At 59.4% G+C, this 139,174-nt stretch overlaps 2 protein-coding genes across 3 annotated transcripts in view; one reads left to right on the forward strand and one right to left on the reverse strand.

Moving 5' to 3' along the window:
* Window positions 1-38,101: 38,101 nt before the first annotated feature.
* On the forward strand, window positions 38,102-104,468 carry Cdh22 (cadherin 22). Its single transcript, XM_046433850.1, has 11 exons — window positions 38,102-38,338; window positions 46,449-46,743; window positions 58,599-58,718; window positions 67,300-67,467; window positions 70,224-70,417; window positions 72,544-72,797; window positions 84,547-84,683; window positions 94,986-95,107; window positions 95,222-95,339; window positions 101,076-101,327; window positions 103,912-104,468. The coding sequence occupies exons 1-11, from the start codon at window positions 38,102-38,104 to the stop codon at window positions 104,466-104,468; spliced, it is 2,454 nt and encodes an 817-aa protein (XP_046289806.1).
* A 32,874-nt stretch (window positions 104,469-137,342) lies between these two features.
* Window positions 137,343-139,174, reverse strand: part of Cd40 (CD40 molecule) — a 9,835-nt gene continuing 8,003 nt past the window's right edge. Inside the window, exons 7-9 of one of the 2 annotated variants that reach the window (XM_046433772.2) lie at window positions 138,560-138,646; window positions 138,429-138,457; window positions 137,343-137,963 (exon numbers count right to left, since the gene is read on the reverse strand). In XM_046433772.2, the coding sequence (XP_046289728.1) occupies window positions 137,796-137,963; window positions 138,429-138,457; window positions 138,560-138,646 (284 nt within the window). In that variant the 3' untranslated portion in view covers window positions 137,343-137,795. Of the gene's footprint in view, window positions 137,964-138,428; window positions 138,458-138,547; window positions 138,647-139,174 lie in introns of both variants that reach the window. The other variant, XM_046433771.2, reaches the window with a different exon arrangement.

Below are 139,174 nucleotides of genomic sequence, written 5' to 3' on the forward strand. Positions count from 1 at the left end.
CGGAGCCCGAGCCACAGCTGGCCCAGCCAGGCTGCTGCACCCACGTCCGTTCCTGCAGGCAGCCCTTGTCACCTGGGCTGAGGCCTCCCGTCCTCTCAGTCTGAGCCCCTCTTCCAGCCCCTCAGGGGCTATTCTTACCTGGATTGTCTCTCCGACTGGTCCCTTGGGGACAGGAACCATGGCCCCTACTAATGGCAGTCAGAAGCAGGGAGGCCTGAGCGCCAGTCTCCATCGGGCACATGCTGGTCGGAAGGCCTTGGGCAAGGCTCTCTGACTCCCCAGCCTCCGTTTCCTCGTCTGTAAAATGGGGAGAGCAAGTGCGCCCACGGGTTGTTACTGGGGTGAGGTCATGCAGGACAGCGCCCCCTCACAGTAGGCACCTCGTTATGGAGACTCTTCCTTACAGAGGACCAGGCTTAGGGCTCGGGGGCCAGCGTTTATCTCCCAACAGCCGCTTCTCAGCAGCATCCCTGCCACCTGCTGTGTTCCTGCCTGTCCACCCGGTCCCTGCTGAGATGTCGAAAGAGGGTGTGGGAGCTTCAGGGGGGCGCTGGGGTGGCTATGGAGGGCGGCCTGGATTCTGGAACCACCCTGCCTGGGTCTGAGTCCCTTTGCTGCCTCTCCCGGCTGCCAGGCCTTGCCTAAGGCACTTGAACACCTCGGTTTCCCCATCTGGAAGACAGAGACAATGATCCCAGGGTCATCGGGCCACAGTGAGAGTTAAATGAGCTACTATTTGTAAGGTGCTCCGACCAGGCCCAGTACCTGCAAGCACCCTGGAGGGTTTCCTGTGAGCCTGAAAGGGAAGGGGGATTCTGGGACGGCGGCAGGGCCCGCAGCGGGGGAGGAAAGGGGCTTTCGGAACTGGGTTTCGGCTGCCCTGGCCTCTGGCCGGCTTCAGTCAAGTTGGCCCCTTCCTGAACAGGAGAGCACAGTAGTCTCCAAGAGAAAGGCTTCTTCTGGAGACCACCAGGGACGCCTCATTGGGAGAAGGCTGGGCCAGGCACCGAGGCAGAGACCCTGGGAACCCTGGCAGGACACGCCTGCCCTTCTCTGGCCCAGGAGAAGCTCACCTGCTGTCAGGCTGAGGTCAGTGCTGTGTCCCCTCCGTGGAGGGGAAGGGAACAGGTTGTCCTGGGAATCCTGTCCCCACTGAAGGGCCTGAGCTAGTCCCTTACTGCCTGCCGTAGGCCAGGCCTGTGGGGCACCAGGGGACTGCCGTGGGACAGTTCTCACCCCAACTCCCTCCTCTCCGGGGACTCGGCTTCTCGTCTGTCCTCTTCCCCGCGGTCCTGGTCCTTCCGACTGCCGGGTCCTTCTTCTCCTTCTCCCAAGCCTCCTCCCAGGACGGAGGCCCCTGGAGGAGAGTCTTTACAAACTGGGCTGCGTTGGAACTTGGGATTGGCTGGCCAGGGCCGTTCTTTTCCCTGGTTGCCATAGCAGCCATTTCCCGGGGTTGTCAGTGATGAAACTCAGAACATTGTTTTCAAATAATCCGTGTAATTGAAATAACAATTGAGCTGTTAACTCGTCTCTCACACCCGGGCTGGGACCCATCCTCCTCCCTCCACACCCTCCTCTCCACCCGGGAAGCCCTCCCGGTCCCTGGTCCCTCCGCCTTGGGGCTGGAGGAAGGAGACATGGCCTCCCTGTCTCCTCACAGAATCCCAGCAGCTGTTCACAGAGCTGAGCCAGCACTTGGGGAGCAGGAGCCCCTTCCCCCCTCTTTTTACAACCTGAGGCAAAGGAAGGAAAGAAGTTGGAGGTGACATGTGGCATCGCGAGTGGATCTAAAGCCCCAGAGTTGCTGACCTTGTGTGGGCTCTGCCTCCCTCACCCCCACTTGGCCATGGCCCAGGGAGTCCAGGTGACACGGTGTCCTTAGAACTCGGCGGAAATGCCTGTCGAGTGGGTGATCTGAGCACAGACGTCTCCCCATCTCCCTGAGCCAGGAAGGCAGACCTGCTTTTGGTTGTCACAGACTGCTTGGAAGGGGCAGTTTGGGGACTTGTGGCCCAGAGAAGAGGAGGGGTTCTTCAGGGAGCCCTGACTGGGGGGGGGGATTCCAAAGTCCTGCCCGCACCGTCGTCCACTCCCAGCTTGGGCTTGCGGCTACATATTCAGAAGCATAAATGGGAAGGACACAGGACCCCGAGGACCCTGCCTAGTCCTCGGAAAGGACGGGGCTGGGTTGAGAAATGGAGAAATGTCTGCACTGGGGACGGAGGTCCACACAGACAGCCCCCCATGGGGGCCGCTTCAGGGAGGATAAAAGCATTTTTTAAAAGCGTCTGGTCGCTGTCCAAGGTACGCTCTCAGTCCGCAGGGTGTGTGGGCGGCGGCGCTTGCTGGGGTTGGGGTGGAGCCAGTCCTGGCGGTGAGACTGGAGACTGCAGGGGGTTGGCTTCCTTCACCGGATTCTGGAGACGGCCACCAGGACGGGGCTGGGCAGCTTCCAGTCCCCAGTTCATTCATCCTCACTCCCTCAAGCCTTTATTGAATTCCTGCTCTGTGAGGGAAGCCAGTGTCTGTCCCCAAGGACTCTTCTGGTCTAGTGGAGATACGACCCCCCCCCCCCATGGCCAGTGTTCTTGTAGAGGGTGACAGGTACCAAGTGAGTACAGAATGCGTCACCTGTGGCTGCAAGAATAATAAATAAGACCCCACACGCCCGTAATCCCAGCAGCTGGGGAGGCTGAGGCGGGAGGATGGCGAGTTCAAAGTCAGCCTCAGCAAAAGCAAGGCCCTAAGCAACTCAGTGAGACCCCGTCTCTATTAAAATACCAAATAGAGCTGGGATGTGGCTCAGTGGTCTAGTGCCCCTGAGTCCAATCTCCAGTATCCACCCCCACAAAAAAAAAAGGGGAAAAGAAAGACCCTCCTGGAGCAAATGCCTTGGACTCAGTGTTGAGGGGTGAGTGGGAGCTCTCGGTGGTGACGGGAAGAAGAGCACTTGGTAGGGAGTAGCAGGAGCAAGGCAGGGACACAGTCACACATAGAGGACGAGGAGAAGGTGCCGGTGACTGAAAGGCTGGCGGCCTGACAGCGAGTGGCAGATTGAGGAGACTGGAGAGGGGCAGTGGCCTGCCCAGAGTGCCACCTGGAGTTAGGGGTGCAGCCAGGACTGAACTTCTTGACAGAAAATCAGAATGTTGCCGGGCAGGGTGGTGCACGCCGGCAACCCAAGCCACTCAGGAGGCGGAGGCAGGAGGACCGTGCGTTGGAGGCCAGCCTGGGCAACTTGGTGTCAAAATAAAAAATACAAAGGGCTGGCGATGGAGCTCAGGGGAGGACATTTACCTGGCACATGGGAGCGTTCGATCCCCAGCACCTCCAAAAACATAGATGGGTGATGGATGGATGGACAGAACATCAGGGCTGGCTGGGTCTTTGGAATGCTCTAGAACAAACTGCCTCTTTTTTCCATGGAAAACAGAAAGAGAGACTTTGGAACCTGCTCCGTCTGATGTCAAAGCCAGAACAACTTTCCTGACCCTGAAGTGGGCGGGTCCACCTCAGCTCAGCGGGGGGCCTGCAGCCTGGGCTGGCTCCATCCCCTGGAGTGCTGGGTTCCAGCAGGAGGCTCGGCCGGTGGACAGGGGGAGGCCCTGCTGCTCTGGGCTGTGGTCCCCGAGATCTCTGTGTCCCCGAAGGCTCCTCCTTGCCTCCCCCCGGGGCGGTCTTCTCATGGGGTAGGGAGCGGTTGGGTCCCCAGGAGACATATGACAATGGCCTACACAGCTTGGGTTGTCACAGCCCACGTGGGGGCGGGGACTGCTGGCATCTAGGGAGTAGCTGCTGCCAGGCCTGTCACACATCTTCCCAGGCACAGGATGGCCCCGCAGCAAAGAGCGGTCCGCCTAGGTGTCAGCGGTGCTGAGGTGGAAATCTGAAATCCGAGGCTGTTTGTGGAGCTCCAGCGCAGCCCCGAGAGTGGGCCCAGGGGCCGGGCACAGGTGCACGTTGGGCTGAGGCACCGAGAAGCACAAGTGGCCTTGATGCTGGGCAGACGGGCTGTGTGGAGAGGCCCTTGACCCCCCGAGCCTGGCTGCCTCATCAGCGGAGGAGTAATAACAGCTCCTGCCGCGGGGGACGGTCGAGAGGTGGGGTGAGGCCCTGCGGGCAGAGCGACAGGAGGACAGCTGCCCCAGCCAAGGCCCAGGGGCCCCTGGGCTGAAAACGGAAGCCCTGAGCCAGGTCCAGAGCCGGCTCTGCCAATCACAGCCCGGTCGTGGGCACGTACTGACCTCTCTGCCTCGGTTGGTTGTCTGTAAAATGGGGTTGCAGTAGGGCCTGCCACCGTGTGCCTCTTGGACAGGTTAAACTCGAGGGGGGAGGTGAGCACTCTGGTTGGTGCCACGCGGGCGCCAGCCACTGTTATTATGAGGACACGAGTTCCACCTGGCACAGGGAAGAGGGTGACTAGATGGTGCCACCTCTCTCAGGAGCCCAAGCCCTCAGCCGGGCCTCCCGGGATCCCTGCTCAGGCCCTCAGGGACCCTGCTAAGGCTGCTGACCCCTTGGGCAGGCCTCTCCTCCTCCCTTCTCGCCTTCGGCCTCCCTCTCCCAGAGCCCTCGGGTCTGACGGGTCGGAGAGGCTGAGAGGCGCTGAATCTGGGGAGGGGACAGGTTGGCATCTGCACCTCCCTCTGTAGCTGAGGCCCCCCATACTGTGCCCGGACCCTGGCCACTTGGATCAGCCCTGGGCTAACCCTTCAGAGGATGGGAAACCCCAGCTCAGGGTTTCTCCGCCTCAGTGCCACCACACGTGGGGTCTGATCCCTGAGGCTGGGACAGCCCTGGGCTGGGCACTAGATATCGCTGCACCTTTCCCCAGCGGCCACCAGGAGTGGGTCCCACACTGCCAGGTGTCCCCGGGTGGAGAATCCCCCTGGTAAAGGCCACTGTCTGATCCTCTGTAGGAGGCTCGTGCTACAGTGTCCTGCAGAGGAGCTTTGAGACCCTGATGAATGTCCCCAAGTCGAGTGCCTTTATTCCATTTCCTACCAAGGTCGCGATCCCTTGTCCCATTTTTCAGAACCAGATGGCCACGACTGTCGGCCCAACTTCCCAAATCTGAGCCCAACCAGAAATTCCAAATCCTAACTTCAAATCCAAAACCTGCTTCCCAAACTCCAGACCTGAGTCCGAGCCCCCACCTGAGCCCTTGATGTATCTCTAAAACTACAGGCTCCTTGACCCCAAGCCCAATTCTTGTTCCAGACCTCAGCCTCAGACCTGGAGACCCCAGAAATCCTGAGCTTCCACATCCTTCCAGTAGCACCCCCCCACCCCAGCTCCTCCGGCCTCCCACAGTCTTTGGCTCAGGATTCCAGCTTCCTCCCCTCCAAGGGGACTCCGGGTCCTTGGGGGAGGGACAGACGGGAAGGCAGCTCTGCCCCCAGCCCCTGGTCCGGCCCCGCAGGCCATCCATCTGGAAAGACTCATTTATTCACTTGTGTTTCAGACGTTTGTCGAGCACAGGCTGCAGGCTGTTTAGACCCAGAAAAGCCACGGAGAAGGGGCCCCGTCCACGGGGGGAGACCAGGGGAAACCAGGGGACGGAGAGCCCAAAACAGACTCCAGAGTTACTCAAGAAGTCTCTGCGAGCACCTGTTAGGGGCTGAGCAGGTTCTAGATGCCCGAGATCCAGCCCTGAGCCAGAGGAGCCCCGGGGCCCCCAGAGTGTGTGCGTTCAGATCCTGTTCCGCGGTTCTGTTGGGTTGGGGGAGAGAGCACAGTGGGGAACAGGGATGGCGGAGGGAATCGGGGAGGGTTTTTTATGTATATGTATGGTTCCAGGGAGAGTCACAGGGCCAGCCATTTGAGAGACTCCTGAAGGAAGCGAGAGAGGCAGATCTAAGTGGCAAGGGTGACCAGGCAACAAGACCAGCAAGTGCAAAGGCCCTGAGGAGGAATCACAGCTGATTTATTCACAGGACAGCCAGAGGCCAGAGTGGCTGAAATCGAGGGGCAGGGTGGCAGAAAAGGGTCAGAGAAGTAGCAAGAGAACAAATCATGTTGGGTCTCACGAGCCATTTAACCCTGAGTAAGATGAGAAGCCAAGGAACTTCAAGAGAAGGAGGGCTAGGATTTTATGTCTAACACCTAACTGAGGCCAGTCTGCAGGGCCAGGGCAGGAGGTGAGAGGAGGTGGCCTGGACCAGGCTGCTAACAGGGAGGGCGGTGACATGGCCTGGTCCGGGGTAGAGCTGGCGATCGCTGATGGTGGGCTGTGGGGCGAGAGAGCGCGACGTCAAGAAGGACCCCAAGGCTGGGCAGGAGCAGCTGGAGTAATGGACTCGGCAGTTACGGAGGGGTAGAGAGTGGACGAGGGGAGTTAGGGATTCAGCTCACGTGTGTGTGAGTGTGTGTGTGTGTGAGTGTATGTGTGTGTATATGTGTGTGTCTCTGTGTGTATGCGTATGTGAGTGTCTCTGTGTGTGAATGTGTGTATGTATGTGTGTGAGTGTGTATGTGTGTGTGTCTCTGTGTGTATGTGTGAGTGTGTGTCTCTGTGTGTGAGTGTGTGTCTCTGTGTGTGAGTGTGTGTGTATGTGTGAGTGTGTGTGTGGGTGGCGAGAACTCAGGAGTGTGCATTTGGACACGACAGTTTGAAGGACACTTTAAACCTCCACATTGAATCCCTGATTGAAGATTTGGGGAGAGCTCTGAGTGGACCCACAGATCTGGTCTCCTGGGCGAATCTGTGGTCTGCAGCCGTGAGCCACTCTCCCGGGCGAGCGCCAGGACTGAGCTCCGGGCCCTCCTGTGCTCGAGGGAGATGAGGGGGCAGAGCACAGGAGGATGTGAGGGAGCCCACAATTAGACAAGGTGCAGGACACTGGAGGGTTGTGGGTGCAGAGAAGGGAGGGCCCAAATCTGGGGCGTACCTTGGAGGGGACTTTGGATCCTGGTTTGAGTGATTCCTAAGAAATCCCCCATCGGACAAGATCAGAGAAGGGCATTCAGGGAGAAGGATCAGCACACGCAAAGGCTCAGAGGTCTGAACATCAGCACACGTCAAAATGAGCCCATGGTGCCCGACCCTCCCAGCAGGCAGCCCCCCTCTGTTCCCCACGTCAGCAGACGGGGTCACCTTGGAGTTCCAGTGCATCCCTCTCCTATACATCCACCCCAGCGTCCCTGCTCGTCCTGAGGACAGGTCTTCTGTTTACCTCTAGTGACAGTCCCTTCGCTCCCCCTCATCATCCCCCCCTGGTCCGGTCATCATCCTCCATGACACTGCCTACCCCCCCTCTCCCTGTTTCTTACTGCCCCCCCCCCCCCCCCCGTGAGGACCCCAGCCGGCAAGGGGTGGGGCTCAGTGCCCTCCCCTCCTCCAGGCCAGGAGCGGCTCCTAGGGTGAAGTTGGAACTGTCACAGGGCCCAGGAGACCCTGCCTGGGTGGCCGCGGCCTCTCCTGGCGCATCTCTGCCTTCCTGCCTCACGCCCGGCTTGGCCTGCTCCCATCCCCCTGCCCCGGGCCTTGGCCCAGGCTGCTGCCCACTGACTGCGCTCTCCTGCTCAGCGTCTCTGCGTCTGAGGAAGTGTCCCTGGGCAGCCCTTCCGGAGCCCCAGGCTGGCCCGGCCCCTGTTGATGGGCCCCTTGCACATTTCTTTGAGGGCATCATGGCATGTTTTCATGCAGTTGGGAGTTAATATGATGATCACAGCTGAGTTACTGAGCACGTCATGCCCCTTAGTAGGTGATGGTGAGTGCGTTAGGTGTTTCACACGCACCTTTAATTCCTTGCGTCACCCTAGGAGGTAGCTGCAGTCATTGTTCCCATTCTATAGAGGAGAAAGCTGAGGCCAAAGAGGTGGGTATGCGAGGCCACTTAGAATGTAAAGAGGCACTTGGCCCCAGAGCCCCCAAACCTCTATCTTTCCTGCTTAATATTAAAGTCCATGAGACGAGGGACCATGTCAGTCTTGCTCACAGTGCCGTCCCTGCATCCCTCGGAGGACTTAGTAAGGGTTTGTTGAATGAATGAATAAATGAATACGAGTTGGAGCGGTGCGGGGGGGCCCTGGTGTGGGAGTGCAAGCCAGGAGGATGGAGCCCGAGACAGCACGAGGCACCAGGGCCCTGAGTGGCAGACAGATGAGTCTGGACTTGGCTCTGGGCCACGGGAGCCCCGGGGGCTTTCAGAGCAAAGGAGGGTGGAGCTCAGATGAGTATCTGAGACAGATCCGCCGCCTGCCCGGGCTGTGGAGCAGGACCAGGGTGGGGTCCTTCCCGGCCCGGCAAGACTGGCACCGCCCCTCCCACTTGGCTCCATTAGCATTCAGCGTGTGGCTCGGGCGCCACAATTAACACAAAGGTACAGTCATTCATTCTGACTGGCGGACTCGGGGGATCGGCGATGGGGGCTGGCTGCGCGGGGCTTCTGCTGGGAAGGCATGTCACAGCACAGCGGCCACCGAAATGAAAAGCTATTAATAATGATCCTGGAACTTCACTCCCATCAGCTGTTTGTTTAAAGGTGTTCCGTGCTCGGAGCCGCCTGATTTATGTGGGCAATAACGCGCCCCGGCCGCCCGCACTTTTTAAAGCGGCGCTAATGGGGTGAGACCAAGAGCCCAGGGGATGCTGGGGAATGAGACCCGAGGGCCAGGCCTGGTCAGGCCCCGACCTCAGCACCCTGCCGGGGATCGTTCTTTAAGGCACTGGAGACACGTGAAGGGGACAGGCGCAGAGCCAGGGGAGCTGGGTTCAAGTCCAGCCCGTCTGCACTGAAAACACCTGCATTGCAGAGTCGGCAGGAGAATCCCGTGAGACGTATACAGCAAGAGCTCAATAAAATCTTAGTTTTCTCTTTCTCTTAGTAGAACAACTGTCCCTGCCACCAGCCCAGCCCTCCTTGGGAGTGGTCACTCTGATGCACTCGTGTTTTCTGGAGAACCTAGGTCTGTGTTTGACATTGAAGTCACTGAAGGCCTCATGCAGAGTGGGCAGAGACCCGGCGTCATGCCCAGTTTAGAGATAAGGGAACCGAGTTCTGAGGAGGAGGCGACCTGAGGTCATCCACCCAAGTCCACGCCCCTATGTTTCCCAAATGGGCAGCTGGTACATGTTTGGTCCACCGCTGAGCGCCCAGCCGGGCACAGCCCCCACGTGTCCAGCGTGTAGCAGGAACAGGGCACGTTTGTTGAACTGAAAAGGAAAAGCATCAGAATCTCGGCTCTTGGACTCAGGAGCCGCTGCCCAGGGGCAGTCGCGGGAGACCTGGCTCCGCTCCCCAGCTTTAAGGACCCACTTAAAGGGGACACTGGATCAGATTCTTCGGGGCAGGGTCTCAGCCCTGGCACTGCTGATGTCTTGGGTGGCTAATTCTGGGAGGTCTTCTTTGGGGGGCTCTTCTGTGTGTTGGGGTGTTGAGTAGCCTGGCCTCCACAGCAGCACCCCCAGACAGACACGTCTCCAGACACTGCAGGGGTGGCAGGACCCCCTTGGCTGAGGCCCCCTGGGCCAGGGCTTTCCCCCAGGGAGGCTCAGGGGAGACTGTCGCTGGGGGGCAGGGAGGCGAGACTGGAACCACCTCCTGGCCAGTGACCAGGGAGAGACGTCATGGTCACATTTCACAAAGTCACATCCTCCCCTTGCCTATTAGAGGGCAGCTCCCGGTGCACACGGTCACCAGGCAGCTCTGTTCATGGTGCTGACCTGGTCCATGGACAGTCAAGGCCAGGCAAAGGTGAGCGTCCCAGAATGCACTGCAGCTGAGATGGAGACCACTGGTCCTTGGGCTGGAGACCAGAGTGGGCAGGGCTGGGCACGGTGAGGTGGGGGTCAGGTGTGGCAGGAAGGAGCGGGGGAGGGAGAGGGGCCAGGACATTCGGGAGGAGAGACGCCACTTTCCCGCCTGGTGAAGCCACTCTGTCTCTGCAGATTCCTTCTCTTTCCAAATTATCCCCTGAAGTCTCCTTCCCACTGGGAGGCTTCCACAGAGGTCGCCTGGGGGACAGAGTCGGTGTGACTTTAGTATCAGAAGGTCCCAGTGGAACCTTGAGCCCTATGTCCCAGGCCAAGTCACATGATCAAGGGGGACAGCATAAGCATTGACCAGTCGGAACAGATGATCCTGAAAACAGCCAAGGGGGCTGGTGGACATGACCCTGGCCCCGAGGCTGCATCTCCACCCAGATAAAATGGGGACCCGCACATGGGCCCAGGGGGTCTGTGAAGTGAAATGGGGGTAAAGCATGAAGCCCAGCAACTTGCATGCAGTGGGGAGTCAATAAATGTCCCTTGGCTGCCCTAGAGGATCCAGAAGGCGCTCAGGTGGTCCCAGTTCCCTGCGGCGGGCCCTGAGCCGGACAAAGCCTTTGCTCAGGATTCTGAGCCGTGTTTCGGAACCTCTTCTCCAGCCCGGCCCAGGAACGGGGAGGCTGAGAGGGGGTCTGGGTGTAGATTGCCACCTGCAGCCAGCATGCACCGAGCACCCACTGTGCAGAGGTCCCAGTGGAGATCCTGGACCCTGGGGTCTTCATCCCGCCCAGGGGTCCTGGAAGACCTGTCCCCAGGGGAGGACCTGCATCGTCGCTCCATCCTGGCCCACCAGCCCCCCTGGGTGTGTTTAGCAGCTTGTCATTACGAGATCCATTTTCTTATCTCTCCTACCATATCTGTTTTTCTAATTCTTACTTAACGAGCTCCCCTGAAAATAAGAAAATCATTGGAACAATTTCCTTAAGTGTGAAAGATTAGTTTGAAATCGGCATTAAGGGGACTAATTACCTTCATTCTCCCACCTTTCCGACAGCCGTTTGTTAGCACGAGAATTCATTCATCTGCTTCTCAGGGAAGTCAGTCGGCATTCGGCTGCCGGGGGGATCTTCTGCTCCTGCCTTCACGCAGAGGGTGTGTGCGCGTGTGTGTGGGTGTGTGAGAGAGAGAGAGACACACACACACACACACACACAAGGAGGCTGAGAAAGAAGTAAAGGGTGGGCGGGCAGACAAGACCTGAATGTCCCATGACTCAGTGTGAAGTGACCCCCTGGGACTCTCTGACAGGGGAGTCCAGTTCAGAATCAGATGGGTGGGCATCTAGGGAGGTACCTGGGAGGTCCAGGCACAAGCCAGCAACACCTGGTCTGACGAGCTCCTAGAGACCTGGACTCCCAGCGGCTGACTCACTGTGGGGAAGTCCCTCTGTGTCTCTGGGCCTCAGTCTGCTCATCTGTAAAATGAGTGTGACATCTTGGAGCGATAGTAATAAGAGGAAGTCTGGCTTCCGAGGAGGGCAGGCACTGCTGGTGGCTCCACCCTGTCTTAAGGCTCGCAATAGCTCCAAGGGCAGCTATTATGTTAGCACCGTGTTAGCACCGATGAGAGAGTGGAGCATCAGAGAGGTTAGGTGATGAGCCCCAGGCCACACAGTAAGCTCAGAGCTGGATTTGGAACCTGAGTCTGTCTGATTGGGGAGCTCCTGCCGCTCTACCTGGACTCCAGATCTCCATCTGCCCCTTTAGTCACCCTTCCAGGGCACCTGAAGCTGGAGCTGGTACCAGTGTGTGACAGGAGACACCTGCATGTCTGGGGCCTCAGCGTCCTCCTCTGTAACTGGAGCGGCTGTGCCTCCTGCGGCAGCAGGAGTGGTGGGGACCACATGCCTGTTGATTTTGTAAGTGGAACGTGACTTGGGAGAGTGAAGGACAGCAGGGAGGAGCTCCCCTGGGGGAGGAGAACCTGGAGGGGACAGACTTTCAGGAGGACACCAGGGAGTCTGTGCACCTGGCCAGTTGCCCCACTCTGGTCCCCAGAATCGAGGGAGCCTCCTCCCTGTGCAGGGCTCTGAGCAGAAAGGCTGCCATGACGGGGCGAGATGACAAATGGTGCCGCCCAGGGACTGCGGCTCCCCGGCCGGCCCCCCGCACCTGGTGTGGGGGAGGGGAGGTCACCCCCACTCCTTCCCCTGGGGGGGCTCACGGGGCGGGGAGGCGGATAAGCTCCGAGGAGACCGCGGGAACATCTTCCATTTTCCATTTAACCACCTGATATTGAATTATAAATAATTCATACACCTGCCAAACATTTGATTAAAAGAACCCAATTCACACTGCATCTGTCAGGGGGTAAGAATTGCATTTGGAGTTTTTATTTTAATCTGTCCTTTAACTCTTTTACGAATATTTATTTATACTTGGCTGTCAGGTTTTATTCTATTTGCCCTGATTTCATTCTGGCGGTAGCTGGCATTTTTCCCTTTCCCTTTTTACTTTGTCACTTCTGCCTGGTAGTCATGCTTTGGAGAGCCCAGAGGTAATACATAAGAAAGTGAGACTCCTTCCCGGCTCCTCGCACTGCCGCCCCCGCCCCCCGCCCCTGTCCAGGGACCCCCCTCCCTGGCTGCTCCCCACCGGCCAGGCTGAGTGCTCTGGATCGGAACCTGCAAATTCCAGGACATCTTCTGAGAGCTTCCAGTTCTAGCTCCTGACTTTGACCTTGACCTTGACCTTCCACTGCCGTTCTTTCTCTTGGCCAAGCGTAGAGTAGGTGCTCAATGATTATCTATTAATGAATGAATGAAGCCACATCCTAAAATCATCGCCAGGTTCCGTATCTTTGGGAGGAGAGAGGAAGGTCCTGGTATTGGTGGAGTCTACTGATGGGATCCTGGAGCTGGACGGGGTCTGGACCCCAGCTGTGGGTCTCTCAGTAAGCCGCATGGGTTCCTCGGGCTGCAGGACCCCATCAGCACCCTGTCAGGGGTGGGTAGGAGGATTGGCACCTGCGCCCAGCACACAGGAAGCACCGAGGGATGTCGGCGCTGTTGTGAGTCTCCCCCACCCTCTCCCTGGCCAGAGGCCACCTGCCCTTCCCACTTCTCCCTCGAGTCTGAAGTTTCAAGCCCTCGTGATATTATCCTGAATGCCAGGCCGGGTGGACAGATGTGTCCATGACAAACGAGAACCGGTCGAGTCGGCCATTTCCCTCCGTTGGCCACCTGCCCTTGCAATAATAGGCCGTGTTTGTCGGAGGGCTTACACGGGTCGGTTTGTGAGTTGACATAAAAACTTGTTTCTGCCAAGTGATTCAGGTGAGCTGGGAATTTCCTGGAGACCTGTGTCAACACTCCTTGAATACAAAGGTGCGGGCATGTTGGACGCTGGGAAAGGCTCTGACAGTAACACAGGGCATCAGGGCGGGTGGATGCGATTTTGTGGTTGTTGTTACAACCTTCTCAGGTACACGATTTCCCTCATCTCCCATAAGAGCCTAGTGACTGGACCCTTCAAGATCTAGTCCAGCCCCTCCCTTCTTCCACGGCCCCCTCCCATCCCCAGGCATCTCACAGAATTAGAAGGGGTCTCGGGTTCCATCTGTCACCTGAGCGGTCCTAGGGGTTCATTCTTTCCAAATCCACACTGCATTTTTTTTTCCTGAAACCTATCTAACCATATCACTTCCTTCAGTAAACCTCCGATGGCTCCTTATTGTCCCTACGGTATAGAGATCTGACCCCAGCAATCAACTAGGAGGAGGAAGACCCTTGCTTGTGAGCCGGCCACCCCAGTTAGATTGTGGTGAGTTGTGTCATTGACGATGATCTAGCCCCACAAAAGAATCCAAGTCACCGACGTCCCTGAATGCCTAATTTTGTCTGGCAGCGTGACTGGCCCAGGGCTCAGGAGCAAGGAGACGCTGCTTGGGTTGTGCCAGGTCCCCGCTTAGAATTGGGGAAGCTGTGGGAAGAGGGCCAGAGCGGCCGGCTCCCACAGGGCGCTTACATGTTCTCTTTGCTCGAAGCCTACTGCAAGCTGGGTGGCATTTTGCAGAGCAAGGCAGAGGCTTGCTCAAGGTGGCCTGCTGTTTATGACGAGGCCGGAATCCAAATCCAGGTCTCTTTGAGCCCAACATCCACGTCTGCACCTAATACCGTGCTGCCTTCCAGAAAATAGTGGGTGACGGTCCCAAGGGCCAGGGCAGCCCCCGGACCATATGGAGGGCCTCCTAGAGGGAGCTCGGAGGAGGGGACCCAGACCGTCATCATCCTAAGGACCACAGTGGCCCCTGGACAGCTTAAAAGGCGTTTCACCGCAGAGTCCAGGCACGAACTCCGCTTGTCCCCACAACGAGGCGTCACCTGGGGTGACTCACTTTACCTTTGTGTACCCCAGCTTCCTCCCCAATGGAACCGAAATGACCGTCCATCACTCCCAGGCGGGTTGGAGGCTGGAGGAAGTCACGCGGGCAGTACATGCTTTTCCAACTAGGAGATGAACGACACCTTCTTTATAGAATTTTTTTTTTTGACCCTGCAAAAAAAATCTCATGCATTCAGCAGGGCAAGTATTTTTAAAAGTTGTTCATTTCCTTTCAACAACTAACTTTATAAGAAAGCCAAGAGGGGCCCGGGCTGGGGCTCAGCGGTAGAGCGCTCGCCTAGCATGTGCGAGGCCCTGGGTTCGAGCCTCATTACCACGTAAAAATAAACAAACAAAATAAAGGTGTTGTGTCCACCTACCACTAAAAAAACTATTGAAAAAATGGAACCCATGGATCCACTCTCCTGGAAAGTGGGACGCCGTGGAAGAAGCTCAAGTCCTTTCCTACCACCTCCAATCTGCTCTTGTCCCCAGTTCCCCAGAGCCAAGGCCGGTGACGAGCTCAGCATGTGTCACTCCCTGCCATTTTTAAACTCCAGCATACATTATATGTACCCACAGAGTATAAGTAGCATTGTTCTGTATTTTTTAATGTAAATGGATTCATACTGGATGTATCACACTCTGCAATTTGCTTTTTTTTTTTGTGCCGACAAGGTTTCTGAAAGCATCAATGTTGGTATATATAGCTCTTCATTTAGTGGCTGCGTTCCACGGGATAAATGTGTCCCGTGCCGTTGGTCCACTCCCTCCCCTGCAGGTGGAGGGATGCCTCCTCCCCTCCCTCCTGAGGCCATCGGCACCCTGCTGGCCTTTCCGGAGCCGACCCCTGGGTCCTGACTTCTCTATTTCCGTTTCAGTGGACTGGGGCAGGCTCACGGTGGTGAGGAGGTACCACAGCCCGAGCTGTGGCGCGCAGTAACAGGTGTCAGGAGACCTCGGAGCCCAGAGGAGGCAGAGTTGGCTCCCTGCCACGGAGCAGGTCCTGACCCAGTCTGGCCCAGAGCTTGGCCTTCCAGAGCCCAGCATGACCCCCTCTCTCCTCCAGGCACGAGGGCTTGGCACAGAAATCTCTGGGATAATGAACGGGGCCATTCTGGACCCAGAACCCAGAGTCCATGAAATTCCCAGTGGACCAAAAGGTGTCGGCCCCTCACTCTGGGCCAGGAAGTCCATCTTGGCAGCCAGGGGACACCTTGCCCTTCACGCGTTTTCCTTTATGCAGACGCTGGGAGCTTGGAGTGGCAGAGGCAGGACAGGGGCACTGATGGACCGTGGAGTCCCAGGTCTCCGAGGACAGCTGCGGCACAGGGGAGGGGTGGGGGGGAGCCCCTGCACGTCTCTCTGCCGCCAGAGGGTGAACGGGGTCAGCCGCTGCCTGTGCCCGGTCCAGGGGCCTGAAGGTTGAGTGAAGGACCTAGAAGCCTGGGCGGGGCTCATGGTCAGCCTGAGGTACAAAGCCACACGCTGTCCCCAGAAGGTCACTGCCCAGTAGGAGAGGATTGGAGGGGTGGTCCACTGGGAACCCCAGACCTGATGTCCTGCTCTTGTTCCCAGCCTACAGCCCGCCCTCCGCTCCTCCTGGCACCTGTCACTTGGCCGGCACCTCCCACCTCTCACCTCCTGCCCACGTCAGCACTGGGCACACTCCTTCTCCTTTAGGAAAGCCCGCCCGCCCTCGCCCTCTCCAGCTCCTGGATCTCCTCCCCCCCCATGCCAGCCCACTCCAATCTGCTGCCCGCCCCCCCCCCCCTGCGCAACTGCCACAAGGCCACCGAGGACCTCCCCGTGCTCTCCCTCGCCTCATCCCGTCACCCATCCACGCTCCACCTCTCAGGACCCCGCGGCGGCTCCACCCTCCCTGCTCCCCCGATCCCCACCGGCTCCTTAGCCGGCTGCTCCTCCCCCTGCCCCCCGGAACCTGTAGAGCATCTTGTATCAGCTTAAAGACACTCACACGAGGATCACAGCAAAACGACTTTACATTCCACCCATCAGCCGTCCCCCACTGGTATTTTTAAGACACGTGGCTCTGGGCTGAGTGCCACGTGTGTGGCCCGTGCTCTGTGTGCGCAAAGGACCAGCACACAGGGGGCCGCCTCCCCCGCCCGGCCACGGCTCAGAAGTGGCCCTGGGACAAGTCCTCATAGAGCCTTCTAGAAAAATGTCTTGTTCGTCCACTGGCCTCTGTGGGTATTCTCCTTACGCAGAGGAATGGTTCTAGCCCTCTGCTTGCTCCTTTGGCCACCCTTTCAACCTGGACCAGGCTGGGTTCCGCTTCCTCCTGGATCTCAGGCTCACACTCAGCTGTGCACCTCACTCTCCTGGATCTAGCACATTCCTGTCCACCCAAGCCGGCTCTTCGTGTCTCCCAGCCCCGCACCTGGGTGTCACCCGGGAAGCTGGACCTGGTTGTCAGGTCGTGACCAAATCCTGGGTGACGATCAGGTCTGGGGGACAACCCCGTGCTTCAGTTTTCTCCTCTGTGGAGATGACTAGGGCACCTCTCTCGTGGCGTGGTTTGGACGTGTGGACGGGGCGGGGTGGGGGGCAAGCCTGCAAGGGGCTGGGTGCAGCCTTCCGGGCTCACGGCACCTGCTCCCTCCTGCCATCTGTGGCTCCCACAGCCACCCCTGCCCTCCCTCCCCCAGGCACCCACACCAGTCCATCACCAGGTCTGTGGACGGCCCGGCCTGACGGGCTCACCAGCCTCCTTCTCAGCCTCCCACATCCACCCCACACTGTTCTCTTGTCACTGAGTGATGCTTTAAAAAGTAAATCAGGGGCTGGGGATGTGGCTCAAGCGGTAGCGCGCTCCCCTGGCATGCGTGCGGCCCAGGGTTCAATCCTCAGCACCACATACAAACAAAGATGTTGTGTCTGCGGAAAACTAAAAAATAAATATTAAAAATTCTCTCTCTCCCTCCCTCCCTCCCTCTCTCACTCTATCTTTAAAAAAATGAATAAAGGTATTGTGTCCAACTAAAAAAGAAATATTTAAAAAAATAAAAATAAAAAGTAAATCAGATCACTGTCACTCCCCTCTTTAAACCTCAGGGATCACCAACGCTCTAAGGCTCTAAAGCCCCGTCCCGCCAGCTGGGCTCTGCAGAGCTTCCCGGAGCGCCCGGCTGTGCGCGCTCTGTACGGACCCTGCTGACGGGTCAGCGCCCTGCGGAGCCGAGGTTACACATGTGATGTGCCCAGGGTCTCTGCAGCCTGGCACCAGCCACCTCAAGGGCCACATCTCTCCCCAGACCCCCTTAGGTTCACGTCCAACTGGAACAAACATCTTCCATTTCCCAAACAGGACATGCACCTGCTCTCTCACCTCTGGCCTTGCCATGCTGTCCCAAGGCCTGGATCCTTCTTTCCCACCTGCCCGTTCCTGCCCGTCCACAGGTCACCCTCCCGCATCCTCGCCTGGAACACCTCCTCGGAAGCTTAGCCAACTCCTGATTTCTTGGTGAAGGCCCCCGACATTTCCCTCCGCCTCTGGTCTAAGATTCTTTTCTGGCCCTCGGTCCTTCTCCCACGGACATACAAAGCCCCCTGGGGGCAGACATTTGTCATTCACCGCCCTGCCTGCCGGGTGCCCGGCGTTGGGCGCAGAGAGGGCACCTGGACGTGGTTTCTGGGATCCGTGTTAGTTCATCCTCCAGTGACTGTAAGACCCCTCCCTGCCAGGGACTGACCCTGTCCCTGAGGGTACACAGTGAAGGACACCAACGAGAAAGCCTCTCGGTGACACCACCGTGTTCGTGAGGACACAAGCAACAAGTAGAGAAACCAAGTAACTAGAGCGATAACGGAAGGTAACGCCGCGTGGGAAACCAGGAGAGGAAGGGGGCAGAGCCGGGGCAGGGCTGCACCAGGGGGCGTGGGGGCTCTTTTCACCCAGAGGTGATGTGGGGACAAAGACATTCCCACGGCCAGGGAGGGACACCAGGGTTTTGCAGGTGTTGAGGAAAGTGTCCAGCAGAGGGTCTGGCTAAGGCAGAGCAGGTGGGTCTGCCGGGTTCAGGGAACTCAGAGGCCATTTCAGCTGGAGCAGAGGGAGGGACGGAGGGAGAGGAAGAGGGGACGTGGCCAGGGAGGTCAAGGGGCCGATCACGTAGGGCCTTGCAGCAACCCCAGCTTCTATTCTGAGAGACACCGGCGGGGGCAGGCGGGGGGGCGTTTTCTTCTGACAGCTCTTGAGTATGACTCACTGTTGAATTCGGCCGTTGTGAGCACACACTCAACGCGTCCAGTAAACTAGAGTTGGGCAGCTCCACCACCTTCGGTTTTAGAACATCCTCTTACCCACAGAGATCCTTCGTGCCCATCTGCTCAATTCCTATTCCCACCGGGCACCCCGCGAAACCACTGATCTGCTTTCTGTCCCTATATATTTGCCTTCTCAGGACATTTTCTGTAGATCTGCCTTCTCAGGACATTTCACAGTAGCCGCACCCCGGGACCCGTCTTGCTCTGCTTTGTTGGATCCTGGCTGCCTTCTTTCATGGAGCCTGGTGAGGGTGGGTGCGGTCGGTTCTGGGTTGTCAGCAGTGCCTTTACTCTGCTCAGTAGTACTCCTTCAAGGGTAGTTCATCCGTGGCCAGATGGGAGGCTGTGGGGCTGTTTCCGCTCTGGGGCTGACTCATGCTTCTGTGGACATTTGTGTACACGTCTTTGTGTGGACATATGTTTTCATTTCTCTGGGGTAGACACCTAGGAGTAGAATTGCTGGATCGTATGGCAAATTTATGTTTAACTTTTAAGGAACTGCCCAACTGTTTTCCAAATGGGCCGCCATGTGGAGCAGAGTCTAGCGGGAGCAGATGGAAGCTAAGAGACTGGTCGTTTCATTGACATAATTAAACAAGCCCACTGGGTTCAAGGACAAAGCAGGTTCGCCCCTGGAGACCTGGGCTCCTGGTGCTCAGGTTGGCACCAGAGGGTCTCGGGGAGGACCCAGGCCAGGGAGCCCCTGGCTGCAAACCCAGCCTTCCAAGCCCCCGAGAGAAGCGGGGAGTCAGCCTCACCCCATCCCTCCCTCCAGGCCTGTCCAATCCCCAGACAGCTTCCACGCAGCCAGAGCGTGCAAATCCTCGGTTTGGAGAAGAATCGGCACCAAGCATGACTGTGGGAAGCTGCAGAGCCCTCTCCCCCCCGGGGACAAGACAAAATTTTCTTTGCAATTAAAATTCCTTTGAAACTGGAACCAAGGAAAATGCAGAGGAGAAAGCTTTTTAAACTAAGGGAAACACTCTTCGTGGCAATTACCACGTGTGCATTTGACAAAGCTGTTTCCTCCTCCCCCCGCCCAGCGGCCGCAGGGAGGTGCCCCTGCCCGGGCTCCTGCTTTCCCGCTGGGCGCTGGGCCTCCGGCCCCTTCCCGACGCTCCCTGACTCTCCGCCCCCGGAGCCCTGGGATTCCACTCACATTCTAGCCTCACTTCAGGCCTGGACTCACAGGGCCACTGCCTGGGTCCCAGCCCAAGGGCTCATCTGCCAGCATGTCACCCCCCTGGGCCACCCTGGTCCTGCACGCCACACACCGCCGGTGTCCCTCCCTGTCCTTTCCCTCCTCCGGGCCCACAGCCCTGCGACTGCGCAGCTCACCAGGCTCCCACCATATCCTGTTAGTATCCTGACCCGCGTGTGCGGTGCCCGGTGCGTTCAGGAGCAGGAGACCTAGTTCCACTCCATCTTTTCAAGGAACAGATAGGTATGGAGCCATCATGGCGAGCAGAGCCCTGTGCCGAAGTCCCGGATATTAGCCATTTCCCTGTCAAGGAACCACGCGGGGGTTTGGGACCAAGCCTGTGGCTAAGAGAAGCTAAGAAAGCTGATAAAATGTAAAAAGCATCTTACTACACATAAAGAGCCGACGAGAAGCCTTTTGTGAGGAATTACCAGGAATTATTAGGTCAAAACCGAAGGGAAAACAGAGACCCAGAGAAGTCGGGAAGCGAGAAGCAGCGTCTGTCCTGGGCTCTGCGGACCCCAGATCTGATCTGGATTCTGGTGACCTCACCGCGCAGGGGCAGTGGAGACGAGATCGCGGCCTGGACAAGGTGGGAAGTCAGGCTGCGGACCCTCACCCACGTAACCTGAGGCTCCCAGAGGCTTTGCCCTTGGGGAGGGGGTGAGCCAGAGGCCGCCAGCCTTGGGTCACGGAGCGGGCAATGCCAGGGGACCCAGGCTTGACTCCGGTTGAAAGTGCTTCCACAGCCAGACGCAAATGCTTTAAAAATAAGAAAATCCCTTCGTCTTGGGCTTGGAATTCTTCCTTAAAATAAAATTTCAAGTACGGGGTCAACAGGCAGCGAGAAGCAGGCACATCAGAGACTGCATAACGAGCTACATCGGAGCCATCCCGCGTGAGCAAGCGAGTGACAGCGTGACAGCCCTGTCCCCGGGGCGCATGGTCAGCAGGCGACGCCCTCCTAGCAGGAGCAGCCTGGGCCCCGTGGGCGCTTGTCTGTCCTCAGTTTCCTCTGCCCGAGGCCACGGCTTGCGCCCTCTGGCTCCCTGCCGGTCTCCATGGCTCCTCAGTCCCGGGGTGGCCTCTGGCCCAGCTGGCAGCTTCCTCCGGCCGTGGGCTCCCTCCCCCTCGGCCTCCTCTCGGATGCTGGGGTGCCCCGCGCTCCCCCGCGCTCCGTTCTGGGCCCTCTCTCTGTCCCCAGGCGACTGCGCTATTTCCTGGGCACTAAATGTCATCTGCGTGCTGAGGAGCCTCTGATTCATGTCCCCAGCCCCGGCCTCTCGCTGCGGCTCCAGGCTGCTCCCCCAGCTGCCCGCCACTCAGGACCCTCCAGCCACGTCGCCTTGCTCCTGCTCCCACCCGCAGCCCCTTCCCCTAAGTTCCCCTGTTAGGGTCAGTGTGGCCACCGTCCAGTGTCAACCCCCAGACCTAAGAGTCATCCGGACTCCTGGCTGGAATTCTGGTGGAGACGGAACGAAGTGTCCACTTAGAGAGCTGTGGAGGAGGCAGGGGCGGACCTGGTTGTCCCCTGCAGGGGCGGGGACGACAGGCGTCAAGCGTGACGTCCAGCCTCCTGGCTTGACCACATGGCCCTCTGGGGTCATTCGCTGAGTTGGGAAACCCCGGGGAAGAGCCGGTTGGAAGACGGACTCGGCTTTGCACGGCTGAGCGTGAGGTTCCACACCTAAGTCAGGCAGCTGTGGACTTCAGAGGTCCGTGGGGATGGGGACTCCAAGGTCAAGTCATCGTGGTGTGGGTGGTAGGCGAAGGCTGGGCCCGGTGGCACACTCAGGCAAAGAGAGAGGGTGGTGGCAGCCACAGGCGAGACAGAGGCACCCTAGGGGAGGAGGGGACCATTTGTTCAGGTTCACGTTCCAAATGCTCCTGAGGGTCCAGGGAAATGGGGACTGGAGACCGTCCACTGGAGTCGGCAACATGGCGGTCACTGGTGGCCTCCGCGCCCTCTTGGTGGGTGTGGGGGTGAAAGCAGATGGCGGTGGGTTGAGAAGAGAGGGGGAGGTGAGTGAGGAGAGGGCGTGTGAGCGCCCTGCGGGAGGTGAGGGGACGTGAGGGGACGTGTGGGGAGAGGAGGGGAGGGGAGGGGAGGGGAGGGGAGGGGAGGGGAGGGGAGGGGAGGGGAGCGGAGGGCCTGTGTTTGGGGGTTTTGGTTCTTGTTTGATGAACTTGGCAGTTGGGGTGCGGTGTCTGGGGCCCATTAGGGAAGGGGAAGCCAAGCAGATGTCTTGGTCCGTTTCTTTGGTTGACAGCCCAGACCCGCAGACCCGCAGACCAGGGAGTTCACGGCGTCTGTAGCAAACTCGCTCTGGAGGGGCTGGAGCCATCGGGGAGACGGAGCCACCATCACCTCTTAAGTCCCACCTGGCCCAACCGCTGAAGCTCTCCCTGGGGATTAAGTGCAGCATGACTTCAGGGGGGCAAACCGCAGCCTCAGGAGCAGGGAGCGTGTGGCTGCCCCAGGTCCCCATCAGGGGACTGTCATCAGACAAGAGGAGGGACATTTCCTGTGGTGCAGAGGAGAGAGAGCGTGGCAGGCCTGGTCCGTACCTGTAGGGTGGGCGACACTACAGGTCGGCCTTCCAGGGAGGGCCGTGGGTGTTTACGTGGCAGGAGGTGAGACCCCACACCCACACTGCTGTTATCATCTTCGGTTCTCATGACTCTGAGCCGCTCTCACTTGTGGAAAATAATAATCAAATCTCACCTGGTTACAGCACTTGACTCTTTCCCAAGGATGACTTTTATAGTCCTACTTACTCAAGTTTAAAAAAAGAAGACGAAAACAGGGAGGAATTTATTCTCCCCATCGTACAAGGAAGAACACTGAGACTCAGAGAGGGGAAGTGACTTGCCCAAGGTCACACAGCCTGTTCAACAGAGGCGTGAATGCAGTCCAAGTCTGACTCCCGCGTCAAACCCCCTGGCCCTGGCTCCTGCGCAGACGCGGGATCACACCATCTCCCTCACGCAGCCCCTGTGGAACCAGATGGAGACTCCAGGACTGGAAGGCTCGGAGGAAGGACAGGACTGAGGTCGAGCGAGGTGCCGGGCTCGGCCAGCGCTCTCCTTTCAGCCTGAGACGCGGGTGAGGAAGGAGGACGCCCTACCTGCCAGCTCCTTCCCGGTCAGTCCTCAGGCCTGGCATCGGAGCTGCCTATCTGTCACCCCAGATGGGAGCCTGCTCACAGTCTGGGTTGGTGACTCGACCAAAAGGGACGGCCACGTGCAGCTCCTGCCGTCCCAACCCGAGGCTGTTGGACCCGTGAGAAATGTCCCCTCCCTGAGCTTTTGACCCATCTGTTCTGGACACAGCCAGGTCAGGGTGGTCCCTGCCTCCACGTTAAGAGGCCACCCCTGAGCCGGCCTGGCCACACCTTCCCCCCTTCTCCAAGGCAGCCTGACTACGCCCTCCCCCCAGATTTTGCACACGTGGTTCTCTCTGCCCGGAATCCCTTCCCTGGGGCTCCATGTGGCAGACCCCCACTTGTCCTTCAAGGGTCAGGTCAAATGTCACCTGCTGTGTAGGAAGCCCATCGACCAAGCCTTTGTTGAGCACCTACTACACGCTGGTGCCTGGGTTGGGCTCCGGGGTGTAGCCATGAACCAGCTCTCAGCCTCTGCTTCTAGAGGGCCAGGGTTGCAGTCCAGTGGGGAGAAATGACAAGGTAGAAACCTCTGAGGACGTAGACAGGAAATGGGAAGTGACAGTCCCTAGTGGGCAGGCTCTCCAGGAGGGGAGGATGGGCTTCAGGCCTCAACCCCAGGCCAGGTTCCTTGGCAGAGAGGCTCCTCTCCCCCTCCCCAGCCTCCTGGCTCCTCTGGGTGTCTCCTGCCTCTCAGCCACATGGAGTGGACAGGGGCAGTGTGACGTGGGGGACCCTGCTTTGGAGCTTGACTTTGGCATCAGACAGTCTGTGTGATCTTGGGAAAGTCAACTGACCTCTCTGTGCTTCCTCTCCACAGCAAAATGGCAATAGAAATAGGAGCTGCCTCGGAGCCTCTGTGAGGATCAGGCGATGACCCACGTGGGGTGCTCAGACTGTGACATCCGCACTCAGTGAATGTCAGCTCTTCTTGTTTCTATTGATAATTTTATCTGCAGAAGATTTGGGACCTCTGTCAGCTCCCCTGGGCTCTAGGGGGGTGCATCCTGTCCCTGCGCCTCTCTGCATCAGGACAGAGGAGGGTTTCCAGGCAGGTCTTCTGGGATGGGAACGAGGCGGGAGGCGACTCCAGCGAGGAGGGCACGCAGGCTGGGCGGGAGCCGGGGGAGACCCCAGGGCCTCCGCGTTGGTGAGTGGAGAAAAGCACATTTGCAGGGACTCGGCAGCCAGGTCACAGGACCTTGAATGCCAAGGGTGCTCCTGGGTGTCTGTCGCGTGATGGATTATGTGTGGGCCCTGCGGGAAGGAGTGATCTCCCCATCCCGGGAGGAGTGTAAGCCAGGGCCAGACAGAAGAGGGAAGGCAGCATCAGGGGGAGGCCAGGCCTGAGGCTCCCCAAGAGCAGCAACCGGGGAGAGGCCGGTACACAGAGGGGCAATGACGAGTCTGCGCAGTAGAGGTGGTGAGGCCCCCGGGCTGTTGCTGAGGCTGCGCTGCCTCCTGGCTCGGCCTCGCGGAGGCCCACACTGCGGCTCTGGCCTCTCCTCTCGCCAGCCGCTCTGGAGTCTGGGGCTGAGGAGCTCCAGCCTCAGGAGCTCGTCATGGTCACCAGCCGCCGGTGGCGAGGCCAGGGGAGGCCGTGAATCCCAGCAGGGCGCGGGGAGGGGCTGAGCGGCCGGGTCCTGCTGAAGGAGGAGGCCGGCCTCCCCGCCGTGATTTACCGCGAGGTTGACAGGATGAAAGGGAGCTTTCAGTGGCGTAATCGCGGGGACCTCGGGGACCGCGGGAGATGAGCCGCGAGCGGGAGGTGGCCGGGAGGTGGCCGGGCTGTGAGGAGCCGGCGCTGATCCTGCTGCCACCCGCTAAGCCCCGGCTCAGGCTGGGACTTTCCCGAGCCTCAGAAGGTTTTATATGAGCGCAAGGTGCCACCCGGGACGCGGGACCCGCAGCGCCGAGCCCCTGGTCAGGGGCCCCGCCCAAGTCACACCCCGGGCCTCCATGGGTTGCAGAGGGGGACTCCTGGGAGCAGGTGGCTCCAAGGACCCTCCTTCCCCGCAGGGTCCCCAGACCCTCCCGCCCAGCCCTGGGGCTGTTTCCCTGAAGCACTGCGGAGGGGGATGGGAACTCCTTTAGCAGATGGGGACACTGAGGCCCCGAGAGCTGGGGTCCCTTCAGGTGAGGGCAGAGGGGGCAGAGGGGCCGGCGCCGGGGCAGAGGCTTCCGTTTGGGGCTGGACCCTCCCTCCGCCTGGGCTTGGCCCCTCTCATCGGCAGCTGCAGAAACTCAAGGCCTTGGAGGATGGAGCGGGTCCAGACCCTCAGCCGGGGCCCCCTCCTCAAACCACCAGACAGCCGCAGAGCGAGGCCAGGCCAGGCACACAGTAGGGCACCCTGCTTGACCTCCACTGGGCGGCGTCCCGCCCCACCGCTCAGGGCTCCCAGGTCCACGGGGACCTGCACAGGCACTGGAGACCTTCCTACTTCAAATCCAGGCTCCCCCGTTCCTGGCTGGCTGTCACCTTGGACAAGAGACTTCACCTCTCTGTGCCCCACTATTTTCCATCCAAAATACATAACAACGATAGTGAAATGCACCGCGCACAGACGAGCAAGGAGACCTACGCACAGTGCCCAGCCCCAGGTGGATAAGTGCGCTCTCTTATTCTTGGCTCATCAAGGGCACCAGGCCCTGGCGCGTTGGAAGCACCCTGGGTTCTCTGCCCGGTAGCGTGGATGTCATGATCACTGCAGCACATGGGCCTGGGAATACGCATTCCACATAAGTCCCTGGTCCTCTGATGAGTCCTGGGAACTGCGGTTTGACCTTCTATTGAACAGGAGCCCAGAGAGGGCAGGGACTTGCCCAAGGTCACCCAGCATGATGGGATCCAAGCCAAATTCCAACCAAGGCTACTTGTCTCCCAGCCTAGACAGCTTTCTCCCGTACTGCCAAGGGACAGATTCCTTAATGTCATCTGCTCTGGTCGCAATAAAAATTAACTGCCCTGAATATGGGTCTCATCAGTGCAGCTCCCAGGCAGACACAGACCGAGGGAGAGCGGGGTGGAACGTGTCACCGTGCCCCTGGGACCTCCAGGCAGCCTGGCTGGCGACTCCTGAAGGGCCCCCACAGGCGGCAGGTCTCCTCTGCCTCGGCCTGTGTAGACTCCACCCCAGGCCCAGGTGCTGGTCTCGTGGACAGAGCCAGCTGGGGAGTGTCCTGCCTGGCCCAGGTTCCAGTCCCCACCCCACGTGGCTCTGCGTCCTGCCCTGGGCACTGGGGCCACCTCCCTCTCACCCTGGCCCAGAGGCTCCTGTTTACCACTGGGTGGGGGTGGAAGGGCAGACCTCTTCCCCGGGGTTGCCAGGACCGGGGCTCTGTGTGTCACCCCCAGTCTGCCCCTGGGGACCTGCAGGCAGGCAGACTCGAACAGACTCAGGCCCTGGCGCACTCCAAGAGCCAGGGAGGGGGAAGAGTCCAGGGCCCCAGGGGGACGGGGAGCGGCGGCCACATGTGTGTTTGCAGTTCCCAGATGAACAAAGGGACAGACAGCCAAGGAGGTGGGATGGGGGAGAAAAAGGAGGAGAAGGTGGAAGAGGGTGAGTGGATGGAGGGACCCGCCCACCAGGCACGTTTGTGGGGTGAAGTACTATACAGCAGTGAAAAGGAGAACAAAGACAGGTCTCACAAACATAATGTGGAGAAAAAGAAGCAAGATGCAAAGAGGGTATACAGTAGGCATCCATTTACATCAATCTTAACCACGAGCAAAACCAGAAACCACAGAGACATTCAGTTGCACACAGTGAGATGGTTTCAGTAAAGAAGGGCCAGGAGCTGGCCCTCACAAAGCCAGCGGAGGGAAGGTGGGCGAGCCGGTGGCTGAGCGTGGGCGAGTGTCCGCATCCTGACTGAAGGGCGGATCCCTGGGTTTGCTTTGTAATCATTAGTTATGCGCCACATTTATGATCCGTGCCATTTTCTGTATCGAGGCTGAATTTCACAATGTAACTGATGACGAAAAGTCCAGGGGGGAGGGGAGGGGGGAGGGGAGGAGGGGACAGGGGAGGGGGCCGCGGTGGAGGGAGAGAGCTCCTGGGGCTCTGCTTGGCTGGCACCGCCACGGGCCCTGCCCCCACCGCCGTGTGTGTAAAATGGAATAAATATTGACACGGCCAGGATGGTATTCAATTTGTCCTGATCACTGGGCTGCGGTGAGTCTGACAGGGCGCGGTGTAAAACAGCGCCCAGGATGTAATTTCCACTGTCAACATGATGTACAGCGCTCTGCCTGCGGCAGCGGCGGGCGGGGTGAGGGTGGGGCTGGGGACAGGTGCTGGCCCGGGCCCTGGCGTGGAGGGTCCGAACGGTCACCCTGGGCAGGTGAGCAGTGGCCACAGTGTGCGCACGCGCACACACACATTTCTAGATTGCATGGGAGGTCAGACCTCAAGCCGGGACCCAGGCCTGGGGTAGGTCACGCCAAGCAGTGACCAAGGAGGACATGCTGAATGCAGACCTGTCCTTCCCGGTGGCCACTGCGAGCCTCCCTGCCATCCCCCTCCCCTGGTGACAGATGATCTGAACTTCATAGACAGCATTGCTTAGCTGTGTGACCTTGGGCAAGTCCCTCCACCTCTCTGAGCCACAGCCCTTCTCCTGTGACGGGAATGTCTAGGGGAGCTGTGGGGAGGATTCTCTCTGACCACCCCTGTGAAGCGTCCTGTCTGGAGCTCAGTGTCACCTCTTATGAGCTCAGGGACACACGGTGCCTGGCACCCGTGGAGGTGTGTGACCGCTGCCCGACATCGTTCTCACTGGCTCCCCCTCCGCCCGGCAGATGCTGCGCCTCCTTTCCGTCCGTCTCTGTCCCACTGATCTGTTAAGGCTGCTCCCCAGAAGGGACAGAACCTGGGACAAGCCCCCTGTGTCCCCGTGCCACAGCCTCCTTGTTGTGAAGGGGACAGTGGCCGCGAACTCCATGGGGCTTCTGCCAGGAGTAAGCGAGTCCTGGGCCACGGCGCAGGGCAGGGCTGGCCCTTAGTAGGTGATCAATAAACGTCAGCCCACGGGGAAATGGAGCTGGAAGTCCTTCCTGGGGCGGCCTCCCTCGTCCCCTGCGTCCATCCATCACCATGTCGGCCCCATTTTGCCTCCTAAGTATTTCAATATTTCAAAACTGTCATCTCTCTCCCTTCCCCAGTGGCCTCCCTGGTCCGGGCCAGGCCCGGCCTCTCCTCCGGACACTGGGTTCCGTCGCTGGCCGGCGTCCAGCCTGGCACGTCCCAGCTAGTCTGGCAACAAACACGGTTTAGGCCCAGGTCAGCTCCTGTCCCTGCTGAGCCCCTGCCCGTCCAAGTCCTCCAGCCCGCCCAGGGCTCTCCCCAGGCCCCTGTCCCCCACCCTGGCCCTGACCGGCAGCCCCCTTACCCACGCCAGGCATGGCGCACCCACCCTGTAGGTTTCACCCCAAACACCTTTCAGGGAGCCCGTCCTGGCCAGCCCCACCCGTCCCTAATGAGGTCCTGTCCCCTACTGGACACGGGGCTCCCTGCGCTCCCTCCTGGCACGTTGACCAGGTTGGGAGTCGCACGTCTGTGAGACTGTTGGGTTGACGGGCGCCTCCCACTGCACCTCCCCGGGCCCAGGGAGTGGGCAGCCCCGCGGCACAGACTCTGCCTGGCTCCTCTCGCTGCGTCCTTGGCCTCTACGATGCCCGGCGTACAGTAGGTGCTCAGGAAATATTCGACAGCTCAGTAAGTGGAACAAGCGGAGCGTAAGGGGCAGCCTGGGAGGTGGTGTGACAGTGACCGGGCAGCTGGCCACCGTGTCGTCCATCCACACAGCGGGCAGCCCCCTGCACCCCCGGGGAGCACCCTCTGGGCAGGGGGCAGCAGCAGAGGCGCCCACAGTGGGTGGGCAGGCCGAGAAGGAGGCCGCGGAGGGCCGGGCGGGGCCCTGGGCTCAGGTGACAGTGAGCTCCCTGTGGGGACAGCAGGAGGTGGACAGGGGCTGTGGGCTGGCCCTGAAGGGGGCCAGTGTGGCCCTGGGGCAGCAGGGACAAGGGCATTCCAGTGGGGGAGCAGCTGCCAAGGCCCAGAGACACCCAAGCCTTAAGCGGCAGGTGGCTCCGCGTCCCCGGGAGGTGGCTCCACAGGACGTGGCGGGATGTTGGCATGGGGGGTGGGTCGGAGCCTGCAGGCCTGGCGTGGCCAACTGGGGCCTTGGGGCCGGCAGGTCAGTTGGAGTCCGGGCTCCACAAACACTCCAAGGGCGTGACCTTGGGCAAGCCCCGTCTCCTTTCCTCTGGAGCATGAGGGCAGCAGCAGTGCCCGTCTAGAAGGCCACGGCGCTGGACAGCAGCCTGGGGGGCCTTGGGACTCTCAGTGGGGACAATCACCCGCACGCTCCCCGGGGAGGGCTGGGGAAGGTTCCAAGCCTCTCGAGCGGGGCTTCCTGGAGGTGCTTGGAGCCAGCTCAGCGCAGCCTGTGGGGGAGCGGGCACCCAGCGGCCTCTGCAGATGCGGTGACTGTTCCTGAGATGCGGGGGACCTAGCTCTGACCACCTGTCCCCTGGCTGCCCACCTTCCCCCCCCGGGCTTGTCCCCCGCCACCAAACAGGAAGCGCGGCGTGTCCCAGCCCACGCACACACACCCGAGAGGTGCCACCCTGGGTCCCTTGCGCACCCCACCGGCCTCCAGCACAGCCCACGGTCCAGCCCCACAGAGCAGCCTGCCTGTGTGCAGCCCACTCCACTCCCACTGAGCGCCTACTGTGTGCAGGGGTTATTCCGGGGCTGGGGTACCGAGCACAGCACCCCACACGCGAGGTCAGCAATGCAGACGTGAGTGTCCAGGCCGCTGGCCGCGGGGCAGAGCTGGCTCCTTGTTTGAAGCTCCGCGGGGCTTTCCACCTGGGCAGGGCCACGGAGAGGCGAGGCCAGCGGAGACCAGGCGCCTGGCCCGCTCCCTGGGCCTCCGCCGGCCCCCAGGGGCGCATGAGCTGGTGAAGTGACCCCCAGGGAGCGGGCAGCAGCCAAGCACAGAGGGCTCCGGGCTCGGGCTCCAGCGGGCAGAGGGCCCTTGGGACGGGGACGGGACAGACAGGAGCCAGATGCCAGGCACAACTTCAAGGGCCAGGCCCAGGAGCCAAGCAGGCCTGGACAGAGGACAGAGGACAGAGGACAGAGGACAGAGGGAGGCAGTGAGTGACCCGCCTCTTCCGCTGCTTGCCCTGCCCCCGGGCCCAGGTGGCGCCCACGCGGGAGCCCGCTGCCCTCCCCAGGATCTCCACTCCCCTTGGCACGGTGCCCCTAGAGGCCCGCTTAGCACTTGCTCAGTAAATCCTCGGCTGATAAATCCACGGGACCAACGTCTCCAAGCCCCTTGACCCAGCCAGAAGCTCTGCATATGATAGGGGTCCAGCAGCATTCGTCAAGTGACCAGAGATGACCACCAGCTAATACTGTTTTAATATCTATGTTTTAGCTGTAGGTGGACACAATACCTTTATTTTGATTTATTCGTTTTATGTGGTGCTGAGGATCGAACCCGGGGCCTCGCACACGCCAGGCGAGCGCTGAACGGCTGAGCCACAGCCCGGCCCCACGCTGGCTGATAGTCAGTGTCGCACACTTGCTGACCTGACTCTGGTCTCTTCACACGCACCGACTGCTGGACTCCTCACCTGGGCCCGGGGGTGGGTAGCGGTGTCCCGTTTCTCAGATGAGGAAACTGAAGCTTGGGATGGAGGGGACCTCGCGGGTTACGGTATAGTAACAGAACTGGGGCCCAAACCGGACCTGAGGTCTTCGGGCCCCTGGATATTAAATTCTGCCCTGGGGAGGCGGCTGGGAGGGTCGGGGAACCCTGGGGAGGAGGCAGGAGTGAGGAGCCCGGGCTGCGCCGTGAAGGTGTCCGCTGTCCTGTCTGGAGGTCACCGGGCCCCTCCCCTAGGTCTTGGCAGGGTGAGAAGCCCTTCCTCTGTCCCCGGGGAGACAGCCAGATGACAGAGGAGAGCCAGGAGCATGGAGCTGGCAGTCGACCTTGGCCGCGATGGTGCCAGGGCATTAACTAATCAAGAAAGGACGTGCAGGCCGCCCCCCCCGGACCCCAGAGGACACCGTGTGGTGTGACCCCGTGATGCCCGGAGATGAGATGAACAGAGAGAGCCGCTCCGCGAGGTGGACACTCATGCCCCAGCAGCCCCCGGAGCCCCTGCAGCAGGTGCCCTCCCAGGCCCAGTTCTGTGCTTGGCACTGGAGGAAGGAGTAGGCCTGGTCTTTGTCATTCAGAAGCTGACCCAAGCCTCAGCGGTGGGCTCAGCCAGACAGATCTGAGCAGTTCAGGGAAGAGAGGATGAGAGTCTGAGGAAGTTCAGGTCGGAACTGGATTCTGAACCCAGGGCCGGTCAATCCAGCGGTTCGTCAGTGTCACAGACTGTTCTCTTTCTTCAGTGGATTTCTTTGGTCCTTTGGATTGTCTCCCTTCATCATCCCCAGATGGCTGCTGTTGCTCCAGCCATTACCTACTCACACATGCAGAAAACAACAAGTCTCTCCATCAGGCCTCTCTTTTTTAAGAGCAAAAATATTCTCTCAGAAGCTCCCCTGGAAGATATCTATCTCTTTATATTTCAGTGACCAGAATCGTGTCACATGATACTTCTAAGCCAGTTACCGGTGAGGAGAAGGCAATGTCTGATTGCTCCAGACTCACCACTGCTCGGAGAGGAGGGGCTGGCACGGGGCGAGCAGAGGGCGGTCATGGGGATGCAGCAAGAAGGGAAGATGGCGATGGACTGGCTGTGTGTGGCCAGCCGTCGTGGGTGCCTCCCCTCGCTCTTCACCCGCCACAGAATCCGCCACTCTGCGCTGGCCACTGCTCCCGGGTCCTGTCCCAGGGCTCCCTGCTCACGCTGTCTTCCCCTAACTTCCTACCTCACCTGCTGCCCGCCTCCGACTCCTCCTCGCCTCTCAGGGATGGGCTGCGTCACCGCCCCCTCCAGTGGCCCTCCAGGTGGCCCTGCATGGTGGCCCTCCACGTGGCCCTCCTCATGGCCCTCCACGTGGCCCACATAGACTCGAGCTTTCCCTGTGCCGTGCTTCACTTTAGCTGGTTCTTCTTGTCTGGGGGTTTAGGAAGACGGTCGCTGTCCCCAGCCAGGCCTGGTGTGCCCCTGGGACCCCAGGACCTGGGAGGCTGAGAACGACCCTGTCCCCAAATTAAAAAACAAACAAAAAGCTTTTTAAAATAAGGACCAGGGTGTGGCTCGGTAGTAAAGCCACTTGCCTAGGAAGTGTGAGGCCCTGGGTTTAATCCCCGATACTGGAAAATGTAAAAATGTGTGTGTGTGTGTGTGTGTTCACGCGTGCGTGCGTCTGTGGGTACGTGCATTTGATTCCTAGGGCTTGGCTCACGGCAGCGTCCGATAACTGATACTAAACAGCTAAATGGGTATACGGTACACATGAAGTGCTCTGTAAGTGCTGCGAGTGTACACATGAAGTGCTCTGTAAGTGCTGCGAGTGTACACATGAGGTGCTCTGTAAGTGCTGTGAGTGTTGCTAGCCCCTGGACGGTGAGCACCTTGGGGCAGGGGTTGTGTCCTGATGTCTGGTCATTCTGATCTCTAAGCCCCCGTCTGGCTCACTAGAGAATGTCCCACAGGATTGAGGACAAAAGGAAGAACTGAACGTTTCCGCCCTGGGCCCCGCGTGCCTGGAGAGCAGGGCACCCTGGCCCCACGGAAACGCTTCATGGGCGGTGGAGAGCGGCTGGCCCAAGTCCCCTGGAGACCACCCGCCTTCACCCCGCCACAGGATCCCCGGGCTGCACGTGCCCACTGCCAAGGGCAGCTCCGGCCCAGCAGGGCCCTTGGGTCGCCTCTGCAGGCGCGGCGGTGGGTGCCCCGTGCTGTCGGGCTGTTCCTCCGTCCCCCTGCCCCCCGCAAGCCCTGGGCCCAACACAGCGACACAGCCTTCAGGGGGCCCAGCACAGGGGTCCGCGAGGGCCACCGGGAGCTGGGGCAGGTGGGCGGCCCCGGCCTGGGAGCTGCCCTGTCCTCCCCCACCACTGAGACACTCAGGCTCCGGCTGCAGCAGGCCTCTGCCAACCCGGGGCCGGGGCGGGCTCAGGAGAGGAGGTGAGGAGGGGCAGGAGTGGCCATCTCATGTGGTGAGCGCTCTGGTGGCATTTCTGGACACAATCCCGTCCCGAGCCTTGGTCGAGAGCGTCCCTGCTGGGCGGGGAGGGTGAACAGGCAAGTGCACTGCCACAATCGGGCCGTCGCCCTCCTGTGCCGCCCCCTGCCCCTCCCAGGGTCCGGAGCTCCTCCAGCCCGGCCCACGCGTGGCCCCCACCAGGCGCCTTTGCTCGAGGGCAGTGGCAACCTCGGCGTCGCTCACTCCAGTGGTCAACTCACAGCGACCTATCAGGAGATGACCGTGACATCCATCTTCTCCCTGGTGACGTCAGGCCGAGGACCTGAGCCAGGCAGAGCGGCGGTCACCGCCCACTGGCGGTTCCAGGGGATGGAGCCCCTGCCGCGCCCACCGGCTGTGCCCTGCTGGCTTCCCGGAGGGCCCTCGTGGCCTCGCGCTCCTCCTCTGCCCTTCCTGCTCCCCTCAGTCCGCCCCAGGCCTCCCCCCACTCCTCCTCACCCTCCCAACCTCAGTCCCACCGGGGCTGACCTCCCCCAGCTCCCGACCTAGGGCCCAGGCGCCTGCTCAGTGCCCCCTCCCCGTGGCGACCAGGCGTGCGATGTCAGCGTCCACCAGGAGACTGCGGAGCAGCGTGGGGCCTGACCCCGGGTTTGCTCTTCCTGAGTCGTCTTCAGGTCCGTGAAAGGGACCCAGAGGCGTGGCCGTGCCCCAGCTCTCTTTCCCCTGCACGCCTCTGACCCACCAGCATATGGGGGCCACCTGAGCCGCACTGCTCCATGCCACCATGACCACCCAACTGGTCATCCACTGAATCCCCAGCCGCCTCCACTTTAACCACAGCCAATCAGCTCGTGTGGTTCCTCTGCACAAACCCTCCCAGGTGGTGCAACCCACAGGAAAAGACCTTCAGGTCAAGCCACCTCCACGCGTCTCTGACCACATTTTCTTCTACACACACCCCCACCCCACTTTGGCACCACAGAGTCCCTTGATTGCCCGCCTTCACCCCCAATGTGCACTGACCTCAGGGCCTTTGCATTTGCTGTCCCTCTGTCTGGAATGCCGCTAATGCACCGCTAGCTGCCCGCTCCGGCCCTCACTTCAGATCTCTGTTCAAACGGCATCTTGATAGCAGAGCCCTTCCCTGAGCAGCCTGTATGAATGGTCACTTCAGTGACAGACAGATGATAGGTAGCTAGAAAATCCTACCGCCCCCTCCCCTGCTTGCTTCTCTCTGAAGCACTTACCATCCCTGACTTTGTCTTAGTTGGTTTTCTGTTGCTGTAACGGAATTCCTGGGGCTGGGTTATGTATAAAGAAGTTTATTTTGGCTCACGATCCTGGAGGCTGGCAAGTTCAAGGACAGAGCATGGTACTTGGTGAGGGCATGAATCCATGGGAGACGGTGGGAGGGCAAGCAGGTGGGCAGCCGGGATAATATGACGGGGCTGCCTCTCCTGTAACCCCTGCTCCGGAAGTCACAACCCAGCCCCTGGGGAGCTGCCTGAATTCCTGGTCACGACCTCCCGGGTTCTTACAAACCCCACCTCCCAACACCCCACAAACGGCCGTCAACTTCCAATGCGTTTGGAAGGAACCCCCATGTTCAAACCGGGTTCAGTGTCCGGGCCCCTGCCTCGCGGGACAAGGCCTCCAGGCATTGATTTTCACTGGAACAACACAGAGTGGGGACTCATGCAGGGTGGCGGAGCGGATGGATGTGCAGGGGACACACTGCGTGCTGACATGTGTGACGGCAGACCCGGGCTTGCCCGCACCTGGGACGGCTGTTCCTCACCGCGGGGTGAGGCTGAGGGGCGCAGGGCAGGGCTCAGCTCTGACCCCACCTGGGGATCTGTGCCGAGGGTTGAGACCTGTGCCCGGGAAGGCCACCCACAGGCACGACATCTCACAGAGGGTCTCAGGAGAGCTGGACACAGCCCCGGGGCTCCAAGCCACCCCCAGGCAGACGGAATGCCAGGACAGGGTCTGTGGTTGTCACCTACCAGGAAGAGCCGCTGGAACAGGGGGAGGGGGAGGAGGAGGAGGCCCAGAGTCTGCGGCCGGCTGGCGGCTGCCCAGAGCGGCCGAGAGCTGGCAGGCAGCCAGGGCACGTGGCCAAGCCCAGGGAGGACCTGGCGGCTGAGGTACAAAGGCCCAGGTGGGAGGAGAGGTGAGGACATGTGGGCGGGCCGCCCCCAGAGGAGGGTGCTGATGGAGCCCGGCAGGGGGCGCCCCACCTGCTAAGTGGGGCCCAGCAGTGGGCTGCGTCCACCCCAGGGCACCTTTGCCCATCCCCCACAGGTGCCCAAGCCCAGGGGAGCCAAGTCCTGGGTTCGAGGCGGCGCTCCATCGCTGGGGGCTGTGCGACTTCGGACAGCCCCGACTCCACCTTCCCCTCTGGAGTGGGGACGCACCCAGGCTTTGCCCCAGGCCGCCCTTCCCCAGGTCACCCTCTGCCTGTCCTCCCGGGGCCTGGACTGCAAGCGGCGTCTCCGCAAGGCCCCGCCTCTGGACCCGTCTCCATGCTGTTCCTCTGTGGGGAAGCATTTTGTACCCAGTCTCTCCTCATTCTTCCATTCCACCAAATGCCCCCTGCTCTGAGGACCCCTCCCCGGGCCTGTCCACACTCACCCCTTCCATCATCCTGCCGTAGTCTTCTCCCGATGCCTACCTCGCCCTGACACCATGTTGTAGATTCGTCCCGTCATGGTCGGTCCCCACCCCCGCCCCAGAAGGCCAGTCCCACAGGGGGCCCGGGCTCTGTTCTGTTTACTGCCATGTCCCCAGGGCCCAGCACAGGGCCAGCGTCAGGGAAGCATGGTGAATATTTGTGGGAAGAGTAAACGCATAGCCAGGAAAGCTGTGCCTTCTTCTAATTACTGACTGGACCTCACTGTCGCAGGCAGAAAGACGATTTTAACAGTCTGCTGAACGCGTGAGGGAGTGAGCCCAGTGCGTTTCTGAACCCTGCTTGCAGTGGACACTGGTGTTTGATGAATGAATGAATGATCGAGTACAGTGCCCCTCCCCCCCTTTGCAAAAGGTATTATAAGCCAAGACATGGGGGAGGGAGAACCCTGGGCCTCTCCCCGGAGCCTGTCCTCCGGGTGGGGGGGCAGCCCGGGCCGCCCTCGAGGTCCCCCTCCTTCAGGGCCTCCCTCTGCATCCCTGCGGGGCAATGACAGCCCTGGAACTGACTGTTGGAGCCGGGGGAACAGTTCCCGCAGCTGCGCAGGGAAGTCGTAAGCTCCAGGAAATGAAGGCCTCCGAGCCCACAGCCCCCTCCTCCCATAACTCCAGCCTCGTGACGCCAGCCGGGCCGCCGTCATGTGGGAAGGTCCCCAGGGGCGGCAGCACAGCCTGGGGACGGCAGAGTGGGCCACAGGGTGGGGGAGCTGCGTGCCCAGACTCACATAGCCCGTGGGGGTCAGGACAGGGAAGAGGGGCGCTCACAGTGGGACACGGGGGGTTAGTTCAGGGTAGGGCCTGGAGGGACGGAGGGGACAGCGGGCTCAGGGCCCATTCTCCCCTGAGGACCATTACCCAGAATCCCTCACGGCACCTCCACCTTCAAGCCAGGCCTCCAGGCCCTGAAGCCCCTTCCATCAAGAGTTTCCTGAGCCAGACTGGGAGGAGCACAGGCCACACCACCCTCAGAGCCGCTTCCCCTGGTCCTGGCTCAGGGCAAACCGGCCCCGCCCCTGGTCCCTCTGCCCAGCCACCCACCTCAGGTTCCAGCCTCACTCCCCGCGAGCCAGACCACTCCCGGCTGGTGTGTGCGCCTGCCACCAGGATGCCACCCTGTTCCTCCCCTGCTCAGAAGACCCCACCTCCAGGAAGCCGCCCACCCCCCCCACCTGCCTCCTAGCCGAGTGCCACGGGCCTAGGTGGCCCACATACACACACTGCCACAGGCCACCTGGTATTCGGGTTGTGACTGGAGGGTCTCCCCTCTCACCCCACCAAACCGCAGTCTATTTGCCTTGGCTCCCAGCATCCAGTCCAGCCTGGCCAGGGCCGAGGCGGGGGAGCTGAGCCGCTGAGCTGGGCCGATCCGGAGGTGGGGGCGCAGGAGAGGGGACTGAGCCCCTCGCCTCCCTGGCTCTGGTCTGTGCCTGAAATTCCTCCATTAGAGCAGCATGGCTGTCCCCTGCAAACACCCACATTAAGCCATTATTCATCATTAGGCTTGAGTAGGCGTGCATCCCTCAGATCCTTTCTTGCTGAAAGTGGGATCTGATGGAGGAGGAGGGAGCGAGGGATTGATCTGTGGACACTGCTGGCCCGGGGTGGGGGAGGAGAGGGGTCCAGACTCAGGGAAAAGATTTCTGGGGAAAGTGGACGCACTACAGGCCAGTGCAGAGGGGTCGTGACCTGCCCAAAGTCACCGAGGACAAGGCCTGCTGGGACCCCGGTGCTCCATCCGTCCGGGGGGCAGAGGAGGTGGTGACTTATCGCAGGCCTTCCCGGTCCCTGATGTGGCTGAAGTGGCTTCTCATGCTGCAGTGGGAGGGCAGGAGGTGGGGCGGCAGGCTGGGAGCGGCACACGGCCCCAGGAGGCCGGGTCTTGAAGACCCCTGTGAAAGTTGCAGAGGGCTGGGGGGCTCTGGGCTGGGCCAGAGAGATGTCACCCAGAGGCAGGAGGGGCAGCCTGAGGCCCCTGCCCCCTGGGCCTGGGGCTGCCAACAGTGAGAAGAAGCTGGGGGGTGGGGGGACTGTGAAGAAGGGGCAGAGGGGTGGCAGAGGGTAGGACAGCAGGGTGGGCCAGCAGGGACAAAGGAAGGGTCTAAGGCTAGGATGGGGGCTGGTGCAGGTAGGTGGCCCCGACACAGAAGCCCTGGACCGTCTCTGTTTCTTCCGCAGGCTCTGGATGGCTCAGGAGGCGCCCTAGTCTCGGAAGGATCGGAGCGGCTCGTCCTCGACCCTCTTGCTGTCTGCCTGGGGACCATGGCGCACCGCGCTGCCTGCTGATCGGCCGGGCCGTGGGCGGGACCGGGCTGCTGTCCATGCCTCGGCGCGGCTGCCCCGTCCCCCAGCAGCCGGACGGCCCCGAGGCTGGGCGGCCATCAGAGCCGCGGGCCGGTCGGGTGCCCCGTCGGGGCCGGCGTCCCGGCCGCCACGCGGAGGCCACCATGTGACGCGGCGCCCCTTCGTCCTGCGACCGAGCGGTGGCGCCTGCTGCCTCCCGTCCATGCTCCCGGGCCGGCCCCGCGCAGCCAAGCATGAGGCCGCGGCCCGACGGTAGGGCGCTCCGGGCCGGGGCCGCGCTGTCGCCCGCGCTGCTGCTGCTGCTGCCTCTGCTGGGTCGCCTGTGGGCGGCGGGCAGCCCCGCGCCGTCGTCGGCGCCCGGGGCTCGGCAGGAGGGCGCGCAGGCCGGCCGCGTGAAGCGCGGCTGGGTGTGGAACCAGTTCTTCGTGGTGGAGGAGTACACCGGCACGGAGCCCCTGTACGTGGGCAAGGTAAAGTGGGGCCCCACCCCGGCAGGTGCCACAGAGCCCGCCCCCGGCCCTCCCTGGTCCGCTCCTGCGGCACCCCTCCTTTCAGGGTCCCCTGCCTGGGCACAACCGGGTCATGAAGCCCCCTTCTCCACCGCCCCAGCGCCCGGCTCTCAGCCCTGCCCCTCTGTCATCCAGGAGGAGAGAGAACAGTGAGGGGTAAAGCCAGCCCATCTGCCGCCGGGGGCGAGAGGAATTTAGAAACAAGATTGCAGATCTCCTCCTGTCGCAGACATGCTCTGGTCACTTTGCCTAAAAGGCTTCCATGGCTTTCCATCCACCTGGGGTCAGCCCAAGTTCCATCCATTGACTATAGAGACCCCTTCTCCTGCAGCCCCCTCCTGCCACACCAGGGTCTGGTGCCCTCTGAAAGCCCCTACCACTGCCCTTGCTCCCTCCCGCCACACCCCACTGCTCCTTGCTCTCCCCCTCCAGAGCGACTCCTGCAAGAAGCCCCCCCCCCCCACCACCACACCAGCTCAGGCCAGGTCCCCACTCCCTGCCTTTCAAATCCCTGTGTCTCCCCTCATCCCACTTTAATTATGCATGTGTTTGCTTGATTGTGCAATTAATGTGTTTCTTTCCTATCAAGCCATGTTTGTTTTGCTCACCTTTAGATCCCCAGTGCACAGACATTAGCTCACCAACTGCTCATTAAAAGAATGAATGAATGAAGCTACCTTCTCGCGCCCTGGGTGTGCTTGCTGTCTGGCTGAAGGTCTGTGCCCTGGGAATGTAAAGGACTGAGAAGGACTGGCATTCATTCATTCAATCCTCCTGGGGCTCAGGTATGATGCCAGGGAGGCAAAGGTGCGTAAGATCCAATCTCTGCCATTTGGGGCTCCCCAAAGTGACGGCGACGTCCTGGTAGATAAACAGTCTCACGAGCCAGCACCTGGCACTGATTAGGCACTCCTTAAATGGTCTCCATTGCCTGGGTTTTGTTGTATGAGTAGGAGTTCCGCAGGTTGATGGGGAAGAGGGTGGAGCCTGCGAGGCCTGAGGGAGCCTGGCTCGTTCGGCCATGGGTCTGCAGTGAGGTGTGGAAGTGACAGGTGGCTGTGACTGCAGGGGGGAAGCAGGGTAGTGCCCAGGGACAGTTCTCTGGCTTCTGTGAAGACCTGGTGGCTTCCCAGGAAGTAGTGGTGGCCGTGGGAACACAACTCGAGAGCTTCCTGCAGACAGGACTGAGGTTTCCAGGTGGGGCATTTCTAAGGCTCAGGAGTCAGCTCTTTGACAGGACGGAAGGAGAGTCTCGGAGTCAGCCTGCAGGTCTGCCTCCGGGAAAGCCAGCTCTGCTCTGGGTCTAGACACCCTTGTCCCCGTCCTCGGCTCCTTTCCTCTCCCCACATGTGGCTGCAGTTGACCCTCAACATGGAGCAGAGAGCTTCAGCAGGTCCCAGCCTGCTGCTCAAGATCACCCAGCAGCCTGGCGACAGAGCCCGGGACTGTGGACCCCCACCAGGGCCGGGCGCGAGGGAGGGGCCCGTGCCCACTGCAAGCCAGGCAGGCGGCTCAGATCACGGGCTTCGGGGGCAGACACCCCCGGAGGAGGCCTGGTTCTGCCCTCCCATTCCTGTGTGACCTTGAGCAAGTTACTGCGCCTCGCTGAGACTGTCTCTCCCTCTGTGGAAGGGGGGCTCCGGGCGTCACCTCCGGAGGTTGTTGAGGTTGAAAAGAGACCTGAGCGTGACAGCGCTGAGCCTCCGGCTCGCTCTGGTCATCATCATCATTTCTTAATATTCACCTACAAAGTACCTGACCCTTGAGCTGCAGGTGGGAGTCGGTGCTCCCTTTGGGGGCCAGGAAGCTGAGGGCAGAGGGGCGGAGCCACGCAGCAGGCAAGTGGCCCACCAGCATTTGCAGCTGCGCGAGCTGGGGTTTCCGAGTCGCAGGTGAGAAGAAGCCACCTGTGGCCAAGACGTCCAGGCCTGGCCAAAGGCCTGCGGTCCAAGGAGACCCCAGAGAGGCTGGGAAGGACCCTCACACACCTGCCCAAATGTCAGAGGAGGAGGCCCGGGTCTGCAAGGTGCCTCCCCCACGTCCACAATGAATGAGAGACCCGCTGCCCGCCCCTGGCCTGTAGCCTCTCAGCAGCACGAACTAGTCTGCTGACCGCGGAGGGAGGGTCCACATAGAGGGAAAACCAAGGCTCCGGGCTGGGGCGCCTCATGCCAAGGCCACACAGCAACGTGGCGGCAGAATCAACCATAAACAGGTGCCCTGACCCCCGCTCCGTGCCCACTCCATTTCCAGCCCCTATTAAGCCAGGGCCTTGCCTTTTCTGACCACGACCTCTGATGTCCCCACTGCTGTCCGGCCCCTCCTCCTCCTCCCCCTGGGGCCCCATTCTGCACGCTCAAGGCCACTTCCAGGTGCTCACACCCAGGGTGCACCTTCCCATGCCCTGAGCAGCCTGGTGTGTGGCTGGGGGCTGACGGCTCCACCCCCAGGCCCAAGCCCCAGCTCTGCTGCTCCTGATCTCTCTGGCCATGTGCTTAACCTCTCTGGGCCTCAGTTTCCTCTTCTGTTGAGTGAGCCTATTACCAAGACCTCCTCAAAGGGCGGTGGCGGGAGAACAATCAAGCGAGCACCCATCACAAACCCAGGAGAGCCCGGTCCTGCCCTGCGCTTGCTGATAGTTTTCATCCTTCAAGTCCCACCCAGATATTTCCAGCCCCATCAGCACAGCTTCCACGGACCCCGCCCCAAGCCCAGAGACGTCTTGGCACCTCGACATCCTAGTGTCTCACCACTGATTGCAGGAGGTGGTTATTAGCCCACCCTCCATCTGAGGGATGTGAACTTGGGCTTTTAAAAATCCACCTGGCCCCTTTCTGGGCAGCTGAGCTCAGGTGCGTACAAGTGCCTGTGTGTGCACACGTGTGCACCACGCACACTCGTGCCGTGTGCTCCTCGCTCTTCAGGAGAAAGGGCTTCTCCATGGTTTCAGTGAATTCACTGTTTCCTGTCCCCCCACCCCAGGGAGCCGCTCCGAGCACCGTCCTTGTTGAATTCCAAAGGTAGCTTAGCAACAGAGCCCTGCGTTGTGAACCCGGCCCAACGGTAACCTATTTTACAAACGCCTCCTCCATCCATCAGTCACCGCCCGGCTCCTGTCGGCACCCACAGGAGCCGTCGGCCGGCGGTGGTTGGCGGTGGTTGGTGGTTGTCACCGAGGCCAGCAAAGAGCCCCCTCCCAAGCCCTGCCCGAGGGCTTCCCCTGGCCTCCACCCGCCTCACCTGCCCGCAAGACCACCCCCAGCAACCTGGCAGCATTTCCATGAAGCCTGGGCTCGCACTAATCCCCTTCCAAACTGTAATTTCCCCGGAGGCTTCTGTTAGCTGCATGTGGATTTTGTAGGATTTTTAATTTTTTGAAAAAGATAGAATTATGGGGTCAGCACTTATGACCAACTCCTGTGGGCGGCGAGATCTATTTTAGATATACGGCAGGATTAAAGTGGGGAGGAGAGCAGGTTTAATTAAGTTGCTAATATTTAAAGAAAATTGATGAACTCCCGGTTTACGAGGAGCGCCCGTGTGAGCAGACCCCTGCGATCCGGGAGGCGTTTTATGTGATTTGCTTTCTGTTTAAATCCCGGACTCGTTTTATTTGCGTAGCCGCACTGCCCGTTTAATTGTCTTTAATAAGGAAAACGTACCTCTGCTCGCATTTAATTTTGATTTAATTAGGAGGAAGTAATTAATGGCCTCGTAAATCCCATTTTTCAGCCCCCCTGGGATAGGAAACCATCACTCTTGTGTTTTTCGTGGTGTTTATGATGGAAGGCCACCCTGGGGGGATTTCTCCTCTGGGGCCGGCCTTGCTGGATGCACTGTTGAGAATCCTGGATGCCATGTCAGATGGCCTCAGGCTGCCTTTAACAAAAGCTGTGTGGCTTAAGGTAAGATTTGGACCCTCTCTGGGCTTCAGTTTGCCCATCTGTGTAATGGGGAGAGAACAGTCTCTGACTCACAGAATCATTATGAGACATCCCTGGGATGATGGTAGGGTCTGGAACTGTGCCTGGATCATAAGAGGTGTCCAGTAACTGTCCTTCCTGGTCTAGATCCAGTGTGCCTGGATTGAACAGTGACTGGGTCCTCCCGAGGTCAGTTGTGTGTCATTTCTTGTTCATCCCACGGGTTGCCCTGCGCTGGGACATGGGAAGAGCCATGGGCCCTGCTGTCAAGGAGCCTTCTGTTCACACACACAGGTGTACAAATACACACGCACACACACACAACCCTCCCATTCCCCCCACGACGGCTGGGGACAGAAGTCCCAGGGAGTGTGGAACAGAGAGGTGTGTGCGTGGGAGTGGCAGAGCGAGGTGGGGCCTCTTCAGCCAGGTGCAGGGCACTCGGGAGGCCTGCCTGGAGTAGGAGGTGCCAAGCCTGAGAGGCAAGAAGGTACTGGGGAAGAGCCGGGTCCCCAGAGAGCCAGGCTGAGAGTCCACGTTCTGTGTCAGGAGTTGGGGAGGACAAAGTGGGGACCCTCCTCCCTCCTGAGACCCGGAGGGGAAGGGCATCTGATCTGCATTGAGCACCTACTACGTGCCAGAAGCTTCCATATACCATCTTACGGATGTCAGAATCTGTGGGGAAGCCACACCAGCCTTATTTACGTTTGACAAGCTGAGGTTCAGAGAAGGGCGGCCACTACCCCAGCGCCACGTGACCAGTCAGTGGCCAAGCCAAAGCCAGCGCACAGCTCCTGACACCAGAGCCCGTGAGCTTCCCTGACTTGTGTTTTGAGGTCCTTTTCCCAATGGTGGACTGGAGGTCAGAGAAAAGAGGCCACCAATGACCAGGCCTGCTGGGTGGCCGCTCCCCAGCCCCCAGCCCCACGCCTTCCCCCTCCCCCTCCCTCCTCTGCTGCAGACTGTGAGCAGCTCACGGGATTCCCGGAGGCTGCAGAGGGGTGGCCGCCCTTGGGAGTCAGACAGACCCAGGCCCACCTCAGACTCTCCACCTGGAGTTGGGGATGCATTTCACACTTCCCAAAGTCAAGTTCAGTTTTTGCAGACAGCCTGAGGCAGGTCTACACATAGTAGGTGCTCAATAAGTGACAGCGCCATCTTCCACCCTCAGAGCTGGGGGTCGAGGGCAGAGTCAGATGCTCCCTTTCTGCTCTGGAACCAGGATCCCACCCAACCCACATCCACAACTCCAAACTCTTAGCTCCTACCCGTGCCCGTTGGTCCCGCTGACTCCGCAGTCCCCAGAGAGCAGCCATGGGCCCAGCATGAGCTCCTTGTCACCCTTCACAGAAGAACATCGATGACGTCACCTCTGGGTTCCACTCCCTCCTCCCGGCTCCTCCCTGATAAGTGGTTCCTGTCCAAGGTCTGAGTTAAAAAGTCAAGGGCTCCAGGCGGCGGCGGGAGGGAGGGCCACTTGCAGAGAGCTCAGGTCATTGCCAACAGGCTCTCCATTCATCCCCACCACACCTGAGCCGGGGGGCTCAATCTGATTTCTGAGGTGGGAAAACAGAGCTCCGAGAGGTGAAGTGACCAAGTCCTCGGCCATGACATTGGTGAGCCGCAGACCTGGGCGCGTGGCTTCCCACACTGAGCCCCGTGGGGATCGGACTTTCCCTCTCCGTCTTGGTTTCCTCATCTGAGAAAGGGGAAGAGGAGGACCAGCAAGATTATGGCCCCTTCACTGTCCCCACGTGGCACAGAGGCCACCTCGGTGCTCAGAAACGTTCGCTGATTCAATAAGCAGATAACAGGGGGAAGGGGGAAGGTACCCCAAGAGGGAAAAAGTCCACCCCCACCACTGCATGTCCCTGGGCAAAGGGGCAAGAGGAGCCTAAACAGCCAACAGGAGACAGGACTCGTCCCGGGCAGTGCCAATGATTCAGGGCCCACGTCCTGAGATAATTTTATTGGGGGCATTAAACTGAGTTATGAGGTTTTTACAATCCAGCCACTTATGAGAAATCTATTAACAGTAACTGGACAGGAAGAAGGCTTCTCGGCGGAGCCCAGGACGGGCATTAATTGGGGCAATCTATAACAGGATGGGGACCCGGAAAGGTTCCACCAGACGCCTCCATTTACTCCCCGCAATTTCTGCTGAGAATCAGCAGACTCGCCAAAAAGAGAGAGATGCCCATTAATCGGCTAATGAAATATGAAAATGTTTATGGGCCATTCAATCTTCCAAATGGCACTTCTATAATCCACCTTTCAGACACCACGTTCTACCAGCAGAATTTACACCCGGGCTCCTCCCGCGTGGCGGGGTGGCCTTCCCTCCCTCTTCCTGACGTGATGGATTCATTGGCTCCTGTTTCCCTGCTGAGGGGGCCGGGGTCCATGGCAGCCCGCGCTGAAAGGGACTTTAGGGACCGTCTCGCTCATTACCCCACCTCCATGGACGCTTAGAGGGAGCGAGGACCCGTCCAAAGTCACCGGCTTCCTGAGATGGATTTTCCTCTGCTCAGGGCTGCCTGGGAGGTTTGGGCACTGGAGGGTAAAGTCGTGGGTGTTTCTCTTTGCAAGAAAACAGACTTGATGGCTCCTCCCCCAAGAGATCTCCGTGCTTTAAAAGCCGCCTGAGCTCTGGAGCCCAGCAGGACGGAACCAGTTACAGACAGAGATGGTTTGGTAATCATATCAAACACTGGCTCTCATTTATTGGACACTTACTATGATCTTCAGCTGGCACAGTCAGGTCTAGTGTACCAGTGGTTACAATAGTGCAAAACCTCCACACCCACGGCCAGTAGCCCACCTCCTCCCCCACCCCTGCTCTCTGCCCCTCAGACGTCCCCCTGTTCCATCCTCCCAGAGCTCCTGCCTGGCCCAGCAGGAGGCCACTCAACAGGCAGGGCCCCCACCATGCTGACTGTTAGATACTGCGCATGTCGCTGCTGCTGGGCAGCTGCGAAGGGCCTCAGGGACTCTCTTCTCAGCGAACCCTTCAACTCCTACTTCTCCGACTGCTGGAGTTGCAGATGAAGAAGCAGCTCAAGAGAACTGTGACTTGTCAGAGGACACACAGGGCAATGACACGGGAGCCAAGGCGTGCCCAGGCCACACCCCTCTTCCTTCCTGGGGGCTCCTCTGCAGAGGCTTTAGGGTGCAGCAGAAGAGCCCAGGGGGGAGTCAGGCTGCTCGTTGGTGGTCTAACATGAAGCGCATCCTCCCACGTCTCCGATCCTCAGTAGGAAGAAGTGATAATAACGAGGAGCGAGCCCACTCTAGCAGGGTTCACTTCCTAAAGTGCTGAATGAGGTGAGGCACCCTGCCCAGCACGCAGCAGGTGCTCCTGCGGTTGCGTCCCCTTCCCTCCCTCTCCCTTCACTCCCGTCCCCTCCATGTGCCAAGGCCCGAGACTGCTTCTCCTTGTGCTGGCTGAGAGGCATGTGATGCCACGCTCACCTGAAGCCTTGTGGGAGTCGGGCCTGTGGCCCAGCTCGGCTGCACGTTGGACATGCAAACCCAGAGGCTCTGCCCTGGACTATGGAGTCCAAAGCTGCATTTTAGTGAGATGCCCAGGTGATCAGGCTGCACAGTGAGGTCTGAGAAGCCCTGGCTACCCTGATCTTAGAAGATTGATCGTGGTAATGTAGCTTGATGTAGAGAGACCTTGGAAGTGGATATGGGGGTGGGGCTCCAGGAAAGCTCTGGCATTGGAGCCGAGCCTTGCAGGGCCAGTGGATTTTCAGTAGGCAGAGAAATAATAAGGCTGAGGGCTCAAGGTCGGAGCCCAAGGGCTCTACAAGCTGCAAGGAAGCATCTCTGGACTTCCTTTATATAGGACAGGGAGCCACGGGAGGGTTGGGAGCGAGGAAGGAAGTGTTCAGACCGCCCTCTGAGGCTGAGAGCTCCGGCCCAGGGAGGGCGGGCTGCAGGTCAGGACCGCAGCAGGCGGAGCCCCAGAGGGCTGCTGAGTACCCCAGGCCGGAGACAGGCTCAGATGGCTCTGGACCACAGGGCCATCGGTGAAGGAGGTGCGTTGAAGGAGAGGTGGACAGGAATGGGCCCCCGGGGCCGGGGTGGGCGGCAGAGAGGAGCCCCCTCCCCGCCCTCACTCCGCCCTCCTCCCGCCTCCCCAGATCCACTCGGACTCCGATGAGGGTGACGGTGCCATCAAGTACACCATCTCAGGAGAGGGCGCTGGGACCATCTTCCTGATCGACGAGCTGACCGGCGACATCCATGCCATGGAGCGCCTGGACCGGGAGCAGAAGACCTTCTACACGCTGCGGGCCCAGGCACGGGACCGGGCCACCAACCGCCTGCTGGAGCCCGAGTCGGAGTTCATCATCAAGGTGCAGGACATCAACGACAGCGAGCCCCGCTTCCTGCACGGCCCCTACATCGGCAGTGTGGCCGAGCTCTCGCCCACAGGTGCGCTGTGGGAGCCGGGGTTCCAGGGGGAGGCAGGGTGACGCGTCCCCGGGTGCTGCCAGGTCCTGAGTGAAGCCTGCTGTTAGGGGCAGGAGGGACAGGGACTGCTGCCCAGGGCACCCGGTGCAGATGTGATCGGGTCAGAGGGGCACACCTGTGACCTCAGCCACATCCATGCTCACAGCCTGCACATGGACTCGGTGACACACTCAGACATACACTGTCACTAGTCCCAGGCACAGACACAGCAGCACACCCGGGTGCCACCCAGCCCCATGCACAAGCCCCTGTGATGACCCTGCTCCCAGGCTGCCCCCGCACAGGCAGCATAGGACAGGGCCACACGCCAGCTGAGACCTGGGCCCAACCCTCATGGAGGCTCAGCTGCAGCCAGATGCAGCACAGCCCTTGGCCTCTGCCCCCAGGATGCCACCCCATCTCCAGGCACAACTATAGAGGAACACCTGCCACCCGCCACAGCCACAGCAGGTCACAGTGGAACAGGACCCAGCCACACACCCAGACTCCACCTGGCACCTGGACCTGGCCATACTCGGCCCCTGCGTAGGGAACAGCCCTCAGGCAGAGAGAGCCTCTGTGCAAACTCCGCTGCCTGTGGGACCCAGGCACAAGCCCAGGCAGCCATCGCCACGCCGGTGGCCTGTCACCGTCCACAGGCAGGTCCGTGTCTCTGTGGGGCTGTGTGCGAGGCTGTGGCAAAGGTCGTAGGTGTGGCTCTGTCCAGGGGTGCAGCCCCTCCTGGGCACAGACCTCTTTGCTCACCTCTCAGGAGGTAGGTCCAACTGGCCAACAGTTGGGGACCCAGGCCCACGCAGAGAGGCCGAGGCCCCGACACAGAACAGTGGCATGTCCCCGGGGTGGCTGCCAGCAGCCAGGGAGCTGCACACAGTCAGATGCACAGAGAGGGAAGCAAACAGTGAAAGGCACATCTACAGGAGGGCGTAAGGCACAGCCAGGCTCAGAACAGGACACTGAGGCTCAAGTTTGGAGGACCCTGTGGGGTCCCCAGACTGTTGTCTGGCCATCAAAGCACCACAGAGCCCAGGGTTCCTGAGGAACTGGAGTCACAGGGTGAGGGTACAGCCAGTACCCGCCGCACCCCTTCCCCAACCTCGTTAGCCACCTGAGAGCCAGCTGGAAGGGAGCAGCGCCGGGGTCCCCGACCACACTCCACGGCCGGCTCCCCACAGCCACGGGCTCTGTGCCGTCTCCGCACCTCCCCGAGGCCCGGGGTCCTTGGGTTCACAAGGCCTGGGTCAGAGGCCGGGGGTCCTTGGGTTCTTGGAGGGAGCATAATCTGTAATCTAAGGATGGGGGGAGCATTTTCTGTGGTCAAAGGATGGGGAGAGGCCGGGGAACAGGTGTGAATGGGCTGTGCGCCTCGCGGGGACACGTGGGGCTGACGTACCCGTGCATCCCACACCTGTGTGCACATGCGTGGCCAGCTGAGGGGCACTCAGGCCTGTGCACGCTCGAGACCTGCCGAGGTCTGTTGGAACAGTTCCTTCATGCGTTCATGTATCAGATATTTGTTGAGTACCTACTGTGTGCTAGACACTGGGGACGCAGCAGTGAAAAAGCAGACAGCATCCTGTGACCAGATCCCAGTCAGGAGGACCATGGCCACGGCTTTGTCTTTCACGCTGAGCCAGCTGGGGGTCCGCGGAGGCTTCATTTAGAAGAAGGTCAGGATCTGGCTGAGTTTACCCGGATCTCATGGCGGTTCTATGACGCGCAGGCGGCAAAGGCAGGAGCCCGTGGCCCCTGGAGGGGGACATTGCAGTTACCTAGCTGGGGACCCGGCGGTGCCTTGGAACAAGACGGTGGCAGTGGAGGTGCTGAAATGGGGTCGACTTGTGGGTCTGTTTTAAGGTAGAGCTACAGCGTTTGCTAGTAGATTGGGGGTGGGGTGGGAGACAGGGAAGGGTGCTGTGGGATTCCGGCCTGAGTGACTGAGTGGACGGGTGTCCATTTCCTGAGCTGGAGGAGCAGCTGGGGGAGAAGGAGGGGGAGCCGCGTTGGTTTCCGATACGCCGAGTTCCGGTGCTCCTGAGGCAGCCAGGTGGAGAGGTTTGGAACGGCCATTGAGTAGACAGGGCCCCGAGAGCCCTGGGCTGGGGAGACGCCTTTGGAAGTTGTCGGGGGCAAAGGCCCATTGAACTTCGAGCCTGGCAAGATCTTGGAGGTTAATTTTGTCCCTAGGGAACTGGGGCTCAGGGAGATGGAGACTTGCCCACGGTCACCACAAGCCAGAGGCAGCTGCAGTCCCTGGCTGCCCGGGTCCCCAGCCCCACCCCACCCACTGTTCCTCGGGCCCAAGAAGACAGGGTCCCGGCTGCCCGTGCTCCAGATTCACCTACACATCTGCGCGTGGAACACGCCAGAAAGACAGCAAGAGGCCTGGGCCTGAGGGGCTCGAGCTGCACCTTAGACAGCTCCCCTGCCCGCCGCAGGCTCTTGGCCTCCTCTCCGCAGCTCCAGGGCCAGGTCTGACTTACATCCCGCTGAACAGAGAGCAAGGCCAGGCCCAGGGAGGAGAGACCACCCTGGTCACGTGGCACGTCTGACCGAGCCGGTTGCTGGGCTTGGCTCCCAGACTCTGAGGGGCAAAGTCCTGGTGTCACCATGAGAAAACTGAGTGCGGGAGGCCAGCGATGACTCATCCCAGGCCCACAGAGCCAGAGGCAGAGCTGAGCCCAGGCTCTGGCCAACGCCCAGCCGGCCGCGTCTCCCTGTCCCAGCTCACCACTTCCCACGGCTGGGCCGGCCACTCAATTTGGACAAGCCGGGGAACCAGGAGCAGGAAGGAGGAGGCAGAAATCAAATCAGTTTGTTTTATTTGAGCAACTTTTTGAAGGAGAAGCAAACCCGGCACTGGGTGCTCGCGGAGGCTCCAGGCAGCTTTGAAAATCAGTCACAATTACTGAGCCTCCTGATCCGGGCTGGGGGGGCGGGCCGACAAGCAGCAGCTGGGTTGGGCAGCCTCGGAGATCAGAGGGAGCAGGGACGCAGCTTGGGACATGAAAGGCAGCAGTGCTCGCAAATTAAACCACTCAGACTTTAAAAGGGAAGGGAAGTGTGCCGGGGGGCCCGAGAGCCGCGCTCCTGGGGAGGGGCACCCGCCACGCTGGGCCTGGTGCAGGCAGCAGATCCTGGAGTGGAGGGCCAGCCGCCGGTGACCGTGGCCGCTCCCTGTGCTCCTCTGGGCCAGCTACCCTTCTGAGCATTAAAGGGGGTCGTTCATATCATTCACAGGTGTTTATTGAGGGCCTACTATGTGCCCGGCACTGCAGGCTCTGGGGGTCTGAGGTCTACATGCTCGAGCAGAGACAGGAAAGAAACGCCTAAGCCACTAGTGCAGGGAGCAGAACAGGGAGCAGGCAGTGATTTGGGGGAGCGATGTCGTAGGTACAAGGGTCAGGGACATTCGAAGTGGACACTCGATCGTAGACTCAAGGAAGAGAACCAAAAAGCTCTGGGAAATGGTGGTTTTCCAACCCCACTGTGCTCCCAGTTACCTGTGGAGCTCAGGAAGGCATGAGTTGCCACCCCCCACCCCGGGGTTCATTTGTCTGTCTCCGCGGTGCTGGGGATGGAACCCGGGCCCTGTGCAGGCTAGGTAAGGGCTCCAACGCTGACCTACGCCCCCAGGTCCCGCCACTCCAGGGTCTCTGATTCAGTAGGTCGGGACCTTTTGAAATGGCGGCCCATGCCCAGGTGATGCTGCTGGTGTGGGGACCGCGCTTGGAGAACCACTAAATTAGAAGAATGTTCAAGGCACAGGAACAGAAAGTGCCAAGGTCCTGAGGCACAGTGTGTCGGTCATATCTGAGGGACAGCAAGGACATCAGTGTGGCTGAAGAAGAGTACGTCGTGCTGAGAACGTCGGGGTACCTCAGAGGAAGGCCAGAGAAGCTGGGTCACGTAAGACCTGGAGCCGTGGAAGGCTTTCAGTTGTACTCGGAGTGACACAGGGAGCGGGAGGGTGAGGCCAGCCAACTGATTTTTTTTAAAGAACGGCGGGGTTGTGGTGTTGAAGATAGACTGTCGGGGGCGGGGCAGGAGGGAGGGGAAGTGAGGAGGAGCTGCCCTGTGCAGGCGCCAGGTGCAGTGGCAGGGATGGGTGTAGGTGTGAGGAGAGGTGGGACTCATGCGTTGAAGGGAGAGCCACGGGGTTGGTGGGGACTGTAGGGTGGGAGGCCCGGAGACCGGCTGGTGCTGCAGTTCTGACCCCAAGAGCTGGATGGAGCTGCAGCTGCTGTGACTGAGACAGAGACTGAGACTCGGCGCTCCAGCAAGGACAAGTTTGCAAAATGAATCAAGAATTCATCCTTGGACGTGTCCAGATGGAGACATCCCCTGGAAGTCCAAGTGGAGATGTCAAGGGGACAGGTGGATCTATGAGCCTGAGTCTCGGCAGAGCAAAGGGGCTAGAGATTCCACTCGGGGAGCCATCAGCGGAGAGAGAGGCGGGTGATCTCTCACTGTAGGGTCTGGGACCCCTTTCCTAGTGTGTCGCATCTAACTAGCAGACAGGAAGGATCCCGAAGGGTCGACACTCGGTCCAACTTCACCTGCTTACTAACACAGCTGTGTACCAGACACTGTACCTGGCACCACTAGAACACAGAAATGAGAAACCCAGTCCAAGACACGTGGATCAACCACTACATTTTTTTTTTCTGGGCAATGCAGGGGATGTAAAGAGGAGTAATATAATTAAATCCACAAATGTTTATTAGACCTATTAGATCACAAGTCCTTGGTTTTGTAGAGCTTGCAAGATGAGTCACCCAACTCAGCCAACATGGACGAGCACCTGCTTTGTACTTAGACCCAGCGAGGGTAGAAAAAGAAGTAGCTGCTTTCCATTTAGTAAACACTTATTAGTGCCTACTGTGTACACAGCCCTTTGCTAGGTAAGAGCGGATGCCCAGGTGAGCAGAACACTGCCCCTGACCTCAGACAAGTGGCAGGTCCATTCCATCTCCTGCACCAGCTTTGATCAATTGGTAGTGACCAGGGCTGCGTTGAGGAACCCAAGATGGAGGCTCAGCAGAAATGAGTGCCCCAATGGATTAGTGGCGTCTGCTACGAGCAGCGTGGAGAAGGCAGTGGCTTATGTGCCCTAGAATTGGCACTGCTGGGCCCCGGGACAGGGGCTCGACAGACTGGAATGGGCAGGGCCCTGCCGCAGCCGTGCCTGTGTTCTCCGATTCTCCTGTGAGCAGCGTCTGTAATGGGCGGAAAGAGCCTGTTTTGTAGTGGAGGCTGTGCTTCTTGGGACATTCACTAAATAATAGCTATCAGCCACCGCGGCTTTCACAGAGCGATTTTCCTTTATCCTCGCAATCCTGGGGAATAAGCAGGGCAGGTATCACTGTCCTCATTTTGCCAATGAGGAAATAAACGCAATGAGAGATAAAGTGACTCGTCGGAGTCTCCACGGTTAGAGCCGGAGCCACAGCCGTGGACCCAGAACCTGGAAACGGGACCCGAGACCCTGGGCAGCCTCCGTGGCTCCCCGGGGGGAGCAGTCCTGACCGCTTCTCGCACAGGAACCTCTAGTCCGAAAGCCTCTGATGGCATTCGGTCCTCCCGGGAGCTCTTCCGGGGAAGCTGACCTCCCCATTTTACAGCCAAGGAAACTGAGGCTTGAGAGAGGACGGAAAATGAAAGTGGGAGACTAGGAGGATGGCTGAATCCAAGGCTGGGGGGTGAGAGGGAAGGGGAAGGCAGGAGGCACGGTGCTCCCCAAGGGTCTCATTTGGGGAGGGCGGCAGCAGGCTGGGAGCCTCTGATTGTCCCATCTGCAGCCAGAGAGAGTGCGGCTCAGCAGCCCTCAGGCCCAAGCCAGGAATCAATCGCGGGCCTCTGCAGAGACGACTTCTAAAGATGTTTTTAATTAAAGTCCAGGAAGATCTATATGTGCAATATCTCCTTGCCTAGCAACGGCACTGGCTTTCACCACCCAGGTCGGGGAGGGGGGCAGGAGGTCTCCGGTGGGGAGAGGTGGCAGAGGGGAGCAGAGGCCCTGGCCTTCAGGAGATGGCCCTGGGGCTCAGGTGATTTGCACAGGAAGGAGCGGTCCATGTCTCTCTTTGTCTTTTCCCATCGACAAATCATCCACCAAACATGAGCTCTGTCTTGTGCCAGGCCACGTACCCGTGGGGTGCTGGGTGCTAGGTGATAAAGCCGCCTTCAAGGGCCTAGCACAGACTGGGGGCTCTCTAGGTGTGGGAGGAACGAACGCTCGTGAATCATGAACACAAATGTTTACTTACAGAAACTGGCAGAGGATGCTTCTGAGGGGTCTTAAAATGTGGCTGTCCAAATAGACAAGGTCAGTAGACTACATGGCGATGGAGCATGTAAATGTTGAGGGGACAGAGGAGCTTGTGGGTCTCACTTTGGGGTGGCAGGAGAGTCCTCTTTCTCAGGGGAATTTATTAGGTTCACACAGACACGCAGGGGCTGCCTGGGTGGGCAAGACTCTCACTGGGATCTATAAAGAAAGAAAGAGTGAGAGGAGGGTGTTCTGGAGCCCGGGCCCCTGGAGAAGGGTGTTTGCAATGTGCAGGGTCCCTCAGCTCACGGTGCCTGGCCTCACTTTTCTGCTCCTTGTCCCTCCTCCTGCTGTCCCCCACCCTGCGTCATAGGTGTTTCTGTCTCTATTCCATTTTCTCTGCCTCTACTTGACCTCTGTGTTTCTGCCTCTTCCTGTTGTGCTCTCTGCCCCGCTTTCTGTCCCTGTGTCCATTGGTCCCTCATTTCTCCACCTCGAACCCACTTTCTTGCCCCTCCTCTTGGTGCTCCCCCCTCCTCTGCTGGGCTGTGGACCCACCCGTCCCTCTCGGTCCTGCAGCCTCGCCTCCTGTGCGGCGGCCTCTCTGCCTCCCCTGGGTGTTATTCATCTGCATTGAGCTGCCCTGCGTGGGTGGCCGGCAGCAAGGTCAAGAGTGGCCCTGTGAGCCAGCGTTGTGAGCCGTGATCCAGAGGGAGCTGGGGGGGAGCTTGGGGAGGGGTTTGTTTCCTGTGTGATCTGAGCGTCCCCGGACTCGACAAGTGGTTTTTAATTTTTAATAGAAAGCGTTCCGTGCAGTGCTGGCAGCAGCAGGGGGTGGGACTCGGGTTTTTTTTGTTTTTTTTTTTTTTTTACAAATGTTTGAGAAGCTAAATGTGAGCCTGGGGTGTCCCCAGGCCCAGCAGGGTAGCAGAGGAGGTAGGGAAGAAGCAGGGTGGTAATAATCACAAACATCTTCAGAATAATGACACTTGCTCACCGTCATTGAGGACCGGGTTCTTTTCCGGAGGCTTCATTTCTTCCTTCTCATCAAGGGGTCTCCCACACCCAGGGATCAGGGGGACAAGGTGTGATCTCCATTTTGCAGAAGGGGGACCAGGTCCCTGTCTGCCCGTCAGCTCAGTGATTTTCCTGCAGCCACACACAGAGCTGGGGACAGGGCTGCAGTGAGACCTGTGTGCCGTCCCCGAGCTCCGCTCCAAGCAGGGCCACCCACTCCTGGAGCCCGCTGGGGCCTCGGTTGCACCCCCACCCCCCACAGCAAGTGTTAAGGGACAAAGCAGGACACAGGTCCCAATTCCACCCGGGATGGACCATGTGAGAGCTACCCATACACCATGAGAAATCGGCAACCCCCTGCCTCCGGATGCTGGTGCCCAGTGGAGCCTACTCAGGGTCCGGGACATGGCACCAGCTGCTTCCTGACTACACAGAGGAGGAAAGGAGTGAGCTCCCATGGGCACCCACTGCCCCCCAGTCTTACCAGCCTCTTGGATCCATCATCTCTCACCCTCCGAGCATCTCAGAGATACAGGAGGCACCTTCTCATAGTGCAGGTGAGGAAACAGGCCAGACGGGGAAAGACTTGACCGAGGATAGGGTGTGAGGACATGGTGGGATTTGAACCCAGGACCCTGAGGCCAAAGCTCACCCATTCTCCTTGGAGGTGTGAGGAGCGTCTTCTCTCAGGACTGTGACTTCTCCACAGTTGGTGGGTGTGAGGCACCTTGTGCTGCCTTCTGGTCAACCTCAGGACAGGTGCATGAGTCCAGGAGAGTGACCTGCTGGCTAGGCAGAGCTGGCTTGGAATTTCCCCCTACTAGTTACTAATGATGTGACCCTGGATGTCATCGAACCTCTCCGTGACTCAGTTCTCTCGTCAGTTCAGTCAGGATGTGGATCCAGGGCTTCCGTAGTTCTTAGCCCAGGAGGCCCTTGAGAATCACTCCGGAGCTTATAAAAATGCCCTCCCCGGCTCCACCCCAAGAGCCCTGTTTAGCTGGTCTAGGACGGGGTTCAGCATCAGTTTTATTTTAAAACTCCCAAGAGCTTTCTCTGATGTGTAGACAGGGTGAGAGCCATGGGTTCTGTGCCCTCGAGGACCTGCCTGTCCATATTTCACATTCCGCATGAACCCCTGAGCCCCAAGATCCTGTTTACCCAAGAATCCCTTGGGCAGCCTTCCTGTCCTCATCCAGCCTGGACTTAGGCTCTCAAGCACCATTTAGTAGGAAGGGCTGGTGGGCAGCACCCTGGACAGTGCCCTGCTTGTCCCAGCAACCCCAGCCCACTCCCGGAAGTCTGGGCTTGGACCGGCTGCCCAAGACTCCCGCCCTTCCTCTCCTCTCCCCGCCTTCTCCTTTCTCTGAGTTTTCCCTCTTTCGTTCGCCCATCTACTTTGACTCCAGTTGACCCCCTCTTGCCTTTAAGGCAGGATCCAGGTGAGTTTGGACATCAGATCCACCTGCGCTTGAATCCTGCCTCCCCAACTTCCTTACCTGAAACACCCAGCCAGGCGCTGTCCTTGGTGCTGAACATGGGAATCTGAGATCTCATAAAGGGTTTGGTGGTGCCATCACTGAGGACATTGGGCATGAAGAAGTTCCGAGCTCAACTCAGCCTCCACATCCTCATCTGGAAAGTGGAAATTTCCACAGGGCTCACGGCAGGGCCTTGAGGACCGGGTTCTTTTCCAGGTTATTTTCATGAGATAACCCATACTATGGCTTGCACCACGGTATCCAGCACAAAGTAGTAATTCAACAAAGGCAATCTGTAGTAGTCATTGTTATTGAATAATAATATGTAATCTTGGGTTTCAGTTCACGAAAGGCATATCGATTTTCAGAAGTTTTGTGATATCACACTGGTGACTTGAAATTGGGCCATGGTGGGAGTATTTACACCACAGAAATCAGTGGATGTCAGAAAGGTGGGGTATCCCTTCCCCACTCCACCTATGTCATAGAGCTGTAGTGAGATCTCAGACTGGCCGTGGCAGTACCTTGTGCTGGGCCTGGGGGGGAGGTCCACCTAGGAAGGATGACCCTGAGGGGCTCACAGCAGCCATGAGCCTGGGACCCCTTGTCTCCAGTTCCAGGGAGCCACTGACTGGGGGAGGTGGGAGGGTGTGTGGCCTGAAGAAGTCGTTCCTGCAGGGCCTGGGAGAGCGGTGGTGAATCACTGGCCCTTCACGGTCCCAACGTGTCGGCATTAACTGTAATGGCTGCAATAAAGAATCCCAGATTGGGGAAATGATTCCATCATCCCCGCGGGAGTCCCTGGGATGCAGCCAGGGAGAGAGAGAAGGAGAGAGAGTGCGCTCAGCCATGTCCCTGGGGAGTTGCTCAGCCCGACACTGTGCCTTGCCCATGGGGTGGAGGGAACAGGCAGGAGGAGTGAGTGGAGATCCTCCCTCCTAACATCCAACAGCCACCCTCTATGGAGCACTGTCACGAGCCTGATGCTTTATGTATCTTCTCCCATTTCAATACCTCTGCCAGGGAGGCGTGATGGCACTGTGCGCTGGCCTGCGGGCCCCAGAGACAGCAACCACCTGCATGGATCGGGTTCTTAGTGTGGCCCAGTCACTGTCCTTGGTGCTGAACACGAAAATCTATTTGAATTCTCAAACCCATCTCGGGAGTTTGGTGATGCTGTCACTTCATTTCATGAATGAGGGGGTTGAGGCATGAAGGGGTTCATGACATGTCCAAGGTCAAAAGTCTAATAAATGGCAGTGCCACCACTGATTATGATTCAGTACAACGAGCCACTGTCCCCACACTCCCTGCTTATGCTGTTATTGGTACCCAGGAAGGCTTTGGCCTCACAGTCCTGGGTTCGAATCCCACAGCTACTTCACACTGTGACCTCAGTCAAGTCTTTCGCCCTCTCTGGCCTGTGTCCTCCCCTGTGGTATTAGGCGCCCACTCTGCATCTCTGAGATGCTCAGAGGGTTAGAGGTAATGGATTTAAGGGGCTGGTAAAGCCAGGTGTGGAGTGGCGCTCCTTCTCTGTGTAGTCAGTGAGCATCTGGGGCCGTGTCCTTGGCACTGAGTCGGAGATCTCAGGCACCAGCAACAGGAGGGAGGGGGCTTGCCCACTCCTCGTCCCCAGCTTGTCAGGGCAACTTGGACACGGTTGACATGGAGCTGGAGCCGCCAAAGAGAGGCGCATTGCAGGGCCGGCTTGGGAGGCTCTGGCTGGGAGGGGGACCCAGAGAGGGAAATGAGAAATGCAAAGGAGTGAAAAATAAATACATGTGTCTGTCTGGAATGATCGAGGGCCCCAGGCGGGAGGCGGGAGAGGCGGGCAGCGGGCTGGGCTGAGCAGAACTGCTGCAGTAGCACTTCCAGGCTCACTCATTAGCCAAACAGTGAACTGGCCTCACCTCCCAGCATGCCACTGTGCCAGCCCCGAGAGCCCAGCCCTGTTGGAGGGAGCACCCCAGCCAATCCCAGTGGGAGATGCCCACCCATCAGAGGGCATGTCCCTGAGGTGGGGTCTCGATCTCCTTCCATTGGGTTACATCCCAAGCCCCCAAGGCTCCCTCTGGGTCTTCCAGCCCATTCCGTCTTTCTGGAAAGGTTCAGATGGACTAGACAGCTTCGCTGGCCCCTCCGATTGACCCCTCCCCCACCCGGTCCAGGCTCACGTCCCAAGCCCTGCTTTCGTCAAATTGAACATGATGTCAAATTAGAGCCATCTCTGGGACAGGCCGAGAGAAGCTCCCAGTTTAATGAGGCAGCGTCGAAAATCAATAACTTAATTGCCGCTGTTTGATGGACTTTTATCCAATTTATACTCTCCCCAGCAGGCTACGTGCAGAGCATGAGGACCAGCGCCTGGGACTGTGGGGGGCTGCTGGGCACCCGGAGGAGGGGCAGGGAGGGCACCGGCCCAAGCTGCTTTCCAAGGGGAAAGCTGGGCACTGAGTTCTACTGCCCAGGGCCCCCGAGACACCAACCCCCAGCCCCAGTGAACTCAGCTGTCCCTCTGGGCTGTCTGTCCCCTCCTGCCAAGGTGGGGGCGGAGAGGCAGAGTTCTGAGGAGCCAAAGGGGCTGGAGTGGTTAAGACCTCTGGGTCAGGAGGCAGGTGCCTGGTCTCTGGTCCTGGCTCGGACTCTGACTGTGGCGACCTTAACCGGGATGATGATTGCTGCCACCACCTTTGAGAGGCTGCCCCCAGCCACTCGGTGCTGGAAGTTCAGAATCCATTCCCTCAGCCGGGTGCCGGGAGACCAGGGGCATCCCCGTCTTGTTGGGGAGGGAGCACATTCAGAGCCCCGCTGCCAGGAACCACCCTGGGGAGGTGACATCCAGACGGGACTCCATGGTAACCCCTGGCCACTAGGAGGGCCCGGGGGTGCAGCCCCCGTGACTCGACGTGGGAATGGGGTGTGTGAGGGGGCTGGCTTCAGTGACCTCCAGAGGGTCTCCTCTCCCAGCTTCCCGGGGGTGGGCGAGGTGGAGGGAGGAGTACAACAGCTGCAGTGACCCCCTGTCTTGCTTGGTCCCCGGGACTCAGGCACGTCCGTGATGCAGGTGATGGCCTCGGATGCAGATGACCCCACGTACGGCAGCAGCGCCCGGCTGGTGTACAGCGTGCTGGATGGCGAGCCCCACTTCACCGTGGACCCTAAGACCGGTGAGGGCGGGGCGGGGCCAGAGGGGCGGCGGGGCCGGGGGGGCGGGGCCAGAGGGTGGATCTTGGGGGCTGTAAGGGGCGTGACCTGAGGCAGAGACTGGCAGGGGGCGGTGCCCAAGGGGCAGGTGGAGAACCACCCGGACTTGAACTCTAGCCTTCTGACCCGAGGCTGACGTGTGCCTCAGAGGATGATAGACAGGCACCTTGCAGGGTCCAGAGACTCCGGGCCAGGGGAAGGAGGGGCATCGGGGCAGGAAGAGGGCGTGCCGGGCAACAGAAAAATGGGGAGGGGCCCCTGCAGGACTAACAGGAAGACAAAAGGCAGGACCTCAGCGTCTGAACTCAGCGGCCTCGTTAGTCCTTGGGCTCATCTGAGGCAGGCGCATCCTCAGTCCTTATGGGGTCGCGAGGGTCTCTTTCAGCAGTCCTGGGAGGGGCTTCTTTCGGGGGTTTGAAAGCTCTGCTTACCGGGCTGCTGTTGAGGATCTGATGGAGAGGCAAACGCTTAGAGGCCGCTTTCCCACAACCCACTCCCCCCTCACCACCCCCTCCAAACAGGGGTGCAGCACCCACCAACCCCCACTTCCCTTACTCTGGGGTTAGAACCTAACTAGTCTCTCAGGGGCCTTGGGAGAGTGCCAGGGAAGACAGTGAGAGGATGGAGGCTCAGAGAGGTGAAGTGACTCACTCGAGGTCACACAGCTGGGAGAACTGCTGATTCCACTGGGGCGCTCTCACTGCCCCTGGAGTGGGAGAGAGATGAGACATCAGACACCACAGAACGTTTGTCAAATGCCACGATGGGGCTCAGTGGACTGTAGAAGGAGGGGCAGGCCTGGGCCCAGGCAATCGGGATGCAAGGTGGCAGCCAGATGGAGACTCCAGAGAAGGGCATTCCAGACAGAGGCTCAGAGCAGGCAAAATAGGGAGGAGAGTGACTGCGGCCCCAGGGACTGTCACCAGAGCCTGGAGGCCATGTGTAGAGGTGGCAGGAACCGTGATGGCCTAAGCCAAGCTGAGGGCAACGACAGGAGGTGGGGGTTGGTGAATCGGGTTTGGGGTTTTTGTTTGTGGGTTGGTTTGGTTGGGTTTGGAGGAAGGAGGATTCCAGTCTTGAAGCGCAGTTAGAATTGCGTTCTCTTCCACATAATATCCTCATTCCTTTTTTCCTCCTTGCTCAAGTGATACATTTTAGAAAACATTAAATAAATGTTAAAAAGAAAGTACTTCCCATTCCCTAGTCTGGTAATTGCAACCCCAAAGGTGGCTGCTTGGTGTGTGCATCCTAGGAGATCTTGGATTCATTCACTTGGAAAATATTAAGTCATTTTAAAAGATAGATTAGACATTGCAAGGTTCAAAATTCAAAAAGTTCAAATGAGTATTTAGTGGCAATTCTTCACCCCATCCCGTCCCCAAGCCAACCAGTCTGTGTCCCCAAGGCAACCAATATAATTTTCCTGTGAATCTTTCCAGAGCTATTCTGTGCATACATAAGAAAATAAGACACAGGTATTTGTTTTATTTTTTTTCCATGAATGGTAGCTATAAGCATACACTGCTTGCTCTTTTGCTTCACAATACGTCTTGAAGATTACTCCATATCAGTCCATAAAGAGCTTCCTCATTCTTCTGTTTAATGCCTGTTATGGATACACCAAAATTTATTGCACACTCCCCTACTGATGGACACTTATGCTGTTTCCAATCTTTTGCTACCACGAACACTGCTACAGCGAATAACCTCATACATACATCATTTTGTGCCTGTGTGAGCATATCTGCAGGATAATTTTCAGGAAGTAGAAAAGCTGGGTCAAGGAGCACATGCATTTGGAATCCCAACAGATAATGCCAAACTGTACCAGATTATGCTCCCGTGAGCCACGTGGGAGAGTCACTTCCCCCTCCTCCTTACCACCACCACGGGCTCATGGATGACTTCTGAGTGGGGAGTGACATGCTCAGGTTTTCATTTTAACAAGATCCCTCGGGCTGCTGCGGTACAGCTTGGCTCCAAGGCAGGAAATGGAGTCAGGGAGGCCTGAGAGCCGGGGTGCCCAGCATAGAGCCCCAAAGGACAAACCCAAAAGCTTGCATTCTTTCTCAGCACCCACTTGGATTCCTTAGTCCATCTGTCTAGCTGGGATGCCAGAAGTGATAGGGATTGAAGATGAGGGTACATGGAGATGCTGCGAGGAGAGATTGGGGGTGCAGTGAGATCCTGCAAAGGGCACACCCTGGGCAGAGCCAGGTCCCAAAGTTAGAATCCCCTGATTCTTCTCTCCCCTAGTCCTGTGTATTGGCCAGGTGGGGGGCACCTCGTACAGAAGCAGGAGGAGTGTGAATGACAAAAGCCATTAGGAGCCCAGGAATTAGCAAATGTGCACCGGGGTCAGGTGCAGAGCTAAGGAATCCCGTTTCAGCCATACTGACTTTAGGATGAGAGAAAATGGGGGAAAGAAACCTCCAGAACTTCCAGGGGCCCATCTGAAATATGGGTGTGGAGCTCTGAGGATGTTTGGGGCTCTTTAAGTTTTGGCTCCCCATGTGCACCAGGGGGTGAGGGTGCCTCTTTGTATGATTGCTGAGAGGATTGGGGGGGGGAGTCTATTCATGCATTCAAGTATTTATTGAGTGCCTACTATGTGCCTGCTCTGGGCACCAGGAATGCAGCAAAGGGCACATTCAGGACCCTCTGGAGATTTTATTGACATATTGCTATATGTTTGGTCTTGATGAATGCAAGGGAGAACCATAAACCAGGGTGGGGAGTAGACTTGGATGAAGAGATTAGGGCAGCCTTATTCTGGGGAAGTGACCTTGAGGTAGAGATCTGGATGGAGTGAGGGTGTGGGCCACAGGAGTTGGGGGCAAGAGCACTGCAGGCCCGAGGAGCAGCAGGTAGGTCAGGTGTCCTGCCCAGCACTGGGCACAGGGGATGAGGATGTCAGTGATGGGGACTTGGTCCTTCTAGTAAGGACTTTGGAGAGGATAAGCCTTCAGGAGGAGAGGAAGAGAAAGCCACAGATACGAGGGAAGGGCAAGGACTGAGAATTGGGACTGAGAGGGGTGGGCAGATGAGAGACTGGGCTCTACAGCCCGAGGACAGCCACTCTCCGGGGATCATCCCCCACTGCAGAGGGTCGGGAGAGGGTGCCAAGTGTGTGTTCTGGACCCAGGAGAGCAGAAACAACTCCCCCGAGCCAGAAGAGGGGCATCCTGCAAGACGGACAGAGGCGATCCACCGGGGTCCTTCTTCCAGGGTCTCCGGCGCAGGCTGAGAGGGTGCTTTCTGACACTTCCCAGGAAGACCCAGATTTCTCCTCCAGGTGCCCCCAGCCCCCTGCCAGAGCCGCCCTGCTACCCTGCCCAGCTCCGTTTCCCCAGCCAGGAATATTCCGCCGCTGCGGGTCTATATTTAGCAGCTGCTGCGAGGTACAGTCTGTTCTCGCTGTGCAGAGCAGAATGGCGGAGAGGAAGGTGTGAGAGGGCGGGGGTGGGGCGCCACGGCCGAGGCCAGGGGAGGAATTAACTTGTGTGCTTTAAAGGCCAGGCCTGCCAGCAAGCCCCCCACAGGGGCGACAGGGATGGCATTTGCGGGCTAATGAGGCGTCACACCGGCTCCAGAGCCCCTTCTGCAGTATTTGGAGGGGACAGCAGGGGCGGCGAGGACAACAGCTGGAACTGGGGGCGATGGGTGCAGAAGGCAGCGGGGAGCCGTGGCCGGGTTATAATTACCAGCCCCCGCCCACCAGCGCCCCAGCAGGAATAGAAAGATTCCCAGAGACTCCAAGATCTCTGCTGAAAATTCTGGAGACGTCCATTTTACCCAGAGAGAATGGAAAGTACATTTGTTGAGCACCTGCTAAGTGCTGGACCCTGGAGTCAGGATGTTGAACCAGACCTGGCTTCTCTGTCCTCACCAGGTTTTGCTCTGGCAGAGAAACCACAAACAGACAGGCAGGTACCCCCAGGCTGTGAGGGAGCTGTGGAGGGGCAGCAGGGATCAGTGAGTCCAATTGTCATTGGAACATTCTGTGCCGGCCATACTGATAGTCTAATGAGCAAGGCCAGCACAGCCTCTCCCAACTCATGAGGGTGCCCAAGTCAGGGCTTGAAGAAAGGATGAGCAAGACATCTCCTAACTGTGGATGCTCCTCTTGCCAGAAGCTTGGTCTCTTCTAAGTCCTATCGAGTGCCTATCCCATTTTACAGAATAGAAAACAGAAGCTCAGACAGTTCAAAAACTTGCCCAAGGCCAGGCACAGTGGCCCACGCCTATAATCCCAGCAACTAGGGAGGCTGAGGTAGGAGGATCACGAGTTCAAAACCAGCCTCAGCAATAGTGAGGCATTAAGTACCTCAGTGAGACCCTGTCTCTAGATAAAATACAAAATAGGGCTGAGGATGTGGCTCATAGTCAAATGACCCTGAGTTCAATCCCCAGTACAAAAAAAAAAAAAAAAAAAAAAACACTTGCCCAAGGTCAGAGTATAAATGGTAGAAAGAAGACATGAACTCATGTCTGTCTGACTCCAGAGTCTCTGCTTTTTACCCTGCTCGTATCTGATTCTGTGTATCTCTGGTACATAGTAGGCCCTCTGTGAGGGTCTAATGAATGAATGAGTGAATGAATTTGCCAAGCCAGAAAGTTTGAAGACTAATTTCATGGACTGATTTGAGGTTTTCGTCCCCCAGACCCCTCCGTGGTGGGTTTGTCCCAGAGAGAGGAGTGGGATAGAGAGAGTGGCCATAACCCATCCCTGTGTGCCGCCCCAGTAAAGGTATCTCTCAGGATCTGTGGGAGGCTGGCTTCAGGACCCCTGCAGACACCAAAACCCATGGACACTCCAGTCTCTTCTACCAAATGGCATAGTACTCACAACCTTTCATTGACTTTAAATCATCTCCAGATTACGTATAACAACTAATGTAAAGTAAATGCTATGTAAACGGTTGTTAAATTCTATTGTTTGAGGAATAGATGGGGGGGAAATCTGTCTGTGTTCCATAGAGACTCAATTTTTTTCCGAATGTTTTCATTCTGCAGTTGGTTGAATCTGAGGATGTGGAACCCACAGATACATAACCTCAATGGGACTTGCCCCTCCCACCAAGAGGTGGAGTCTATTTTCCCCACCCCTTGATTTGCAGGCCTGTGGTTTGCTTTGGCCAATAGGATGTGGCAGAGGGATATTATGCAAATTCCAACGTTGGGCCTTAAGGGTCCTGGCAGCTTTAGGTTTTGCATCCCTGGAACTTCATCCCCAGCCAACGCGGGATGAGAGACCACTGTGTCTCAGCCACAGCAGAATCACAGCCCCGGTGTGGCTCAGGTCGACCTGGACCTTCCAGCCCAGGTGATCCTTCTGTTAAGCGCAGCTGAAAACCCGCAGAAACAGCCCCACCAGCCGGCTCTTCTACCAGTTGGCTGTGGCGGCTGCCCCAAGTGCAGGGCTCAAGGCCGCCTTTTGTCTGTCATTCTTTTTTTTTTTGGGGGGGGGGCAATCACTCAGGTGGCAACAGTTGGCTGCCAGGTCACTGGGGGTTGACGCAGCTGGGGGACCGCTGGTGTGTGGCCTTTCATCCTGGGCTTCTTCCTGGCACAGTGGTCTCAGGAATCCAGAAGGACGGTCCAGTACACAGGGCTTGTCTGGCTCCTGCTTTAGTCGCACTTGCTGAGGTCCCATAGGCCAAGTAAGTCACATGGCCAAGGCCAGATTCAGCGTGGGAGAGAGTGACACAGGGTTTTGGATACCAAGAAATGTGGTTCTTTGAGAGCGGTCACCATAGCAACCTACCGCCACAGCAGCGTGTGACCTGGGAACAGGGTCCAGGGGCAGCATGGTCCCTGGATGCCCGCCTCCTAGATGCCCAGAGATGGCACCCAAAACACACGCTCCTCAGACTTCATGGCCAGTTTCCAAGTGAGAAGCGTCGAGTGTCCCCCAGTCCCCTGGAGCTGGGAGTGGCAGGGACAGCAGGAGGCTACCACCTGGAGCCTCTGTCCTCACCCAGAGCCAGGCCCCTGCTGCAAGCCCACTAACAGCCTTTGGTGCCCGAGCCTGTAAGTGCACACGGGCCCCAGGGCTCTGCGCTCAGCGCCATCCTCCTGTAACCGACCTCCACAGGGCTGGTGCCAAGGGTGTCCACTCCAGTCGGCTCCCTCCCCTTCCCCTGGCACCCCCTGCTCTCTGGCCTGCTGGCTGCTGGCTGTCCGTCTGTCCACTTGCCTCTCCCGCCCACTCCCAGCACCTTCACACTCTCCGTGGTTCTTCCTCTCCATTTCTCTAGCTCCCTGTTCCTCTGTGGGTCTCTCTGTCTCTTCCTGTATTTCTCCCATTCCTTCCTTCCCTTCCCCCCCTTCTACCTCTAGGTCTCCATCCTCCCCCCTCCCCTCCCCCAGCTGGCCTTTCTCCTGTCCCTCTCCCTCTCCGTGTCTCTACCCTGTGGCACGGCTTCCTGTTTCTTGCTAGAGTCCCCCCCTCTGTCTGTCTGTCTCTCTCCCCCCCTTCTTCCTGTCCCCCCCCCTTCGTGTTCTTCCCACCCTCCGGGCAGAGGACAGGACAGACTCCATCTCCCCAGGCAGCCCCTGCTGTGCAAATGCAAAGACTCACTTAAGGGAGCCGCTGAGGCCCAGAGGGCACCCCTTCCTCTCCGGGCATCTCACGGCAGCACCAGAGCCTCCCGAGGGGCTTGCTGCATGATTGAAGGGGGCTGCCCTGATTAGCACTGAGAAAAACAGGGAGGGCCGTCCAGGAGCTGAGACAGGACCCCTCAGGTGGTGTCCCTCTGTCGGAGGCCCCTGGAACCTGGGGGTGAGTGGGACAGGATGTGAGGTAGGCTGGGCAGGGGCCTCCCTCTCCACAGAGGTCTAGAAGGGCAGTTCCGACTGTGGACTCTGGCACCTCTATTTAAGTCCTTGCTCTGTGTTTTCTACAGTGTGACCTTAGGCAAGGTATTTGGCCTCTCTGTGCCTCCGTCTCCTCACCCCAAAATGGGCATAATCACGGCCCTTCCCCATAAGGACGCTGCGAGGATTAAAGGAGGCAACTCACCCCAGGGGCTGGGGACCATCTCCTGCAGAGCAAATGCACATGCTTCTCCTGGTGGCTGTCCACTGACTTTGCCCCAGAGCCCACTTGATGATGTCTGGAGGCAGTTTTAACTGGGGCGGGAGAGTTGATCTACTGTGGGAGGCCAAGGGTGCTGCTAAATGTCCTACAATGGACAGGACAGCGCACACACACACGCACACACACGCACACGAATGATCCACATGCCAACAGCGCCCAGTTGAGCGGTCCTCTTCTCAGGTAGGGGCTGTGGGTGTCCTCGTTTCACAGATAAGGACACTGAGGTTCAGAGAGGTGAAGGGATTTGCACAAAATCACGTGGCCAAAAAATGGCAGAGCTGGGATTTATCCCAAGTCATCTGCTTCCAAGGCCCCCCAGTCCCCGCAAAGGCCAGCGGCATGTGGCACAGGAGGGGCCGGCAGGGGGCCCAGTGAGGAGCCACAAAGGCCACTGATGGGGTCTGTATGAGCCTCGCCTGGACCCCATGCCCCTCCCATCTCCCTGTCGATCCCACACCAGCAGGACCACTCCAAGCCCCCCCATGCCTGGGAACCCCACCACACGCACGCACACGCACACACACACACAGAGACGCACACACGCACACACACACAGAGAGACACACATGCGCGCACACACACACACAGACGCGCACACACACACAGAAACACACATATGCACACGCACGCGCACACACACACAGAGACGCACACACGCACACACACACAGAGAGACACACATGCACGCACACACACACACAGACGCGCACACACACACAGAAACACACATATGCACACGCACGCGCACACACACACACAGAGACGCACACGCGCACACGCGCACACACATTCCGCAGCCTCCTGTACTGTGGCCTTTATTGGAGTCCGAGGCTGTTCGGGGACAGCAGGAGTGGAGCTTGGGTTTTATGGGGCGCATCCCGGGGCTGCTGGTGCATGACTCCACCTGCGCTCAGGCCCTGGATGCCACCTGTCACCACCTGGTGCTCGGCAGGTTGGAGGGGGTGTCACCAGAGGCTCTGAACGCCTCACCGACTACCCCTGCAGACCCCGGGCCCTTCTGCTGGCAGGGAGACAGGAGGCCCAGCCTCCCTCTGCAGATCCATCTTGCTGCCCCCTCTGCTCCCACCCCCGCCCATGAGCAGCTCCGAGGAGTGTTTGCTGGTGACTTGCTGGTGTCCAGATGGAGGACGCAGAGCGGGGAGGGGTGGGGGGCCGAGGCTGGGGGAGTTTGTGGAGGGGACTCGTGTGAATAGGGATGCGTGACGGCAGCTTGTGTGTGTGTGTGTGTGTGTGTGTGTGGTGGTTGCGGAGCTCACGCCAGCACTGTGGCCGCATCGATGACTTCCATGTCACCCACTCTCCTGAACTGGAACTGCGCCTCCGCTCCGCAGGTCTGAGTCCTACCTGGGCCTGTGCAGGGGACGCCACATCAGCCAGCCGCTGGTGGCCGGTCCCCTGGCCTCACCCTTACTCACCCACAGGCGTGATCCGGACGGCCGTGCCTGACCTTGACCGCGAGAGCCAGGAGCGCTACGAGGTGGTGATCCAGGCCACAGACATGGCCGGGCAGCTGGGTGGCCTCTCAGGCTCCACCACCGTCACCATCGTGGTCACCGATGTCAACGATAACCCACCCCGGTTCCCACAGAGTGAGTGACCCCTTCCCGGAGCAAGGCCACATCTGTGTCTGTTAGCCCGCCCAAGCCCCCCACTGGCCGCGGCTCCTCTTTAGCTTTCCGCCTGGAGAGACGCTCCTGCCCCTCCCCCTGTCCACCGAGGGCCCCTTACCCAGCCCCCTCTTCCCACACAGGAAGAGGCTGAGCCCACCTGGCCCTGCTGTCCGGCCACCCCAGCTCCCCAGTGGCCTTCCCCACACCGGGCCTGCTGGCCGCCCAGCCCCCTGCTGCTGAACAGCTGGCGAAGGGCGGGGTCCGGCTGGGCGAGGGGCTTGGGCAGACAAGGCGGCGGCCACCACACCCAGGCCCACACTTGTGCCTGGAGGAACTGAGTCTGAGCGACAGGCGCTCCCTGCCTCTGGGACCCTGGACGGCAGGAGCCCGAGAGGCTGGCTTCTCTGGCCAGGCCCCGCCTGCCCATCAGCCCGGCCAGCCCCTCCGTCCCAGGCTCAGGCCGAGAGCCGGGCCACAGGGAAGCCACCACAGCTGGCAGAGACTAAGAGCTGCCGGGAGCCCGGCTGATTCCTATCAGGGAGTCATTACTCGAGGGCCGCTGCTCTCACATTAGACCGCCCCAGGGGACTGACCCCGCAAGATAAGGGAAGCCAATCCCTTCGCTGAGCACACAGCAGCCTGGTACCCAGACAGACAGGTGCAGGCCGGGAGCCTGGCACAGAAGCCAGCCCGCGCCTACCCCCGGCCCAGCCGCCCACCCATGGGGCTCCAAGCGCCAAGCGGCCCTCTGCCCAGCTGGGCCTGGCGGTGCGAGCCGTGAGCAGAATGGGGAGGCTGAGCGGAGGAGGTGCCAGGGCACGGGGGACTTCTTCATTCCTCCCTCTCTCCCTCCCCTCCTCGTTTCTCTGTCGTGAAGCACAGGACACGCAGAGGGCCCAAGACACAAAGGTCCAGTCCAACAGTTAATTGTAAAGCAGACTCTCCAGGAGCCACCCTCCAGGCCCCAGAGCCTCATGACATCCCCACCCCTTCCTCCGCATTAACCGCCACTCGCGTCTGTTACTATCTTTTCTACTCTCTCCATCTGCCTCACCAAACATTATAGTCTAATTTTACCCATTTTTAACCTAGTACAGGTGGAATCCTGCAATATACATAATTTCACTTCTTTCTTTTTTCTCTCAAAATTGTGTTTATGAACCCACACCACTGCCTGTGGCTGTGTTCATTTTCCTTGCTGTATAGTATTCCATTATCTATCTCTTCAGCTGTTGAGGAATATTTGAGTCCTTCCCAGTTTGGGGCTGTTAGGAAGGATCCTGCTTTGGCCATCCTTGCAACGCCCACCCCCCAGGGCCCATTTGTGCACATTTCTCCAGTGTGTACACAGAGGAGTGAAAAGGCTGGGTCATGGGATATACCTGGTCACTAAATAAGGCCAAACTGTTTTTCCCATGAAAAATTGCACACGCTGCTTGCGCACATCCTCACCAGCCCTTGGGATTGTCAGACCCTTTGAGTCCTGTTCCTGGTGATGTGCTGGGCGCCCAGCTGGCTCTCGTTCCCGTCTCCCTGGCTGCTCACAGGTTCCACTGAGGGGACAGCCTGGTGTCCGCAGGCGCTGAGGGTGTCTGCTGAATGGGAGATGCAGCCCCTGTCTCCAGAGCTGAGAGAATAAGCAGAACAGGAGAGGGAAATGCAGTAGCCCCACGAGGGGATGGGGACGAGGGGGGGCCCTCAGGAGCACAGGAGGGGCCTGAGGGGTGGGCGCTTCCCGGGGCTCAGGTTCAGAGCAGGATTGGGAGCCGGGAGGGAGGGGGCGAAGGGAGGGCCGCCTGGGGGCATCCAGACCTGCAGCCCGCTAAGCCCGAGCCGGGCACGGAGCAGGAGAGGGGCCAGGGTAGCCGGGGCCAGCAGCCGGCCCAGGGCAGCGGGGAGCCATGGGAGGGATTAAAGCCAGGGAGGAGCAGGTCTGGCTTGTGCTGCAGAAAGAGCCCTCCAGGTGGCTGTGTGACAACAGGCAGGGCGGCTACTCAGTGCAGGGTGACCTGGACACGCAAAGGCCCCCGAGGCCCATTCCACCCACAGCCCCTGCCTCACCCAGGCTGGCCCACCGAGTCAGGAACCTTCGCACCTGACCCTGGCTCTGGGCGGAGAGCACGGCGCTGCCCACTCCCCTGCCTCCCGTCACCTCCCAGCTGCCAGGCACCGCACCCTGGGCCTGCTCCTGCCGTCCCTCGGTCTAGCACGTCCCTCCCCGGTGTCTGCCTGGCTCCCTCCTCGCCTCCCTCTGACGGGAGTGTGCCCAAATGTCACTTCCAGCGTGGACCCCAGGGCCCACAGAGCTTGGCACGATGTGCCACCCCAGCCCTGGTCAGGTGACGTGCAGCTGCCCTCCCCCCAACCACTCACGTTCCCTCTTTGTTTTCCCCCGCGTCTCTGTCACCGCTGGACACACTGTATCCAAGGGGTCTCATCTGTGGCCCGGCCCCCGTGCCTAGGGCTGTGCCCCGTCTGGGACATCGCAGGGCTCCCTGCACCAACGGACCGAGGGACCAGACCAACAGGAAGTCGGCCCGCAGCCCCGCCCTTCCACTGGCCACCGCAGTGCCCACTGGTGGCACGTCCCCAAATCACTCAGCAAATAAGCCCAGGGGTCCCAATGGGGACCGTCCTCTCCGCGCGGCCCCTCCCGGCCCCCGGCCTGGCTGACCCAGGGCTGGCCGCGGTCGGGACCCAGGCTGCGCTGCCCGCTCACGAGCGTGTCCCCACAGAGCTGTACCAGTTCAGCATCCAGGAGTCGGCTCCGGTGGGCACGGCCGTGGGCCGGGTGAAGGCCGAGGACTCGGACGTGGGCGAGAACACGGACATGACCTACCACCTCAAGGCGGAGAGCGGCAGCGGGGGCAACGCCTTCAAGGTCACCACGGACAGCGACACTCAGGAGGCCATCATAGTCCTGCAGAAGGTGCGGCTGCCTGGGGATGGGGGCAGGCCCTAGGGGCAGCGGGGTCTGGGAGGCCTCTGAGCAGTCACACATCCCAGCCTGGTCCCACTGCGGGGATTGAGTCCCTAGAGACCCGGGAGCAGCCTGGGAAACACTGACGCTGTCGCTTTACAAGAGCTGTTTTACAGATGAGAAAAAGGAGGCACAGAGAGGTCAAGTGATTTGGTTGAGGTTGCACAGCTACTTGTTGGAGCTAAGATTCCATCCACATTTGAGTCCGTGCTTTTCAACATCACAGTGTGGGTTTCAGCTCTGTTCGTTCATGCTCCTAATGTCCTTTAACCTCATTTTCCTCCTAAAGGAGAGGTCACTATCCACATTTTTACAAGTGAGAAAAAGGCTCAGAGAGGTAAAGGGCTTGCCCAAGATCTCACCTCACGGGACAGAGTTGGGCTGAATGACGGCCCGACAGTTCCCAACTCCCTCCCCGAGTCTAACAGCCTTCCTTCCTTCATCTGACTGGCCCCGGAACCAAAAGCTAAAACTGCAAACGTGGGTCCCCGAGGAGAAGGAGACGGAGGTCAAATAAAGAAGCAAAAACTCCCTCTTCCAGGGCCTGGCCTTGGGCTCAGGAATGTAGGGCTGCACAGGCCATCAGGACTGTCCACTCGCTCTCCCAGGGAGGCCTGTACTGACCCCATGTTCTCACCAGCCCTTGCATACCTCCAGGGACAGGCGGCTCACTCTCGTCTATGGACAGCTCCCTTCCTCCCCTCCGCCAGGACCTGCCTCCTTAGATCACTCGGCAGTAGCTCCGCCTCCAGTGTGCCACGCAGCCACCTGCCCGACTCCCGTCACCCGCCCCACACGCCCAGAGTGACCCACTCTTTGCCTGGCACTGACAGTGTAAGGACACAGCCCAGGTCCCCAGGGCTGCCCCGAGGATGATAACCGTGCAGCGAGGGCTTCTGATGAGGTGCTGCCCCACCGCGTCTCGGGTGTTAACTGGTCCAGTCCCGGCAGCAGCCCTGGGAGGCCAATCGCTGCCTACTTTATTGATGAGAAAGGGAGGCTCCAAATTCAGTAACCCGCTCAAGGTCATGTGCTGAGCATGGACGGCCCAGCAGGGACACAGGCCCGGTGCTCCGGCTCAGCGTCCCCCTTTGAGCACGGTGTGGTTTTCCGTCCTTGTGCCTCTGGGCGAGCTTACTGTAAACTGAGCCCGTTTCACAGATGGAGGTTGGCCCAAGAGGCCCAGCCTCCTAAAGAGGCCCAGCCTCCCAGAGTGGCCGAATGGGGCCCAAGCCCACCTGCAGGGCCCAGCAGGGTGTGTGCTCACGTCCCCCTAGAGCTGCCCGCCCCCAGAGCTGCCCTACCCAGGCTGGGAGCTCCTGCCTGCTCCGGCAGCACCTGGAGCCCGAGGCGTCTCTGTGGAGTCCCGATGGCCGCGGAGGCCGGGCCCTGCCTGAGTGATGAGCCGGCTCCAGAGTCCGGCGGTCACTCCCCGGCCAGGGTGGCCACCACCTGCCCCTGCATCCTGACTTCCCAGGCAACAGGACGCAGGAAGGAGGTGGCCGCGTGTGTTGCTGGAGAAGGGCCGGTGGGGGCCCCTGGGGGTGGTGGGACCCCATCAGCAGGGCAGGCACCTGTCCATGGGTCAGTTGGCCAGGGGCCATGTCTCGCTTACCCTGAGGCCCAGAGAGGCCAGCGGGGAGGCCACAGTCACAGTCACTGCAGCAGAGCTGGGTGGGAACCAGCTTCCGGTGACTTGGGTGTTGGGAGAGGAGCCCTGTGGTGACTAACTGCTCAGTGACCTGGGGCTGGTTCCTGGGCCTCTCTGGTCTCAGGTGCACAGCGAGATGGTGAAGCTGCGGGCCTGCTGGGGTCCTCGCGCGGCACAGTCACAGCACTGGCACATGCTCCGTGTGTGTTCAAAACATCCATGAGCTGTCCCAGCAAGCTGCGCGAAAGGCAGGACATGTGGGTGACAGCACCTGGCCGTGAGTGGCTCTTCCTAGGGACCATCCCCGGGTCTGACAAACAGTTGGTTCCCAGTCCAGCCCAGGCACCCGGGACGGGCGCAGGCAGCAGTGACAGTGGCCAGCTGGCTTCCTCGGTGTCCCCTGACGGCCCTCTGTCCCCCGCAGCGCCTGGACTTCGAGTCGCAGCCCGTGCACACTGTGGTCCTGGAGGCCCTCAACAAGTTCGTGGACCCCCGCTTCGCGGACCTGGGCACGTTCCGCGACCAAGCGATCGTGCGCGTGGCGGTGACGGACGTGGACGAGCCCCCCGAGTTCCGGGCGCCCTCGGGCCTCCTGGAGGTGCAGGAGGACGCGCAGGTGGGCTCCCTGGTCGGCGTGGTGACGGCGCGGGACCCCGACGCCGCCAACCGGCCCGTCCGGTGAGACCCCCGCCCGGGGCCGACGCCTGCTGCCTGCTATCCCGCCACCAAGGCGACACGGGGAGGGGGTGGCCCCAGAGCCGGGCAGAGAGGAAGGCGGCCGGAGCGGGGGAGGGGCCCAGAGGCTCAGGGCGGGGACAGGGCTGTCGGACTGAAGGGGGACTAACTGTCAGAGCGCAGAGAAATGGCCGCAGGTCCCCTGCCCAGCCAGTCCAGGCCCCGCGTGTCCTGTGGCACCGGCTCCGTCCTGGCAGCCCCCGGGCTCTACCAGACACCTCCACCCGCCAGCGCTCAGGGCTGAGCTCCTGTCCCTCCACCAACAGAACACGACCCACCGGGCTCCAGAGTGACACCGCCGTCCCTCCAGTTGTTCAGGTCCTCAACCCCTCCCCCTCTCTCCCTCTCCGTGTGTCTCTGTCTCTGTCTCTCTCTCTCTCTCTCTCTCTCTCACATGCACGTGCGCACACACACACACACACACCCCTCCCTCCAAGCCCTCAGTGCCCAGTCTCTTTGGGGGGGAGGTAGGCACGGCTCACCGCGTGGGCAGCCAGCCAACCCAGCCACCCAACCCCCCGGCTGGCGCTACTGCAGTGGCCTGCTGCCCGGTCCTCCCTGCTGCCCGGTCCTCCCTGCTGCCCGGTCCTCCCTGCCACTGTCCACCCCCCTCTTTAACCCAGAGTGGGTGCGGGAGCCAACCAGAACCCGCTGTGCCCACAGCAGAGCTTCCCAGCCTCCAAGCACCTGTGGGCCCAGGATGAAGCCAAGCCCTCGCGGTGGCCCTGGGCCCACAGGACCCTGCCTCCCTTGGCTCTCAGTGTCCCCTCCCGTGCCCACTCTAGTCACACCAGTCTGCTCTCCCACCAGAAGTCACCGAGCTTACGTCCACCTCGGGGTCTCTGCCACTGCTGGTCCTCAAGCCTAGAGTGTTCTCGCCTGGTGTCCCCAGGGCTGTATGCTCACTGCCTTTGTTCAGAAGTCACCCTCTCTGCGAGGCCTCCTGCCTTTTCTCCCCAAAATGCCAGCCGGGCCAGCATCCCGCCGACACTCCCCTGGCCGTGCATCTCTTTCCAGCTAAGGAGCTTTTTTTTTTCTTTTTTAAATCTTTTTGGCTGTTTTCTTTGTCTCTCACTAAGAAGTGAGCCCCATAGGGTAGGACGCAGCCAGCGTGTCCCCACTGTGTCCTCGGGGTCCACCCTGGTCCAGATGCTGCCCGAATCTATGGCAAATGAATGCAATGTAAACAGAGAACAAGACCCAGATGAAACAGGCCACAGGGATGTGGGGGAGCAGCCAAGAGAGGAGGAGAGGAGGAGAGAGGAGGAGAGGAGGAGAGAGGAGGAGACAGGAGGAGAGGAGGAGAGGAGGAGAGAGGAGGAGAGAGGAGGAGAGGAGGAGAGAGGAGGAGAGAGGAGGAGAGAGGAGAGGAGGAGAGGAGGAGAGGAGGAGAGGAGGAGAGAGGAGGAGAGAGGAGAGAGGAGGAGAGGAGGAGAGAGGAGGAGAGGAGGAGAGAGGAGAGGAGGAGAGGAGGAGAGAGGAGGAGAGGAGGAGAGAGGAGAGAGGAGGAGAGAGGAGAGGAGGAGAGGAGGAGAGGAGGAGAGAGGAGGAGAGAGGAGAGAGGAGGAGAGGAGGAGAGAGGAGGAGAGGAGGAGAGAGGAGAGGAGGAGAGAGGAGGAGAGGAGGAGAGAGGAGGAGAGAGGAGAGAGGAGAGAGGAGGAGAGGAGGAGAGAGGAGAGGAGGAGAGAGGAGGAGAGGAGGAGAGGAGGAGAGAGGAGGAGAGGAGGAGAGAGGAGAGAGGAGGAGAGAGGAGAGGAGGAGAGAGGAGAGAGGAGGAGAGGAGGAGAGAGGAGAGGAGGAGAGGAGGAGAGAGGAGGAGAGGAGGAGAGAGGAGGAGAGGAGGAGAGGAGAGAGGAGGAGAGAGGAGGAGAGAGGAGGAGAGGAAGAGAGGAGGAGAGAGGAGGAGAGAGGAGGAGAGGAGGAGGAGAGGAGGAGAGGAGGAGAGAGGAGGAGAGAGGAGGAGAGGAGGAGAGAGGAGGAGAGGAGGAGAGAGGAGGAGAGAGGAGGAGAGGAGGAGAGAGGAGGAGAGAGGAGGAGAGGAGAGAGGAGGAGGGGAGGAGAGAGGAGGAGAGAGGAGGAGAGGAGGAGAGAGGAGGAGAGAGGAGAGAGGAGGAGAGAGGAGAGGAGGAGAGAGGAGGAGAGAGGAGGAGAGGAGGAGAGAGGAGGAGAGAGGAGAGAGGAGGAGAGGAGGAGAGAGGAGGAGAGAGGAGGAGAGAGGAGAGAGGAGGAGGGAGGAGGAGAGGAGGAGAGGAGGAGAGAGGAGGAGAGGAGGAGAGAGGAGGAGAGAGGAGAGAGGAGGAGAGAGGAGGAGAGAGGAGGAGAGGAGGAGAGAGGAGGAGAGGAGGAGAGAGGAGGAGAGAGGAGAGAGGAGGAGAGGAGGAGAGGAGGAGAGAGGAGGAGAGAGGAGGAGAGAGGAGAGAGGAGGAGAGAGGAGGAGAGAGGAGAGGAGGAGAGAGGAGGAGAGAGGAGGAGAGAGGAGAGGAGGAGAGAGGAGGAGAGAGGAGAGAGGAGGAGAGAGGAGGAGAGGAGGAGAGAGGAGAGGAGGAGAGAGGAGGAGAGAGGGGGAGAGGAGGAGAGGAGGAGAGAGGAGGAGAGAGGAGGAGAGAGGAGAGAGGAGGAGAGGAGGAGAGAGGAGGAGAGAGGAGGAGAGAGGAGAGAGGAGGAGAGAGGAGAGAGGAGGAGAGAGGAGGAGAGAGGAGGAGAGGAGGAGAGAGGAGAGAGGAGGAGAGAGGAGGAGAGAGGAGAGAGGAGGAGGGAGGAGGAGAGGAGGAGAGGAGGAGAGAGGAGGAGAGGAGGAGAGAGGAGGAGAGAGGAGAGAGGAGGAGAGAGGAGGAGAGGAGGAGAGAGGAGAGGAGGAGAGAGGAGGAGAGAGGAGGAGAGAGGAGGAGAGAGGAGGAGAGGAGGAGAGAGGAGGAGAGAGGAGGAGAGAGGAGGAGAGGAGGAGAGGAGAGAGGAGGAGAGGAGGAGAGAGGAGGATAGAGGAGGAGAGAGGAGGAGAGAGGAGGAGAGAGGAGAGAGGAGAGAGGAGGAGAGAGGAGGAGAGAGGAGAGAGGAGGAGAGAGGAGGAGAGGAAGAGAGGAGGAGAGAGGAGGAGAGGAGGAGAGAGGAGGAGAGGAGGAGAGAGGAGGAGAGAGGAGGAGAGAGGAGAGAGGAGAGAGGAGGAGAGAGGAGGAGAGGAGGAGAGAGGAGAGAGGAGGAGAGAGGAGGAGAGAGGAGGAGAGAGGAGGAGAGGAGGAGAGAGGAGGAGAGAGGAGAGAGGAGAGAGGAGGAGAGAGGAGGAGAGGAGGAGAGAGGAGGAGAGGGGGAGAGAGGAGAGAGGAGGAGAGAGGAGGAGAGAGGAGGAGAGGAGGAGAGAGGAGGAGAGGAGGAGAGAGGAGAGAGGAGAGAGGAGGAGAGGAGGAGAGGAGGAGAGAGGAGGAGAGAGGAGAGAGGAGGAGAGGAGGAGAGAGGAGGAGAGGAGGAGAGAGGAGGAGAGAGGAGAGAGGAGGAGAGGAGGAGAGAGGAGAGAGGAGGAGAGGAGGAGAGAGGAGAGAGGAGAGAGGAGGAGAGGAGGAGAGAGGAGGAGAGAGGAGGAGAGGAGGAGAGAGGAGGAGAGGAGGAGAGAGGAGGAGAGGAGGAGAGGAGGAGAGAGGAGGAGAGGAGGAGAGGAAGAGAGGAGGAGAGAGGAGAGGAGGAGAGAGGAGGAGAGAGGAGGAGAGGAGGAGAGAGGAGGAGAGGAGGAGAGAGGAGGAGAGGAGGAGAGAGGAGGAGAGGAGGAGAGAGGAGGAGAGGGGGAGAGAGGGGGAGAGAGGAGGAGAGAGGAGGAGAGGAGGAGAGAGGAGAGGAGGAGAGAGGAGGAGAGAGGAGGAGAGAGGAGAGAGGAGGAGAGAGGAGGAGAGAGGAGGAGAGGAGGAGAGAGGAGAGGAGGAGAGAGGAGGAGAGAGGAGGAGAGGAGCAGAGGAGGAGAGAGGAGGAGAGGAGGAGAGAGGAGGAGAGAGGAGGAGAGGAGGAGAGAGGAGAGAGGAGGAGAGAGGAGGAGAGGAGGAGAGAGGAGGAGAGAGGAGAGAGGAGGAGAGAGGAGGAGAGAGGAGGAGAGGAGGAGAGAGGAGAGGAGGAGAGAGGAGGAGAGAGGAGGAGAGAGGAGGAGAGGAGGAGAGAGGAGGAGAGGAGGAGAGAGGAGGACAGAGGAGGAGAGGAGGAGAGAGGAGAGAGGAGGAGAGAGGAGGAGAGGAGGAGAGAGGAGGAGAGAGGAGGAGAGAGGAGGAGAGGAGGAGAGAGGAGGAGAGGAGGAGAGAGGAGAGGAGGAGAGAGGAGGAGAGAGGAGGAGAGAGGAGGAGAGAGGAGGAGAGGAGGAGAGAGGAGGAGAGAGGAGGAGAGGAGAGAGGAGGAGAGAGGAGGAGAGAGGAGGAGAGGAGGAGAGAGGAGGAGAGGAGGAGAGAGGAGGAGAGAGGAGGAGAGAGGAGGAGAGAGGAGAGAGGAGGAGAGAGGAGGAGAGGAGGAGAGGAGGAGAGAGGAGGAGAGGAGGAGAGAGGAGAGGAGGAGAGAGGAGGAGAGGAGGAGAGAGGAGGAGAGGAGGAGAGAGGAGGAGAGAGGAGGAGAGGAGAGAGGAGGAGAGGAGGAGAGAGGAGGAGAGAGGAGAGAGGAGGAGAGAGGAGGAGAGGAAGAGAGGAGGAGAGAGGAGGAGAGAGGAGGAGAGAGGAGGAGAGAGGAGAGAGGAGGAGAGAGGAGGAGAGGAAGAGAGGAGGAGAGAGGAGGAGAGGAGGAGAGGAGGAGAGAGGAGGAGAGGAGGAGAGAGGAGGAGAGAGGAGGAGAGAGTAGGAGAGAGGAGAGAGGAGAGAGGAGGAGAGGAGGAGAGAGGAGGAGAGGAGGAGAGAGGAGAGAGGAGGAGAGAGGAGGAGAGAGGAGGAGAGGAGGAGAGAGGAGGAGAGAGGAGGAGAGAGGAGAGAGGAGGAGAGAGGAGGAGAGGAGGAGAGAGGAGGAGAGGAGGAGAGAGGAGAGAGGAGAGAGGAGGAGAGGAGGAGAGGAGGAGAGAGGAGGAGAGGAGGAGAGGAGGAGAGAGGAGGAGAGAGGAGAGAGGAGAGAGGAGAGAGAGGAGGAGAGGAGGAGAGAGGAGGAGAGGAGGAGAGGAGGAGAGAGGAGGAGAGAGGAGGAGAGAGGAGAGAGGAGGAGAGAGGAGAGAGGAGGAGAGAGGAGAGAGGAGGAGAGAGGAGGAGAGAGGAGGAGAGAGGAGGAGAGAGGAGAGAGGAGGAGAGAGGAGGAGGGGAGGAGAGGAGGAGAGGAGGAGAGGAGGAGAGAGGAGGAGAGAGGAGGAGAGGAGGAGAGGAGGAGAGAGGAGAGAGGAGGTGAGGAGGAGAGAGAGGAGAGGAAAGCCCTGGAGAGAGGTGAGAGAAGCCAGGGAGGCGGGGGGACCTGACAGGAGCCTTGGAGGGCAGCCAGGGAGGAAAGGAGCCAGAGAAGCTCCCCCAGGGGAGGCAGGCAGAGCAGGGGGGACCACGGGGTCCCTGGCAGGGGGCTGGCGGAGTTGGGGAACCCCAGGTTGGAAGAAGGTCAGAGAGAGGAGGAGAAAAGAAAGGCTTGTGGGAAGCTGACTCAGAGGGGGGTCAGGGCCACAGCCATTGGTAAATGGGGGAGGAGACTGTGGGGCTCCCTGCTGCCTCCTGAAGCCCCTGCACAGTGTCCCCGAGTAGTGCCTGAGCTGCCTCCAGCCCCGCCCGTGTGGGGAGCTGGGAAGGAGGGGAAAGTTAATTTGAGGGTCTCTGCGTTGCACAGCTCCAGAGAAGAGCAGCCCCATCCTCATGTAGCTGGAGATTCCTTTTGGAATTGTACAGTGCTCAGCCTGTGCAACCTTGCATAGCAGCCCTGGGTGAGAAGACACAAAGTTGCTGCAGTGTTTAACTGCCCGTAGGCTCTCAGAGTGAGGTGTAGACTCAGGGGTCCAGGAGGGTTCCTGGTGGGGACAAGAATTGATCTGAGCAGGGCTCTGGGTCTGGATGAGGTGTCAACAGGAGGGGAAGGGCCTTCCTTGTAGAGGATGGCTTGTGCTGATGTGCAGAGGCAGAGGAGAGGGAGGAGCCGAGGCACCCAGGCGAAGTCTAGTGGGGCCTCCTAGTGGGGCCTCCTAGTGGGGCCTCCTAGTGGGCCTCCAGACAGAGGAGCTCACCCTCCATCCAGAGGCGCAGAGGCCAAGGCTCACTGCCTCCCCTGGTCCCCCAGGCTTCGTGGCCTTGAGTCGCCCCTTAGCCTTCACCTGGCCCCAGGCCTCCCCAGGGGAGGCTCCGCTGGTTGTCAGGAACCTGAGGAGGATGTTCCTCAGCCGTCACGGGGAGCTGGAACCGGTGCGGGAGCAGCTGGGGCCAGGTCGCGCCCCTCTGCCCCGTCCCCCGTCGGTCTCCCCAGCCCGCAGGCCTCCCCCTGCCGGTTCTATCTGCAGGGAAGGGGCCGCTCTGAACCCGCTTCTCACCTCCTTTCATGGGGCTTTGCCGGCCCTTCCCTGGGCTCCTCAGAAGTGAGGCTCAGGGGAGCTGGCCACGGTCCAGGTCACAGTGAGCAGCTCCCTCCCGCCGGCAGCCCCGGGCAGGGGCATGGGGCTCTCCGACTGTGGGCACAAGCCTGGAACCAGAGGCCCGTCAGACATGTGCTGCCAGGCCTGGCCTTGTCCCCAGCTCCGGGCCAGGTGTCCCAGCTCCCAGCTCCAGGGTCGAGGATAGGTAACGGGAATGTTCCATGCAGCGGGGACACGGGGTGCGACAGGATCCCTGCCACGCGGAGTCGGCCTCCTCCTGGACGAGTCGGCCAACAAGTGCCCGAGAGGAGCTCTGAGAAGGGACAGGGGCAGGGCCACACTGGACAAGAGAAAGGAACGGAGATCAGAATGACAGTCGCCCCCCCCCATGCCAACACCCGCGGGGCCTCTCCCCCAGGAACAGGAAGCTCATGGCCCTGAGGCAGGCAGGAAGCACGCTGGTGTGTTCCTGGAAATAAAGAAATGAAGACAGGCCCTGGGAGACTTTTCATGATTTGTGGGGTGCAGCGGGCACCTGTTACCATAGAAACGCATCGTCCTCTGCACGGGGAGAGCGGAGCTGCCTCGTTGTGGCACTCACCCCTCGGGAGGTCTTACACCCATTCTACAGTTAAAGAAACTGAGGGTCAGGGAGGGGCAGCGACTGGCCGAGGCCACCCAGCCAGAAAGGGAGAAAGGACTGGGATTTAACCCAAGGCCGACTGCTTCCAGAACGCGGCCTCCTGCCGTCCTACCCCTGCGCGTCTGTTCTTTGCGGTTAGTGCGCTTCTTAAATGGGTGCTGTGCCCGCGCCCACGCACGGACCACAAAGATGCATCAGACAGGGGCCGAGGGAAGGCTGGGCGTCCGTGTGCACAGGTCCGGGTTCCAGTGGGCCGGGGCTGGGGCGGGGGCTTGAGGGGCTGACTGAGGAGCGGGGACTCCGGCATCAGGGCAGGAGGGAGCACAGGACCCAGAGGACGCGGTTTGGACCAGGGAGAGGGTGCTCCGCATGGGCCTAGGATGAGGGGCGGTGGCCGCAGCAGGACGGCTCTGGAGGAGCAGGACGTCAGCTAGCGAACTCACGGCAGGTGTGGGGGGAGATGAGGACAGAGGGGCACCCGGGGACAGGCTGTGAAGGGCCCTGAATGTCAGGTGAAGACGTGAGACTTTATCCTACAGGTGTGGGAAGCTTTAGAAGGTTCTAGAGGGAGGGGAAGTGCTCAGATCTAGGGATCAGGCGCTGTGCAGACAGACTGGCCGCCTAGGAGCCCAGCCCCGTTCCCACCAGTCCCCGCCCCACCATACGTCCCCTTTGAACATCAAAACCAGGGACCCAGCCAGGCGTGGTGGCACACACCTGGAATCCCCGCGGCTTGGGAGGTTGAGGTGGGAGGATCCCAAGTGCAAGACCAGCGCTCAGTCAGTCACTTAGTGAGACCTGTCTCAGAGACAAAGAGGGCTGGGGATGTGGCTCAGCCAGGGTACCCCTGCTCAATCCCAACTCCAGACCCAACCAAACCAAGACCGGGAATGTCTACTTGGGGCCAGAGACAGGGAGCACCGTTCCACCCCGCAGCGGGGAGTGGCTTGGGAATTGGGGGAGACCTGGGCTCAATCACTGCAGTGTGGAGCTTCAGTCTGCCCGCCTCTAAAACGGGCATCGGCATCGTGGTTGTCCTGGGCTCACCCCAGGGGCCTCCTGTGCACCCAGTTCTGGGCTCCGTGCTCCAGCTCGAGGGAGGAGTCAGTGCTTAGCACCTCCCACATTCTTGGTGCCCTGGACATGCTGTCCTCCCTCGTTCTGCAAGCAGTGCCCACCACACCCAGCTTTCCAGGCATGGGGAGGGGCGCTGAGTCAAGGTCAGAGGGGACTGAGCAGAGAGGCACCCTTGATGGGTGCCACAGGCAGCACTTTGTGTCTGAGCAGATTTCCGCCCCTGGCAGCCTGGGGGGTGGGGGGGCTGCGCCGTTCAGCCTGCTGCGTGCACAGTGCGCACAGCGTGGGACACCAGTCTGTGCTATTAACTAGCCCTTCGTGACCTAGAGCAAAAGGATCTGGCTTCTCTGAGCCTCAGTTTCCTCATCTGTAAAATGGGAGTGGTGAGGCTACCTAGGAGGATCTGAGGGGCCCATGCAGGTGAAGCCCTAAAAATAAAAAGCAAGAACTGATCCATGTTTCACATTACACATGCTTTAATGTGTCTAAACCTCACAGCCAGCCTGTGAGGAAAGTCTTAGTTCCATGTTTAAGAAAAGGAAACCGAAGAACAGAGAGATTAAGTGACTTGCCCAAAGTCACACAGCTAGTTCCAGACTAGGCAGAGGGGTCTCAGATCCACACTTCCCATAGGCCTTCCCAGGCCCCCCTTGCACATTTGGGCTAACACACATGTGTCTGCATGCGTGTGCATATTCTCACACGGTCCCTCCCACCCCCAGCTGCTCCAGTTCCTGGCTGAGTAATGAGAAGCAGGAGGGTGGATCTAAGCAGATCCTCTGCACCCACAGCCACCTCCTGGACTCAGTGCCACCCACCCAGACACAGACGCACGCTGGGTGGGGGACTCCTGCGCACACCCTGCCAGATCTTTCTGAATCATAATTAGAACGACAATTGCTTCCATCGCGGGGTAATTTTCCTGGAACTCAGCTGGACGTCCTGTGGGCTGTCCGTCCTCCCAGCAGCTTGAGAGGCAGGATCAACGTCTCCGTTAAGGCTCAGAGACGCAAGTGACTTATCTGGGGACAGAATGGACCTGGCTACAGACCCAGGGCGGAGCGGCTCCCTCTTGAGCCTTTGCCATTCCACACATACACACACACACACACACACGTCACACATATCACACACACACACACTCTTGTCACAAACACACACTTTCCACCCACACAGACCAGACGTGCAATTAGTGCGTGTACCTGCACGTGAGGTGCGCCAGCCCCCTGCACCCCCACACCTGCCAGGCCCCAGTCCTTGTCACATTCAGAAACCTCCCACCCTGCCCTCCCCCTCACTCTCGGGGTCCCTGGAACAGAGACACCTGGGTCCAGCCAGCCAGCCGCACTGACCGTAGTTCAAGTCTCCACAACGGTCAATGGCACCTGCCCCTTGGCCTGGGGCAGCTGTCTCCACTTGGGTCCGGCTCAGCCTTTCCTCTCCAGGAAGAAACAAAAGAGAAACACTGGCGGTGGGGGTGGAGAAGGGAGGGGGAGAGGTCTGAGCAGAGGGGGAGGAGAACCAGCCAGATGCAGCTGAGCCGCTCCCCAGCCCCGCCCTGGCCTGCAGCCTCCCTCCACCCACAGAATCAAGAGCGGCCTCCAGCCGGGCCATGCTCAGAGCTGCCTCCTTCCTCCTTGAGACCCAAACATCTGACAGGGCCAGGCGACTGGAGGCAGGGGGCAAAGAGTCCCAAATGTAGGTTCAGGGTCCAATTCTGCCACAGAATCACTGTGCAGCCCTGGGCATGGGGCACGGCCGGCCCAGAGGGCGACTTTGTGTAAATTAGATAAAGCCCCCAGCCCACCTTGAGCAGGTACTCCTGGGCCCAGGACTCAGGGCTTGGCAAATTAATCCCTCTTCCCCACTTCAGCCGGTCGGTCCACCTGCACAGCCGCCTCTGCATCCCTAGGTTGGGCAGGTTTTCTCTCTGAGCCTCAGTGTCTTCATCTGCAAAGTGGGGAGATCACATGGGTCTTACAGGACGCCTGGCAGGATCCTCATCTGTCTCCCTTGCCTCTTTGTCCCCGTGCCTAGCACAGAGCAGTACAGAGAAGGCACCTGGAGTGGGGGGTGGCTGGGGAGAAGGCCAGCTGCAAGCCAAGGGTGCTGTAGGGGAGGCGTCACCATCTTGTGTCTGAATCTCCCAGCTCAGTGGGACCCAGGCCTGCCAGGGGCAGGAAGACGGTGGGCTTAGCAGCGTAGGGCAGGAAGGAGTGTTACAGCAGGGATTCGGGAGACAGGCTTCTTAGGCCCACTGTGTGCATGTGCACAGCCCTTTACAGTTTGCCCTGTGCCTTCACTCCCAATATGAAAAGAATAAGTAAGGACTGCCACCAAGGCCGGCTCCTCCTCAACCCACACCTGAGTTCTTTCCAGAGGCAAAAGGAGTCTTGTCAAAGTCACAGAGGCAGATGAGCGAACCCAGCTGACCGCTCTCTGACCCCTGCAGCCCCACGGGGTCACCGTCTCCATCAGGTGGAGAAACTGAGGCCTAGAGATTTTGGGCTGCGCAGCCAAGAGCCCATTGAAGAGCATCTCGGCCTTTGGGCTCCCAGCAGCCAGTGCTTCTGGTGTCCTCCCTCCCTGGGACTCAGTGGCCCTCTCTGGGCTTTGGGGGAAGGGCCCTCCGCCTGGGGGAGGGCCGCTGGCTGGGCCGAACCGCCCCGGGCTGCTTTGTCCGGGCTGCACAATGGGCCTGCGCCTGGCTCTGGAGGTCTTTGTCTGTGGCCAGCCCGGCTGTGCGCCCCGCCGCGTTATCAGCGCCGGGAAGCGGCGCCCGGCGCTGGCGGGGCCTCTCTGGGCCGCCGCCGCCCGAGACATGTGTTGGACACGGGCCTTTCAGGCCGGGAGCCGCCGCACAAAGGCCCGGGAAGAAGGCGGAACAAAGGGCTTTTTCACGCGGCAACTGAAAAGCCGCAGATTAGCGCGGAGCTGCGCAGGCGGGAGGAGCCCTGGACCTGCCCGGCCCTCCCCGCAGCCCGACCCCGGGGAAGCCACAACTGCCCCCGCTCCCACTCACAGCCCTCCCCCAGCCCCGCGGGACACGCCAAGCCCTCGGATTCGGCGCCCGAGGGTCCCCGCGCCCAGCCCTCCCGCTTCCCATTGGTGACTCTCTGCACCCTTGACCCTTCCCTGGGCCATTTCACCCGCCGCTGACCCACTGCCCCGAGTGCCTTCCCCAGCCCTTCGCCATCAAGCCCGGGGCCACCTATTGTGGAAAGGCGAGGCTGGGACCTGGGACCGTGCCAGGCTCGCTGCCTGTTTTCAGAGGCAGCGACCGTGGGGTGCAAGTCACCATCAGCCCTGCCCCGGCGGAGGCTCGGGAAGATCGAGGGACAGCTGGCCCAGGCCACCCGCGAGGCCGACCCAGGGCTCCCTCCCTGACAGGGTCTCTGCCCTCCGTATCTGGGGCAGGCGGCGGGAGGGGTCCGTGCGCCGGGCTCCAGGGGCCTGGGGCACCTTCAATCAGCCCCGCCTGCCTTCCCCAGGTACGCCATCGACCGCGCCTCGGATTTGGACCAGATCTTCGATATTGATGAGGACACAGGCGCCATCGTGACCGGCAAGGGGCTGGACCGCGAGACAGCAGGCTGGCACAACATCACAGTGCTGGCCATGGAAGCCGGTGAGCTGGGTGACACCACCAGGGACACACAGGCGGGCAGAGGCTGAGGGGCGGGTCCAATGGCTGGGGCGGGGCCAAGATTGAGCTGTCAGCCAAAGTCTATGGGGCGGAGCCAGTGTTGGGGGCGGGGCCAAAGGTAAGCAGAGGGGGTGGCAAAAGCTGGTCCGCGGAAATGAAGGTCCCAAGTCAAGGGGATAGGGCTGGTTTTGAGACCAGCTTTCTTCTCTTTTATTGAGCAATTACTTGCCAAGCCCTGGTGCAGGGCCTGGGAACACAGCCTTGACAAGACAGAAAAGTGCCTGTCCTCATGGGAGACAGCAAGGCCATCAGCAGGCTGAGAGAAGGGGTGTGCATGACGTCAGATGATGTGAAGTGCTAAGAAAGAACCAGGGGAGAAGAGCAGGGCAGGGGCTTGGAAGGAAAAGGGGCGGAGTTTCTCCCAGGGTGAGGCCGCCGGGTTGGAAGACTTTTCTGCAAAGACCTCAGTAAAGTGAGGGCGGCAGGCTGCTTCTAGAAGAGCAGCCCAGTGCAAAGGCCCTGAGGTGGCAGCCGCCGCTGGCCAGCCCTGCTAGGGGAGCAGCCAGGGGGCTGGCATGGCTGGCGAGGGTCTCAGTTGTCAGGATCACAGTAGTTGGCCGCTGTGGAGTCTTTAGACTCGGCTCCCCGTGAGACAGGAGTCACAGGAGGGACTTGAGCAGAGGAGGAACTCTGGTGGCCCCGCCTGGGGCAGTGCCCGATGCAGGCTGGACATCAGCCACGGAACTACCTTGGGGCTGACATGCAGGTCGAGAGACGGGGAGGGTCAAGGGTGACTCAGGTGCTGGCCTCGTCTCCCACACTGCAGACAGCTTGGCGCACTGAGAAGTTTCTGGAACAGTGTGTGTGCGTGCACATAAATGTGTATGTGTGAGAGAGAATTGGGCGCAGCTGGGGGCCTGAGTTCTGGGGTCCAGAAAAGTGAGGCTGTGGAGGTGAGGAGCAGAGGGCGCTGGGACTCGGGGGCACCAGGAGAGGGCACACAGAGCGCCGCCAGTCCTCCGCCTCCACCTGCTCCAGTGCGCACGCGCGTGCGCCCCAGGAGCCCACGGAGCCGCCAGGGGCCGTCACGCACCCGGCCCATTGCCCCCCGGGTTGCAGGTGGCAGCTCTGCTCTGCCGGGGCCCAGCTGCCCCTCCCGACTGCCGGTGCCTCCGGCTTCCAGCCCCACCAGCCCCTTCCAGGGCCGAGGAAGTCCCTGAGCTGAAGTCCCTTCCTCTCTTTCAACTGCGGTTTAAAAGGAGACACAAAGCGGGCTCCGACCTCAGCCTGCTGCTCCAGAGCCTTTGAATCCACTCCTCCTCCCCTTGGAAGTGGCTGGAGAGGAAGTGGCTGGACTGGGGGGGGGGCCGGGCCCTCCCCTCCTCCCTGAACCCGCTCCCTGGGAGCCCTGAGGCTCATTGCCGGGATGACAGCCTGGCTGGGGGAGACCCCTCCTCTCCCTGCCCACCGGACATGCCCGCCAGCCTGTCACCTGCCCGACGGGCCACCACCGGCAAGGCCCTTCTTGGGTCAAGCATTGCGCTCCTACCCAGTGGGTCTCTTTCAGAAAGGTCGGCGGTGCCGCCACTGGACAGATGAAATGGCGGGGGCGGGGCCCACCCCTGCACACCCGCTTGACGGGCTCGGCTTAACGCGCGTCCTGGGCTCCCTGCTTTCTCGCACGTACTTTTGTTGAATCCTGATCAGTAGCATGACCAGCGCCCATTTTACTGTTGAAAAAAATTGAGGCCCAGAGAATTAGGAGATTGGGCCAAGGACGGCCGTGGCAGAGCTGGGACCTGGAGGGTTTCCTGGCCTCTGCCCTCAGAGCCCCACCGCATCCCACCACCAACCCCAGCCACTAGCCACCGTGGGGAAGGAGGACTGGCCCCTGTCTCTGAACCACCACCCACTGGCCCTGCCCAGCCCTCCCCCAGGTGCTAACCAATGGGGAAATGAGTGGTTCAACCCACAGCGAGTGCAGCGAGTGGGGAGGGCTAAACAGGAGGAGGAAACAAAGGCTTGGCCTCGTGCTTGGGACCTAATAAATGCTCACCTAATGGCTGTCTGATGGCCTGGACTCCGCACATGACTTGAGCATGGACTCCGGGCACTTTAGAGTGATATGTCCAGATTCCCAGCCCCGGCCTGACTCCAGAGCCACCTCTCTGCCAGACCCCCCTTCCCCTGGTATTTCCTTGGTGCTGGCCCCAATCAAGAGCTGTGGCAAGTGACAAACCCACTCTACCTTCTTGCCATCTCCAGGAGATGAGTACAAAATTAGTGTCCCCATTTTACAGATGAGGAGACAGAAGCCCAGGGAGGAACAGCAATAGCCCCCCCAAAACAGAGCAAGTCCACGCAGGGCCAGGCCTGACCCTAGGTCTCCCACCCCCAGGAGCCAGTCTGAGCCCCAGCTGCAATGCCGCCTGGCCCTGTGTCCTCCTGTAGAAGTAAGTGTCCGTTTGTCGTTCTCAGAAACAGAGGGATTGTGGCAGGGGGGTCACAGCAGCCCCACCTGCTCCCAGGCATAACAAACACGAGGTGACAAGAATCAGAGGGGAAATATTTATACACAGCCGAGGAGCTTGGTGCGCACCTCAGAGAATGTCGCCCTCGGCCGGGAGCCGCCGCCTGTCATCCCAGATTACCTCAAAGCCTCCCAGCCCACTTAGTATGCCGGCCCCCCGCTCCCCGAACTTCTGAGTCATCCATTCTGCCCATGCAGACCTTCTTCCACTGACATTATCTTTAACGTTTTGTAATCATGAAATATTAATGACCGATATTGAATTTAAAGTACAATTTGTGTCTGAATCCTTCGGTGGAAAGGGCAGTTGTAAAGGGACAGTCTTCAAAGAGGCTTGGCGGAGTGGGGACTTGGAAAGGCGCACAGGGCAGGGCATGCCCAGGGACTGCATCCAGCAGTCTGGAGGGACACCGTCTAGCTGACCAGGACAGCAAAGCGTTAACCTGAACCAGCCCCGCTAGGAGCTCCCCCGTCTGGGTCACCCCAGCCAAGTCACATCTCACAACACTGGGCATTTCCCTTCCTGCCACCAAGCGCACTGCAATTTACAGATGCATTTATCTGCATATTTAGTGACTCCCCTCTTCCCCAGCAAACTGAACCTTCCCGGGGTCTCATCTGTACTTCCCGAGGACGGGGTCTCATCTCTATCTGCGACCTTCGGTACCCGCCAGGGCCAGGGGAGAGGGAATGAATATTTACGGAGGGGACAAATGAATGGGCTTGTGCGGCCAGTTAGGAGAACAGAGCAGCCTGGCGCGGGTGGCACGGCGCCCCTCCTCACTGAGTCTGTCCTCTGCTCCGTGTTGGCGGCTGTGCCACCTCATTGGGTCACTGCAGGAATAACCACTCGGTAACAGCAGCTTCTGCTTATTTAATGCTTATACCAGACACTAGGCTGTGTTTTATATGAAACATAACCCCCACCCCAGGGACTTGATGGCAAGGGCCTAGCATGGTGCCCAGCACCCAGCAGGTGGAACTAATAGTCAGGAAAGGCATCGGAGGCAGGTCACAGGCCTGTAATCCCCGAGTCTTGGGAGGCTGAGGCAGGAGGACGGCAAGTTCAAGGCCAGCCTCAGCAAGTTAGCGAGGCCCTGTCTCAAAATCAAAAGTATAAAAAGGGCTGGGGATGTGGCTCAGGGTGAAGGCCCCTGGGTTCATTTGAGGGGAGAAGGCGTGTCAGATGGTGGACCCCAGCCCCACCACACCCTCTCAGCTGGAGAGACCGGGACCCACCCAGGAAAGGTCTGTTGCCCATGAGGCTTTCTGACTCCCATCCAGTGGCCCTTGGGAGGCCACAGAGGGAGGAGCAGGTGGGAGCCGGGTGGCCACAGAGTGCCCGCTCTGTCTCCCTCAGCATGTCCCCATGTCCCTCTTCAGCCAGTGTTTTCTGAGGGCCTCTTGTCATCCACGCCACCAGCCTGGGCTGGGCACTGGGATCCGGTGATAAACATGCGTGGCCAAGGCCCTGGGGCTCACAGGAGAGACAGGCCAGCTGTCAGCTAAGGCAGAGTCCAAGGAAGGGGGCTGTGGCGTCCCTGGGGAGCAGCCCGTGCCTGGCCCACCCAAAGGGGGCAGCAGGAAGGGAGGCTCAGGGGCCAAGGAGGAGCTCTGGGCACTGCAGGCCAAGGCGAGGCGTGGCAGCCCCTGCCCATTCTGAGGACAGAAGGACAGGTGTGGCTGGAGGCTGGGCTGGAGAAGAGCTGGCCAGGTGGGCTGGGGGGGCTGAGGCTACTCACTGGCCCTCGAAGGAAGGGCCTTGGGCGTCCCCTGATGAACCCCACATCTCCTGGAGGTGACAGGGAGCCAGGGCAGGGCTTTGAGCTGAAGAGTCCAAGATCAGGTGCGAGGTCCCCATCGTTCCCGCGGGCTCCGGGGGAGCGCTGTTGGAAGAGACAGGAGGCTGCAGGGACTCGGGCATCGCCCCATGCTGGGTGCCCAGACAGGGCCTGGACACTGGGGGGAGTCGGGGAGGCTGGGCGAGGCTGCTCTGAGAGGTGGTGAACCCCATCCCCAGAGGAGCATCCGTCGGCCTGGGCTCTGGACTAGGGGACACCCAGGGTCCTGTGCCACCTTTCTCCTCCCCTCCCCCCAAATTCTGAGGATGCCATGATTTCAGGGCCCCTGCTTCACCCAGAACTCCTTCTCGTCCCAACAAGGTCAGGGCCTTCCCCCTCCACGGGAAAGCCAAACAGGAGGACCCTGGAGACGCAGAGAAGGGCTCCTGAGCCCCCTCTTCCCATGAGGCATGTGGGGACAGGGCAAGGAGTGCCAGGAGGTCCCCTCCCTGGAGCACCCCCTCCTGTCACCCAGTCCCCCCCTCCGCTCGCCTTGGCGGTGGGTAATTGGGATGATCAATCTTCCTGCCCATCTGGCCAGCTCCAATCCGAGCCTGGCGTTCAGAGAGGATTTAATTCCCTGGGGAAGGGGAGGGGCTGGGGGGGAGGGAGAAGGTCCCTGGGCTCCCCTCCCCCACCTCCTGCCTCTCCCCCTGCGGCCCGCCCCCACCCCCCTCTTTCTTCTCTCTGGGCATCTCTTTCTCTGTGATAGCCAAGGCGGACCACAACGTCCACCTCCACTTGTTTGGATGAGAAGACTCTGGTCCCGAGAGAGGAGCCAGAGGCCACGGCATCCCCTGCTTCTCAGATGGAAGGTCCCCGAGGGGTGCAGCCCCCGGGGAAGCTGTCCATTGGGAAGGCCTTGCTCTCTCCAGTCCCCTCCCCAGCATCCCTCTTGGAGCATGGGGCACAGACAGGGACACTCAGGCAGTGCACTTACTCAGAGCATCTTTATTAAGCACCTACTGTGTGCCGTGCATACAGCAGGAAACAATAGGGACAGATGTTCTGCTGACAGAGAGAAGGATGAGGAGAAGCAAGTTACGTAGGGACACAGAGGATGCTGGGGGACCGCTATGGAGTGACGTGAGGCAGGGACGTGCTGTGTGGGGGGTGGCGAGGGGAAATGGGACCCTGGGGAAGGGAGAGGGATGAGGTCAGGGAGCCAACGGCAGGGCAATCCATGGGCCTTGGGGGATGCCCAACCTGGCATCCTCTGAGTGCCAGGGCTGAGGGCAGTCAAGGAGAGCTTCTTGGAGGAGGCAGGACATTTGTTTGGGGTCTTGAAGGCCAGAAAGTTCTGGCAGCTGAAGACGTTAAGAAAGGCAGTACCCTCTGGTGGTCCAAAGCCCCCCACCCCTTGGACCCAAGCCGTGTTCAATTCCCAGGTGTCACTTGTTTCCTGCAAGAGAGTCGCTTCACAGTTCTGCCCATTTCCTCCTCCTTAAGACAGCAATGATATTAGTCCCTCCCTCCATGGAGCTGACAGGACAAAATGGGGCAGAACAGCCCCTGGACATGCTGGCTGCTGTCCATCGGGGAAGGAGCACGTTCCTCCTGGTCCCCTCTTCCTTCCCACCGTCTTCCAACACCCTCACACTCAGTTTGGTCCAGATGCCAGGTGAGTGACGGCCAGGGACAGGAGCGTCCTTGGAAGAGATCTGCAGCCTCCCATCCCACCCCAGGGTCTTTGCACGGGCCGATCCTACTCCATAGAACATCTTCCCTTTCCCATCACCTTTGCCTGGTTCCTTCCCAGCCAGATGGCATCAGAAGTCTCTCTTACTCCAGGACAGCACCTCTGCACCCCATCAGGAAGGACTTCCTGCCTGCTGCTTTCAGAGCCCCCAACCCTTTTCTCTCAGCTCTTGTCATAGCTAGGAGTAGCGTCTGTCTCGGCCACTAGACCAAGAGGCTGTGTTGTTCTTGCTCATGCTGTGTCCTTGGTACCAAGGAGGCTCTTAATCCACAGTTGTCAGCACAAACCACAAGCCTCAGTTCCAAATGGCCCACTCCAAGCTGTATCTGCTGAACTCTGTGCCCAGGGAGGAATGCGACCCGTCACGTGGCCTGGCCGGGCTCCTGCCCTGAGCTTGGTCTCCTCTGAGGTACCCACACAGCTGCCTAACCTCCTTGGTCCCCTTGGGCCCCCAGGGCTCCACCTGCCACCTCCCCAGATTCGTGGCGCGCCAGCTCACGGAGGACGCACCGGGCCAGAGCACGTTTAATTTTAATTTAGGAATCGGTTAAGGCTGCAGGCCTGCTCGGCTCCGGGCTGTCAATCAGCCTTCCTCGAGGCTGCATCAATTAGTTTAAAAATATTGAATGTAATTTTGCCTGACACAACATATTGCAGCTACTGCAAAATATAATTTATTTTAGAAGAAGAAATAATTAAACTAATTTGCATGTCAGTCAGCTGAACTGAGATGCCAAGGGGGGAGGCTGTGGGGGACCAAGTCCCTGGAGGGGCACCTGCCGCTGGGCACTGGGTGAGGTCAGCTGCTGGGTCTGAGCAGTAGCTGCCATTGAATGGACGAAACTCAGGCAGGAGAAGAGCCGGGTCCATTATATCTGGACCAAACACTTAGAATCGGGAGACTCGGGACCGACCCTGGGCCTAAGGCAGACTCACCTGACTTGGGGGAAATTCCCACCCCTCACTGGGCCTCAGTTTCCTCATCAACAAAATGGGTTTAACAATCCCCCCTCGGGGGTGTTTTGAGACTCACTCAAGGTCACCCATAAGGTGCTATAAATTGGCAAATCCTGCACAGTGGTCAAGGGTGGGCAACTGGTGGATTCTTTGTTAACAACACAAATTTGTAAGATGATGGACACAGAAATTATTATCAAACACTAACTGTAATGGGGGGTTGGGAGAAGCCAGTCAGAGGTGACCTGCCGGTCACCCTTGGTCACTTGTTGGCCATCCTTGATTTCCCTGGGGAACTATTGAAACCACACCGGTGGCCAAGCACCCTGCTGGCATGTGTGAAAGGCTCTCAGGTTGCTTCTTATGTACAGCCACCCGAGGACCGCTGCCCCCATGTCAGGGGCACGGGGGTGGCTGAAAGCCCTGGGTCTGGGCCAGCCCAGTTCCCCAGGACAAGCTCGAGGCGGCAGCCGCAGCAGCGTCAAGGCCCAGCTCACTCAGGGTCCACCCTGTGGATCTGAGGCCCTCACTCATGCCAACACGGCCAGGGCTTTCCCAAGAGGTGACCTGTGGCATTTTTTAAAAGGTCATTGGAGCGGCTGGCGTGGTGGCTCGCTTGCCTGGCCGGAGTGAGGCCCTGGGTTCCATCCTCAGCACCACCGAAAAACAAACAAATAAAGGCATAGTGTCCATGAACAGCTAAAAATATATCTTAAAAAAGGAGGCAGGAGAGGCCGTGGCCCGACCCACAGCAGCTGTCAGTCCTGGGGTCTCCTGGGCGAGGGGCCTACTGCGCACTCGGCTGCCCGGCCGTCTCCCTCCTGCGTGGCTCGTAGGACCCAGGCTCCCCGCCCGCTGCTGCACCCACTGCAGGGGGATGCCCAGGAAGGCCACTCAGGCCCCGCGGCTCCCACCCCCACCCCAGCTGGGCCGCAGCCCGGGTTCCTGGCTGTGGGCCTCGCCCTCCTCTCCCCAGCCTCCAGGAGGCACCCCATCTGTCTGTGGGGGTTCTCTGGCAGCACACGCTCTCAAAAATAACGCTGGCCCAGCCTCCCCGTCACGACTGCCACCTCTCAGCCCTGGAGGGGCCCCTCTGATGGCTGGAGCGGAGGCAGATCGGGGTGAGCCGAGGAGATAAGGTGCCCCAGGCGGAGGGGAGCTGCAGAGAGGGGTCGGGAATTTCTGAGCTAATGGGGGACGTCCCCCCTCCCCGGCCCCCAGGAGGCCGCCGCCCGCCTCCGTTTCTCCTTTATCAACACACGAGCAGCTGCAGCGGCATCCAGCAGCCCCGAGTTCAGAGGAGGCAGCAGCCAACCAGTCCCCTGACCCAGAGCTCAGGGGCGCCTGGCTGCTGAGGGTTCCAAAGGCTGCCACCCAAATAGCTCCCGACCCTCCCAGCCTGAGACCCTGTCATCCAAGCTGCCGCTGGGAAGTGGGGTGCCATTTCCCCATGCCCCCGAGGTCAGTGGCAGGTGGAACAGGTAAGTGACAGTCACAGGGTTGGACAGCTGAGGATGAGGTACAGCGGGCACTCAGAGGCCCAGGGCAGGGGCAGGACAGAAAGGGACAGCATGAGAATGCTGCTCAGAGAGCCAGCGGGTGAAGCACTCCCACCTAAAGTCACTTTGAGGTTGTTTGTTTGTTTATTTAACAAATACTTATGTAGCACTTGCTTTCTGGTTGTTCTTTGTTACAGTTTTATGTGTTTCACAAACATTAAGGCAATCTCTCTCCTAGCCAACCTGTTGCTATGAGACCTGTTTTGCAGGTGAGAAGCTAAGGCACAGAGAAGTCAAGTGACCTGTCTCAGATCACACAGCTACTAAGTGGCAGGGTTGGGATCAGAACCACCAGTCTCAAGTCCCTGCTCTTCATCACTGTAGCCTGTTCACTTCCCATGTGTGGAAACTGATATCAAAGAGGACAGAGCCTTGCCCAAGATCAAACCCTGGGTCAGGGTCTCAGCCACCCCTGGAATCCAGCCTCCTTCAGTCTCTGTCCTTCCAGGGTTTATTCTTCTGTTCAACCTGCTCTGCTGAACCATGCTGGGTCCTGCGACAGGACCCGGAGGTAGATAAGACTGGGGCCTTGACCTCGTGCACATCCCAGTTGCCTCTGCTGGCAGAATCCGCCTCCTTAGCCCGGTGTGGCCTTTCAGGATCAGAGGCCTCAGAGTCCGGCCGGCAGCTGACCCGTCCTTTAACGTCCCGTGTTTTCTTCTCCTCTTTGCAATGTGGAGACACAAACGTAGGATTTCTGCACCGACAGCTGAAGTGACGGCTGTGGACGCTCCCGGTGCATCCCGCCAGCTCTGGGTGGTGGGTCGGAGGCAGGAGTGGCCACGATGGTGTTGCTGGGTCGGGGGTGACGTGGTGGTGACGCTGGAGATTGTGTCGAGGGTAAGGGAGTAACAGTGTGGCTCGACACGGTGGTGGTCATTGCGGAGACGGTGTGGGTGAGGACGGTGGTCGTGATGTCGGGTGGCCACGGGGGGGATGCTGCTGGTGGAGTGGTGATAAAGGTGGTCGTGTTCTTCTGATGGGGGGTGACGAGAGCAGGTCCAGTGCTGAGGGTGCCCATCCCAGCTGATGGCCGTGGTGGGGACGGCAATGGCGAAGGTAACAGAGTGGCGATGGCGGAGGAGCCCTGGGTGGGCGGAGCCCTGGGTTAGGGTTCCCTGGGTGGGCGGAGCCCTGGGTGGGTGGAGTTAGGGTTAGGGTTAGGGAGCCCTGGGTGGGCGGAGTTAGGGTTAGGGTTAGGGAGCCCTGGGTGGGCGGAGTTAGGGTTAGGGTTAGGGAGCCCTGGGTGGGCGGAGCCCTGGGTGGGCGGAGTTAGGGTTAGGGTTAGGGAGCCCTGGGTGGGCGGAGCCCTGGGTGGGCGGAGTTAGGGTTAAGGTTAGGGTTAGGGTTAGCCCTGGGTGGGCTCTCCGCCCTGGGTGGGCGGAGCCGCTGAATCACGCTGGGAGGGGCAGTGAGGACAGAGTCCGAGGCAGGGATGGTGTCAGGAATGGTGGTGAGGATGGCAGTGGTGGTCCTGGGGTTGGCTGTTTGCAGCCATGATGATGCTCATGGCGGTGGGGATGGAGACGGGGATCACGAGCCCAGAAGTCCCCGGTCCTGGTCCTCTAATGCGCGTGGTCAACCCAGCGCTCTGTGCGACTCCACTGCCCCCTGGTCCTGGTGGCAGACCTTGTCCTGCTGTTGTCCCCCAGCCCTCACGCGGGACGCCCCTGCCTTCCTCCTGTGCTCTCGTTGCAGACAATCATGCTCAGCTCTCCCGGGCGTCCCTGAGGATCCGAATCCTGGATGTGAATGACAACCCCCCAGAGCTGGCCACGCCCTACGAGGCAGCCGTGTGCGAGGACGCCAAGCCAGGCCAGGTACCCCTGAGGGGCTGGGGACGGGGCTGCTGCCAGGAAAGGCCAGGGCACCCTCCAGCCTGGCCCAGAGTGGCCTCAGCCCCGTCACTGGCCCCTGCCCCCCCTGCCCTCCAGCTCATCCAGACCATCAGTGTGGTGGACAGAGACGAGCCCCAGGGCGGGCACCGCTTCTACTTCCGCCTGGTGCCCGAGGCTCCCAGCAGCCCCCACTTCTCTCTGCTGGACATCCAAGGTGAGTGGCCTGTGAGCCACCCAACCCCAGGGTGCACCCAGGGCAGGCCTGGCCTCCCCACCCTCTTCCCTTCTTATAGATAGAGGGACTGGGACACCCAGGGGACCCACGTTGGGTCTAAGGTCACAGAAAAACCGGGCCCAGCTGGGCTGTTCCCAAACCCACTGGCCAAGCCATCAAGAAGGAGCAGAGGGAGGGGACATCCAAGGGTAGAGAGTGGACAGTGGAAAGATCCAGAGAGGGCACGTGGCAAGGACAGAGTGGGGACCTCCTGCCATAAGTGAAGGTGGAAGGGGTCACACAGGCCGTCCTCAGGCGGTGCCTCAGAAGTGCTTCGCCTGCCCCACGCCCTCAGCATCCCCATGGCCCTCGGCGTCCCCACGCCATCGTCATCCCCTGGAGGGTGGCTTTCCAGCCCCTCTCCGATTTTTCAGGTGGTAAAACTGAGACTCTAAGAGAGGAAGGGTCTGCCCATGCCCTCCAGGGAGCCAGTGGTGAGCAGGGCTCAAGGCCACAGCTGCCTCAGACACAGGTGTTTCCTGCCCCAGCTCACAGCCCGAAGCCCACGGTCCTCCCACCTGAGTGGAGGCCTCAGTGAGCCTCCATCCCAGAGCACCTCAGGAAGTTGCTCAACCCTAAGGGACGGACCCAGGGGGAGGCAGGCGCCAGTGCAGGGGGCCCTGGGTCCCCGCTCCCTGTGCAGCCCTGGCAAGTGTCTGGCCCTCTCTGAACCGCAGTTCATCATCTGTAAACAGGGGCTAATAATGACCGAGAACCACCCAGGTGGAAGAGGCAGTCTGCAGAGGCCCTGAGGTGGGAGCAGGGTTGGGATGGAAGGGGACCTGCTGCGCCAGAGTGGGCGAGAGGCAGGACCCTGAGGAAAGGGACTCAGAGAGGCGCTGGGGGACAGCTCACATTTGTTGTGTCTCGCCCTGGAACAGTCTGCCGTCGACCCCAAGGCCTTTACACCCCAGCCCACAAAGGGAGAGACTTTGGTGGCCTCTGAAGCCAGGCCCCTCTGTATTCCCAGGAACCACAGTAGGAATATTTAACACCCAGCCTAGCAGCTCAGATAACCAGGAAAACCCTAACCCCATCCCGGGCAGGGCCCCGGAGCCCCTCTGTGCCGGGCACTAACCCCTTAGTGGCTTGAAGGTGTTAAAGATCAGAGGACACCTGGGGGACAGGCTGAGGCAGCAGGAAGGGCTGCAGGGACTCAGAGCACAAGGCCTTTAAACCTTTCTGGGAGTATTTCAATGTTCTCACCACGTACAGCGCAGCCTACCCGCTCTCCAGTGTATTCTAAGCTGGCCCAAGAGACGCAGGTACCCTGTCCCCAAGTTCACACTTCTTTCTGACACCAGGGACCTGGGGTTGTGTCCTGGCTGCTGTTTGACTTGTGACTTCCAGAGCTTTCTCCCTGTGTGACCACCTGGAGTAAGTCCTAGGGACAGCATGCTGAGGTCGGAGCAGCCACGAAGGTCTCTCCCTCCGGTCCCTGAGGCCCTCTCTGCAGCGTGCCAAGCAAGCCCCTCCTCCTCCCTGCATAAATATCCTAGGTGACAAACGGCTACCCCAACCCATCTGTTTCTCTGTACAAATTTGTAGCCAGTTTGGAAACGTGATTTATAAATATTGCTTTTGCAGCCAGGGATTGACACTGATGTATGTCAGGCCAGATGGATGGATGCAGGGCCGGGCGCATATCCCACCTAGAAGGGTTGGGTAGGGTCTGGGGTGGCCAGGGGCTTCCCCAGCAGAAACCAGCTGCTGCCCAGGAGGGTAGCTTGATGAGTTCAGAGATGACGTGCGGGGAATCCCTTCTGCGGGGTAGAGGAGTAGTGGGACCAGAGCTCTCTGAACATATGTTTGCATGGCCAAAGACAGCAACCTGAGAGATGAACATCTCTGTTCCTGCTTGGCAATTTGAGACTGAGCCAGCGCCAGACACTCATTTCTCAAATCTGTCTACCCAGTTCCTCCACTACCGCAATTATCTCACCCAAACACGCAGCCTTCCTGACTGCTCTTCCAAGCCCATTCTGGAACGTAAGATCATAAGCTTCCTCGCCCAGAAGGGAACCATGTCTGTTTAGTAATTGCTGGGTTCCCCTGGGGCTAAGAGAGTCTTGACATAGGAGTGTGTTCAATGCATATTTGCTGTTGAATGAATGGACGATGTCACTAGGTCACTTATTTGCTTAAAATCCTCCAATCAATGGCCTCTTGTTTTTTAAAATATATCCAAATTCCTTACCAAAGTCAGCCTCCAAACTGTCTGTGATGTGCTCCTGCCTCCCCGCAGCCTCCGCTGAGCTCACTCTAGTGGTCACCCCCACTTCTGCAGCCACAAAGGACTGTTCCTTGGGCATTTTATGTTTCTTCCACCCTCCTGGCTGTGCCTGGGCTCTTCCCTTTCCCTGAACTCGTTGTTCAGGACTCAGGAACAGTGTTCCTTCTTTCAGAGGCTCAGCCCGACCTCCCAGGCTGGTCAAGTCCTCTGGCATGTGCTCTTCCTGCCCTTGTCCCCCACAGCACTCGCCATGTTTGTAACTGTAGACCAAAGTGTGCGTTTGTTTGATTAGCATTCATCTCTCCCATTAGAGCGAGAGCTCCAATCCAGGACTGCAGGTCATTTAGCTCGGTGTTGTTTTCCCACAGTGAGTAGCATAACGCCTGGCCATAGTGGTTAATTAAGATCTGTTGGAAGAGAGGGGGGAAGGGAAGGAGGACGGGAAGAGGGAAGGAAGGATGGAAGACAGGTAGATGGATGGGTAGGTAGAAGATGGAGGGATGATGGATGATGGATAGGTGAGGATGGAGAATGAAGGATGGATGGGTGGATGGATGGATGTACAGGTGGTTGGATGTACAGGTGGATGGATGGATAGATGGATGTACAGGTGAAAGGATGGATAGATGAATGGATGGATGTACAGGTGGATGGATGAGTGGATAGATGGATGGATGTACAGGTGGATGAATGAATGGATGGATGGATGGATGTACAGGTGGAAGGATGAATGGATGGATGTACAGATGAAGGAATGGGTGAATGGATGGATGGATGGATGGATGTACAGGTGGAGGAATGGATGGATGGATGGATGGATGTACAGGTGGAGGGATGAATGGACAGATGGACAGGTGAATGGATGAATGGATGAATGATGAATGGATGGATGGATATACTAGTGGAGGGATGGATGGATTGATGAATGAATGGATGGGTGTACAGGTGGGTGGATGGATGGATGGATGGATGTACAGGTGGGTGGGTGGATGGATGGATGGATGGATGTACAGGTGGGTGGATGGATGGACAGATGGACAGGTGAATGGACGAATGGATGAATGATGAATGGATGGATGGATATACTAGTGGAGGGATGGATGGATCAATGAATGAAAGGATGAATGCACTGGTGGGTGGATGGATGATTTCACTAGATTAATTCAAATGAGTCACTTCTCTTTGAACCTCCATTTCCACACATATAAAAGGAAAATAAAGCCCTGGGTCTTGCCCATGAGATTCAACATTGCTATGTACTTAAAGTCCCCACACTGTCCTGATGCATAAAAAGCATCCAGTCAGGGCAAAGAGTCCTCTTTGTTCCTTCTTTCCTCTACTTGCCCTTGAGCTCCTTCTTCCCCAGTCAAAGGTGATGTCTCCACAGCTGGGGTGACTCACTCCTTGACAGAAGGGCCAGAGTCCAAGCCAAAGCTTGAGGAGTGGGCACACAACCACAGTTAGCCCAAGAGCTGTGCTTCCTTCAAGTGTCGTTCCTCAAGACTGGCTCAGTGCCAGGTCCCAGCTGGCCAGGTAGCAGAGAGGGGGCACTCGCCAGCTTAATACAAGGTGACAAGACTGCCACAGAACGGTGCATGGCATCTGCATTGTCAGAGCGGGGAGGGGGCATAAATCCTTCCTTCCCAGGAAGCACAGAAAAGAGGCCACAGAAAGGAGGTGACATTTAGCTGGAGTGTGATGGATGAGCAATCTGCCTGGGCAAGAAGGTGGAGGGGGTGCGGCAGACAGCGGGAACCCTGGGAGGAGCTCGGGGAGGCCAGGCAGGGCAGGGCAGGGCAGGGCAGGGCGCAGGGCGCAGGCTGCAGCCTTGGGAAAACGGGCGAGCTGGGAAAAATGTGGACCAGCATTTATGGAGAATTCCTCGATGCCGGGGACTGCTCTAAGGGTTATGCATGAATTATGACATTTAATCTTCACGCGTGATGCCCTTTTTCTCAGTTTACAATGAGGACACCAAGGTCCAAAGGTCCAGCTAAATTTCCCAAGCTAGTGAACGATACATTCTGAGTTCTATTTTAATATGTGTGTGGAAATACTCAAATGTGTGTAAAAGTTGTAAAATAATATTGTGGATCTTTCTGTGCCCATCACCTCATGGGCAGCCTTCAACTTACTACAAACTTATCTCATCTGGACATCTGGTCACTTCCTGGATATTCCCAAGGTTACAAGCCAGTCCTTCCTGTATTATGTTCATGATAAAGAAGGTCAGGTCTGGAGCACTGAACTGGGGGGTCATCCAGGGAGGGGCTACTGGGGAAGGGATTGGTCCCCAACCTGAGGTCCTAGGTTTCCTTTCCAAATAGACCCTTTGGGGGGGTCTCACTCTTCTTCTCCATACAAGGATAGGCTGACCTGGATGATTGGGAGCCACAAAGCTGGAGAGGGAGCCAGGCTGCCCCAAATCTCAGGTTGAAGATCCAGCCCAATGACTGGGAGGGTGGGAAGAGGCCGGAGGACCTTCTTTAGTGAAGTTGGCTATGAATGGTGGGGCAGTGGCCAGCTGGGCTCCCAGCCCTCCAGATCACCATGATGTGCAGAACTAAGAGGGTCAGGGCAACTGAACCACACAGGCCAGGCGTGGAGGGGCAGGAGGAGTGGAGGAAGTAGGTGCTACCTGTCATCTAGCCTTTGCTCCAAGACTAGCCGCGCCTCCCCAAGCCCCGCCTGGCTTCCCCAGCAACAGGCTGAAGCCATGCAGTGAGCACCATCTGTGCCAGATCACACATGGTCCTCTCCTGCTGCCCGCGTAGAAAGGAAAGATCTGCATAAAGAGGCCTGTGCTCTAGGGTCCCCCTGAGCCTTATGGGCTCGACCTCTTCATGAGAGAGCCCTGAGTGGGGGGTTCCAGGACTCTTGACTGGCGTGAAGGACAGAAAGGTTCCTCAACCAAAGGCAGACGCCAGCCAGCACTCCCAGTTCTCTCTGATGACCCTGGACTTGTCAGGGCCCAGTAAACCATGACAGAAGGGTCACAGGACTCCTAGGGCCGGAGAATATGGGGCAGCTGGAGTGGGACCCAGAACAAAAGCAGGCTGTTGAGAGAATGAGGAGAGACTTTTTTTTTTTTTAAACATAGCTGGGGTGAGGACCTTGGCCCAGCCGGGGACAGAATCTTGGAATAGCTGGGGACAGTACCTTGGCACAGCATGGAACAAAATCTTAGAAGAGCTGAAAACAGCATCCCGAGGCAGCTGGGAATAGAATCTGGGGACAGCTAAGGACAGCACTGTGGGCTGAGTGGCTCAGGACGGGATCTCTGGGCAGCAGGGGCAGAACTGGGGAGACTGGAGAACAGACCCATGAGTCACGTGGGTGGCAGCTGTTGGAGCACAGAGAGTCAAATCCCAAGGTGAATCAGGAGGTGGCAGGGTGGGGGTTCACCCCAGCCCGAGTCACGCCGCCCTCTTCTTCCGCCGCAGACAACACAGCCGCGGTGCACACTCAGCACGTGGGCTTCAACCGGCAGGAGCAGGACGTGTTCTTCCTGCCCATCCTGGTGGTGGACAGCGGGCCGCCCACGCTGAGCAGCACGGGCACGCTCACCATCCGCATCTGTGGCTGCGACAGCTCTGGTGCCATCCAGTCCTGCAACACCACGGCCTTTGTCATGGCTGCCTCCCTCAGCCCCGGCGCCCTCATCGCTCTCTTGGTCTGTGTCCTCATCCTGGTCGGTGAGTCCACCGGGAGCCTCCCGCCCTCTGATTGGCCCCGGCCTGGGTCCCTGGGTTTCCTGCCCAACTAGCCCTATGGGCCAGTTTCCCCTACATGGAGGTGGCCCGGATGATCTCAAAGATGAGCTCGCAGCGCCCAGCGGAGGTCCCCTGGGTACAGAGCAGCCCCACACGCCCCAGAGTGGTCCCCGCCTGGGATGGAGTCCCGCAGGCCACCTCCCACAGCCCGAGTTCTCCCACGGTTTAGAAAACAGGCATGTCTTCCTCGGGGTCTGTAATCCTTAATTCTCCATAAAGACGGGGCACAACTGCGGGGCCAGGCACATGGTCCTGCCATGAAGACCAGGAGGCCGAGGCTCCCAGCTGAGTGGCTGGGGGAGGGTGGGCGACCTTCTCACCTGAGCCCCTCCTCTGACTCCACCTCCTGCTGTGACTTTAAACCGGGAGCAAAGCTTTGGGATCCTGGGGCAGGATCTTAAGACGTTGTGGAGGGGGTACCAGTCTGGTACCAGTCCCATCAGCAGCCATTGAGCCCCAAAGTGTCCCTGAGAAGAGGTCAAGTTTCAGGAGCTAAATGGGATACAAGCGGCCCTCGGGCTCCCATCCCAGGTGAGCACTGATGCCCCAGTCCTGCCGCAGCTGGGCTGACCCGGGAGCTGCCGGCGGCCCCCAGCCCGCGCTGCGCATCCTCTGAAGGCCCGCGCCGCCCGGCACAGTCCGGGCTCCGCCTCTCCGCAGGCCCCGCCCACCCCCGCCCCAGCCGGAGCGCCGAACCCTTTTCCAGCGGGTGCACTTTACAGCGGTTTCATTTTCCGAGGCAGTGCAAACAAATTTCTGCCTAATTGCCCACAAACGAAGAAAGTGCACATCAGTGCTCTAAAGGTGACGGGCGGAATCGCTGATCAAGCCTGGCACATCTGTCGCCCGCCTCCCGCAATCCCCACCATCTGCTCTCGCGGGCATCCCCCTCTGCAGATCGGGCCTCCAGCTCCGAAAGCTGTCCATCCATCTTTCCCATTTCTCTCCTGACACCTTCCTCCCCTCCTGCCCTCCTTCTGGGCCATTCCCAGTCACAAGCTACCTTGTTAGGTGGTAAGCCAGTAGCCTGCCCAATGGCCCCAGCAGCCGGCTCTGGCCACTGGCCTGGCTGGAACTGTCTGGAACAGCAAGAAGAGTCTAATCCCTGGCACAGTCCCCAGCATATGTCTGTCCATCCATGCATCCATTCACCCGCCCACCGTCATTTACTTATGTATCCACCCAGTGAGGCGCTGGATTCATCAGTGAACAAAAGAGATTTTTAAAAGCCCTGAGTAACTGAAAAGTCGGGGGTTGCCATTACCAAGATGGGAGATACTGAGGCTGGGGAAGGGGGAAAGATTATTATTTCCACTTTGGTCATGTAAGTTTGAGAGTGAGTCTCTTGGTCAACCTAGAGGACATGTTGAGCAGGAAATTGGATGCACAATCTAGATTCCAAGGGAGCGTTTCAGGCTGCAGCCTGAGATATAGGAGTTGTCAGTTTCTAAATGGAATTTAAAGCCATGAGACTCGAGGAGAGCGTCAGGAGAGGGAGGTGGAGTCCTGGGACTTCTAATGTGAAGGGGTCGGGGAAGAAGGAGAAAGCTGTTCAGACAATTGAGAATGAGCCTTCAGGGAGCTGAGGGGGGGAGAAAGTGAGTCCTGGAAGCCAAGACGGGTGCCAATTCATTCACCCCCTCACCCTTTCGCTCACCCAGGTGTCCATTCAATTATCCTTTCCTTCATTCTTTCCCTCAGCAAGGAGCATGCTTCATGTGTTTTCTGCACATGGGGCACCAAGCTAGGGCGACATTTCCAGGTCCTTGAGAATATCTAGGCTGCGCATTTCCCCACCCGGGAGACAGACATGTGAACCCAGCAAATCTGCTCTCTGACAGCGAAGAAGCTGCCTCTTCCTCACCCAGAGACCTTGTAGAAACAGAGTGTGGGCCCCACCTGGCAGACCTAGGATGGGACCTGAGGATTTGCATTTCTAACAAGTTCCCCGGGGGCTGCTGCTGCTGCTGGCCCAGAGGCCACACTTTAAGAAGAGCAGGACAGATGGAGGCACCCCTTCCCAGGGGAGCTCAGAAGTGAAGGCACTAAACCTGGCCTGGAAGTCTGAGGAGACCACAGGAGTTCTGGAGTGAACCAAGGAGGTCAAGGGTGAAGGAGAGATCAGGGTCAAGGACATCTTTCCCCAAAGCTCAGTCTGTCTTTCAGCTGGCTCCTCGGCAGCCCCAGCATCTAGAGACAGGGAGTATGTATCGAGTTGAGGATGGAGACCTCAGAGGCTGGATCCAGACCTCAACACCCACGAAAACCCTTCACACTGGTCGGCCACCTCATCACCAGTGCTGATCTAGCCCCACCTTGCCCACCTCCTGAGGGGGTAGCTCCCCACCTCTCCAGGCAGCTCCGGTCTGGCTGTTGAGAAAGGTGTTTCCTGAACAGCAATCTAGGAAATTGGCAAGATGAGGAGTCCCCTGCTCCTCTGAGTGGTGGGGTTGGGGGGTCCCCTAATGCCCCGAGACCCTCACTCTGCGCCCTCTGCATCCCACAGTGCTGGTGCTGCTGATCCTCACCCTCAGGCGCCACCACAAGAGCCACCTGAGCCCAGACGAAGACGAGGACATGCGGGACAACGTCATCAAATACAACGACGAGGGCGGCGGCGAGCAGGACACGGAGGCCTACGACATGTCGGCGCTGCGCAGCCTCTACGACTTCGGCGAGCTCAAGGGCGGCGACGCGGGCGGAGGCGGAGGCGGCGGCAGCGGGGACGCGGGCAGCCCCCCGCAGGCCCGGCTGCCCTCCGAGCGCCACTCGCTCCCGCAGGGGCCTCCGAGCCCCGAGCCGGACTTCTCGGTGTTCAGGGACTTCATCAGCCGCAAGGTGGCGCTGGCGGACGGGGACCTGTCGGTCCCGCCCTACGACGCCTTCCAGACGTACGCCTTCGAGGGCGCGGACTCGCCGGCCGCCTCGCTCAGCTCGCTGCACAGCGGCTCGTCGGGCTCGGAGCAGGACTTCGCCTTTCTCAGCAGCTGGGGCCCGCGCTTCCGGCCCCTGGCCGCGCTCTACGCCGGCCACCGCGCGGACGACGAGGCCCCGGCCTCCTAGCCCCCGCCCTGCCGCGGCCTCTCCCCGCGCTGCCCTGCCCACCCTCCCGCCTCCCGGGCCGCCGGACCGAGCGCAGAGCGGACTCGACAGGGCGGCCTCTCCCCCGCCAGCGGCGCAGCTTTGGGGTCCAGCGGTGCGCAGTGATGGCCATCGTCATTAAAGGGAAGGAGACCGGGCGCTGCGTGGCTCTGGGTTAGCAAAGGAGATGGAGGAGGCGTCGGGGCGTGGGAACGGGCAGCTCACTCATCCTAGCGTGGAAGGGACGCTACAGCCAGGACGATGCCGACACGCGTCCCTCCCAGGTTTCCTCGCATCAAAAGGAAGAGGAAAGAAGGGCTGTTCATTTATTAAGCACCTACTGTGTGCTAGGACGCTGTGTGGAGACCATCTTAGTCGTCACAGAAACCATGAGGTGGGATCCTGCAGGTGCCAGATGGGGAAGGCCCCCCAGAGAAGGGATTGTGACCTGTCCAAGGACACCCAGCCAGCGAACGGTGCAGCCTCTGACACGAGCCGGTTGCCTGGCCTTGGTCAAGTCACTCCATTCTCTGGGCCTCAGTTTCCTCATCTGTCAAATGAGATTGACAACAGAACCTACCTCGAAGAATTGTGAGGATAAGAAGGGTTCAGACGTGTCAAGTGGTTAGGGCAGTGCCTGGCACATAGTAGGTGTTCAATAAATGCTAGCCTTTGTTACTATTATTATTTCTGTCTTTATTAGAAGCCCAGTGTGTCTGCCTCCAATTCTGAATTCTCTCCGTGGCCCCAGATGCCTCCCCTTTTCCCTAGGTCCCCAAGGGAGAATGAATTGGTCCCAACTCTCAGTTCCCCATCCTACCCTGAGAGGGAAATAGGGATGTCCCCGGTGACTGTGGAGCCTTCCAGAGTCTCTGGTCACATCAACATAAGATATTTGGCAGGAGCGTCAAGAGAAGACAAGCTGGACAGCTTCCAGACCTAGACAGAGGTCAGAAGCCAGTGGGCACTGGGGGACTTGTCTGTCGGATCTGGAAACTCATGAGTTTCCATCCCTGAACCCTAGTTCAGGAACCCCTGCACAAAGTCATCTCAAGAGTTTCCGACTCCAAGCCATGATTATGAGGTGTTGGCTATCTGTCTTCCTGCTGTAGTCCCACCCGGAGGGGCTCCTTCCTTCGCATCCATCTGATGTGAGTTCCAGCTCGTGCTAGCTGGGCATCCTCCATCAGCGTCCTCGGTGGCTGAGCCTCGGTTTCCTTACCTGTAAAGTGGAGAGGATGACGCTTCTTCCCTAAAGGGTTCCGGAGGCTTAAAGGAGATATGAATGATAAGCTCTGGTCTGGTGCCTTCCTGGCCCAAGGCAAGGGCTCCATACACGTACATCAGCCTTATTTTTAGGCTCCCAGAGAGCGTTCATTCATTCCCTCCACATTTGCCAAGGTCGAGCACCGTGTCCTGGTGCCTTGCCGGGGTTATTTCGCTAAGTTAGGCACTGCCAGCCGATGCTCGGGTGAGAAAGCGGCAGCTTGCATGGCCGGTAGTCAGTCCTGCCTCCCGCAGCTCAAGGCCTAGCTGGGGAGGGGGAGAGTCAGGGACAGAAACAGCCAACAATTTAATGTTTGTTTGAGATGTAACAGAATGAACTAGAACACTGAGAAAGGAGAAAAATCCGGGAGGGCTTCCCGGAGGATGTGACTCTGGCTGGGTCTCGAAGGATGCCTATGAGATCGTGTGAGCCAAGCCAGGAGAGGAGTCTGCAAAGGCGGGTGGGGTAGGGTGCAGAGCACCGGAGCCTCAGGAAGGCCGCGTGCCCCAGGGCTGGATCTCGGGTGGAGGAGTAGTGGGGGTGAGCTTTTCTGATGAAGTGGTGCCGTGGAGAAGGGGCTGGGGAGGGGTGCACAGCCTTCAGCCACCGCCTCCTTGGCCCCATGAGGTCCCCCAGGAGGAGAGCCAAATCCAATCCTCTGCCTGGTCAGGCCAAGAACAGGCCGCCCCAGCTCCAGGCTCCGGCTGGGTGCAACCAGTTCCACCAAGGAGCTCGAGAACGAAGAGCCTCCTTAAAAGGCAGCTGGGAACACAGTAAGAAAGAGACCCATCCCTTACTGTCCCCGTTACCGTTGTTATCGTGGGTTAAAAGACCATCCGGGGTCCTGAGCAAGAACGGATGGACAGTTGACGGAGAATTCCAGAACCAGGGTATGAGTGGCAATGACGGGGAGGAGGAGGGGGGCTGCACACTTATGTGGCACCTGCTGCATGCCAGGTGCAGTACTGAGCACTGTACATAATTAATACTGATGAAGGTCAAACTCACAGACAGAGGACTCTGTGGTCGTGGGGCCTGGCGCTTTACATAACGGGTCTTGTGGAACTTTAAGCAGGTGATTTTCTTAGCCCTCCCTTAGGTGGAGGAGATATAGGGGCCTGGGACCGTTTTACACGCCCCCCGCCCACCACACGGGCTCTGCAGGGACCTAGAAAGCCAGACTCCCAGTGGAGTATGCAGAGTGGGATGGACAGGAGAGAAGCCCCTGGGGAGAAGGGGACATGCACCCGATGGTGGCAGAGCCGAGGAGCGAGCTGGCGAGTCCGCCCGAGCCTGGGTGTGCATCTCTGTGGGCACCAACGTGTGGGCATCCTCATGAGGCTGCAAATATGACCCGGGAGGAGGGGAACCGGCACCCAGCACAGAGGTCAAGGCCAACCCCCCACCTCCTGATGCAGGCGGCTCAGAGAGCGGGCTGCTGTCACAGGGGGCGGCTGAGCGCCCGCATCCGTCACCCAGCCATCATCGCCAGCCACCCCCAGGTCACAACTCGGCAGCTGCACTTACCTCCTGCCAGCAAGCGCGCTCAGGCGGGCTCTGTCACTGGCCGCTGAGCCTTTGGAAAATGTAACCCTGTCAGCCCTCACACTGATGCGAAGGCCTCACGCTTCAATGCATGCACACGGGCGCAGGAGCATGCTAGTACGTGACACATGCACACATGGCACCAAGATGTGTCCCCCCCCCAGCATACCATGAAGACGTGTGCGTGTTCACTACACATACACGGTGCATCCCTGCAGGTCTGCAATTGTGGTCACGTGCCACCACACCCTGCGTGCACTAGAGGCAAACACTCACGTGGACACCCATGTTTCTACACGAAGCACATACCTGCCTCCCCAGGCGTGTTCCCCTACATGCGTGGACAGGTGTGCCCACGGGCGCTCTTCAACGAGCAAACATACTTTACCATTTGGACATGACACACGTGTGCCCCCAGAAACTCCACTCAAATGCACAGCACACGCATGTGTGTGTTCCCAGTTGTGCTCGTACACACTACATAGACCCCTGTGCATTCGTTCATGACGCATTTGTGTGCACGTGGGAGAAAGCACACGTAGCTTCAGGAAGTCTGCAACACACCCTCAATTCGGGCACGATTCCACTTCTGGACCACTTGTTCTCAGACACCTAGCCACCTCTGCCCCTGCACCTTCGGGCAGGCCCTCCGTGGTCCCCACAGCCTGTGCCACATCTGCCTGACTTCACAGACACGCACACAAATGACACGTGCCTCCAAAGCCCGTGTCCCACACGTGGATGGAGTCGGATCCGTGGCCGCACACAACCCCCGGGGTGCAGCCCGCCCAGCCCCCGATGGGCAGGTGTGCTGACTCTTGCAGAATTGCATCTGCCACAAACTCCTCGTCCGCTGTGCAAACGATGATTAAATGTTATTGTGCAGGAGAAGACGCAGGGAGGGACTCATTAGCTTCATTGTCAGGAAGGACTCCGTGGCTCCAGCTCCCAACGCCGAGGCTGGCTTAACCCGCTGCGAGCCGCGGGACACCGAGCACAGACGTGGGCTCGCAGGGGACACAGACCCGAGACGGAGACGGCCCTGTGGGCCCACAGGAGCCAACCCAGAATCAGAGGGCACCAGATGCTGCAGCCTCGCCCCTTATTTGTGGGTGGCCAGCTCATCTGTCACCCCCACTGTGTCCCCAGAATGTAGAGGTACAGATGCCGTGGTCCTCTGGGCATCCAGAGGGCACTTGTTCAGGAAGCCAAGACACACACAGGTCAGCCGGAGGACAGGCCTGCAGTCAGCCCCCCAGAGAGCTTCGCCTCTTCCTGAGACCAACGGGGAACCCGGAGAGGTGCGGGGACAGAGCTGGCCCTAAACACAGGGCACCCACTAGGTCTGAATTTCAGATCATTGACAAGTCACTTTCCCAGTATTAGACCCTGCAGGACATGCTTAGGCTGAAACCCTTACACGTCGTTTACTGAAACTCACATTCAACTGGGAATCTTGTCTTTCTACTCGCTGAACCTGCGACCTTATGTACAAACTGTGTCTAGAGAGATCCCCTGGCCGTTGTGCTCAGGGTGGGTTAGAGGGTAAAGGAAGAGAGGGGATCCAGTGTGGGTGGGAGCAGGTGTCACAGTCTTGCCTTCACCTTGATCAGTTGAGACCCATGTTTTATCTGGACGTCCCCCAGCCTCTACCACAGCCCGGTTTGCAGGGACTGTCTCAGCCAACACAGACTGAGCAGAACTGGCGTGAGACAGCTTCTGGGTCATCCTTAAAAGACTGCTGGCCCGTGCCTTTTGCCCCTTCCTTCTGCCCCTTCTCCTTTCTGCTGGCTGCACACATCTGAGATGGCTGGAGCCCAAGCAGCCACCTTGGACCATAAGGTCAGAGGTTATAGCCTATGGAAGGCCAGACAGCAAACCAGAGGTTTGGATCCCTTTAACCTCGTGGAGCCCCCACACCTGGCCCCACCTTCCCACGGCCAGGCTTACTGAAGTCACTTGTTTGGGTCTTCTGTCCCAAGCCGGCAAGCCAACTCTAGCTGGTACAGGAGTTGACACAGGAATCTGAAAGAGAGAGATGAAGCCCAACCGGGGTCAGCAGCAGTGGACCTGAGAGCCGTCTAGAAGGGAGCCTGACGGAGGGATGCTGGAGATGGGGGTCAGAGGCGTCGGGCTTGAGTGACAAGGGCGTCAAAGCTGGTAATGAGCCCGGGACCCAGGAGGGGCCTCGGTGTGGGGTCAGGCGCAGTCGGTCTGATTTTGGACGCGTGGAGTCTGAACGGGGAGGCCCAGGGAGACGGACTGGCCACGTGTCTACAGTCGGACCAGCAGGGGAGGCCAGGACCAGAGGTCAGGGTGAACTCGGAGGAGCTCCAGCGTCAGGGAGAGGGAGTGGAGCCCCCCCGGGAGCCCGCGTGTCCCGCTGTGGGTGAGGGCGGCGGGAGGGGGCCGCACTGTCCCCATGGCTCCCTCCTGACCTGACATCCAAGAATCTTAAGATGTGACCGGAAGCCACTTACTGTCCTCTCTGGAATTTAGTTCTCCTTTGGAAAATGGGCGTAAGACAAGCCCCGGGGCGGGAGGCTGTGGGCGCCCACCCTGAGGCCCAGCCCTGGCAGAGAGGGAGCCGGATAAAGAGCAGCCGTCGGGGCGCCAATGAGGGGCCTGGTGGGGGAGGGGCGGGGTGACTTGTCCTCTTTCCCGCCCGGCTGAAGAGTGGGCACCTGCTGCATACAGGACAGAGAGCTCTGCAGGAGAGAACTGCTGAAGTCTGAGCCCGGGGGGTGCCCACTGAGCCGCGTCCTAGTCGCTTTACATTTCCTTTTGTTTGTTTGTTTTCTTTTTGAGACAAGGTCTCACTAAGTTGCTGAGGGCCTCCTAAATTGCTGAGGCTGGCCTTGAACTTGGCCATCCTCCTGCCTCAGCCTCCCCAGGTTGGGATTACAGGCGAGCACCACACCCAGCCAGGACGGGGTTACTCGTTGGGTTAGTGACCACTGGACTCCAGGATGACCTCGTCTTGATGAATGGCATCTGCAGTGACCCTGTTTCCAAACAAGGCCACCTTCTGAGGGAGCATGGGTCCAGGCTTCAGCAGGGGAAAGCCGGGGACACGACTCACCCGGAACCCCTCCTTCCCGTCTCAGCTCTAGCTCTGGCCACCGCCCCCGGCAGCGCCCATGGTGGAGGCTCCATCCACGCGGTCAAAGGGAGGAGGCCGGGGGCCCTGACCACCAGGGAGTGGGCAGTATTTCCCCTCCCTGCCCTCATAGCCACTGATCTTCTCAGATGTCCCACCACACACATGCGTGCACACACACACTCACACACACACTCACACACACTCACACACACTCTCACACACTCACACTTTCCAAAGAAACCCAGAGACGCGCCCCATGCCAAGAGTCACACACACACTGAAGGACGCCTGTGCAGAGCCTCCCATAGATCCACGCAGATCCACGCAGAACTCTGTACAATACACACCTGCTCACACACCTGGCGACACGCGGACACGGATCACAGCTCACACATCCCCAGACACACGCACGTGTGCACAGGGGGAGTGACAGTCCCGTGGACAGACGCAGGGCACATTATGTTCTCGTGATCGCGTTCACAACACAGGCTGGCGCACATTGCTGGGGTGCATACACCCACGCAGAGCACCAGGCCCAGGCCCTCACGGCACGCACACCCACAGACACACGCCAGGCTGTGTGCACTCCCAGGCTGCTGGTCCCTCGTGGTTGGCAGGTCCTGGGCTCCAGCCCCGTCCCTCTGGCCCTACGGCTCACCATCCACTCGCTGGTAATTGGAGGCAATTTAATCCCCATCCTGCCAGCCAATCACCGCCCCACGGCAGGCAGCCATCAAAGTGCCCCCGCCACACGGGCAGTGAGGCAGAGAGCCTGTGTAGTCGGCATGGGGTTTACAGACCCAGAATGCACACGCACACGCACACGCACAAACACGCACACACACAAACACGCACACACTGCTTTCCTGAGACGCACGTGCACGCACCGTCTCATATCACAGAACCACACTCGATGGTGCCCACAGCTACACGGGCACAGACGGTGCCTCTGCCTCTAGATACCCACAGTGGGTAGTGCACGTGTGTGCGGCAGCCTGGGGCCTGCTCACGTGTACAAGCTCACACACACTCGGCACCTTGATGGAGACACACACGCACAGCTACACAGATCCCACGCTGGGCTTGGTGACCATCCAGGGGTCTCTGAGCATGTGTGCCCGCCCACCCAGGGTGACAACCAGGAGGAAGGGGCGCAGGGCAGAGGGCAGATCCCCCCAGGCCCCGGTGTGTCCACTCCAGGCCGGGCGTTCCCCCAGCTGCAGGCTCGGTTCCCTGCCCCGCTGGGCTGATTTCCCAGGGGAGGGGCTGGGCCCACCTGTCAACCTGCTGTTCGTCACTGCATCATGGCCGGTGCGCTGACATTCAGAGCTGGCGCCGAGATGATCGCATTTAGCTGTAATGTGCCACAGATTGCACTGACATTTGGAAAATATTCCGCCTCGGGACCCATTCACTTCCAACTTCTTTCCTGGAAGGGGAGAGAAGCGGCAGGGACGGGCAGCGAGGGCCTGCGATGTTCCGCGGCGTCCCCCAACCCTCGGGGCTGAGAATCCCGCCTCAGCTCCCGGAGGCTCACGCACCTGCCTCTCCCCCCTGCTTCCACCTGGGAAAGAGGTCCGGAGCAGCAACAGCAATCCCCCAGGCGGAATACTATACAGCACTTCTTCCCTGCACAGGCTCTGCCGGCAGCCCCCCACGGGGTCTTGGGTCTGGTGATAAGGACCTGCTGTCAGCGGAGTACCTACTAAGCGCCAGACCTTGTTTCAAGCATGTGGCACACATGCCCTCATTGGTAATGGAGTGACAACCTTGTGAAGTAAGAACTACTGACATCCAATTGGAATAAGGAAGAACTGGAAGCTCAGAGAGGTGCGGTGATTTGCCCAAGATCACACAGCCAGGCTTCCTGTCTCCTCCCTCCTCCCCTCCTCTCGGCCTCACTGAGCAAGACCAGCTCCCAGAATGACAGCCCGGGCTGGACGGCTTCCTGGGAGGAGAGCTGCGCCTGGAAACTCAGAAAAGTGATGAGAAGGGTCAGTGGGCACCCGGGACCCTGTGGGGCCAGGGTTTGGCCTTTTCATGACGAGGACAGTTGTGTCCTTCCATGCAGCAGCTGCAGAGACCCAAGGCTGGGCCAGGGTGACTTGCCGGTAGTGGTCCAGCCTTCTCTGAGGTTGTGCCCAGCTTGGGGTCCAGGCCGGGCGGCTCTCCAGGGGAACTGGTGGCTGCCAGAGGTGCCCTCCCTGTCCCCAGGAGAGGGGCTGCGAGAGCCCCGCCCGGCTGAACCTCGGCCCCGATGGTGGAAAACCATGACTGGAAGTCAGGGTGACAGTGACGTGGCCCCGGCTTGCCCTAAAGGAGAGGGACGGGGTGGGAAGGCTGCCCAGGTCTAGAGCTTATTAATCTCCTTAAATAACTCGAGTCCAACTTCCCAAAAGGCAAAAAAAAAAAAAAAAAAAAAAGTTGGGTTAATCTACTCGAAACGACTCCTGGGTTCTCAGGTGGCAATCAATACCTGGGCGCAGCCTCCCTTCACGATTCCCAGTAATTGTAAGACAGAGAGGTGGGCGGCGTGTGCGTGTGCGTGTGCGTGTGTGCGTGTGCGTGGAAAACGACACTCCAGCCTCCGAGAGCCCTCAGGAGGGGGATCAATTGTCTCCAGCGGGGAGCCAGCAGGACACTGGCCGGGCCACCAGCCCCGTCCCCCGTGGAGGGCTTCGGGAGGGCCCAAGGCCATCTGCCTGCCAGGGCTTAGACCCAGCGGGGACCAGAGCCGATGGGGAGGGACGGTCTCTCCTCCGGTCCCTGCTCCCCCTCCCACTCTCCAACCCCGTCTCCAGGAGAAAGACACAAGGCAAGAGTCACCACTGATGTCACTGGGTCGCCGTCAGTGCCCAGCATGGGTGGCCTTGACAGGTCCCAAGGGCGCCCACTCTTAATGTAGAGGAGTGCCATCTGTGTCCCGGGGGGGGGGGGGGCATCGATGCCCTGAGGAGACAATCGTCATAGAAATCACCAGTGATGTCTTAGGGCACTGTCAGTGTCCACCCCCAGTGCCCACAGGGTCCATCACCTGTGTCCTCAGGAATACTCACCAGGGTCCATCCCAAAGCCTGGGCCAGCCTCCTCACTGATGCCCCGAGCGCAGGGATGGACGGTATCTCATGACCGTTACTGCATCTCCACTAGCCGCAGTCGCTGGCACATAGCAGGAGCTCAGCGGACCTCTGCTGGGAGTGAGTGAGCCGGTGCAGGCTCTGGAGAGGAGAGGACCTCTCTCTGCCCTGTCCACCGCAGGTCCTCAGGGCCTCTCTTACAGCGCCTGGCCAGGAGGGTGCTCCACACACGCTGTGGGGTGGGTGGTGCCAGGTGGGTACAGGCACCCTGGGGCACAGTCACGGCCCATCCTTGACGTCAGGGAACCAGGCTCCAGGATCACGGATACAGGACAAGAGAGAGCCACCTGCCCCTCCCTAGGGGTCCAGCCCCACCTGGACGCAGTGGTTTCCTGTTCCCTCCATTGCGGCAGCATAAGGACGGAGGTGGGCAGAGGCAGGGACAGTCTCTCTCCCCCGGTCCCTGCTCTCCCCCTTCCTGCGCAATTTTCTAGAATGTCCCCAGGTCCTGGAGGGAAAGCTCATTACCTGTGATCCACCCATAAAACCGTCAGCGGCTGCCTGGTGGCAAGGAGCCAGCTGCCATCAACTCAGCCCCAGCCCCCACCCCGCAGCTCCGTGCAGACGGGGTGACCCTGGGGGGCTGCCATCTCCCCAGGGAGTCAGCCTCGGTGTGGGGGTGCTGGCCTGCCTGTCATCCACTCCCTCGCTCCCAGGCCACCTAACCGGCACCCTCGGGACAGCCCTGCAGCCAGTCCAGTCACTGAGGAGTCCGATCTCTGAGCCGAGGCTCCGAGAGGTGAAAGAAGTTGCTTCAAGTCGCACAGCAAGGATGTGGCAGAGTCAGCCCTCAGACCCAGGACCCCAAACCTGGCTCCTACAGAAGGCTGGTCACAGCCTCTGAGCCCAAGTCAGCCCACACCACCAAGGGCAGATGGCCACCCAGGTGCTTGGAGGGGAGCAGCCTCCTGCAGGCAGGAGCACAGAGGGCAGCAGTGGCCTAACCTCTGCTCTCCAGACACTGGCTCCAGGACGCTGTGGCTCCCGGGGATTGTCCCCAGCTCAGCAGGCAGAGAGAAGGGACAGGCCTGGGGGCCTGCCGCCCGCAGCACACCTGGCTGTGAATTAGAAGTCACCCGAAGGTCTGGCGGGGCCTGGTGGCCTTGTGTGCGGCCAGCCTGCAGCCTGGGACAGCACCGTCACTCCGAGGTCAAATCCCGGAACTTCAGCTCTGGAAACTTAGGAGGTGGATCGGCCTTCGCGGCGCTTCAGGAGGGAATGCCAAGGTCATGACCTCGGCCACCTCCAAGTGGCACTTGGACTATCAGGAACCTGACGTTTTCCCTCCCCCAACACCCCCCTGCCCCCCCTTTACACCTGATTTTATTTGAAAGCAAAACTGGCACCAGCACATCCAGTGGGGAGAGTGACGATTTTTTTTTGTGATTTTTTTTTTTTAGTTTGATTTTAAATCCGTTTCTTCTTGGCATTGGAGAGAGGAGCCCGAGGCTGGGGGGGGGGGGCAGCTGGGCCCTCCTGAGGCTGGTCTGCCCCCTCCTTCCCCTCGGGCCCGATTCCCCTGCTAACTTGGCCCTGGAGGAGGTGCCCTGGGACCTGACGGTGTCCTGGAGACCTGTCCTCTGTCCTCCGGTGACAGCCCTGGTCAAGGTGACCTGGGCCTCCTGTTCCACCCCCAGCCTTGGGCTCAGGCAGCAGCTTAAGGGGCCCCCAAGATCTGCCGCTTCCTCGTCCTGGACACATCCCGAAACCCTCAAGTCCTTTGTTTTTCCTTCTGCAAAATGGGTACAGAGGTGCCACCTCCCGGGGCTGAGGGGGATCCGTGGAGGTGGCCGGGTGGGGGCTCTCTGCGCGGGAGGGGGTGGCGGCGCCTGCCTGGGCAGGGCCTGGGGCCGGTCAGGCGAGGCGGGCAGGCCTGCCGTCCCAGCTGGGCGCTTCACGCTCAGACCCTGGAAAGGCTGCAGCTGCCACTCTGCCCCGACCAGCTGGGACCCGCCGACAGCATCTTCATTGAGGCCCCAGCTCCTCTGCAGACGCTGCTGATCAGGGCTAACGGGCACCTCCCCCTGGGGCTCCAGCTGCTGCTCCCTCCCTCTCCATTAGAGCAGGCCACCGAGCAGGGCCCGGCAGATGCCCCAGGCCACACTGGAGGGCAGCCTCTGCACTGAGGATGCTCTCCACCGTCTCTGGGCGAGGGTGACCCTTCTTGTGCTTTCTCACCTGTCAAATGGCGAGGCAGGCTGACCGTGGCCAGGGGCCTGCTTCTCATTTTAGGCCAGGCCTGTGGGAGGCCCTGGGGACACACAGATAAGCTGAACCAAAAGCCAAAGTTTCTTGGATTCAATTTTTAGCTTGATCTTGGTTCTGGCTCTGTGACTCTGGGCAAGTTACTTAACCTCTCTGAAACCAGCTCTCTGCATTTATAAAACAGCCCCTGCCTCACAGGGAGCTGCAAGGATGGACTGAGGTACAGTGGGCCAGCACCTCAGCATGCAGCCTGCAAGGGACTGGGGATCACACAGGGCCTCAAGTGCCCCCTCAGGAGCGCAAACTACGGCCGAGAGAACAATGAACAGTAACTATTACCCCTCTGTTCCGCACCACCCGGGTGCTGAGAGTGTGATCTAGCTACACTTCATGGCACCTACTGTATGCCAAGCACTGTGCCAAGCGCGTCATTGTGACCTGTTGACCCTCACACCCAGCCCACAGGCAAGATCATGTCCACATTCACAGACACAGAGACTGACGCTCAGGGAGGTGACTTGTCATAGTCCCTGGGTCAGGAGCGCCCTCCCAACCTGGCGATTTGAAGCCGTGAACATGTCACCTCACAGTGTCTCCAGGTCGGGAATCCGGGCAGAACCAGCTGAGCCTCTCAGCTGCCTTTGGCTGGGAACATCAGCTGCTTGTCACCGGGGCCTCCCTCCAGTGGGTTAGTCACAGCTGGCCTCCCTCGGAGGGAGCGAGCGAGGTGCCCAGGACGGAAGCCGCAGTCCTTGTGTAACCGAACCTCGGAGGGTGGAGGCCACTGGGTCCAGCTCAGTGTCGAGGAGAGGGCTCTGGAGACCGGTCCTCTGTGCTCCTGGGGTCCTCCCCGCTCCAGGGAGAGGGCTCTGCACAAGGCATGGCTGGCAGATGCCACAGCCGGGGGCGGGCGTCACCTGCCACCCCCCACAGCCAGTGAACAGGGGCTGCCCTGGAGGCCCACGGACGCAGGCAGCCCGGCTCCAGGACCTTTCCTAGTCCAGAACCCAGGCCAGATGCGCTGTGGGACCCCCGCCTGCCCTCGGAGCTCCCCACCAGGAGGGCGGCAGGACGTGGGAGGGCCAGGCGGTGCCGAGGAGGAGCAAGGCAGGTTAAGCAGAGGGCTTCCTGGAGGAGGTGAGGCCCGAAGTGGAAGAGGATCCGGCTACCTGAGCGCTGCGGCCCGGCTCCCACGGAGTTCTGGTGCCTCCTGGAAGGCCCCGGTGTGCGCAGGACGGAGGGGGGCACAGGGAAGGGCTGGAGAGGTCAAGAGGTCGGAGGGAGGAGCACAGGAGAAGGAAAGGGTGTTATTCCAGGGAACTGGGGAGCCACGAAAGGTTGCCCCCGGGATCCTCCTGCCTGGATGGAGAACAGGAGAGGTGCCCGGGGCCAGGAGAGAGTGAGAGGCTCTTCATTCATCCATGCAGGGCGGGTGTTGACCACTGTGAGCGCGGCTCTGGGCTGGGGATACACAATCGATAACCCAAGGCTGCTCTCCCCTGGAAGGGACAGTCTAGCAGGAGAGAAGAGCAAACTTGCAAAACCAACCTGTGAAACAGAAAACCATCGGAGTAACAGGGCAATGGAAGTAAAGCAGGCTAGTGTCAAAGCTCAAAGGATGCTCTCAGCTGGGAGGTTCGGGTTGGTGACACTGGCCATGGGAGCACGGCCTCCTAGACCACAGCTGGTGCAAAGGACCTGAGGTACGGAGAGCTTGGTTGGAGAAACACAGGAAAGGATGCCGGCAAGAGGGAGAGGAACTGGAAATGAGGCTGGAGAAGCAGACAGGAGCCAGAGGGTGGAGCTGGACACAGAGCCTGGCAGCAGGAAGAGGGTGGAGTGCTGAGGAGTGATCTTAAGAGAGTGCAATCTTCCGGCCTTGCCTAAGCAAATTGCTGGCCCCAGTGGACCAGGGGAGCCAGAGCCAGTGAGGAGGAGGGGAGGGCTGGCCCACTTTGCAGGCCTCCTCCCCACGGACCCAGCGCACATTAACAGCCACAGGCCCAACCCAGGCTGTCATTAGGCAGCATTTGCATATTTGTTTAATGAAAACTCACGATGTGCAAAGGCAGCCGCTCATCACCAGCACAGGTCCCTCCCCCGTCACCACTGCGCCCAGCCGCTTTCCCGGCCTTTGGACGAGTCAGCAGAGTCCGTACCCCCTCCTCCAGGCGCAGCCCAGGCCCCTAAATATGAACTTATCAAGCGCGCGGCCAGTCAGCCTGCAGGGCGATCTCGGCGGACCCTCAAGGGTTGGTGCCGGAACCCAGGCCTCTTCAGCTCTGTATTTTTGCAAAGAAATTAAATCAGATGGATAGCTTGATAGCTTTCCGTGTCATCGTGAAAGAAATCCATATGCGCTGAGAAGAGGGTGATTAGGAACCCGAACCCAAAGGATCTCCACTAGCTGGGCCCCTAGGTCCTCCCCAGCCCCTGCAAGGGGTGGAGGGTGTCCCTCCCGGGGAGCCAGGAGGGTGGGAACTCAAATTGCAGGAACTTGGACCCCAAGAAGGCAACAGCTACAAAGACGGGCTTGGAGCATTGTAGGTGCTCAATAAATGATCAGGAAGGCCCAGGGTGGATAATGAATGGCCGCAGGGGGGACCTGAGCTAGCGCCACGGCAGGGGGTCTCTCCTCTTGGAGCCTCAGTGTCCCCATGTGTCCCCAGGCCACCCTCACCACATTGTTCTGAGAATTAAATGAGATGGTGTGAGCAAAAACGCCCCCCAGCCAGAGGTGCCATTATTGAGCACTTACTACACGCGGAGTTGTGCCAGTCCTCATACTGAACACTGAACCGTTTAAGTGCTTTGAGATTAGGGGAGAAGTGAGAGACCCCCACTAAACCACTCACCCCCGCGGCCGGGTTCAAAACCTCTGGAGCGGCGGAGCCTCCAGCCCAGAGGCTCCCCCATTGTCCCAGCAGTTTGGGGTCAGGGGCAAGGTCTCTCGCCTGCATTCAGCCATCTCCTGCTTCTCTGTCCCGGCTGGTAGCTCGGGAAACCCAGGCCCAGAGGAAGAGCCTGGTGCCCACGTCCCACTGCGCCCAGCTGGGGCTGGAAGGAACCCGGTCCCCACGCCCCACGCTCCCTCCTGGTAGCTGCTGCGCTCGCCGCCCCACGGCAGGATAATTAGCAGCGACTGATTAGCGCTGATTGCGGGGCCCCCCACGGGCCGAGGAGGGAGCCCCGCCTGGGGCTGGGGCTGGGGGTAGCGATGGGGGTGACTGGGGCGCTGCTGGCCCCGCTGTACCCTTCACCTGCCCGCCCTGGGCGAGGCTGGCTTCTGGGGTGGAAGGATGGAGGCTCCCTGGTCTGAGCCCCACCCGGGAACTCACGGGGGTCCAGGGTCACTAGATTCCAAAACCTGGAAACTAAGGCTGAGTTGAGGTTTGGGGGGTCAGGTGCCTGAATTCTAAGTCTGGCTCTGCCACTAAAATCAGCTGTGTGGCCTTGAGCCACTCACGTAGCCTCTCTGAGACTCAGTTTCTTCCTCCATAAAATGGGAAGATAATCATGGGTTCTTCCCCGAGGCTGTGATGAGGGCTGATAAGACCCTGCTCTTGGAGTCAGACTGGAGCCCCCAAGGACCTTGGTTGTCATCGATGAAACCCACGGGACTGTGGGAACACCGCCCGGCCTTCAACCAGAGACTGGGGGGCTGTGCCTTCAGGGCCTGGGGACAACTGGGGACTCTTCTCCCCACCTGGATCTCGAGGAAGAGAAAAGGGAAACACTGTGTTGATCATCAGCCGGGGTGCTGGCCCTCAGAGGCCATTCAAGTCCCAGAGAAGCCACTCAAGTGGGTCCTGCCACCAGGTCAGGAGACGGCAGGGCGGGGGGAGCCTGGCACAGGTCAGAAGTCCCCACGTGGGCCCCTCTGACCACAGAGCCCCTGGGAGCAGGGGACACCAGGGAGACCCCCCTGGGCCTGTGTGGGAAGCCACCTGGTCCCCGGGTGTCCCTCCAGTCCCAGGCCCCGCAGATGGCAAGAACCGGAGTCGGAGGATTGACCTGGGAGGGCACAGCCAGGATCCAATTAGGATGCAGCCTCCGTGAGGCCCGTTTAATTCTCCACAAATTAGCTTAAAAGTGGGGATGGAGATGAAGACGTCAGGTTTTGTTATGAGCCAAGTGGGGAAATCCTTTGAGGATTCTACGACTTGTTTCTCTTTTAAAAAATAAAATCACTCTCCGCTGGGAGACTCGGGGCCTTTCAGACTCCACCTCTTGGAGGCGATCTTCAGGACCCACCCCTTAGGGTGTGGGTGACCCCCTTTTGATATAAACGGCCATTTCCTCAGTCAGCACTTACTTTGCACCTTACAAGCCTCCACAGGCCAGTACCACGGCACCTGTGTGCATGTGCCTGAGACTCAGAGAGGTAAAGTGATTTTTCCAAGGTCACACAGCTAGGAAAAGAGAGAGCCTAGTTCCAATATCCTGTGCTCCCCCCTGAGACCAGGCTCACATTCAGCCGCAGACCCCACTCCACACGGACCCCAGAACCTGCAGACTGGAGGACAGGACATGGGGAGGCTCCAGTGGCCACCAGCAGTGTCCCCTGCAGGACCAGCCAAGGTCATTAGCATCCCAGAGGCCCTTGGGCCTTCCTGGCCTCCACCCAACGTGAGGTGCCCCCCAGCTTCTCCAGGGTGGCGGAGGTTTCTGACCCCCGTCCACGACACACGCACACAGGAGCCATCGCAGTTTGCCTTCAGCGTCCCAAGGCTGGAACCAACCCATTCATCACCGTCTGCTGCGAAGGCCATCTCCCATCCCCCTCCGCCCCGGTGACTGGCCCTGGCTGCTGGTGCCCTTGATCTCACCACAGTGTCCTCCACTCGGTGTCCCCACCCCCGTCCTCCTGTCTCCTGGAAATGATTCCTTTTGCCAGGGTGGAAACCACACAAGATCAAACTCAGCACGGCAGGCACCCCGCAGCCTCCACGCGGGCCGCAGGGCCTCCAAGCCCACACGGGGGCCTCCACCAAGCTCTGCTGCAAGCCTGATCTCGTTTGAAAGGCTGGGGTGAGGAGGCCCTGACATGCAGAGATGGCTCAGTACACATCTCCTTCCACCCTCCAAAACCTGGAGGGGAAGGAACCCCTGGGATCCACCCCAAGAAACAGGCAAAGGTGGCTGAAAAGATGAGACGGAGCTTCCCTTGATGGAGGACAGAGCCCACTGAAAAGGAGACAAAGGAGGCATCAAGGAGCCGAGGGGCAGATGAAAAGAGTCAGTGGTGCACAGGACGGGCAGTGAGGTCCCGTAAGATTAGACAGCCTGGGCCAGCACAGTGGCTCCGCCTGTAACCCCAGAGACTTGGGAGGCTGAGGCAGGAGGATCACGAGTTTGAGGCCAGCCTCAGCAACTTAGCGAGACCCTGACTCAATAAATCAATAAGATAAAAAAGGCTGGGGATATAGCTCAGTGGTAAAGTGCCCCTGGGTCCACTCCCAGGGCTGAGAAAGACGGGGTGGGGGGGCACGGGGGAAAGACTGACCACGTGGTCGGGGTCATAACCACCTAGTTTGGGTGTGGCTCCGTGATGTTCAGACATCGGAAGCACCTAACAACGTATCTCTCAGACCGTGTCCCTGTTGCTCTCATTAGGTGGCTCACAACGGTGTCACAGCTGCCTCCCTGGCCCCAGTGGGAGGGGCTAGAAGCCCAGGGCCAGTGGGCAGGGGCCGGGCAGACGGGTGGGGAACACAGAAGTGTCCCTGGGCAGAGCTGCACCTGGGAGGGGGCCCCCCCCCGGGGAGGCCGACCCCCATGTGAGCTTGCTCAGGGAGGGCCTGGTGGGGGGCCACACTCCGTTGCTGCTGATGGCCTAAGGCGGGGCACCCGAGCTAGTTTGGGGGGACGTCAGGCTCCAGGGTGTGCCAGGTCTGTGGGGGACCCTGCTGGGAGCCGCCCAGGGTGACCTCTGAGCGGGGCCAGTGCGGGCTCAGGCAGAGGAGGTGCCACCGGCTCAGGGCCCCGTGTCTGCGGGAGCCCAGGCCCAGGAGGTCCCAGAATCTGAGGGGAGCTCTGAACTTGGGGTTCCCTGGCAAAGATCTCAAGGTCCTGGGGCATCTGGGAGCCCTGTGAACCTGGCCACGACCCCCAGGTCCCGAGCCCTGTGCGGGGCCACACAGCCCCACGGGTGCCCGAGAAGAGCTGGCCCTGCAGGACAGGAGGGAGCGGGTCGGGGGTGGGAAGCGGGCAGCCAGTGCCGCCCTCCGCGCGTCCTCTGTCCCTCCCCTCGGCCCCCTCCTCCTCTCCCACTTGTGCCCTGAATCACAGGCTCTCCAGGAATCGGTTTGCTGAACCCCAAGTCTCAACCTTCCTTCCCCGGGCGGAGGATCAGGGAGGAAGCCGGGATGCCCCCCCCCCTCCTCCAGCAGGGAAAATCCTCCAAGTCGCCTCCAGGGCCCAGGAAAGGCGCTCAGAGGCTGCGGCCTTATCTCAGTCCCTGGAACAAGTATTTTGCATTTATTCCCCCAAATGTGTCGGCGAATTGCGTTCCAGCCCATGGCTCCCAGCCATCTGCAGGGAGAAATCCAGTTAGACCTTGTATAATAAGTCCCTGACAATCTTGCCGAGGACGCTGGGTCGTAAAAGTCTCCCGGTTTTATCGCCGGTAACAGACACAGGGTGAAATTAAGTTGTCTTATCAAATTTAGATAATATACACCCCTCCAGAGCACAGGGCTCGCATGGGGCTGTCACAGTATGAACCCAGGACGGGTGGGGAACACAGAAGTGTCCCTGGGCATGTGGCGGGGCGAGGGCCGACCCAGAGAGGCTGGCAGGACTGACTGGTAGGCGGGCAAGGTGACTGGCACCTCGGGGTTCAAGGTCGGCCAGGCCTGGACTTGGGACCCGGCTCCAGTGGCTGGAACAACTGAATGTACTTCTGAGAGCCTCAGTTTCCTCATCTGTCAAGTGGGCATAGGAGACACCAGTCCCTGCCTCTGGGGTTGTTGTGAGATTTAAGTGAGATGCTGCATGCCACAGGCTTAGCCCTCTGGTGGGTATGAACTGAGCACTGGGCGAGTGTGGTCTGTAATTCGGGGGTAGGAGAAAGGAGACAGGGCTGGACACTGGCATCATCTGGTCCATGCTCCTCCTGTTTTACAGGTGGGGAAACTGAGGCCCAGGGAGGGGGACTAAGTGGACAGTGTTCTCACAAGTATCCTGGGCTCCTGCTCCATCCCCTGAGGACTAGGCCACCCCTGCTGTCCCCTACCCCAACATGGGTCTCCTGAAGGCAGAGGGAGAGGGCCTCCTTCCTGCTCTGAGCCCGGTCCTGCCATTGGACACCTCGCCCAGGAATGGGCCCGCGTGGTAGAAGGGCTCTCTGCTCTGGAAGAATGGACTCCCAGGACATTGCCCAGTGCTGCGCTTCCGCGGCCTGCCCCGCCAATCTCAGGAAACATTTCACTGTCCCGGGAGGCGGTGTCATGCCAAAAGCAGCGTCTCCCACAGCCGGGATCTTCTCTTGTGGCCACCTCGCACTCCGACTTGCACACCTCAGGCAATGGGGAGATCACTACCTCACCAGGTAACCATTCCATCTCCCCAGCCTGGACTTAAGATGACCCCAAAACTTCCTACTTCTAAGACTCGTTCTTTCTAGAAGCACAGTCTTCTTTCAGCACAGCTTGAGTCTGTGGGAGCCTGTGTCTGGGGATGGCTTTCTCTGTATGCTCCACACTGTGAATTCTGAAGGAAGGGAAACCGGACTGGCTCAGCTCTGTGTCCCCAAGAGACAGAGCCTGGCGCACTACAGGCGCTAAAACACAAACACACACAATAGCTTTTATTAAGCACTTACTATGTGTCAGGTGTGGGTTACATGCATTAACTCACTTAATCATTATAATAACCCTGGGTACTGTTACCATTATTACCTCCAAATTTCTGAGGAAGTCTGAAGCACAGAGAGGTGAGGTAACTTGCCCAAGGTCACCCAGGCAGAACATGGTACAGCCTGGATTTAGGGGGGTTTTGAGGGGGAGGTGCTAGGGATTGAACCCAGGGCCTCTTAACCACTGAGACATATCCTTCAGCCTTTTTTATTTTTTATTTTGGACAGAGTCTCTCTGAGTTGCTTAGGGCCTCGCTAAATTGCTGAGGCTGGCTTTGAACTTGTGACCCTCCCAAGCTATTGGGATTACAGGTGGGCTCCACCACACCCAGCTAGAGCCTGGATTTGAATGTGGGTGGTGTAAGTCCAGACCTCTGGCTCTCATCTCCCAGGTGCTCCTGGAGATTATTTGGAATTTTAAAAGGAAGGGCAGACCCAGGCTCGAATACTAGACTGGACTCCGAGAGCAAAAAATGCTCTACTCATCTCTCTCCCCCAGCACCTAATACGGTGTTTGGCAAACATTAGGTGCTCAATAAGTGTGTGTTAAATGAATGTTTCCTCATCGTAGGCATAAAGGGCCTTGAGGATCGAGAGCTGACCGTGGCCATCTCTGTAGAGCTGCCGCTATCCCATTCTGAATTAGGAAAACGTGCCCCCTCTGGGCAGGCGCAATCCCGTGGGTTTGGCTTGGCAAGCAAAGGCACCATTTCACAAAGGGAAAAAAGTCCCCTCCTCTGGCGCCCGCCATCCCAGGTTGACAAGTGGAGCTTCCCAGGGACGTGCCTTTGTGCAGCCCACAACCTGAGGGACTGTCCACGGACATCCTCTCTGGCTTCCCGAGGCTCAGCAATGGACCTGAACATGCCATGGGCGTTGTGTTTGTTGAATGACTATTTGCCGGTATTTGCATCTCTCCTACTTTTCTGCTCCACTCGCGCCGGTGTGAGCCCCAGGAGAGCGGTCGGTGGAGGAGCCACCACTGGGTGTGATGCGGCCACGGTGCTGACGGGGGGGGGGGGGGGGGGGGGGTTTCAGACATAAGAGGGACAGACAGGGTCAGGCATAATTGGTAAATATTTGTCTATCTAATCAGAGGGCCTTTTAATTAGCAATTTCAGCCTCGCAACTGGTTTATTTATTTTTTTCCTTTCTGCGGGAAGTCAATTAGATGTAACAGATGGAGGAGGACACGGGGTTCCCTTGGCTCCCACCATCTGTCCCGCCCCCCCCCCCCCCCCCCCCAGCTGTGCCCGCACCTCATTGGTGGAGCTGCCTGCCAGTTGCCAGAAGAGGGTGGGCCTAGGGGGATGGCTGACCAGGGGCAGGGTCCCTGACCCCAGGGAGGCCTCCTTGGGGCGCGGGTCTCCCTACCTCTCAGCTGACCCCGGTCACACCGCTGTGACTCCAGGCCTCAGAGCCTTTGCCAGCTGGGCCCCCCTCTTCCTGCGTGACCGAGAGCAGCCCCTCAGAGCCCATGCCCTTCTGTGGCTTCCACGGGGCTGACCTCTGCAGTGTCTGCTTCCTGCGGGCAACAGGTCAGCGCGGGGCCGCGAACGAGGGAGTCCTGGCCCGTGGGAGGGTGTGACACTCGGGAGTCACTCGCTCATCTGCTCTTTAAATCTGTATCAGGCAGCGCACGAGGCCGAGCTCCGCGCTGGCCCCGGGACGCCCCAGGAGTCGCCAGGTCCTGGACTCTCAATGACACAATTAAGCAGGGAAGACGCGCGACGCGCAGCTCAACCCGTGTGTTGGGACAGTGTTCACCGCGCGTCTGCACGAGTTGGGCACTGATCTGGCCGTTGGGGACACAGCAGTGGGCAGCATAAAGTCCGCGTCTTTTCTGATAGGGGGAGTCAGACAGACGGAGGGTTGACGGCGGGGACAGTCCGTGATTCAAACAGGAGCAGCCACAGCGGGTGCTGCGCGGAGGCCAGCCTCGCTCTGCGCGCCCAGATTCCCTGGCACAGCCTGCAAGCGCCCATCACAGGCCGAGTGCCCAGTCCTTCATGGCCGGTCCCGCCTCCCACCTACACCCCAACCCCACCGGCTCCTCTGAGGGTCCCCAGCCGCTGTGCTGTCTGGAGGCGTCACCACACAGGTCCCTTGGACTGGGCGCTCTGCCTCTGATCGCGCTGACTCCTTTCTGGGGAAGCTGCCGGTTACCAGGTCCCTCCACTGCCCCCCGCTGGCCAGCCTGGTTATTGCAAGACACAACAATCCCCTGCCGTCGGGAGCCGCCCACCTCCGCCCTGCCCCCTGCGCTGTATGCCAGCCGCCGGGCCCTGCAGGGCACCGACCCCACCCAAGTGCCCCGTGCTGACCCGGTTGAATTCAATCAGGTGGAGAAGGGGGAAGGGGCTCCCCAGGCAGGGCCCCAAATTTGCAAAGACCAGGCAGCTTGAGAGGGTCTGGGCTTTTTCCTGGTAAGCCTACAAACCAGCTCGCGTCCCTCACGGTCCCCTTCTGTGGCTTCACCAGAGAGTCCTGTGTGCCTACCCTGTTGATCATTTAAAGACCAACTTTTTTTTTTTTAGTTTTTAAAAATAATACCTTTGTTGAGATGCCATTCACGTAGCATAAAATTCACCCTTTTAAAATATGATTCAGTGGGTTTCGCTCTACTGGACAATTTCACAACATTCCCACGGCCCATCTCAGACCCTGGTCGTCACCCTCCCAAACCCTGTGCCCACGCCTCGATGCTCCCCTTTCTTCTCTCTCCCTGGCAACCTTGAACTATTTTTATTTCTGTGGATTTACATATTCTGGACATTTCATTGGAATGGTGTCCACAATAGGTGACCTTTGATGCTGGTTCTCTCTGTTAGCATACTGTTCTCAAGATGCACCATGGTACACACTTTCCTCCTTTTTATCACCAAAAATATTCCGTCGGATGTGCACACACACAGACGTTTATCAATTGATGGATATTTGAGTTCTTCCTACTTTCAGACTGTTTTGAATAACGCTATAAATATTCCCCTACAGGTCTTCCCGAAGATGTATGCGTTCATTTCTTGGGTATGCACCTGGGAGAGCTCGTGGGTCAGACAGTAACCCACAGGTGGCCTTTTTTGAGGACCTGCCAAACTATATCCAAAGCGGTTGCTGCATTCCACAAAAATCCCACCAGCAGCTCTGAGCATCTTAGTGTCCCCCCCATACTTGTTATTAAGGGTCTGCCTTTTTAAAATGTTTGCCATTCTAGTGCAATGACACCACGTGGTGGTTTGAAGTGGTATCTTGTGGTTCTGATTTGCATTTCCCTAAAGATCAATGATGTTGAGCATCTTTTTTGTGTGCTGATGGGTGATCTTCTTTAGAGAAATGTCTGTTTAAATCCTCTGCTCATTTTTTAATTGCATTTGTCTTTTAATTGTTGAGTTGTAAGTGTTCTTTATATGTTCCGGATAAAAGTCTCTAATCAGATCCTTTTCACTTTATTCTTTTTTTTTTCTCTCTCTCTCTTTTCTGTACTGAGGATTGAACCCAGGGTCTTGATCATGCTAGGCAAGTGCTCTACCACGGAGCTGCCTCCCCAGCCCCTTTTTGCTTTACTGTTACAGGGAAATTTCATATCACAAACTCAGATGGGAAAACTTGCTACCTGTCATGCAAAGGGAATAGCAAAACTAAATGCAATTCATTGATTCAATCAAAAAAAGTCACAATCATCTCCTATGAGCCAGACACCATTCCTGGCACTGGGGACACAGCAATGAGCGAGGCAGGTCACATCCCTACTTCAATGCTGGGCATAAAGGTGGGGGGATGCAAAACCCAAAGAAAGAAAACAAATTGAAAAATGCCACGCTCCACAGAGCTAGACAGAAGTGTGTGGCGGTGACTGTCCTATTGGCTGATCAGGGAAGGCTTCTTGGAAGAGGCAGCCCTGGAGCAGACAGCTAGGACACCAGAAGGTGCCACACTCCAGGGATCAAGGGGAATGAGATGGAGCTGAGCTCAGTAGTTCAAGGACAAAAGGGCAGCCACGCGGACAAGGGGAGAAGTTAAACAGGATGACATGGGAGAAACAGGCCGACGAACCCCAAGCCACGCGGGGCCTGTGAACCTGAGGCCAGGGCTCACATTTGTAAGAGCTCGAGGCCCTGAGGGACGGGGTCTGATTAATCTTTTTAAAAGCCCCCACCCCCAGCTGCTGTGGCGAAGGCAGCAAACCCAGCAGAGCGGCCCTTGCAACATGCAGATGGGGGGACCAGGCAGCTGGAACGGCCTGGAGGAAACAGAGAGAAGTGGCCGTTTCAGAATGTCCCTCTGCAGGCCACCTTGACAGGTGGCTGGTGGGTTGGAGGCGAAAGCCCGGGAGTGAGAAGAAGTGAGGAGAGCCCCTAGATGTTTGAGCACCTGCAGGGACAGGGACAGGGACAGCAGAGGTGGGGAGCACGGGCTCCACTGGGGACCTTTCGTTTAGGGACAGCCACGTGGAGACGTGAGAAGGCAGCGGGAAAGTTCTGAGTCTGGAGAGACGCCTGGGAACACCCAGGGGAGTGGAGCCACAAGGCCAGATGGAGTCCCCGGATGAGAAGGGCTCGGTAGAACCTCACCACACGCCCCCTTCAGCCACAAAGGAGAGACCCCAGAAGACCGTGGGGGCAGCCAGGGAAGCCAGGTGGACACAAGAGACAGGAGCCAAGGAGAGAGAGAGAGGCTGTGAGAAGGAGGCGGTGGCAGAAGTCAGAGTTATTGGCTCTAACCAGACGCAGCTGTTGGCCAGCGGCTCTGAGCTGCCCTGACCTCCCTTCACAAGTCCTGCAGGATGGCCTCCTGGACATTGAGAGAGATCTGGGAGGTCCCCGGGGACCCGGCTGATGTACCACCTAAGGCTGTCCCCAGCCTCCACGGGGTTCTCCCGGCACACCTTGAGGGGCCAAGGGGAGTCATTAGAGTGCAGATGAGGGAGGGGAGGGAGGGGCTAAGTTAAAGGCGGGGGAGGGGGGAAGCGGGCAGGAGGCCTGCCCTCTCCACGTCCAGCCCCGCGCCAACCCCGGCTTTCCTCCCCGTCCTCCCTGAACTCCACACCCCCATCCTGACTCACTCTGTTCCCTCAAGACACAATGCTGGCCCACACGGCATGTTCCCAGGGTCCGGCACCGTTCCTAGCACTTCCCACGTGCTCGCCCACTGCCCACGGTCTTCCAGTGAGAAAAGTGAGGCACAGAGAAGTTCAGCAAGTGGCCCAAAGTCACAGAGCAAGTAAACCAGGGAGCTGGATTCCAACCCAGGAGCTCTGACTGAAGTCCACAACCTCCTGCCCCTCCCCAGGGGGCCACTGCCCGCCTACCTCCAGTGACAGGCACTCTGTCAACTCCCGGGTCAATCTGCTTTGTTGGCTGGGTGGATTTGTAAGGATTTTTCGTTTGGTGTGTTTTTTATCTGTCTTCTTGTACCTTCTCCTCGCCTGGGGAGTGGGGAGGGGGCACTCAGACGGGACTCTGAAGCCAAGCAGGGGCTGGGTGCTGCTCAGTGGCAGAGCACTCGCCTACGAGGCCTGAGGCCCAGGGCTCGATCCCCAGCGCTGAAAATGAAACAAAGCAAAACAGAAAGTTCAAAGCGAGGCAGACTGAACCAGTGGCTGTGTGGCCTGGATGAGGTGTTCCACCTCTCTGGGCACCTTTCCCTCATCTGTGAACCTGGCCCGTGACAGAGCGCGTCTGTGCTGTGAGGATTATGTGGCAGGTATGTGGCCCACTGCCAGGCCCACGGCGAGTTCTGGACAAGTGACAGGGGAACACCCACTTAGGAGGGGGACCTTTACCTCCCTCAAGGTCCTGGGCCCAGGTCCTCAGCCCCGGCTCTACTCCAACCTGCCCCATCCCTGTGCCCTCGATCCCTGGCTGCCTGCCCTCCTGTGGCCCAGGTAAGCCAGCTGCACCTGCTCCCTCCTAATCAAGACGCCAGGCCCCCACCACGGCCTCCTGCAGCGCCCACAGGCTCCTCGCTAATTCCTCTTCCTCAATCAGTGCTCTTGTGGCCTCTCAGCTGATTGCCCCTGTGTTCCCTGCCAGGCTGCCGCCCCTGGAAGATGCCCAGCCTCACCCACCTCCAGGGCGCAGCGCGACCCAGGCGGCCCCGGGTGCAGGCAGCCTGCCCACCGGCTCCGAAGGTGGGCGTGCCGGGCCTGCAGGTTTGGGGGTTGGCGGGAGGCGACCCGAAGGTGCACAAACAAAACCATCAGGAGCGTGTGGGTGGGCACCTACATGCACACATGCTTGTTTCCAGAAGCACGTGCGCACCCAGAGCACGCTCTCAAGAAATCAACACACGTGACCAGGAAACAAAGCCAATGCTCACGCTTCTTGGAAAAGACAGCCACGCTCCGGAGCCCCGCACCTCCAGCGGGTGCCCTGCCCCGCCAGCCTGGGCTTCAGCATTCCCCACCACCCCCCAAGTCCTCGCGCGTCTCCTGCCCAAGGCCAGCTGGAGCGGGCACAGGGAACAGGGCAAACCTCACTTCCAGAGCGGCCACCCACCGACTGAGCCCGGGCTGCACTCAGACGCCCACCCGCAGCACCAATCGGTGCTCATGGGGGGGGGGGGTCGTCCGCCCTGGTCCACCCCCAAAGTCACATGTCCCTTCCTGGGAAGGTGAAGGTCCTGGGCCAGGGTGGGCCGGGGAAGGCCAGTGCTGCCCAGTGGCTCCAGCAGAGCCCTGGATGCTCAGGGGACCTCACGGCCGTGGTTAAGGGCTGGCCTCGCTCAGGAGGCCGATGATCACATCCCCGCCAGCTGGCTGCGTCCACTTCCAGCTCAGTGCCCAGGGCGAGGGGTCTCCCGGGAGCACTGATGGCGCAGCAGGCTCTGCGCTCTGGGCTTAGGGGTGCGCTGTGGGCCCGTCCTCTGATTCTGCCTAAAGCCAGCCATCCGCGGGGGCCCAGGGGAGGAGAGGGGACCAGGGCCATGGGGAGCACTGGCACACGGATGCCCCCAGCCTCAGCACAGATCCTCCTCCTCCCCAGGTCCTCTCCTCCTTCCCACTGGGCACAGCAGGGGCCTCCAGGGACCCTGCCTCTCTGTGGCCTTTTGACTGGTGCTGGCCATGATGAGGACGTGAGGCGGGACTCTGACCCTGTCCCCTCCTCCCCTGCCCTGGTCCCGGCAGCCGGCCAGCTCTCTGGCCCTGGGAGTCTGGAGCCTAGGAAACTCGGACCCGTCACAAGAGTCCTGTTGGGTAGGGGCTCCAAGGAGGGTCGGGGCACAGACCCCGCACTGACCCGCACCCACCCGAGACCTCAGGGTGGAAAGGCAGCAGCAGAGTCCCCTCTCTGGATCTCAGCCGAGGGCAGTGGCCGTGATCCCCACACACGTCTGCACCCCCTTCCCCGCAGCCCACACCCATGGCCCCCAAGTCCCTCCATCATCTCTACAGATTTATTTCACCGTAATTTCATTTCATCCCGGCTCCAAAAAGATGGATGGGCTGGCGAGGTGATTGGGGAATCAGTGGTGGGCTCATAAATTTGCTGCCCCTCCATGAAGCTCCCACGAAGTCCCCTGCACTGGAGGGCCGGGGGAGGAGGGGCGGTGAGGGTGACAGGGCGACCGTCCATCTCTTCCTGCCACCTTCACTGGGGGGCAGCTTGGAAAGCCTGGGAAAGGGGGGCTTCTCTCTCCTGCTCTTCTCCACCTTTGTTACTAACAAGGCTATTTGTCACTTGGCTGCCAGGGTGACCCGCCTTCCCCCGCCCCTCGTCAGCCCCAGCAGGAGGCTAGACAGTCACCAGCTGAGTGGGCACTGGAGCTGGCTGGGCAGCCAGGGAGCAGCAAGCAGAGGCAGGCCCCATTTCCCTCCTCTGGCTGGTCAGCAGGGGGCGCTGTGCTGGGCGGGTCTGGGAGACATGCAGGCAGCTGGCTCCTTTCAGGAGAGAAAACCTACCAACATGCACATCTAACAAGCACACACACACAGAGAGAGAATAGTAGCACGCCCACTTTAACACCTGCAAGAGAAGAGATCCCAAAGAGCTAGGAGACAGGAGCATGGAATCTGGAATAGAGGAAAGCCAAAAATAGGATGCTACCTCTGCTGTGTGGTCTTGGATCACTTACTCAACCTCCCTGAGCTACCTTGCTCAGCTGTAAGGGACCTCATGGTTTCCCTTTGTGGAAACCTCAAAGGATTTTGTTGGGTTCAAATGAGATAATGTGGGAGAAGTTCCTGACACAAAAATGGCATCTAGAATTGTGATCACCATGCCCAGCCCCACCTCCCACCCCTCCCCCTCACACAATCTACTGTCTGCGTCTCTCTGCAGCCCGATCCCCCACCTTCCGGATCTGAATGACCCCTAACTGAGCTCTCATAACCTCCAGGAGACGCTCAGAATCGGGCAGCCCAGAGCCGCCTGGACCCCACTCCAGGTCTTCTCCCTTGCTGTGCCCCATATCCCTGGACACCTGCGCGCCCCACCGGTCACCTCCCTAAGGCTCTCCCCACAGTCCCAGGTGAGGCTGGAGCTTGGAGGTCCTTTGGGATGGTTGCAAGAGGAGGAGAAAGGATGCCACAGACCACACCGATGGAAGCCGAGCGGGACTCTCGAAGGGCAGGGAGATTTTATTTCATCCTCCAAAGGGAGGCCTGCGTAACTCCAGGGGCCAGGAACTCTGAGCTTTGCATGGGGACCCAACTGAGCCCCAGCCGTGTCCCCTCCCTACAGCCAGATCTTGGATAAACTGAGGCCGTCCCCTCCACGCCTGTTTCCCTTGCCTGACGTAACAGGCCTGGAGAGGAGCTGGGCATCCAGCCCTCAGCACAGGCCTGGCCCAGGCACGGCCTGGGACTAGAGGGTTTCCTCCTGGGAGCAGCTGGGTCCCTGGCTCAGGTGGGACCTTGGTGGCTTGCCACCCCACCCTCAGCCCGGGCTCATTCCCTCCCACTCACTGGGCCCTCCCGTCTCTGTCCATATTAAACCCCAGCCCTCTGCCTGGTGATTTCCCTCCGTCCCCCGCCCATGTGGACCCTTCCCTGGGGTCCTCCAATTAGACTCACAGGAGGGTCCGTTTCCCCTCCAGAGCCGACTTCCTGGGGGAGGAGGGAGGAGAGGCTCGCTGTCTGTCTCCTCACTCCTGCCCTAATCAGCATTCCGGGGAGAGCCGGCTCTGCAGGCCCGGGATGGGTTTGCCAGCCGGCCAGTTCCCTGTCTCCCCAGTTCAGAGTGAGTAATTCTGTCCCTCCCAGGCCCATTTAAGGGAGTGAATAATTAGTTACATTCAATTAGGCCTCTCGCTGCTCCAGTGGCTCCTGCCTGCCTCACTTGGGGGGACAGGCTGGCTAATGAGACGGCACACTTCCGACAGAGGGGGGTGGGGGCAAGCCGCCACCAACCAACCACCCCTCCGCAGGGTGCAGGGAGCTTGGAGGGAACAGGGAGGGCCAGAGATGTCCTTCATCTGGGACAGACACAGATGCTGGATGCTGGCAAGGGAGGCAGGAGACAGGAGGGCGAAAGAGAAGGAGAGAGAGAGCGGAGGAGGCCCGGGAGGGAGGAGAGGGGCCTCCTGGACGTCCTGCAGCACGGGACTCCTGCGACACCATGGAATCTGTGCAGTGATTAAAAAACATGTTGTCAATCTATATTTATGGGCACAGAGAGATGTCCGCTCCACTGCTAAGCAAAGAAGGCTGCTTACCAAACAGTGCATATGATAACATCCCAAGTTTAAAAAACATTTTTGGCATGGAACGCAAGTCTGGAGGGACCATGCCCTGTGGTCGGCAGGGACGGTGGGAGGCTTCCAGGTGGTCGTATTTGCAGTCCGTCTGTTGCATGGACGGGGTGTCGGTGCACGGCGTGACGTTTATAATCAGCCATAACAATAGCACTTGTTGGAAAGAGAGCAGGGATGAGATGGAAGAGCTGGGGATGGGAAAGGAGGTGGTGGGAGAAGGGGCCAGGAGGAGAGCCCAGGGCCAGGCAGATGCTGCCTGGGAGAGAGGGAGTCCTGGGAGACGAGGAGACAGGAACTAGGTGGGGGCCAAGGCCGGCGTGATTGCCAGCCAGCAAGCTGAGGCGGAGAGCCCCAGGGACAGAGAAGGAAGGTTCAGAACAGGGATGTCCCCTGTAACTGGCCCACTGGGCCGAAGGTTGCTGCACCCCACCCCATCAGCACTGCGGCTTGTGCCAGGGGAGTCCCCGTCATGAGCTCCTCCCATCATCCAGAGCCACAGCATGGGAGGCTTTCTCTCTTGCTTTGGTACAAATTAAAACTGCATCTCTCCACCCCCACAGGCTGCTTGATGATTTTCTAACTAGAGTCGCTCTGGGGAGAGAAATCCTAGCGGGCAGAGTCCTTAATACCTTCTGCCACCCAAGGATGGGCTGCAGGGTCTGAAGGCTCCGAGATGGGAGCTGGAGCTTCAGGGACTGGTCATGGCCTTGGCATCCCGCGGGCCCTCTCAAGCAAGGCCCTCCACCTGCGCTTCAATGCCCCAGACCCTGCCCCCAGCAGAGGATGCAGCCTAAACCCCCAGGGACTCTCCCCTCTCCAGCTGGGAACAGCCTGCCGGGGTGTCCTGCCTGACCTGGCTCTGGACCCTCTAGGGCCTCGGTTCCCCAAATGTAAAACAAAAGAGTGAGACAATGAAACTCCCAGTCTTTCAACCAACCCTTAGTCACCTGTTTCTTGGGTGTTCACTGAGTCTGTTTCTGTAAATTGTGGAATTGGTGACATTTAACTGTTGGGAGATTTCACCTAAACATCTGGATTCGCAGCAAGGTACAGACTCATTCCTTCGGGTAACGACTGGAAAGAGCCGACAGACGCTTCCCCAAGGACGGCCCTAGTCTCTGCCACACCAGTCCTGGCCCTGCCAGCCTCCCTCCCTCCGGATCCTGGGCAAGTGCCCTCTGGCTCTGGAGATAGCTGCGCTGCTGTGTTTCTTCATGGACCGGGACAGTCACACTGTCTGAATGACCTGTTGGCACCTGTTTCCTCACTCACAGAGGGGCAAAAATCGCGGGCTTTCAAGTGCACCTGGTTAGGTCCAAATCTCAGCCTGAGGTCATCTGTAAAATGGGTATGGTAGGAGGCCACGCCTCCCCGGGCGGTGCTGTCCACTTGGGCAACTCCGGAGAGGGCCCGAGGTGCTCACGCAGCATGCTCTCCGCAGGAGCTCAGTCCTGTCGCAGTGCGGGGGTCCTGACCTAGGAGGAGGAACACACTAGGGGACCTCATCGATGTCTGTAAAAGAAAGGAGTTCACGGACAGGATGAGCCCGGGGATGGACGGAGGAGCGGCTCCGCCAACGGAGGCAGGACCCCAGCCCCCCTCCCCCCCCCCCCCGGGCGCGGAGGCAGGACCCCAGCCCCAGCACCGGGGCGTGGGCGGAGCCTGCGTCAGCGCAGCCACCTGCGCTCCGGCCGCCAGCGACGCCAGGCCTTCGGACGTTACCTTGGCGCCACCTGCCGGCTGATGCGTGCCTCACAGCCCTCCCCGCACCTGCGGCCAGGACCGGCCCTGCTCCCTGGGGGGTTGGTCCTGTCCACAGTTCAGAACTGGCAGGACCCGTAGGGAACCAACCAGCCCTTCATGACACATCTGGGGGAAATGTCCAGAACAGAGAGTCACTTTCCAGAGGCTACACAGAAAACTCCTGACCAAGTTCCATTAGAATTAGAACCAGAATTTGCAAGAGCTGCCAAGAATAACTTCTTCCCTTGCTCGAGACACCAAGACACACCAACTTCCCCCACACAAGACGAGGGACGGGGACAGGCGGTGTGCTGGGAAATTGAACCCAGGAAGCAGTGGTGGAGTGGGGAAGGGACACCAGGAAGGGACCAGCAGAGCACCTACTGTGGGTACCTGCAACTCCATCCCCCTAGAGAGCCCCGGAAGCTGTGCAAGACACACCTCAGGTTTGTCCCTTCTGAGGGAAGGAATGTGGGTGTTTATACCCTTCATCTCTGAACCCTGAGTGTGTCCCCCAGGTCATTAACTCTCCCGGCTACAGCCTGCCCGGCCTATGTCACACCAAGCACGTCTTCAAGACCAGGGGTCCCAGGTGCAGGCAATAGGAACGTGGCTAAGTATACAGCATTGTGAAGGCCCAGGGCGGTGGCTCTCAAAGTGTGAGCCTGGACCAACGGCAGCACTAACCCCTGGGAAACTGTTAGAAACGCAATTCCTCATCACCGTCCCTACTGAGAAGCACTGGAGGTGCCACCGGTATCCCTGGCTTCCCAAGCTTACAGGTGCTTCTGGTACTGTAGAGAACCTCTGGCCTAGGAGAGGACGTAAGAGGCCCCAACAGCTACAAGTGTCACCACCAGTTCCCAGACAAGGAATCCAGAAAGTGAAGGGGACTCACCCAAGATCTCATGCAAATAGGTGGCAGGCAGGAGTCTGTTTCTGTGGGCCACACCACCACACAGAAGTGAGACCACTAGCATCTGGGCCCTGGGCGGGGGATGAAGATCAGGACTCAAGCCCCCCTGCGCCCACTCTGCCACTGAGCTCTGCTTTCCAAACCAAGACTCTCCCTCCACCTGGTGCCTCCAAATGGCTCTTGAGGCTCTTCTAGGAAGACTGCCAAGCCAGGTGCCCCTCTCCTGGCTCCCAGCTGCCATCAGAGCCTCCACGGGGACAAGCCCTCTCCATCCCAACCCTCATCAGAACATGTGAGCCAACAGGACACATGGGAGCAATCCAAAGCTGTTTCTTACTGGGGAAGGAAGAGGGGCCCGGGTTCACCCCCACTGGGAGTCCGCCAGGCTCTGCCCAGCCCTCTGCTCTATGCTCCGCTCTTCTTGTCCCCAGCCGTCCCCCCTCCCCTCTGCTCCCATTCCATCTGCTGCTCCTCCTGGCTAGGCTCCCCCTCAGTTGGCACAGCAGGAAAAGAGAACAGGAAGGTTTATTTTTATCCTGAGATACTGCTGGGGAGGAAGGGCACCATCTGACCTAGAGACAGCAGCTCCTGTGATGGGAGACCCAGGACCTCCCTGGAAGGAGCTACAGAGATAGTTGCAGAGAGCAGGCAGAGCTGGGGGAAGCTCTGGACCAACGGGGAGGGGGGGGGTGTCTGAGCTCCCTGTGTGTCCACAGGTAAATGACTGCACCTCTCTGGGCCTCTGTTTCCATCTCTGAAAGAGGAGGGAGGCAGACCCTCCTGGCCTCCAAACGCTTTTGTTTTGTTGTTTTGTTTGGGACCATGAATCAATGGGAAGAACATCTTGCAAACTTGGATGCCAAATGCAAGCACACTCAGAACCTACCCTGGAGGGGCAGCGCCCTGGGGACATTCTTACTTATCCTCTGAAAATGCCCTCATTCTGTGAGCCAGGCAGCAAATTAAACAGCTCCTGTCACCCGGCATGTCCACCCCCGTGTTTCTTTTTACATGTTTGATGGGTTCTTTAATTACAGAAGCATTATGTGAATTCATTCTCCTTTTGGGAAAAAAAGAATGAAGCATCAGGGGAGAGCCAAACCTTCCCCAGAGCAAACATGACCAGGTCTGTGAGTTTGGGTTTCTGGGTTTCCTTCCAGAACCCTTGTTCTGCCTACAGATAGGATGCATACTGTATCTATGCAGAGACTCCCAATACCCTCCTGGATCTTGATGCTGTCTGTTGCACACACAGTAGGTGAGCGTCTGCATGACTGTACTCTGTTGCACGTATCCTGTTGTTACAGGTGTGTCCACTGAAAAGGTCTTTGTGTCTATCCTCCCACAACCTCTTTTGTCTTTTCATTGGACCATGTTTTGGAGACCCTGTTGTATAAATACAGTACCATTTTATTTACCAGTCCCTGCTGATGGACAGGGAAGTGGTCTCCAGTCATTCACAACCACGTACAAAAAACAAAAGCTGCAACGGACACATGTGTATAAGCCTCCTGGGCGCGTGGAAGCCACACGACACGTCTCTGGGTGCCAGGCTGCCCAGCTGGGCTGGAGGCTTGGTGGGTGTCACCGTCTCCCCCTGGGCCCCCAGAGTTTTCCCTCCATCTCCAAAAGCAAAGCAAGTTGTGCAACTGGAGGAGCCCAGGTGTGCGGCGGGAGTCCCTGAGGGCGCCGTGGGCTCCTCTGAGTGCAGAGGTGGAGGCCGAGGGGGCTGTGCCTGGTCGGCGTCATCCCCTTGGCCGCACGCTGTCACCACTGCAGCAGCTCCCGGCTCTCAGCCAGGTGTCCTGGACCCGTGCAGCCGTGTCCCAAGCAGGCGCAGCCTCACTGCCTCTCCTGCACGGCCACGCGGCTCTCCTTGCCGTCCTCCTGGGTGACCGGCTGGCAGCCATGTAAGGTCTCCTGCACTGGAGCCGCAGGAGATGGAGCAACATCATCCAGAAAAATAATCTCCACAGGATCTTGCCCCTGAGCCTTAGGAAAATGGACGGCCTGGGAAGGAAGGTGTGAGGTCACCCCGCAGCCTGTCCCCGGGAAGCAGAGGCCTCCCCAAGCCCCTTCCCCTTTCCCAGGGGTCAGGGCTGATTCCTTGGGTGTCTCCTGCCCCCTGGTGGCCACACTGAGGGTACCAAGAGGCTTCCAGAGCAAGAGCCAGTGGATTCAAGGAGCTGCCACACTGGGCCCAGCTCCAAGACCCCAAGGCGTGTTCCCCTGGGGTGAGCGCCCGGCAAGGGGTGCAGGACTTGGCCAGTGGTGCCAGGCTCCATGAGGAGGTCAGCTCTGGAAGTGACAGGCTGGGACTGAGTAAGTGGACAGAGGAAGCAAGGCTGGAAGGTGGCAGGGGTCGGGGAGCCTGTTCTGCCCCCCACTGACCGCAGTGACAGACCCCGAGTCGGTTTTCCTGCCCCACAGGCAACAAAATCTTTCTTGCCAAAATTCTGTCCCGGGGTGACCTACCTTGTCCTTCGGCTTCTTGAGCACCTTCCCTAGAGGAGAGAGAGAAGGGTGTGAGCCGGGAGGCCCGAACAAGCCACCAGGGACGCGACACCTCCTCCTCCCTCGGCCCCTCCACCCACCTGGGGACTCACGGATGTAGAGCGACACCAGGAAGATGGCCAGCAGGAGGACCCCTACGATGGGGATCACCACCAGGGCTCTCGTCCGACTCTGGAAACCTAGAGCAACCAGACTTCAGCAGGCTCCCCGCACAGCTCCCCCGCCCCCAGGCCCGGGGCTGCACCCAAACCCTCCACTGTCTGAGCTCTGTGACATCACAGGTCTCAAACATGGGTCCCTTGAGGAAACATGGCTGGCAGGTGTCTTTAGGGTGAGGAGCACATTGTTTTCATGTCATCACCCTAAATATGCTTTGAGATATTGGCCAACATTCTTTACTGAGGACATTGCATATTAAAAGCCTGGATATCCGGCCTCCTACAAAATGGGGAGATCAGGGCTCCGTGAGCCAGTGTCCCCATCTGACAGCATCAGCTGGAACTGAATAGCGGCGGGCTCTCCAGCTTCCTGTCACCCTACCCACTGCCCAACGCCGAGATCCAGCGTCATTCATGTCTAGACCGTTGTTCTTCTTATAGAAAAGGCAAGAGGGAAGTCAAGTGTTTCTTGTTCCTCAGCCTCTATTTTAAGTGGGCAAATGAAAGACCAAGAGGCAGGAGCTCTGACACAGAGAAGGAATCAGACAC

This window comes from Marmota monax, unplaced genomic scaffold (genome assembly GCF_021218885.2).
Source record: "Marmota monax isolate L192 unplaced genomic scaffold, Marmota_monax_Labrador192_F-V1.1 WCK01_AAM20220418_F8-fsc00014, whole genome shotgun sequence".
NCBI lineage: Eukaryota > Metazoa > Chordata > Mammalia > Rodentia > Sciuridae > Marmota > Marmota monax.

What these genes read in the sequence shown, in the direction of transcription:
- Cdh22 (XM_046433850.1), top strand. Translation starts at nt 38,102, where the DNA reads ATGAGGCCGCGGCCCGACGGTAGGGCGCTCCGGGCCGGGGCCGCGCTG. An exon ending in CCCACCCCGGTTCCCACAGA is followed by an intron (nt 67,468 to 70,223) that starts GTGAGTGACCCC and finishes GTGTCCCCACAG; the next exon opens with AGCTGTACCAGTTCAGCATC. An exon ending in AGTGCTGGCCATGGAAGCCG is followed by an intron (nt 84,684 to 94,985) that starts GTGAGCTGGGTG and finishes CTCTCGTTGCAG; the next exon opens with ACAATCATGCTCAGCTCTCC.